Source organism: Setaria viridis, chromosome 2 (genome assembly GCF_005286985.2).
Source record: "Setaria viridis chromosome 2, Setaria_viridis_v4.0, whole genome shotgun sequence".
Taxonomy (NCBI): Eukaryota; Viridiplantae; Streptophyta; class Magnoliopsida; order Poales; family Poaceae; genus Setaria; species Setaria viridis.
The window spans coordinates 38,606,464-38,709,665 of NC_048264.2; the positions used below are offsets into that span (position 1 = coordinate 38,606,464).

Sequence of the window (103,202 nt, forward strand, 5' to 3'; positions counted from 1 at the left end):
TTTATGCGGGTATTTGTAAAGCATGATCTAAACATTTTTATAAAACCCCCCTAACCGAGCTCTTTTGCGGCCAGACCCCTCCGCTCGTTCGCCCCTTCTCCGACGACGGTGACGGCCGCCTCGTCGCGCCGAGTGGCCTCCGGTTCTCCCCTACCCGATTCCCCATAGGATATCCCCCGCCGGGCCCCATTTCTCGCGAGATTCTCAGCGGCAGTCGGGCTTGTGCTCTTATGGTGATGCTGTTGCTGCCCGGCGATGGGTGAGGGTCACCGGCACGGCGCTCGTTCCCAGTGCATTGGCTCGAGTTCGCAAACCTTTGTCCCCGTCTTGCGCGGCGCGGACGGCGGACCTCCTCATCCTCACCGGGCGTCACGTGTACTTGTAACAAGCAAACTTTTTTTTCCTATAATACGCCGGAGAGTTGCATGTCTTTGTATCAAGAAGAATGAAATAAATTTTTTACAACGCTGGCCTAACCGGACGCACGCACACGGACATATTACATGACTTGTTACATGATCGAAACGTACTCAACCAAAACCACAGCAACAAAAACAGCTAGAGCAGGTCAGCTAGCTTGTTGCAGCCCAACTGAAGACACCGATGTGCCTTGCACCTGCAGCACTCCACAGGTTGGCCTCGTCGACGATGTCACAATAGAGCTGCGTGGGTGTCTTCTTCGCTGCTCTCTGAAAAACGCGGTCATTTCGTTGCTTCCAGATACGCCAAGAGACCAACATGAAAACGGAGTCGAGTCCGCTTCTTCTGTCAGCACTGATCGACTCCCTTTTGTGCAATCACCAGTCTGATAACGTTTGGTTTTGTGAAGGCACAACATTCTGGAGGTTCAGGACTGAAGTTAGCTTGTGCCAAACTTCCTGAGCGAAGCAGCATCTGGACAGGAGATGTTCTGCTGTCTCAATCTCTTGATCACAATTCACAAAGTATGCATTCCGCCCGATCTTGCAGGCCATGCCTTTGTCTCCGAGCTGCAATCCATAGTCTTTCCCTTAGCGCCAACCACATGAAAAATTTAACCTTCAGTGGCGCCCAGGCACGCCAGACAGACCTCATTGCCGGGGCTTTCGTCGATCCAATGAAGAACGCCCTATATGCGGATTTGGCCGAGTATGTGCCCGTGCTTTCCCACCTCCAGGACACCCTGTCCTCGACTCCTGGCAGTAACTGAACCGTTGCCACAGCATGCCAGAGGGAAACATACTGCGAAAATGGCGTGCACTGTAGCGCGTCCGACAAAATCAGCTATCCAGCGTTTTGCAGGGTGCGGGTGTTTCTGATTCTCGGAGAGATGAGCTGACAGAGGTCTGGTGCAAGGATGCAGGGGGAGTTCTGACCAAGCCAGTTATCAACCCAGAATAGTGCTAGATTGCCATCGCCCAACTGAACTTGGATAGAAACTTGTAGCATTTGTTGCAGACTCCTGTCCCGGGCAAAGTCTGAAGGCAAATATCTCCAGGGCCTGTTGGCATCGATTTTCTTGAGCCACAGCCATCTCAAACGCAGGGCAAAAGAGGCGAGACTGAGATCTAGAATTCCTAACCCCCCCCCCCCCCCCCCCCCCCCCAGCTCAACTGAAAACCGTGTGAGTTCAACTGAAATAATCTTTGCTTCGAAGATGATCCATTTGGTCAGCAGCAGCCTGAAGGCTGAAGATGATCAATTTTGTCAGCTACAGGTTACAGCATGCAATGCAACATCATCTGTAGTGACGCTCCGGCCAAGCTGGTAAGCTCAATTGTTCGCTCAAACTTCATTGTGATTTTCAGTTTGGTTCAGAAATTCAGTAGTATATGACAATCGTCCATATATGTTCTGGCTATTGCTGTACATAAATCACGTAGCTAAGCTCCGCATGAAACCTAAAAGGTAGAAATGTGATTGCTATTTTACTGGCAAATTTGCCTGGGAGCTGAACTTTCCCGAACTGTCCCGAACTGAAGAATATTTGCCAGAAACACAGATATGCTTAAGACTGAAGAGTTGTAGGCTATAAGCCTATAAGCAGCTGAAAAATGACAATACATCTCCACATGCGGCATTCAAATGCTGAGGGGGAACATGTACGTAGCAAGACTTTTCTTGTGCGCACAAAAGATGTCATGGGCAAAGTTCAGATGGCCCTGAACCCAAGCAGCGTGACCATGCCGATGCCCGGCGGCCGCACCACAAGGGCAGGGATAGAGAGGGGGAATAGGAACTCTTGATCTAACTAAAAGAGATACAGTCCCATCCTTATATAGATGGGCTGACTTGAAACCAATCTCTAAAATTAAGGAACCAAATCAATCTAATCTTATCTCTAAATAACAAATCTAATCCTAGGCTGCTGTGAACATAACCACGTGGTTACTGTTCGCGTGAACAGTAACTGCGGATGAACGGTACACCAGCCCTTCAATGGGTTGGGGCTTCTCCATCTCATGGGCCCTAATAGGCTGCACATGACAAAAGACGTCAGGAATATGCAAGCGTGTGGGCAGTGTATCCAAGCAAACCTGAAACCTGTTAGAAAATGTATGTATATAGACATGAATGTCAGAGTTTAATCCCTAATTTTCAGCATGTCAAAAGCCCTCCTTTTTTCTGTCATGTCTTGCAGGTTACATCCGTTGCTTACATTTCCTTTTCCCATCTTGAACAGCACAATGATGAGAGGGAAAGAGAACACCTATTGGCAAGCATGAGGCCTGTGTACCCAAAGAACATTCAGGGATCAGGATGCCACTTTGACGGCTGGTGGCAGGATTATTGATCGTGGCACAAAGCAAGTCTGTCTTCAGGACTCAAGTGCTGTCGAACTTGCCATTGTCACTGCGCCACTTGGCTAATCCTATCTTTGATGGTCTGTCAGAGAAGACGTACTCAAACGTTTTGAGTTCCAGCCTTCCAGGCATAATTTTCAGCTCGCCAAAAATCTCTCTGCAAATTCGGTTACCTACATCGCCGTGGCATTGTTTGCTCAGCAAAATTCCGCCGCTGTGTGGCATTCTGGCATGGCCAGACGAACTGCCTGCATCCAGAAAGACCTGAAAATCTTTCATGGAGTCCGGACAAAATTTCAGACATGCTGTTTGACCAAAGAAAATTCAGATACTCTGTTGAATCCATTCAGAAGAATTAAACCTTTTATGGAGTGTGCAATGCACGAGATCCATGTACGTCAGTTTAAAAAGCATGACAGTGACAGTTCAATGGTGTCTCGCTAATATGTGATCAGGAAGGTAGTAGCAAGTTGTATTCTAAGAGCATGTTTATTTGAGCTGCAGTTTTTGAGTCTTTTTTGAAATGCTGCTGCTGACTTTTTTTTTAAAAGCCAACACTAGCTTTTAGAAGATGTGTATAGCTTTCTGGGCTTAAAAAGCTACGAAAAGTTCGGAAAACTGAGCTTTTCAGCTTCCCATATAAACTCAGCTTTTCCGAGCTTATGTTTTTTCGAAAGCTGCACGGGAAGTTTGCTGTTTGTTTGAGTTTCTAACTTTTCATACTGCAAAGTTGTCAAAAAGCTCAAACAAACGGGCCTAACAAACCTGCCTCTCCTTTTGCTGTCAGGTTGCAATCATCTTGAGAAGCTGATGTCAGTGCTTCCCGTGAACCTCGAAATCTGTCTAGTGAAAGGAGAGAGAAATCGCTGTGTTGCGCTGGATAGCATCTGAGCTTGCAGCGCGGAGGTTCATCGTGGCCGGCGGCGCAGCGCCCTGCTCCTCCAACTCTTTCGTCTCCAGCCTTCTTGTTCGAGAACGCTGACCGGTTCGGCCATGGCGAGACTAGTACGTGCAAGGACAAGAAAACGTGCCGCAGCCGGGCAATGACCTCATCATCATATTCTCCTCTGCAGTCTTCTTCCATTCACGGATGCCATTGCCATGCCATCATCGCATCGGCAACTAAAGCTAGCGAATCCGTTTACCTAGGATTATTCGTTATTAGCAGCTGCAGTCTGCAGATCGATGACTGCAGCGCCCAGCAAGTGCCACCCGGTGCTGCCCGCGGCGAGGGCGCCTGCGGTGCTGCTGCTGCGAGGACACGCTGGGCGTCCCGCTCCGCCGCGCGCCGGCCCAGCAGCAGCTCGCCGTTCCTGACAATAATCCCCCGCCGCCCCGGCCTGGCCCAGCGCGGATCGTGCTGGTGCAGCACGGCGACTCGGCGAGAGAGAGGGGAACGTGGACGAGTCCGCCTACACTCGCGTCCCAGACCCGCGCATCGGCCTCACCGCCAAGTGCTAGCGCAACACCGAGGACTGCGGCCGCCGCCTCCGGAACCTCTTCTCCTCCTCCGAGTCCGGCGAGTCGGAGCTCACATTTTACAGAAATCTGGTACTGGTAATGTAAGTACGTGACCCCAGTATTTGCATTAAACATCCTAATTTGGATTGCGATTAATAGTCACGATCCACTTAAGGGGGTGTTTGGGTAACACCTCCTAAACTTTAGTACCTGTCACATCGGATGTTTGGATACTAATTAGGAGTATTAAATATAATCTAATTATAAAACTAATTACACAGATGGAGTCTAATTCGCGAGACGAATCTATTAAGTCTAAATAGTTCATGATTTGACAATGTTGTGCTACAGTAACCAGTTGCTAATGATGGATTAATTAGGCTTAATAGATTCGTCTCGCGAATTAGTATAGAGGTTCTGCAGTTAGTTTTTAATTAGCTCATGTTTAATCCTCCTAATTAGTGTTCGAACATCCGATGTGACCCTCTAAAGTTTAGTGTCTCGTATCCAAACAGCCCCTAAGGGCGGTATAAGTCAAATATGATCCGAACAATTTCAAATAACCTCTTTGGATCGCGAGTCGCGATCAGGAGGGTAAATGTAAAATGTGATCCGAACATTTTTACAACCCGATCCTGGGCTTTTGCAAAAAACAACTTTTGCGGCCGGAATCCCTCCGCGCGTTCCTCCCCCTTCTTCTCCGGCGACGGCGACGGACGCCTCGTGGCCCCGAGCGCGAGCGGCCTCCGGTTCTCCCCTACCCAATTCCCCAGCGGATATCCCCCGACGCGCCCCTCCTAGTCAATTTTTCGTGCGATTCCCAGCGGCAATCTGGTGGTGATGGGTGAGGATCGCCGGCGCGGCGCTCCTTCCCGGTGCATTGGTTCAAGTTCGCAGACTTTCTCCTCCAGATCATCCAGGTCGCCGCATCCTTTTTCTCCGTCTTGCGCCGTTGCGAGGTGCAGACCTCGTCATCCTCGCGCGGGCGTCACCTGTATTCATAGGGAACAAGCAACTCGTGTGAATTCTACTGAAATAATCTTTGCTTCGAAGATGACCAGTTTACTCAGCAACAGCTTGAAGATGATCCATTTAGTCGTCAGCAGCTTCCAGCATGCAAGATCATCTGTACTGACGCCCCCACCTAGATGGTAAGCTCAATTGTTTGCTTCAACCTCATTGTGTTCTTCAGTTTGGTTCAGAAATTCAGTATTATGAAGACCATCATATTGTATTCCGGATAATCCTGTAACCAAATCATCAGCTGGCTAAGTTCCACAAGAGAAACATAAAAGGTAGAAATGTGACTGCTATTTTACTGGCTAATTTGCATGGGAGCTGAACTTTTGTGAAGCAGAAGAGCGGCAGGCTATAAGCAACTGAAAAATGTCAGAATACGGCTCCACTCGTGAGAGCCAAACTCTGAGGGTGAACATGTACATAGCAAGACTTTTCTTGTGCGCACAAAAGAGAAGGCGAATTTTGCAAGCATGTGTGTACAGTGTATCCAAGCAACCTGAAACCTTTTAGAAAATGTATATACTCCGCAGATATAATTATCAGAATCTCCTCCCTATAGAAACAGCAGCTCACTTGTGTTTGCACTGCTGCTATGCAAAAGAGGTCTGGCTGTTAGTGAGCAATTGGACTTCCGGCATCATCAAAGTCCCAGATAGGCAGGGGGAAGAGATAGAAGAGTGGTGGAGGAGAAGCCTGGAGCGACTCTCACAAAATCAGAAAAGATCAACGGCAGCGCTCTTGATGTATACACTATACAGCATGAACCATTTGGAAAGAAAGGAATCGAAGAGTGTTCGAGGGGACGAGCCTTCAGCCTTCTCAGGTTTTCAGCTTGATCAAAGAGGAAGTTTGAGTTTCTCAGGGCACCCCTTCTTTAGTTTAAATGTCTCTAGAGTTTGAGTTTGAGTTTCTGTTTTATTGTAATCACAACATTGTTGTAACCTGTTTCTTCTTCCTTCTTAAATGAATTGGCAGTGCTCCTGCCTTCTTTCAAAAAAAAAAAAGAATCTCCTCCCTAATTTTCAGCATGTCAAAAGCTCTCCTTTTTTTTTGTCATGCCGTGGCCCAAAGCAAGCCTGTAATACCACTGCGCCATTGGGCTATCCTATCTTTGATGGTCTGTCAGAGAGGATGTACTCAAACGTTTTGAGTCCCAGGCCTAATTTTCAGCTTGCTAGAAACCTCTCTGCAAATTCCGGTTAACGAAACTCATCAGTCCCAGATTGAAACAGCCGCTCCTCGTCTTGTCGTCGAACTGCCAACGGCGTGGGGTGTACAGGTAGTACACGGGGTAGGTGGCCTCGGCGTTCCCGGGCAAGAGACACTCACGGCGTCCGACCTCGGCGAAAGGCGCGCAGTGCACTCGGACCTCTCTGGGCGACGACGACGATGCGGCTGCAGATGGACCTCATCCTCGCCGCGTACACCTGGAACGAACACGAGCCGCTTCTGCCGCGGTCCGGCAGCTGGAACTCGATCGACCACGCACACGCCGTGTCCTCGCGGCTCGTTGCCATGACCCCGCGCACGCAACTTGCCCGGCGCGTCGCCGTCGAACCTCGGTCCATCTCGGCATCTCCACCAGCACGAGTGTTAAACCACAGGCTTGGAAGAACGGAGGTGTGTAGGCGTGTTAAACCACAGGCTTGGAGAACGGAGGGCGTGGGCGCCAGCTTGACCTGCTGCGGCAAGAATAAAGGAGCACGACGCGGGCGGCGCGGCGCCTTGCCGACGCGCGCGCCAGTTCGGTGCACGGCAGCACAATGTTGATGCATGACAAGGCGTGGCCTGCAGCCACGCTTGGTCCAGCGCGTCCGCACGGATGATTGCAGCCACGATCACGAGTACGTCCGATCATAATATCCTGATTCTTTGTGGAAGCTGATTTTCTAAGAAAAGGAGCAGTAATTCTTTATCTGAAAATGATTCTCTAGTATAAATTTTTAGAATAAGGATGGAGAATCACTTTATAGAATCAGAAGAAGGTACTTTTTTTACTCCCAACCTCTTAAAAACCTCTTAGTTTATTTAAGAGAATCACTTCACAGAACCAGCAGAAAATCACTTTCTCTCTAAAACTATTTGGCAAAACTCCTGCTAGAATCGGCAGAGAATCAACTCCGGAAGCTCTGCCAAACGCACCTAAGAGGCCAAGTTCTGATTCATTTGATCCGTACAGCACAATCATGATTCGACCATCTACTACAGGCCAAGTCATAGAATGTAGGTACCTACGAACACAGTTTCACCGCCAAAAACGAAAATACAGGCAGGTCGTTTCGAGGAAGCAGCGTAGCATTGGCATTTGGCATCTCAGCTGTGGAAAAGAAACAAAACGCCAACACCCTGCTGTCAACAGTCAATGTAGTGGCGACCACCTCTGCGTTAGCCCTCGGCCCAGATTGGCGTAGATGCGGCAGAACGGGAGGTCACGGAGAGGCTTCAGTTCCATGAGAAAGAGATGATGGGGCCTAAGGATTGCATGACTGATAATCATCGAGGAGTATGACCTCCATCGGTTCCAGAAGTCATTCACACAAGTACACAACAGACATGCAGACTGTAGAGCAACCTTTTCCTTCTGTTCCTAGCTGCAAATCACATTATTTTGTAAATTTCCTTGTTTGCCTGAAGCCCTGCCTGAACCTGAAGGAATAATATGACAACATAAATTAGCATGCCACCAAGAAACTTTGCAATGCGAAAAACCAAGGTGTTCATCACCTTGATTGTACCGAATCAGCACGGAAGCGGAACTGTTAGCTTGATTAGTACCTTCTTAATACTGAGCACTTGAAAAGTGGACTCCCATCTGAAAAACAGCCTCCTCTGTGGAAGCGTAAAGCTGTACATTTCAGGCATGGTACATTTGCATGGTTAGCCCTTCATTTTAGTCTAGAAATCAACTGACTTTGCTTGATTGTAGAGGTTTCTGAAGTAATCCTCCTGTTCCCAAGTACTCTTCAGCAAAAAGTTCGTCGTTTTTTGCAAGCATGTCTGTCAGACTACAGTCTATGTTTCTACTCTGCAGTACCCAAAACCGTGGCTTTATCCTCCCTTCAAGTGAATAACTGAAGTACCTTGGATATTCTACAACTGCTTTAAGTGGCTTTTTCATGATTCTTAACAGAAACTCAAGCTTTGGTTTCATAACAAGCTCGATACTGTAACCTAGAAGTGGGGAAAATCTAAAGATCATTGAGCGCACGTCTTTCTTAGACAAACCCGCCTCCAATAGGTAGTTCATTCTGTAAACGTTGAAATTAAAGTTACATGTATCAAGCACTTACAAAAAACATCTTGTTAACATACTTGACAAATGAAAATCACAAGGTTAAACTTTAGAAAAAACATACGGCAGTGGTTGAATCAGAAATAAGTACTAGGAGTTGTACAAGTGGATTATGCTACCGACCAAAATGAATAACTAGCATCCAAGATTGCAAAAAGTATCACTAAAAGGCACAACCATCCACGTAGGGAAACAACATTAGCAATAATGATACCAAAAGCTTGCAGCTTGCAGAAAACTCTAGACCATGGCACAATTAAGAGGTACACTAAGTTTGCAATATAAAATGTCTATCTGGGCTGCATTTTCTATCACACAAAGTTGCAGTCATACCTGGGGAGCAGTGTATCATTTATGTCCAACAATAAAATCTCAGGATACTTCCTAATGATGCGAGGAAGATGATGTTTGGAAACACCAAAGTCAATAAGAAAGTCAATTTTCTTCTTGAGGGTACTTTCCACATTTGAAGCAAATATTTCAGGAGAACGACACAAAATCTTTCCTACTGTTTCCTTATCAAAACCCATTTCCCTGAAAAAGAAAACAATCTGAAACACAAGGCAGAACAGTTAGTACTAAGATAACAATTATCAGAAGATGGGGGCATCAAAGATGTATAAGAGCAACCACTCAAGAGTCAAGACTCAAGACACAAAACCATCCCCAACTTTGGATACAAATGTGCCTACTGTGGATACAGTTACAAACATTGGATGTTGAGTTATTGTCCACCGCTTTCATGACCCATAAATCTTCATCCTATCCATTGTGGCTAATTGGAAAAATATGTGAATCTGTAAAACCTGATGTACCATCATTACAGCCATCATCCATGTCAACTTAAAGGACATGTGATGGTGGTCAAACAAAGTATTCATTTTACTGAAGCTTTGGTTCCAGTTTGCTAAGAAAATTATAAGCAAGCAAAAGAAAGTTTTTCCTTTACCAAACGGAGTATAAATATGTAAACGAAATTATATTAATGATTACACACCTGCAGAAACTCGTTAGGTTTTCTCAGCAACAATTGCGGACTTGATGTAATGACTGGAGCCACCATTTTCTTAGTGATGCCCAGATCATCAAACTGCTCCAGAATTAAATTCATTCTTTGTGTAGAGCAGCCAAGAATATGAGGCCAACTTTTCACAGCAATACCAAGGACTGTACTGGAAATCTGAAAGCAAAACAATTGACTTACTACTCCTGGCAACAAGAAACAGAAGGCAGAACAGGGTAAATAAATGAAAAAGAAATTAAAACATAAATAGTGAGAAAATTCTTTTTTTCAGTTACCTTTTTTCGCTTTAAGAACAAAAGGATCCGTTTGTAGTTCTCTATCACACTTGTTGAAAGGATCCATGGATACTTCAGCAACATCCTACCAATATGTTCTTGTTCAATGCCAGCCTAGTAAATTTAGAAATGGATAATAGTATTATTGTATTATATTCAAGTGAGCACCAATCTAGCAGATACCAATGGACACCACGAACATAAATACCTTCTCCCATTCATGAATCCTCGGCTTGATATCATTTTCAATGTCAGAAAGAATGATAGGAGGAAATGACAGCAAAACTGATGCAATCCTTGGGTTTGGAATTCCAATGTACTCAAGAAAATCAATTAATGGCTTTAGATGATTATCCTCAGAGCAGAGAAGCAGCATGGGAAACGACTCAATGAGGTAAGGAAATGACACATCTCCATGTCCCAACATGCTAACACCACCATACCTGGCCTCCATCTGCAATAATAGGGTTCAAGAAAACATTAATTTCTGCTGATACTCAGTGCAATGAAACTGAACAATAAGCAATAGTCAGGACTATGAAACTTACTTTTTCAAAAAATGATAAAGTACTTTGGAGTGCATCGTCTGCAGGTATTGATAAGTGTGTCATCATGCGCTTAGAATTCCTTCCAATAATTGTTGCATAATCACTGCTTGAAAATAACATTTCCTTCAAAAACTTAACCTATATGTGAATAAACCATAAGAAATGAGTGCAGTGATCTAGTGAACATATTATAGTGCCAAGGACAACTGCAACTATTGAAGTAACATATTGACCAATGATCACTATGATCCAATCTATTTGTTACCCTTGGGATATAATGTATAATGTCACCATGGACTAGTGTTACTGAAAACTTGGTGCCTGAATTCTAAATTTCTAATGTTAAGGATTCCATTAAAATGTCTTCCTGCCATGCTATGGAAAATGGAAGTACTATTGAGATTCGTGGTGTGAATGAGAATAGGAGCAAGACTCACATAACGTCTTTAAAAAAAAAGAAGAAGAAGACTCATATACTTGAACACATGCTTTGTGCAGGACTACAAGCTTGCAACTGAGAACAATACCAACTTTTTTGCAGGTAAAATATCAGTTTGAGTGCTCCATGTTTAAGTTTAATACTAGCTCGATTGAACTTTGTTCAAGTTCAGCCAAACACACCCGATAAGAGGTCATGGATTAGGTTGGACTCGTAGAAAAAAATATGAAGTAACCCTGCAGTTAGCAGTTTCTACAGGTTTCACCAAATTTCACTGCCAATTGCAACATGTACGAAGTATTCTTTCAACACGGACCAAACTCGCGGAAATGCAAGCAAATTGAGCCCAAATTGGAGTTAACTCTCACCCGATCAATCAGCACAGGGAGGCCAGCGGCCGCGACGTACGGCGCGATGAGCTTGGCGGAAGAGAGCCGCACCCCGAAGCTCTCTAGGAGCGGCACCACGCCGTGGTCGTGCTTGCTCCGCCCCATGAGGTACACCTTCCTCCGGAACCCGAGCCTCCCCATCTCCATCTCGACGGCCCCGCTGCGGCCCACCCTGGCCCCGGCGCCGGAGCTCCACGACGCCCAGAGGCCGAGCTCGTCCAGCTCCCGGACTCCGTCGGCGAGCATGGTGGCGTAGGCCGGCGCGCGCGCGGCGATGGCGGTGGCGTCGGCCGGGGAGGCGCCGCTCTCGCGTAGGAGCTCCGCGACGGCTGCCTCCGCCTCGCGGGCGTCGTAGGCGGGCGATGCGGAGGCGGACGTGGACGAGGATGTTGTCGCGGGGAAGGCGGCGATGGGCCCGCAGCGGCGGCGGCGCGGGAGGAGGAAGAGGAGTGGGAGAGGGTGAGGATGCGTTTTGGGGTGGAATTGGGTGGGAAGCGGGAGAGCGCGCAGTGGTGGGGTTGCAGGTTTGGAGAGGAGAAGATGGAGAAGCGGGAGAGTGGCGGTGGCGGTGGCCATGGCCACGGCGGAGGCCGGAGGGGGACGAGTGGGAGGGAAGAAGGGGTGAAGTGTGAATCCCCCGCGCGCTTGTAACGTTCCCGCGTGCATTATCCATGGATGAGAAAAACTTCGGGAAGAAATCAATTTTCTGCCACAAAATTTCACAGTTATTTCCGATTACTGGGTTTTCCTCATCAAAATTTGCCTACTTTCACCGAATTTAGTTAGTTTTGGTTTGGTTCTAATACTTTCAAAGAGTCCTATTTTGAGACTTTCTAGTTTGTTTTCTTCCCATTCCTGTGAAACAGTTATTGATTTTATTTTTTTAGTTTTGCTAATTGGGTTCTGCGGAATAAATTGGTAACCAGAACTCCAGAAGAATGCTCCTAGGTCCTGTTTGGAATGACGTACTCCTCGGGTTCTTTATGGATTATTAAACCGATATTGTGTCAAATGACAAGATTCTATAGGAGCGTATCAATAAAAAATTCATGATGGAACTGAATAAGAAGAATTAAGGAATTATTTTTGTAAAAGTGTGCTATTCGTATGCCGAAACAGATCCGAAAATGCTACGAGCCCTTTTTTTTTACCCTTGACTTTTAGTTTGTCTATCTTTGATCTCCAACTCTAACATTATACTCCAACTTCCATTATAGCTAGCGTAGTTTTGACCCTTGAGCCCATCCAAAGCAATTCAAGGTTGACGTGGCAGCGACTTTTTAATCTGGGTGGGAGAAAATATTTGAATGAGGAAGGAAAGTTACTCGATCACTTCCAAAAAACTTTGAAATAGACATTGGACAAAAATAATTGCAGCTCATGAAACAAGTTCTATAATCTATAACATTCAAATGAAAGACTCAATAAATCTTAGAAAATGTATTTGAGTATTTATTGAATCTTTTATTTGAATAGCATAGAGCTTGTTTCACAAACTCTACTTATTGTTGTGGGGTTCCTTATGTCCAAATTATCTTTAGGATTCTTTTCTGAATTTTTGAGAGGTGTTTGTTTTCCTCATCTAAACATTTTGTCTTCATCAAAGTTAAAAAAAATTGCAATCACGTCTAATCTGCTTTGTCTGGCCTTAGGGGCAAATGAGACTATTCAAAGTAGATCGTATCAAACTAGATTGTATTTTGAGTATAAAAACTAGATAAACTAAACAGTTGAGGGTCAAATATGAACTTAGTTTTATTTGATTTTTTGACAGTTCATGCGCTAAAAGGAGTATCACGGTGGAGTGTCTTTTGTCCCTACTGACTGCACACTCCACACTATTTATCCTTTTTTTTTTGTCCAAACACCAAAGATACACTACATATATGCATGCTCGCGTTATGAACACACGCACACATACACAATCTACCCCTATGTTTGTTATGGATGGGCATTCGCCGACTATTTAAATAAAAAAAAATATGAGCACATGATGAGTTGATGACTCGAATCTGTGCTGCACAAGTTCCACCACAATAAATCCAATCAACTGAGCTAAGTTTAATTCACTCAGATCATTTATGCCTCCCACAGTCCCACTATCTTTTTTTACCACCATGTGCATTTGCAAAATGACCAAAACCAGTTTTATAACAATCCATAAGCTAGATGCCATAACTTAAGAATTTCTAGTTGATCCAAACATATAGACAAACACATATAGCGCATGCGTAATGCATGCATTTTCCTATAGAAGAGCTAGTGATCTAAAGTCCAAATCACCACGATCTAATCTGAATGTGAGCGACATTGGACTATTGGAGAAAGGCGCAAAAGGACTCTGGGAGGAAGCTGCCAAGTGCCAACCATAATCAAAATAGACACAAGTACGCAACCTTGTGAAATGATGTTGATGTGAAACCTAAATCATATTGAGAGCACTCCAAGGGCTAAATCCGTTTTGAATTATCGTGGCTGTGATGGAACTTTTGAATTTCGGCCGCGTCGGGATGGGCCGGCATGTGATCAAAGATATACGTATGACCCGTGCCAGCCTTTTGTCCAGCCCGTTGGCATCTACCCCCAACTACCCGCTTCGGATGGATCAGTTCGCAAATGTGTCGCTTGCCTGTGGGCCCAGACCCGTCGTCAGCACCACGCCCCGCATGCGCTCCCGCATTTGTCCCGTAGCGGGCAAGATTCAAACACCGGAGCGAATCTCCAGGTCCCACAGTCACTGAGCCGTGGGTCCAGAGCATGATGGCCCGCATGTCAGGAGCGAACCTCTTGGGTGAAATTCGAATCGCGGCACCCAAAAGCGCGAAAGGTGCGGCAACTCGCCACCTCGATCGACTTCATTGCTCCGCTCACAAGAGCGTCCACCCTCTCAGCCCATGACATGTGGGTTCAGTATCTTTCGGACCCCACGTGTCATCTCGAGAACGGCGTGGGTGAGAGAGGCCCCGGTGATACCGCCTCGGAGACAGAGAGGTCAGCGGAGGTGGAAGACTACTGGTCCTCGGAGTTGGCGCTCTCCTCCTCCCCTTCCTCGCCTCCTCGGTGTGGGGCACAGGGGCTGTGGGCACGAGAGGAGAGAGAGAGAGGAAAAGGTGTAGAGAGAGAAAAGTGAGAAGGCCTGCCAATTTACATGATTACCGCGTGGTAAGTTTGGAATTCAAAATCCCTTCTAGTACGGGAAAGAGGCGAGGCTTCCATTCCAAGCCTGCGCGGCGGTCCTCCGGGCGGGCTCTCGCACTCGCGGTCGCGGAGAGATCTCCGAGCATCCCCCGCCGCTTCCGCTGTATGTGCTGTTCCTCCTCCTTCCGCGTGTCATTTGCAGTTGCTTAGTTGAAGTCTTATTAGTTCCGCTACGTGATTGAGTTTTTTTTTTTTTTGGGTGTGTGAGATGCGGGAGTGAGGATGGGAACCGGCAGTTTCAAATTTCTCTCCCCAATGGTTGGTGGCAATGTTATGCTTCGTTTTTTAGGCTGCTTTCGTGTTCCTGTGACTCTTTTTTTAGCCCGGAGGGGCTCCAATTGCTCTCTGATCTCTAGGTTTCGAGGGTTGCTGAGCAGTTAGTAAAATGTGCGAGTGTAAGCGTGAGGTACGGGCGTGATGCTGCTCAGCTCAAATACTCTGATCGTTTAGTTTTGGTTGGTTGGTTTTTAATCAGTTAATTCTATTTCGGTACATTTCTGAATCGAACTAGTGTTGATTTGGGCAGTTAAGCACCAACTGTTAGATGAGCACAGATTAGATGCTAATGTGGATAAACTGGTTGTTTTCGGAGCTCAAATTTGTCATTCTCTTAATGAATGCACCAATTTTATTACCTCTTAGGTGTATGTGTGTCTGATCTCTCATATGAGTTCATGTGTGTTTTGTGTTACAGACAGGTAAGGAATGGGAGGGGAAACTACAGGAAACACGGTCTCCGTTGCCCCGGTGGAGAAGGCACTGTCCCTCTCCCTGTACGTTTTCCTGTGAGATCCCTGCTAATTTGTTCACGGAGCTGTATCTTGTGAGAGCATTACACTACCATGACGAAGTCCAGTGCGGTTACTTCGAAGGGCAAGGCCGCATTTGAGCTGAAGCACAGGCTGGTCCAAGCTGTTAACAAGATTGCTGACAGAGACACATACCAGATTGGATTGGATGAGCTCGAGAAGATGGCGGATACCCTGGCCCCTGACATGATCGGTCCCTTCTTGTCATGTGTGATTGACACTGATGCTGAGCAGAAGAGTGCAGTGCGCAAGGAGTGCATCAAGGTGATTGGCACACTGGCACGCTTGCATGGGAACCTACTGGCACCACACATGGCGAAAATGGTGTCCAGCATCGTTAAGCGCCTGAAGGACACCGACTCAGTTGTTAGAGATGCATGTGTTGACACTTGTGGTACCCTTGCAATGTGCGCCAGAAGTTATGGGGATGGTGGTGCGGCATTGGTGGCATTGGTGCGCCCCCTGTTTGAATCACTGGGTGAACAGAATAGATATGTTCAGGCTGGGGCAGCATTGTGCTTGGCCAAGGTTATAGATGAGAGCAATTACTTCCCTGGACCTGTTCTCCCGCAGATGCTTGTCCGTGTTGTTAAGCTGCTCAAGAATCCCCATTTCATGGCAAAGCCCGCAGCGATTGAATTGATAAGAAGCATTGTTCAGGTTTGCACTCTTGTTTTTGTGTAAGCAATGCCATCCCACTATTGATATACTTTTTTATGTCTACAGATTACCTTGTTTATCTGACCTTGTAATTAGTACCATGAGAAAGTAGCATTCTTCTGTGCAACCATATATGTTCTTTATTCAATGGTTGCTTAGTTAGTTTGCCATAGAAATACTGCAATCTTCCTACAAAGTCAAATGTTTTTATTGCTCCTTCGAGTCTAGATCATGCATCTGATTACTAGGTTGATTTGTATTTATATGCTGTATAAATTCCGCAAGACTTCTTAATATCTTTCAAGGACTAGAGTAATAAACATCATCTTCAACTTGGTTCCACTTCTTGTAACTACCAGTAAGATCTTACATTATGTTAGTGTACTTATTTTGCTTTGCTCCCCATTTTCAGGCTGAAGGTGCTTCCACAGAGCAGGCGTTATCATCAGCTCTAACAAGTATTATGGATGCACTTAAGAGTAGCGACTGGAATACAAGGAAGGCTGCCTCTCTTGCTCTTTCAAGTATTGCTGTCAGTTCTGGGTATTTGGTTGCCTCTTTCAGAACTTCCTGCCTTCGCTCCCTTGAGCGTAGTAAATTTGATAAGGTATTTTTATCCCTACTCTCCGTTGTACCTGCAGAATTTTTTTTCCTAGAATACGCAGGAGAACTGCGCATCATTCAATTAAGAGGAAGGTAAAAACGATGTTTGTACAACGCGGGCCATTAACCGGGCACTCGCACACGGTAGTGGAAATAGACAGAGATTACATTTGTTAAAAGGGGGCGTCTACTAGCAGAATTTAAGACATAGAAATCGCAACGCTAGCTAACGATCAGGAGGCTTCCAACCAAAAGCTTCCATGTTTCGGGCACCACTTTGAGCCCAAAGCGACATATTTTTCTAATGACTTACTGACTTCATGCCTCCTATTATAGGTAAAACCAGTTCGTGATGCCATTATACACGCAATTCAGCTGTGGAAAGCTATTCCAGGGTCTCATACTCCTGAACCATCGGAAGCTGGATCATCAACAAAAGGTACAGAAGATGTTCCTTTAATTCACATTTAGCAGTCGATATGGGCAAAACAGTTATAACACTGTTTTGTTTTTGGCTTCTTTCAAATCCGCTAATCCTTATCTTATTTTAAATCAAAAGTTAGCATACATATATCTTACTTGTTCTATTCACCTCATTAAGAAATTTGTTTGATTACCAAAATAATTAAGCTAATCAGAACCCACCTGATGTTCTATATGTAAGCACCTCTCTTGTTTGTCAACTCTTCCAGGATTTTATGCATCTTAACTCTGGAATCTTCAACCAAAAGAATCAAATAACTATAAAAGTACTCTAGGTGCCAAGGTAGCAATGCTAATGATCTTCGTAGATTTCTTCTTGGATCATGGCTAACTATAAACAATTATGGATGGCAACCTTTTCTTTGTGAGTTCTATTTTTCATATTTATTGTGTGCTTAAATGATCATCCAAGAATACCACAATACCATGTTACTGCCTTCTTATGGTCTGTGCTTAACGTGTGATGCTGCTAGCTAATTAAGATCCTTCTACAAAATTATTTGTTACATGACCTCTGCATTATTTCTAGCTTTTGTCTTTCGTTAACCACAACCATATAATCAGCTTATTTTCTATTGCCTATCATTTTTTTCTCACAGAGAACTTCTTTGGTGACCATCATGATGCCAGAAGTATACATGATGGTGGATCACGAGATACTTCTTTTAGGAGAACAGATCATGGGCCTTCCGTATCTGTTACCAGTGGCAGTTCTATCACTTCAGCAAAGAGGAGATCCCCTTTGTCAATCAACAAAATAGCCCTAAACAATGCTGCAAATATGCATCGCTTGAAGTCTGGTGATTGGCGTGTTGAGGTGTCAGTTCCAAAGCAGAATATGATGCCATTGGTTGATATTGATGAGAAGGGGTCCAGTAAAGTCTGCATCCTAAAAGATGCAAAGAGAAATGCATATGAAATCGCTGATGAAGACAGTAAGTTTGACTATGACATCTTGGATGATAAACAAGAATGCTCCTCTGTGTCAGAAGTAGCCAGCAGGAGTTGTGAGACAAAGCATGTCACTACTGCTCAGGAATGTATTGAAGATTGTGAATCGACACAAGTCACTGAACGATGTCCTAGGGGTCAAGAGAGTAAGAGCATAGATTCAACAGTTACAGATGTTACTGCACATGGCACACATAGTTGTTGTCTAAATACCATGAATGAATTGGCACTCATTAGGAAGCAACTTCAAGAGATGGAAAGGAAGCAAGCAAATCTTTTTGACTTGTTGCAGGTAATTATCATGTTTTGAGTAGTGAAGATCTTGCCGATTTGTTGTGTCTATATACTACATTTACCTAATATGGTGTAAGCGTACATATTGAGTAGTGTGATAATGGTGTAAGTTATAATGCAAGGCTATGATTCCAGTCATAGGATGTATAATATCTTTTATTAACTCGCAGTTCAGCACTGTGCACTTTATATTCTTGTACTCCCTCCGTTTCAAATTGTAGATCGTTTTAGCTTTTCTAGGTTCATAGATGTTTGTATGCATCTAGACATACACTATATTTAGATGCATACAAACATCCATGAACATGGAAAAGGTAAAATGACCTACAATTTGGGACAGAGGGAGTAGTAGCCTACTATATTGTTATGCTTCTTGATTATTTTTGATTTTCAATTTGGGACAGAGGGAGTAGTAGCCTACTATATTGTTATATGCTTCTTGATTATTTATGATTTTGTTGAACACTGGCACCCCTGAGCTGTGAATCTGTCATCTTATTTTGGCATTTTGCTTTCTGCAAACTCTGTAAGGATGGCAATGCATAATGACCATAAGGATAGTTATCTTCAAATTCTGTCAATTTTTTTCCTATCATTGTGTGTCTGCATCATATAGGCCATGTGGCATATGCAAGTACATATGAAGACATCATGTATGCAATATAAAGAAGTGGATTCATATCTTTTGTCAAATGCTCACTTCCCCCAGTTAATTGTAGGAATTCATGTCCACCTCTGTGGAGAACATGACGGTGCTAAATTTGAAGGTGCACAATTTGGAGAATGCTGTAGACAAAACTGTGTATACAATCACTCAGAGTGAAAGCCGGTATCATCTTCCTGGTTCCAAGTTTTTTAAGAACCAAAGTGTTTCTTCTTCACCCAGGCTTTCTACTTCTACACCTAGATCATCTGTGGATGCTAACTACAAGCCACCACCAATTTCACACTTGAAACATGAGAAGAAGTGGATGCATGATCTACCATCTAAGGGCTCAAACGTGTGCACTAAAGAGGGAGCTGAATTTCCGAAGGATCATGTTCGCAGCAGATTTAGGAAGCCTGAGACTGTGAGCTCAGAGAGTAACTTGGGAAGATATGTTCCAAGCTCAGCGAGAAGTCAAGCATCAATGGTTAAAGGGGCTTTGCCAGTTTCATTTACCAGTTCCTGTGAGCAACCTGAAATGCAAAATGCATTATGTGCATCTAACCAGTCTGGTGAATTTCAAGGTACTGGCGAAATCGAGCCTGAAATCGAGCCTGCATACATGGAGGCCCTAAACTGTGGTGATTATGATGATCTGATTGACCTAATGGATAGAACTGGACCAGTTCTTGAGAAGTTGTCGTGTGAGACAGCAAATGAACTTCTAAGGGTTATAACTTGCCAATTTCTTAATAAAAAGTTTTTTGACTTAGCGCTGCCTTGGCTTCAACAAGTAAGTCCACTAGATTTTTTTTTACAGTAATGCCCAAGTCTGAAAAGCTTGTGCAACTTACTCAGTCCAAATTTGGATTGCTTGTATTGCTTCAGTTAGCAGATTTAAGCACGATCTATAAGCCAGGCCAACTTTTTGCATCTGTGAGAGCACAAAAGGAGTTTCTTTCTGCATTGGAGGAAGTTGCAACAAGTGGATCTACAGAACCAGCCATTAGGATTGCCATTGCACAGCTTGCATTTAAACTGACCAAAGCTTTTGAGGTTGGCCCATGCAGGTAATCTTCATTGCGCATTGACAGTGTCTCATCAGTTCTACTACATGTGAACTTCTTGTAATACTGACATATCCATTCTGGTTCTGCAGGAAAATTTCAACTAGAGTACGCAGAGGAAATGAAACTATCATGGCCACTGCAATGTGAGATATTCCTCGCAAATTGCAATGATGTAATCTAGTGTATGCTCAGGGCACGAAGCAGTGCTCTTTTTTAGATGAAGGACAAAGCAATGCTTTAGTGAGCTCAATTTCTTTTTCTTGTAGCTCTACAACCTTTATGATGCTGTATCTGTTTGATTAGTGTGTGAAAGACTCAAAGGTTTCTGCAGAACGATTGATAGTTTGCTAGTTGAAAACATGTGTGTTTTAGCTCTGTACTGTAGTTCTGGAATTTGCATTTTGCCATTTGGCATGACTTAAGAGTTATGAGTATATGCTTGATGCTGACAAGGTCCTACAGATGTTGTTGGTGTTTTATACCCAGACCCCTCGGTAGTAGATTGGTTGGTGGGGGATCGTCGGATCTGGAACTCGAAAGTAAAAGTGAGGACACAAGACATGGATTTATATAGGTTCAAGCCGTCAGAGTAGCGTAATACCCTACGTCCTGTTTGGAATGTTGTATCTGGTATTCTGTTGTGGTATTGTGGTTCTATGAGGTCTTGATCTACAGATCTAGGGACCTCTGCCCTCCTTTATATACTCCAGGGGGTGGGATTACTAGTCGGTTACAAGAAGGAATTCTAGTAGGATTACATGGTACAAGTCATAGTACGATTACATAGGAATTCTAGTAGGAGTCCGTCTTCTTCCTTCCTTGTGAGTACTGGGGGTCTATCTCCTATCGATGTTTCTTAATCATCTATCACCTAGAAATTCTATTTACCTGCATTTCACTCTGTCCACAGCATCGGATCTGTGTGCTTTACATATAAAATAATAAAAACAAGGGGTAGAAGAATTCGGTACCATTGCTATATCACTACTCACTACAAGAACAGTACCTTCTTTAAATTAACCAACTTGTTTGTTGTCACACTATATCACTACTCACTACAAGAACAGTACCTTCTCTAAATTAACAAACTTGTTTGTTGTCACACTGTTTGAGCAATCAGACTATGTAGTAAAGCCTTTTTCTTTTGTACAATGGCATCACAAGAGCTGCACATCTAGGTTCTGTTTCAAAGTTTCAGCAATAGGACGGCAACAAGATGGACGCACAAGCAGAAGCATCACCAATCAGAGTCGTCAGTTCGCTGTGAGATGCTGCGGAGGCCGCCCATCCTCCTGTTGCTGGTGGTACGCTGGACACATTGGAGCAGCGATTGCACCACCTCTGATATGGACGGCCGGAATTCTGGATCGGACTGCAACACCACCACAAAACCAATGTTCAGAGTTTCAGAGTTAAAGTTTGTTTTCAGGTGATTCATGGCCTTCAGCGTTGAAGCCGAAAGGATTCATCACCGAAGGAGGACCCTCTCTGCGTATTTCGATCAGTTCACCTGAACACAGCGACCGAGGACATCGGCGAAGCGGGAGAGTGCTTTAGGCGGATACAGGCCACGCAGAGCAGGATCTGCCAGAGCTCCCAAGGCGTCGATGTCATGAAGCTGTGGAGTGACAAAATTGACCAAGGACTGCTCCGTTCTAGGCTTTGAGCTGGAGTCACAAAGAACATCAGAGGATTAACTGCAGTCACGCTCCTGAGCATTGCTGACAAACGCAATGTTCCGTAGGCAAGCTTTGCCTGCCCCGGAATCACAAAATGTGGAGTCCAAAGTGGAAGGAGTTTTTTTTTTTCCAATTACCTATCGTAGGGCTTCCGACCGGTCAATAGCTGAAGCATGACGACACCGAAGCAGTACACATCGCTCTTCATAACGTAACCTGATGACCTTGTGCACTCTGGAGGATTGTACCCTGGTCCCAGGCTCTCACTTGTATCCTGCAGTTGATATCACATTGCCTTTACCATCATACTTTGTTCATCAAATGCAAGAAGAGACAGTCTGCAAACCTCATAGAAGTATGCAAGGCCACAGTCGGTGAGGCGAGGGTTAAGGTCAGCATCAAGCAACACATTAGATGCCTTTATGTTCTTGTGGATCACTGATGGTGAGCAGGCTTCATGTAGGTACCTGAACAACAAGGAATATTAACACCTTTCTTATGAACTCTGAACATCACACCCCTCTGTGCCTGACGATGTTTACAAAATTCTGGATCTAGGCTTAAATGTTGCTTGTCAACTTACTCCAGAGCACTAGCTGTACCAATAGCGATCCACACTCGGGTGTCCCAGGTCAGTGGCTTGCTGTAATCATCAGACAAGTGCAGGAAGTCATAGATGGATCCATTCATGTGGTAATCATAGACCAGCATGTAGTGCCCAGGCTCTGAGCAATAACCAACAAGCTCAGAGATGTTTGGATGGCGCAGCTTGGAAATGCTGTTCACGAGATCCATGAAGTCGCTGCTTCCTGAGAAGCTCAAAGGATCAAACTTCTTAACGACCAGCACCTGAAATTCTTTTATGAGAGACGATAAGGACAACGGGAATGCAAGGCATACGATCAATACAGAGTGCCAACTCAAGATCTTACTGCAGAACATATTTGATGCCTATTATAAGAGTGGTACATGATACTAGTATTATTGGGAACAGCTGATGAGTAGCTTAAAACATATTTGGACATGATATAAATTTTTAAATTTTAGATGCAGAAGAATACTGAAGTTGTATCTGCAAACAAGTTCCTTTGGCATGGGTTTAAGAAGCAACAGTAAGATCTTACCCTTCCATCAGCATATTTTGCCTTGTAAACGCCACCAATTATCCCCTGACCTAGTAGCCTGGTACTATGGAAGTTTCCAGTGGCTGCTTGCAGGTCTAACGATGAATAAGTCACAAGGTTGATTGGGTCTGTGCTCCGCCTCGAATGGTTTAGTTTGTTCTCGAACTCATTGTCACTAATCGACTTGCGAGGCATTGCGGATGGTGTCCTACTGCTTATTGACGTAGAACGCTCCAGTGGCTTCATGTTGACCGCTGAAGATTCCTTTTGAACTGTAGAAAATAAAACAATGTGAACTATTACAATAAATGTGAAAGTGTTCATCCCTGAGATGCCACAGAAATCATATGGGAAGGAGGCCTTTCTTGATTCATCATGATTTAATGATGGACGCAAGGCATAACTGTGTAATTTTCTACTTATAAACATATCATGCACATAAGTACCTCTGCCGTCATTAACTAGCGGGGCAAATGATCTGTTGTGACCAGACTCGTCCATGATGTAATGAGATGAGGCAGGAGAGGAATGATTCCTCTTCAACACAGACAAGAGAATCAGAGCTGCAAGAAGCACCCCTATAACTATAGCTCCGATAAGGAGACCATTTACTCCACTGCCACTCCCTCCACCTGAAGAGCTTCCGAGTGCAGAGCCCTTCTCCATACCAGGGGGAGCTGATCCAGATGACCACTGATTCCCTCCAATCCTTCAGAAAGATTCAAGGACTGTTAGAATTCATCAAGTGCAACAAATAGGATTATATTGGCTGGAATTACTACTTACTGTAGATTGTTAATGTCTTTTAGTTTACTGGGGATCCACCCGGTAAACTTGTTGTTCTGCAGATTCCTTGAGCACAAAGGGGAAACCATTATAGCTTAGTTCTCAGAAAGACAAGTGTATTTCAGTAAATATGCACAGTATAAGTATCCATTACATGCTTAAAAACTGGCAATAGGGTTTACATCTGTTGGCATTTCACAATTAGTACTGTACTGCCATGCACAGGCACCACCACACAAACGTTTGGGTCATCATATCAAAATTGGTTTTTAATGCAAATGTTTACTTTGAGATATACTTACAGATCCTCAAGAGGAAGTTTGGCCAGAACATCTATATGACCACTGAATTGGTTGCTCTCCACATTCCTGGAGACATTTTTTTGAACGGAATAACACTGATTGTAGATCTTAAAGAGCATGCAAATTACTAGGATGTGTAAATTTCAGTTTCCTTACAGTGTCTTGAGGTTTCTTAGGTGCTGAAAACTCTGGGGCAGGCTACCTGAGAAGCGGTTGAATGAGAGATCCCTGATAAAACAGTTGACGTTAGTCATACAGGCCATGAAAAATGGGATATAGAAAGCTTAGTGGCTTACTACAATAACATCTTAGCTAATAGAAAATAAGTTGCTGTTTTAATTTCCGAGAACTTATAATTTGCTGTTTAACTTACAATGTTGATAGCTTTGGAAGCTGTGAAAACATATCTGTCAACTGCCCATTTAGGTGATTCTTGCCTACATTTCTGTGGTTCAATAAAAAAGGAATTGGGGTGATTAATGCAAACAAAAATAATGATGGTGTGAAGGGAACAGAACTAAGAAGAGCAGGAGAATTGGAGTTCATACAGTGTTTCCAGATCTTCCATCTGAGATATTGAATAAGGAACTCCTCCAGTAAAAGAATTTCCATAAAGATTTCTGCGTCGAAAAAATAACAGGAGAGAATGCTTGGATCAGCCATGAACCCAGGAAACTGTAAATGGACGAGAAAAGTAGGAACTCACAATTGAACCATGTTTGGTGGAAGCTGGTACGGAATATCGCCGTTGAGATTGTTATTGCTCGCATCGCTGTACTACGTAAAACAAGGAAATTCAACTAAGTTGCATAACTACGATGACCAGTGCAGGAAATCGCTAGGGCAACTCACAATTTGGTTACTGATTTCAAGCTTGATAGCTGATAGCCTAGTGTGCCGCTTAATCCAAGCCCCGACAAGTTACTGCTCTAAGCAATATGGTTATAAAAGAAAACTGAAGTGAGTAGGTTGCATTGCTAGAAAAAAAAAGGTTCTTGGAACTTTACCAATCATCTTCCCTCTTTTGCCCAAACATATTATTTTAGACAAATGTTGAAGGCAACTACGTACATTTCTGTCACAGAGGAGCCGCTGCATTCTATTCCCTTCCACTCCTCGTCACCACCACAGGGATCGCCGCCGCTTGATTTCCAACCGGACAATTGAGATGGCTTGTTCATGCTATTGAACATCACATTAAGCGCCGCAACTGAAATAATGAACCAAACAATATACAGAATGTTCAGAACCATGGCTGATATGATGCATTCACAGAGGGAAGAACAAGGGCTTGCCGACCCTCACCGTCAGGCTGGTCGGTCTTGGCCACTGCGGCCGCCGCCACGGAAAGGAGGACGGCCAGCCCGACGAGCGGCGGCAGCGGCGGCAGGGGGCGCCGTCGCCGAGCCATTGCGCGCCAAGGGGAGAACGGCGCGTCTCAGCTGAGAGCAAGCAGGAGGAGACCCCCACGCGCGCGTCGCCTGACCTCCTTCTCCTCTCTCTCATGGACCGGTGGTGGGAAGGAGTGCTTTCCAAAATTAGGAGACTGAGGAGGAAGAGATGGCGAGCAGAAATTGGAGGGAGGAAAGCGGGTGCGGCCATTCAAGCTGCGAGAGTGGCGGGAAGCCGCTACTTTGAAGGCTCTACCTTAACGCGTCAAACCGTGTTCTGATCAGGAAAACTAAAGAACAGCCATATATTTTACTATCGTTCAACCTAATAACATCCGTTGTAGTCTAGCTGGTTAGGATACTCGGCTCTCACCCGAGAGACCCGGGTTCGAGTCCCGGCAACGGAATATCTTTTTGTTTTGTTTACCACCATTTTATACCTTTGTTTTGTTTTATATCACCATTTTATGGATGGACGGATCAAGTAAACACTAGCATTTTATACCTTTGTTTTGTTTTATATCACCATTTTATGGATGAACGGATCAAGCAAACACTAGCAATTTTGAAAGCATATTTAGATGAGTTTTGTAACGTTTAAAGTTCAGACTACTACCACCTTAAGAGAACAAGAACACGTCTCAAAACATTAGTGTACATCTCTATTGAAATTAATGTAGCCAGTTAACAATCTCATGCCTCCTTTACTCTTCCTTTCCCTTTGTATCCTCCATCAAAGAACTGGACAAAACAATGAATGGCCTCTGGGGCCTTGATTCTGTATGGTGTATCCCTCCCGAGTCACAAAACTCATCAGCTCTATGCAGTAATGTGGTCGCTTAACTTTCGACCACTTGTTTCCAGGGGGAAGTACGACACGGCGACACCGGAGACCAGCATCACCGTGATGAATATCACGATGGCTGCCGTCTGGTGGCATGCGTGAACCAGACCAACGGCCACAAGGGGGCATAGGATCCCACCAAAGCGAGCAATTGAGCTCGCAAACCCGACACCGGTGGCCCTGACTGCAGTCGGATAAATCTGCAGGGAACAAAACATAGGAATGCAACGATCTTCAGAGGTTTGACAAAAGAGACAAAATATAGGCTCTTAAAGAGTAACCAGACCTCAGGGGCGTAGATGTGCAGAACAGTGAAGCTTGCTGAGATGCAAACCCGTGCACCGAATAAAAAGACGGTCGTCAGAGCTTCTGTCTGAGCAAACATAAGTGGAGCTATGCACAGGCAACTGATGTAAAGCATGGAAGACATCGAGAGTTTGCGCCCAAACTTGTCCACGATGGCAGCAGACAGAAGGAGGCCAGGGACCTCTGCATCATTGTTGGCTTACATATGAATAATTTCTACGACATTGTTTCTGAAGATGTTTTGTTGACTATGGGCAATAGCACACGTACCTCCAAAGCTGGTGATGAATACATTTCTATAGAGATTTTCATCATTTATGTGGGCTGTTGTGGTCACTTCTGCTCCGCCTTCTGATCCACAAATCCTATTTCCATGATTCAGTTCTGATGTTAGCAGAACAAGACCATAGTATAAGAATGCATGGCCAAGAAAGACAGTCCAAAGTAGAAGACTCGATCTGATTAAGTTCGGAGATAGAAGCTTCAAAATGGCATTGAGACCTCCAATCTCAGATTTGCTAGCAAGATCACCAGTATTATTTTTCTTAGTTGTTACCAATTGTGCCGTTTCTGAGGAATCCCCCATCTCATGAAGCTCTGTCCGATGGCCAGAGACAAGTCGACCAGAGGGAAGAGTAACACGGTTCACTCGCGCCATTGTTTCCAAAACATGAACTGCTTCAGCTATTCTACCCTTCATGCATAGATATCTTGGTGACTCCAGTGTCACTGGATAGAAGAGTAGTAGAGCAAATGATGGCAACGATGAAAGTGCCAGCAGCCACCTCCAGCCAAAAGCTGGCATAACAGCCTGGAAATTAAGCAGATAAGTAAAGAAAAATACATGGAGATTTCGGAAATAGCAATAGTCACATCAAAATGAACATGCATGTCATTTCACCACTTTATGCCAGCATAGTGCCATTAGGTTATATACTATATATATTACCATGGATGCTAATGTTCACTTCATTAGAACTACGTATGAGTGAAAGACCACAGCACAATGACCTGATTAATTACACAAGAAGACCAATGTGGTGGCTAAACTTGCCCAAATATGAAAGACAAGCAGTTTTGCTGTTCCATAGGATTCAATGGTATATACTACTCTTGAATTACAATTGCTGCAATAAGGACAGCAGAAGATATTATGGGCAAAGGGCACCTGGGCCCAGAAGGCCCAGCAGCCGTGGCCCACAAGGCCCTGTGGTACCATTCATGCATGAACGCGGGTACTTTAGCGTGCGCCAATGGGTCAGCCTGAAGTTTTTTTCTCTCTGCCTCTCTTCTTTGTACACGTAGTGTTCATCAAGCACCTTCCCCTTTCTCTTCCTTTGATTCTCCTCCTAATTCCCCAATTCTATCCTCTAATCTATCCCCAGTCTGACCCAAAAAAAAAATCTATCCCCAATCCCCCTCCAGTAATCCAAGACTCGAACAGAAGAACATCTGCACGTGGAGCTGTAATGTGCATCCAGTGCCCGCAGATTAGCACACCTGCTAGCCTGAGCTGGTAGCTTGACAAGCCTAGTTAGTGTCGTTCATTTGTTTGTGGCGCATCAATTTATTTGAATCAAGGACCCACTCCACTCTTCCCTTCCCCTCAGCTCTCTCCTTTAATCTTGTACTTGGACCAGTTCTATTCGTAATAATGGAACAATATGCAGTTCTCTCGCGTGCTAGAGAAAAAAAGGACATCTGCACTGAGCAGTCAAGATGTCATGCTATGCAGCTAGAATGTAACACCCACTGTAGCGTTTACACACAACCCCAATATTTCAGAACTATCTGATATTACTTTCTGTTGAGCCAGCTAAAAATATCTCTCAAACATCTAGTATTATACATAAGGCAACTTGGAAACACTGATCTTACTTTTGCTAAAGATATTAACTTACCCAAGCAAGAGAAGCTTCCAGTATCGTGCCAACGGTCCAAAATGCCGAGAACATAACCATCCAAGTTCCTCGGTTAGGAGCAGGGATGAACTCTAGGAACCAAGAACCTAGAACTGGCCCACCACCCAGTCCGACCCCGACCATAAATCTCAGTACAATCAAAGATAAGTAATTTGGAGCAAACGCGCTAAGAAGACCAGCCCCACCAGTTACAATGGCTGTGAAGTTGAACCCAACCCTGTAGAGAAGTACAAAGGGTCTAGATTAGAATGAGACAAAATTCACATGTTGGAAAATAGGAAACTGTCTCTGATAAAATGCAGAGATGGGAAAAAACAGGGCATTCAAGGATTAGAACTAAATCCAAAAGCTTAAACATGGAGCGGTAAAGTGCCTAGCTTAAGCTTCCTAGCATGTCCTCCTACAAACATCGCCATGAAGACTGTCATTGCAATTTTTTAAGGTTAGAACACTCAATAAAATCTCAATAGTCAATGGAAAAAGGATGTAAGGAACCTGCCTTCTTCCATAGTTATCCGAAACTATGCCCCAAGCATATGCTCCTACAAGCATCCCCACGAAGACAACACTTGTTATAAGACTTTCTGCCTGTGCAGAAAGCTCCCACTCAGCTTGAACCGATTGCCCAACAAATGACAAAAGCATCATTTCCATTGCTTCAGAGATTTTAGCCATCCCGGAGTATGCAAGCACGAAGGCATGGAATTTTCCAAACCCCATGAACACAAGTGCCTCATCCACAGTATAAGTAGATACTCCATCCTCCATCTGAAATAAGCAAGCAAAAATGAAGAAAATATTCATTCATCGAGTTTTCACTTTCAAGCGCAAGGACAACATATCAAGTCTGATGTGGGGATAGGTGATGTGGACTAAGCTTTGCGAAAATAACTGAGGACCACAGTTTTACTGCTCACTGGTAAATAACTCTCTCTATAGTCTATACAGATCGAATGATAAACATGAAGTAAAACTTTCCCTGTTGCATAGCATCTGATATTCACAGTGACAGAGATCCTCATCTTGATCAACCTAGCACTGCTTCACAAAAACAGGGTAACAATGTGGACCAAATTAACTTCCGAATAACCTAAACGTTCAGCACATCAAAATAAAGCATATTTCCAACTGAAGAACAAACAACTGGTCAACTAAACAACGTGTGTCCCCTACCCAGGGAGAGGAAAAAAGAAAAGAGAAATCTGCACCACCGAATCGGGGAATAAATTGCACCGAGGACTCCCATTACCAAATCAAGGACCAATCCCCCAAAAACCAGCTAGTCGCAAAGAATCCACTGAATCACAGCAGTCCCGTACCGGAGAGGGAGAAACCAAATCAAGAATGGCAGCCCGCGCAGCGGAAGAGGGGCGGATGGGATCAGCGGACTCGCCAATCTAGCAAGCAGGTCACGGGGAAGGCATGAATGGAGGGGCTGGATCGCTAGGGCTATGGAGAAGGGGTGAGAGGCGGGATTGGTAGGTGAGGTGTACCTCGTCGGAGCCGGCGGCGTGACGAGCGCGGCGCCTCCGACTCTCCGGGAACGTATCGAGGGCGGGGCGGCGACGACGGCGACGACTGACCGACTGACTGGGGCGGCCCACTTCTTTTAGATGGGTCGCTTTACATCTTAGTACCTCACGAACCGCTTAATTTTTCGGTCCCCATGTTAGAAGAAGCCCTTTTTTGTTGGATTTCTTGGTGAGAGTTGGTGTAACATCCACAAATCTTGGGTCTCACACAAAGAAAAGGCTTACTCAATCTCAGAAGATATATGCATTTTATAAATATTTTTTATTTGAGTATGGCTAATGATTCATAGTCATTTATGGAACCGAATATGTGTAGAGTATAAATACATTTTCTCATTATATAGCAATAAATGCATTCTTTTTATAGGGTGTATTTGGATTTGAATGATTTGCTAAAGGGATGGTTTGGCTATTGCTTTACAATATAGTATTGTTGGCTACATAATGAATACGGAGTATTGCGTAAAAAGATCTATGGGATATGAATCTATTGATACACTTTTAAATGCTAACATACCTGTACGTACTTTGACCAATTGCTGGAGAAGATTTAGGAAGTTTGATCCTTTTCAAATCTTAATACATCCTATAAAAAATAAAATGAGGTGTTAGTTGATTTTTATTATTTGAACCGCGCGGTACAAATAATAGATATATAGCGTTCTTCAATTTTGGAAGACGAGAGAAAATGCAATGCAAGGACCTCTTGCCCGGCCCTGAAAAATAAAGGGGAAACCAAAGCTTGCGTTTTGTGGCTTTTGCGAAGAACTCCTTCCTGCGTGCCGTTTGGAGCACGGGCCGGATGTCAATAATCAACAGAGCGAAAGATCGTTAGCAGTACGCTGTACTGGTCATCGTCGTTGACTTGTCTTGCAAACCTTATTAATTTCCCCCACGAAAATTTGCAGAAAATCACAGATCGTACGCATTCCTGATTGGATGGCTAGTCAGCCACACGCGTAGTACGTCAGTTACCTGACGTTTGGACACTGGGCAAGCGCAAACCGGGTCACGCATCGTCCGGCGCCCCCTCAACGTAACCCGGCCCAGCTCGCGGCGCAGCAGAGCGAATCAAATGGCTGGAGCACCGGCCGCATCTGCCCCGGCCAGGTAACAGCTCCCTGGCGCACGCCGTTGGGCCTTCCTCTCCTGCTATGTGTTTTCAGTTCCAGCTAGCGGCGCCGGCGCGCGCGGGTGAATAGCATTAGAAGACTAGAGTATTAGATGCGCCACGCCATTTCCATGACGCCAACCGAACCGAAAACCCAGTCGCCGGCCGCCTCATCTTGCTCGCCACCGCGTTCGCACGGCAGCACGTAGATATATATAGCGCCGCGCCGTTGCTTGCTTGCATTGCCCCCGGGCGAGCCTGCCGCACGCAGCCTATGACGAATATCCAGGCGCCGGCCGGCTGATCAATTAGCTAATAGTGACTGATCGACCACCATGCGGTCGTCGTCATCGTCGTCGTCGACGACGTCGCGGCTGCTGCTCGTGGTGGGGGCGGCGGCGGCGTCGGGCGTGTGCTGCCTGGCGTTGGTGCTGGCGGTGGGCGGCGCGTGCACGGACGGCGGCGTCGCGGTGCATGGTGGGCGGCCACGCCCACCGTCGTTGTCCTTGGTGGACTACTCCCTGGCGGCGGCCGCGCGCGTGAACGACTACCCTGCCGGCGTGGGCGGAGGCGGCGGCCGTGATCTGGCCGGCGGTGCGGCGGCGGCGGCGGAGCAAGACTACGGGTTCGTGGATCCGACACCAGACACGCGCCGCCGCGGGGGAACCGCGCCGATTCCACACAACTGACCAGTGATCGACGATCGGTCCACGGTGTACCGTATATAGAGGTAAACCGTAAACGTATAGTATATAGCAGCTTCCTTCTTCCTCTGCAGTATACGCTTATACTGTACTCTATGGCAATGATCATGTGTACCGAGCAAGAATATACTTGTAGTCACTGCCGCCCGGCTCCTCTGCATGTATATGTAATCATGCCATGCAAAAATATTTACTCGCAGACGATGACGAAATGAAACGATAGACCCGGCCCGGACAGAACTTTGCATGAATGATCCCTAGTCGGCTAGTCCTAGCCCTAGGCCATCCGTGCAGACGGGAAATGGTGAGAGTGCGAGGCACATGAGCAGGAGGTCCGGGTCTCCGGAGGCCGTCGAGCCGCTGTTGACGCACCCGGAGCTGTTGGCACGCTCCGGCGCCGACCATGCTCGCCAAGTTACCAACACCATCGCACAATCCCGCCTCTGCGGTGCTCACCCGCAACAACGGCGCCTAGCCCGTCGACGAGCAAATCGGCGAGGGGCTCACGATTGTCCGCGACGTGTTCCCGGCTCCCCTGGGATACGGCGGCTGCAGCCGCGCCGGGGCGGCTGGATGCCGGCCGGGGACGCGCAGCAGAAGCGGCTCGCGTTCCAGGCGTGCGCTGCGACATAACTCTAACAGACCGAGATGTCGACACGGGACGAACCCACTGAGGTAGCCGCGGCGTGCTCTCAGTCTGAGGCGCCCCCGCACCATGGCGTGCTCCGACCTCTGAGGCGCCCAGCATGCGGGCGGCGCGCGGCGCGCTGCGGCCGCCGACCGGTGACCCGCGCGGACTTGGACGAGCGAGGAAAAGGTGGGAAGGGGCCCGTTTTGCGATTGCACTCGTCGATCTCGGCCACTCAAGTCCGATCCAACGGTTAGTACAGAACCTAGGGGTGGACGGTATTTGATTTACCCGCCTGGCCGCCATCGTCGGTGGCAAAATGACGCCGTCGCGACCTCCGCCACGTGATAATTAAAGCGCGGAGGAAGGAGGCCGTCGAGCCGTCGAGCTGCTAGGGTGGACGGTATTTGATTTACCGTCCACCTCTGGGTCTCGGCTCCCGGGCGCGCTCGCGTCGCTGGCGACCTCACCGGGCTCGTCGGCGACAGCCACGCCTTCGTGGCCTTCGCCGCTAGCTCCGCGGGCGTTCTGCTGCACATGGTCACGGATGCGCTCGCCGGCGTGCTGTCCCGTGGACGTCGGCTCGGCCGTGTCGCGCCTTGTCATCGCGGACGACGTCCAGGCGCTCCCGGACGCACTCGTCGATTTGGTGTACGATTTCAAGCAAGAAAAAAGTAGTGAAGTACCGATTCCTTTGTTAAATCAACAGAATAATCATCATACCATATCATTGATAACTTGCATGTGCATTACATTTGTTTTCCTCTTAGTCGATCACTCGATCTACGAGACCAAGAAACAGTTACGAGACTCGGAAAAGAAAATCAGATCAGAAGCACGTGACGCCTGCAGAAGAAACGGCGATGTGCCCTCAAAAACAAAAAGAAAAAGAAACGGATCTTGTGCTTGAAGCCTCCGTCTTCTATGTCCACCTTGGTGAGCTTGGCGCGGTGATCGTCGTCCACTCCGCGGCCGCCGCCCGCTTCTTGATCTTGGCCTCCTCCGCGGCTTCATCCGCGGCCGCCATGCCGATGAGATGACGCACCTGCTCCATGACGGTGGCCAGCCCCGGGACGTGCTGCTCGAGCAGTTTCAGGGTGTCGGGGCCGTCGCCCTCCAGCGCGGCCACCATCTCCCGCAGCTCCCGCGGCGATCGCGCCGCCAGGTACCGCGTGATGGAGTCGAGTGGCGGCGTCCCAGCAACGAGGGACGCGGCGTGGATGGCGTCCTCCAGGCCGACGGCCTCGTCGTCGCCCCTGTAGCGGCGGCGCCGGCCGGCGAGGCCGACGCGGAGCTCGCGGCCGCGCAGGGGGTGGGCGTTGAGGTTGTGGCAGGCGCTGCACGCCGTCTCGTCGTCGGGGTACTCCACGAAGGCGTACCCCTTGCGCTTGCCGGTGGCCGGGTCGGCGGCGAGGCGCAGGGAGCGGATGGGGCCGATCAGCTCGCAGGCGTCGCGGAGCTCCTTCTCGGAGGCGTGGAACGGGATGTTGCCGACGAACACGACGCGGCTGCAGCGGCAGTTGGCTGCGGCGGCCGCCAGGGACAGGGAAGTAGACATGCTGCCGTCCATGCGTGGATCGATCGATGGATGGTGCGGGGAGGAGAGCGAGCGAGCGCACGCGCTCGCTTATAATTTATAAAGCCAGGCAGCTGGCGAGTCGAGTCGGAGTCCGCCCGAGAGTGAATGGCCATCGCAAACCCCCCGCCTCTGCGGCGGCGGTGTTCACCCGCGTCAACGGCGCCTAGCCCGTCGACAAGCAACTCAGTGACGTGTTCCGGCTCGCCTACGATACGCCGGCTGCAGCCGCGCCGGGGCGGCTTGCTGCCGGGGACGCGCAGCAGAAGTGGCTCGCGTTCCAGCCGTGCGCTGCGACATAACAGACCGCGACGTCGACACGGCACGACACGGGAGGAACCCACCAAGATCGCCGCGGCGTGCTCCCACCGGGCCGGCATGCGGGCAGCGCGCGGCGCGGCCGCCGACCGGTGCGAGGGCGACCCGCGCGGACTTGGACAAGCGAGGAAAGGTGGGGAAGGGGCCCTTTTTGCAATTGTGCTTGTCAATCTCGGCCGGTCAAGTCCGATCCAGCGGTTAATATAGGACCAGGGGTGGACGGTATTTGATTTACCGTCCGCCCCTGGGTGGTCCGCTGCCCACCTGGCCGCTATCGTCGACGGCAAATCCCGCCTCGTGCTCCTTTGTACGGCTCCTCCGACCCGGAACGGGAAGTCAATGCTCGCCAAGGCTCTCTCCCACGATACGGCGGCGGGATTCAGGAGCCTTCATTTGCGATGTGGTCGTTGTCGCGGTGGCGCGGTTCGACGCCGACGGCGAGGTGCGGCGCGTTTCTCGCCGCGACTGGACGGCGCATTCAGGCGCAACGCGGACCTGGCGGCGTGGCAAGACAGAAAGAGCGCCGCCGAGATCGCCGCGGTTCGTTTCGAGGAGTCGGCATGAGGCGGTGCGCGCGGCGACAGGCGACCCGCGCCGAGCCAGCAGGTTGGGAACGGGGCTCTTTTCCTTTGCAACAGCCGATCCCACCCGCTCAAGCCCGATCCGACGGTCGCGAGGGACGCAGGGGTTGGACGGTATTTCATTTACCGTCCACCATGGGGTGCCTCGGCTCCCTGGCGCGCTCGCCTCGCTCTCGCTGGCGATCCCACCGGGCTCGTTGGCGACAGAACACGCCTTCGTGGCCTTCGCCGCTAGCTTCTCGACACTTTCTTCGGGCATCTTCTGCTGCACAGGATCTCGGACGCGCTCGTCGGCGTGCTGCCCCGTGGACGTCGGCTCGGCCGTGTCACGCACACCTTGTCATGCAGCTAGCAACGTTGTGCTGCTGCACACCGAGCTGGCGCGCGCGTCGGCCCGCATCGTGCTCCTTTATTATTCTTGCCGCGGTTCGACGCCGACGGCGAGGTGCGGCGCGTGCTGATGGACCTACTCGCCGCGGACACCTGGGCGGCGTTCCAAGGCAAAGTGGTCGACGTGCTCGTGATCGTGGCTGCGATCATCCGTGCGGACGCGCTGGACCCAGCGTTGCTGCAGGCCTGCAGCCGGGGGCCGTGTCACGCATTGTCATGCAGTACATCAACATTGTGCTGCCGACTGCTGTACACAGAACTGGCGCGCGCGTCGGCAAGGCGCCGCGCCGCCCGCGTCGTGCTCCTTTATTCTCGCCGCAGCAGGACAAGCTGGCGCCCAGGACCTCCGTTCTCCAAGCCTGTGGTTTGACGGCGGCGCGGCGGACAAGTTGCGCGTGCGCGGGGGCATGGCAACGAGCCGCGAGGACACGCTGGACCGCAGCGTACGCGGCGAGGATGAGCCTGGATAGAATATAGATCAATCTGGAGCCGCGTCCTCGTCGGTCCTCGTCGCCCGGACTCCCAGAGGTCGCTTGTGTTGTGTGTGCTCCTGCTTGCAAACCCACCAACTTTCCGGCCGGCCCATTGGGAATGGCAGCCCAGCCGCCGGCAGCATGTGAGCGGCCCGTGCGCCTATGTATGTTAACGCGCCTAGCACAAGGGGGCGGCCAACATTTCAGGTGATGCGGGGGAGAACAAATCAACTGTCTTTGCACTGCCACAATTAAGGTTCTGTTTGGGAAGGGGTGTTAAAGTTTAACACCCCATTTTTCATAAACATGTGGAGGGGGTGTTAAAACTTGCTAAAGATGTTAAAAGTGGTCCCCCTCTTCACTTTTTCCCAGGTTACCCCTTCTTTCTCCTCCCTCTCTCTCCGCCGGCCATAAATGAGGAGGCAATGGAGTCATTTTCCACCAAAGGTGTTAAAGTTTAACACATCATCCAAACACCCCAATGTGTTAAACTTTAGCACTCTATTTGAGAGTGTTAAAATTTTAATACTTGTTAAATTTTAACGCAGGGTATCCAAACAGGCTCTAATCCTGGTAACGGGCCGGCCGTAAGGTCTCCAAACTCATGAGCTGTGATTTACGAATCCTATATAGGCTCTTGTAGAGAAGGAGCGAATCGAATCAGACTACTTGTTAAAAGGGTTATATTATAGCTGTGGCTCGAGCCCAACATGTGGATCGTGAGAAGGACCTAATCGAATCGGACTGCTTGTTAAAAGGATTGGATTGTAGCTGTGGCTCGAGCCCAACATGTGGATCGTGAGTTATAGGGCTGGCCTGCGGATCGCCCACAATTAACAACAACAGGTACGGTGGACTGTAAAGCCCAAAACATCACTTTATTCGTCTCGTCTCAAGCGACGGCTGCTTCTTTGTACTACTACTACTGTTAGCAGAAAGACAGCTAGCACATTACGTACTTACACTTACACATGGTCAATCGGTAAGATACAAATGTTTTCCAGGATACAATGCGGCACCATGTACGTGCGCATCATTTATTTAATTTTATCTTATCTCATTTTCGTTAAGTACTTCCTCCGTTTCAAATTATACGTCGTTTGGCTTTTCTAGATGTATAATATTATTATGCATATAGACATAGAGCATATCTAAATACATAACAAAGTTTATAAATTTAAGAATGTCAAAACGACCTATAATTTGGAACAAAGTGAGTAGTAGTATGGTCTAGGTACGTGGCACACATGCTGGATCTCGATTAGGTAGAGATGAATAGGTTTTCAGGCTTTGCCATCTTTCTCCCCACGGGAAATCTTGAGAACAATCGGGAATCTAAGAATGTTAAAACGACCTATAATTTGGAACGGAGTGAGCGGTAGTATGGTCTAGGTACATGGCACACATGCTAGATCTCGATTAGGTAGAGATGAATAGGTTTTCAGGCTCTGCCGTCTTTCTCCCCGCGGGAAATCTTGAGAACAGCCGGGATGTGGGTGTCCAGCAAATACAATTCCCAATTGACGCAGTTGGGATCGAAGTTACATATGTAGCCGTCACCCTGGCTGGCGCCTGACGTCCTCCACAGCTTCCTGAGGTTCGTGTCATCAAAGCTTCACAAAGAATCAATGTAAGAGAGGGCAAAAAGTTAATCAGTACTCTCGCAAGTAATCCAAGGACTCATCCGAAACACTTTCCTTAATTTTCTTAACAATGGAGGAAGTGTATGTTGAGCTGCTGTTTAAATTTGTTTGTGGGATTGATTAACCTTCTTTTTGTTGGAAATTTTTCATTGCTGCACCGCGTGACAAGATTTTGCATATTCTATTTGTAACCTTTTGAAAGATGCAATGTACTGTATAAGCGTAGGTTCAGGCTTTATCGACCTATATTCAAATTAACGTGTAAATTAAAACGGAACCACAATACACTATTAGAACAAAAGATGTTTTAGAATAACTTTCCTAAATCTCACCATGCCTTGAAGAAGGCAAACGGGGCATACAACTTGGCCAGAATCATGAAGTAGTTGTAATTTCGGTTGATCAGCTTGTTGTGGAACTCCGTGAACAACCCACCAAGTACTAAGTTCACCAGCACGAGCAGCTCGATGAAATGTTGTTTGTTCGTGGCGTGCGTGTTCGTTGCCGCCGAGATTGAGGAGTGCCGACGCCGTCGCAGTTCGACGCCGACGGCTACGATTATTCCTGCCCAGCGTCCAACTTCGAGATTGAGCTGCTCGTGCTGCCCACGCCGTGGTGGTGCATTGGCGCTTCAGCTTCATCCCCTGCATCTCCTCGCAGCTCCACCCGCATGGCGGCGCCGGCACCCAGCTCACCCGAGGTTTGCTGCGGCAGGGTCCGCTGTGGCTGTTCTCATGATGCACGAATTTCTCCCCAATCATCCGCAGCACGTCCGACACCCCAATCTCGCAAAATCCAACGAAAATAAATCCCTGTCGGTGGCGGTACGTTATTAGAAAATAATAAAAAAAAGACTTGCTCAAGAAATAAATGTGACACTCGCTAGTGAATGGGATAGGTAACATGGCCATCGATGACTCCCGTCCTGGCACGTACGTATAGCTAGTAACATCGGTTGCGCACAGCGCACGTATTCTCTCCTTTTACTTCCAAGTGTATACAAACGGCAAGAATGGAACTCGGGCGCACACGGCAGGTAATTAAACATATATGGGGAAGGACGAAGGACACGAGGTACTAATGTTTTATGTGCTGAAACAACTCGAGTAAAGCACAAACATGCAAGTAGGATATCATCTTTTATTTTATTCTATATCTTTTTCCTTTTGTTTTACAACCATGTCCTTGGTACATACCGTTTATACTTCATATCTAAAAATAGCTCGATTTAGAAGGTAACGCTTGTAAAGTACAATATAAATTGTTTATACTACCTCCGTTCATTTATATATGACGCTGGCTTGCTCAAATTTAAACTGATCAACGTCATATATAAATGAATTAAGGAATATATAAGTAGCTAGGTTTATTCAAGCCTTTGCATGAGTTTTCCACCCAACCACCGCCATATAGTGCAATATCATGATAGCAAGGACCTCCTTCGCGCAAAGATCAACCGATACATATCATGCAGTGCCTTCTTTCTTCATGTGGGCTGCCACCTTGAGAACAGCCGGGATGTGGGTGTTGAACATATACATTCTCCAGTTGATGCAATTGGGATCAAAGTTGAACACGGATCCATCACCATGCCCTTTCCCTGTCGTCCCCCGCAGCATTCTCAGGTTCGTGTCGTCAAAGCTTCACACATAGATTCAATCAGGAGAAAAAGAAATACAACTATCATTACAGGTGGTGTACGATATACATAGAGATGGATGTGTTGAACGTCTGTCTATTCAAGTACCTTTTTTTGAGTCGGACCTTAGTCCTGCGTCTAAATAATGGACAGCTGCGTGTAATAATGGACAGGTATATGCATCAATCGATCGATGCAGAGGCTAAGAAAATATGATACAGAGAGAATCACTGCATGGGCATCGATCTCTCTTAGTACTGCTTATATTTGCTATGTTAACTGCTGTATAGATTTTTCTTTTGCTGGCATGCTTCATGTATGCCTAGGGATAATAGTTATTTGCAAACTGTTTTAATGATCCGATTGCATCTGCAACGATTAAACATGTAGCTGTTCAAATCGTGAGCGATTGCAACGCGATGGTGTGTATATAAGGTGATATCCACTCCTGAAAACTCAGATATGCTCTACGCAGTACATCTCAACTTAATCATCAGGTCATATTCAAATCTAAGCCGAATGAACTACGAAGAGGAAAAATGATAATAAGATAGTTTGTAAAGCTCACCATCCCTTGAAGAAGACGTATGGGGCATAAAGCTTGGCCATAAATATCAAGCAATTCAAGCTCCTGTTGAGTTTATTGTGATACTCTGTGAAGCGCCCACAAAGTAATAGACGATTCGCTAGATAAAGCACCTAAGATATTTCCAAGTGATCACCACATGAGCTAAATGGAGCAGGGTATTAAATTGTGTTCAAAATTAACCCTATACAAGAAAGAGAAATGAGCACCTGGAGTCGTGTCTTGTATGCTAGAACCATATATGCATGGAAATATGCATATCTACTGAACAGCATAGGCCTTTCATGTTGAATGGTCCTCTTGTCGTCCCCCACACGAGGATTGATCAAGCAGTACCCATATACTGATTCCTCTAGAAGATTGCATGACAGTGGATTTTGGAGTGCTGAGGTCACATGGTAGACTACTTGAGTTCCCGAACAGTCGTAGTGAGTGGCCATGGCTACCATTGTAGCATTAACCACCATGTCTCCCGGTATCTGTCAAATTTAAGCATGCATTTTCTTGGGATTATTAAGTTTACATACAACAATATATATATTGTTGTAATTATTGAATTTCCTGTTCTAACATGTTGCAGATATATGATGATCACCGACCGAATCAAGTACGTGACCGCCTATGAAACACGGAAGTTTTTGCTCGTAGGAAGCAGCAATCATAACATCCATTGTCCTGCAACCAAAAATAGTAGCATGTAGTGGAAATCGTTCGACATACTTTACTTACTAATTATTTTTTGCTTGGGATTTTTTTTATTTTTCTCCCCACCGGTGGGGGAAAATTGGATCCATTGTTTTCTTGAATATGCACATAACTTGAATCTGGAATTATGTGATCGAGCCCGTAAATGTGTGTATACAATATAAATCTTGCCCCCACCCACAAAAAAAACAAAAAACAAAACAAAGAGAGGCATATATTCATATTTTTAATACCTGATTCCTTCTATCCATCCAGGAAATGGATCCTGAAAAGTGCTTATTACGATGCTTGGCCGCATTATGACAACAGGGAGGTCTCCCCTCATGGTGCCAAGCAGCATCTCTCCCATAGCCTTGGTGAACGCATAGACGTTGGGCCACCCAAAGTACTTAGCCCTTCAATATTCAAGACATTGGCTGTTAGTATAGACCACTCTATGTGTGTATATATGTTCCTATGTACTTAAGTGGGTCGTTTCTAATTAAGATGTACTTAAGTGAATGAAAAAATTATAGTGTAAGCTAATCAAGTTTGTGCATACCTCTTCAAGCCGAGTTCCTTCATGGCTACCTTTTGTAGCTTCTGATGAGAGGTGTCGTTACCAGAACGAGTCTTCACAAGCTTTGCTTTGACATCATTAGCTAAATCTAGCTCTGCTTCGACGTCGATGCAGCGACCCTTCTTTAGTGTTTGGCCCATCTGGAGCGGTTTCTCTAGTATCCGGCCTTTTTGCTTACAGCTAGCTACGTAGGCTGTACAGGGAATTATAATTTGCACCCGGTTTCCACATTTCTGGCAGATATATAATTTTCTCTTCATGATACATTCATCATATTGTGCGCTAATAACTGCTTACCTGTGGAAACATGAAGGAGCAGCTTGAGGTGAGAACACTGCTTTGCGAACTTGCATACATTTACGGTTCCCAAGGTGTTGGATGCCAAGGCAACATCATACCTGCTAGGTCAGCATGAGTATGCAGCTCAACAATCAATCTCTTTTCTCAATTCTAAGGATGTGTACCTCTCGTAGAAATTAGTGGTTGCAGCTCCGTTGACGATAATATCAATCTCCTCGAGCAGCTGCTTGGCTTGGGTGCTCTCAAGGCCAAGATTCTCATGTATGATGTCCCCAGCTAAAGGGGATATCTTCTCTTTGATGAAGGACTGGAAATCAGCTCCATGTTCTTCTCGCAGAACGCTAAAGAGTTCTGTCCCTATAATCTGCCAACAAAACAAAGAGGGAGATGAAACAATGCTACTTTTCATCATATGGATTTGGAATGCACACGGACTTCAAAATACAACAACCTCATGGAGCATACGCTGCTCGGCGGCCACATCATCGGGCGCACGCACCAGCAGGTAGAGTTTCTTCACGCCTGGCTCAACTCGCAGTATCTTCTCCACCAGCACTGCACGCACAGGATTTTGCTCACGTCACATAGTATGCATATGTATTTTCCTATTTGGACCATATATATAATATATACATATTACAGCCGAGTAGATTTCTAGTTTTGCAATGTATATATCCATGTAAAGTACATTTTCCTAAGAAGCCGGTCGAGCCGGTGACGAGGATGGTCCTATCCTTGAAACACCCTGCAACCTTAGTAGCATCCATGGCTGCTGACCTAAAGTGCGCCAACCTCCAAGCTACCGAATCCTCTTATAAAAAAAAGGGCTGCCTCGTCTTGGTGTGTAGCTCTGAGAAGTACTCAATATATATAGGGAGGCGGGAGTCATTACCACCACGCATTTCTTCTTTATTTTGGGCCATTAATTAGCCCATTAAAGTAGATGGTTATAAATCGTTTTCTTCCTTCATTTTTCTTCACAGGTAGATGGGGGGGGGGGGGGGAGCCATAGTGGAAAACTTAATTCAAATTCTGCTACCCACGTAATGGGGTTAATACTAGTCTAAAAAAGAAAGAATTTAAATACAAAAAATCATCATATATAGGCACCATAGGACACAGCCGATGTTGTACCCATCTTTCATGTTTCATGCAACCACTTTTATGCAATCAGATTATATTACCAGCTTGTTATATCTCATTTAATTTGCCAAATACAGATCATTGCAAAATGCTATAGTGCTTCACTTACTGCTGCATCCAAATCAAAATCAATACACCTTTATATATTAGAAGATAAGAGTGTCAGCTTGGTAGCACACCATTATATGATCCTAAATTACATATTTCTACCATTGTTAATATAGAAATAAAATACTGAAGTGAGGTATACATGTATAACGTGCGGCACATGTAGACTATGTATAGATGTGTATTATTGCTAATATAGAAAATACTTATATGTCTATCAAAATTGTTACGGGCAAGCTAAATGATGCAATATGGGCATTGATTTTATTTTATAAATTTCTAATACTTATGTCTCTCAAAATTATTAACCTTTTTCTTGAGCTCGAGTTGATGGAGTACTAGAAAAAAAATTGAGAAGCAAGTTGGTTAGATGCTTTTATTAGTATGCCAAGTCTTTCTTCCACACATTGCCACATATTTTTTCTCAAACCATGACTAATAAGGTGTGGCTGAAAATTTATTCGTCACACCTTATACAAGGTTTTCCACATGTTCGACGTTTGTTAGTTCAATAGGCAAGGTTTGGTAAACGAATTAGGCATTGGTAGGTGAGGCACCAAGCTAGAAAAATATGGCTAGCTACTGTTATAGCAAGCAACAAATCACCCGGCTAGGGATTGCTTGTTGTGCTTGTTGTGGCAATATTTGCCTACAACCCCGGGCAACTTTATAGTGTTTTTATGCTCCCAGGGTGCTAAGCAAGCCATGTCATCGAATTCCAACACAAACTGCTCCAACATTTTAGCCTCCTGTTGAGTTGCTACGTGGGACATACTGGAGAATCAAAATATACTATCCCTGTGATGAGCAGCTTTAGCGGTTTTTTTTTTATTCCTTTGCGCCGGGAGCTCAAATAGGCTTCTGGTGCTTGCAAGTTTTTCTCCGTGAGATTTCATTCTCTCAACTCGTAGCACCACCTGGAACCCCAAGCAGCAGTTGGAATTTGGAACAAAGTATATCACGATCAGCCGGTCCTTGACCCGATCGAGACAGCAACATATAGGCTAGCTCGTGTGAAATCGACGGTGCACGGCGGCGCGACCGCCGCGTGCGCTGCGGGTGGCGGTGTGTTCACGTGTGCGCATCCATCAGGGCGGCAAGACCGGTCGCTGGGTGGCTTCTGTAGCTTCGTCCGGTGCCCATTGCGCCTAGGCTTGGCAATTCAGGCCATCAATATGGCCGGTATTCTTGCTAGGAGGAGATGCTCTGGCGACATAATTAATTTTGGTTGCTCAGCAGTAGCAGCATGTGTCGTATGTACATCTATAGGTCTACCAGAAGGTTTGGACAATCTTAAATACAAAGCTGGATACTGAAACGTATCTGACATGAAGACTATGGTGCAAGACAGCGTAGTCTATGTGGTAAAACAAGAACTAGTTGAGGATTAGGAAAATTATTAACAATAGGAGTAGAACTCGTATAGTCGAATCCGACTAGTATTTTTTAAAACAACCGACATGTAACTCTGCCCCCAGCAATATAAGGTGAGGTAGGGATCTCCTTCAAAGCAATTCAACTCAACCAACACACAGGACGTAGGGTATTACGCTATTCAGCGGTCCGAACCTGTCTAAATTGTGTGTCTGCGTTTACATTCGAGTTCCTGATCTTGACGAGTCCCACTAACCAAAACACTACCTCGAGCACCCCACTCGGTAGGTTTTCAGGTCTAAACACTGACAGCTTGGACCACAATTTGGCCAGCCAGCGGCCGCGGATCGATGAAGACGGAAACATCGACAAGTCAGCTAGTTTCATGTAGACCTAATCAAATACCTGGTGGGATTGGGTTGGTCAGGCCACAAAAGAACCTGATGCTTTTCCCCTTGGCTCGCTCATGCCCGACCCGAGCATCGAGCTGAAAATCGTGGCCCGCGCCTGACCCGACCAAAGCCCGATGGCTTGCGGGTTGACTCGATAGCCTGAAGACTCCGCCATCCCCCGTGTAGCCGACGTCGTCTTCCTCCCTCAGCTCCGCACCACCACGGTCACCCTCTTCATCCGGTGCACGCCAGAGCCACCACGTCATCTTCCTTCATATTCTCCACACCAACGCAGCTGCCCTCTTTCCTCTGCATCGCGCCGTCACCCCCTTTTGCTACTGCTACGCCTCCATGCCTCGATAGCAAGCGCAAGGCCGAGCTGTGTCCGAAGCCACCGTGAAGGCGTTCGCCCCCACTCAACGTTGACCAAGATATGCAAAACTTTTGAAATAAAAATTTATCAAAATTTATACAAATTTTTTTTGGAGCATTGAGAGATAAAAGTTTTGAAAACAAAAAACCGATGAAAAATTAGAAATTTTTTTTTGATGCAAGCATTTTGAACACAAAGTTATACAAAAAAATTTCAACAAAAAATTATACAAAAAATTCAAACAAAATTCACAAAAAATAGAAACAAAATAAATAAAAAAGAAGGAAAAAAAATGTCGCTTCGCCGCGCCGAGCGCAAGCGGAGGCTCACCGAGGCACCACCGGCTGTTGCCGTGCTTGCTCCTCTGCAGATGCACGCCACGGGCCACCGCTGCTTCAATGTGCCCGTGTCACTACTCCACCGTGGCCGCTCGCCGCACCCTCACCACAGTCCTGCCACCGCTCCTGCGCGAAGAGGCCCCACTGGGCCCTGCCCAGACCAGCTCGCCCAGGCCACCATTTTATCACGGTTCCGCGATCGCTCCCGCGTGAGGAGTGCTGGGCCTGGCTGGACTCGCCCAGCTCGCCGCCGCCAGTTGCCAGAAGGTCCTGGTCGTCCGCACAGGACCTCCGCCTGAGAAAGGAAGAGGTGAGTGTTGACGACAGTTAACATGCTAATTTATGAACCGCAAGCGTACGGATCAATTGTAGCTCTTCCCTTAGAGTAATCCCCAAGGTTTATCAATCCGTGGAACAAGTGGATTTGCACGCTTAACTAAGCACTAATCTATGTAACTGAAGGTTCTTTGTATATGATAAGATTGATCTAACAAAAGAACCAGTGACTTAGATTAAAGCAGATAGAGAGTATGAATGTAAACAAGATAGATAAAACGCTTATCCTAGGGATCTAGGATCACTTGTAGATGTAATCACCATGCATGAAAGAACTGGATCTAAGTGTTATTGTGAGTGGATATGAACTATGCCCAACACTTTCCCTCTCGTACGTTGTCACTACACGAGGGTACTCAAATATTGAACGATAAGAACACGGCTTGATGATCATTCTAGGTAAGCAAATAAGCAACCTAAAATAGCGCTGGCCAGCCATTACATGAAAGAGCATCATCAAGATATGATAAATAACAAACATATTTTAAACAAGAGGTTCATTGATTACAAATCAAGATCTCCATATAACCCTGAGGACAAACAGAGACTTTACCCATGATCTTACACGTGTTGACAGAATTCTGGGTAAAGATCGCCCTGTAGATCAACTGGACCGAAGACGACGACGAACGGGGGTAGGAAAGCCCCAGGCCAATCGGTCTGGGCACCTCCAAGCCGATCGGCTTGGGAGGTTCCTTCCTCTTTTGGTGCTCTGCTTCGCGTGGCTTCTCGTAGATCCAATCTTCTCTCCATTTTTTCTCCTTGTAGCGGTGGTGGATGGTGTTTACGTGGTGTTTTCTCCTCTCTCTCCCTAACTCTCCCTCCTTGAAGTCCATGAGGGGGTATTTATAGTCTCCCATAGGTGGCAGCTCTAGGTCAATGTCGGTGAAAAAACCCTAGACATCATCGTAGAATTCACGCTGAAGAAACGGGAGGTCGATCGGGCTCTGGAATGGGTTAGGCCGATCGACCCAGAGGGTCCCAGGCCGATCAGCCTGGGCTCTTCCTGACCTTTCTGGTCCTCTCATTCCTCATGCTGGCTTCTCTCGACGACCCATGTCCAAATATTCATTAAGCTATTTATGCAAACCCTCTTGATTATGTCGTATTTCTTGCCATAATGCAATATACTCCAAAATACAACACATATGCAATAATGTGGTTATTTCAGGTGCCAAGTGATGGGTTAGTATAAACTTAAGCATGAAAATACTAATTAAATGACACTAAAATTGTGTAAGTAACGAGCCTCAACAGCGAGCGAGGATAGATAGAGGATAGAGAACGAAAGCGAAGAAAATGGAGGAGGCAGAGCTGCAGTTGCGTTAAGACCATCGCGGGACCCGCGCACTTGGACCAGTGTGTTCGTCGGGACAAATTCGACCGGTCGCAAGCAAGCGTACGGGCGACTGGAAAGTCATCATTGTGGGCCACCTGATGTAATGGTTGGTCGGGTTGGTTGGATCGGTGTTTTTTCTTTTTTGACAGGTCGGATCGGGTTCGTTGGGTCGGACGGCCCGTGATCGGATCTAGTTTCATGGTGTGCGCATCGTCAACTCTGGGACTGCGAGGACGAAGCGGAGATGCAGGGCCTGTTCGGCTGCTCACGAGAAAAACTGATGATAAAAATAATTACTATTGCAATGGTTGTGGTCAAACTCGTCAAACTCGTCTAAGTCTCTGATGCAGTACATTCTTAGCTAATTATTCTTTTAATTAATATTTTTGACGTACGAATTATTCAGTGAGCAGCGATGTGCCGCATTGATAACAAAGTGCAATCTGTAACTGCACGTTTGTTTCTCTCCTTGTTTCTAATTGCACACAAAAGGCAAACAATGGGGGTGCAGCCGTGCAGGCGCACATGGCAATATATATGGGTAAGGACACGAGGTACCGATGTTTTATAGGCTGGAACAACTCGTGTACGTAATGCAGAACATTAACATATAAATACAAATATGATGTCAAACTTGTATGCATTATTCATATCTGTGCATGCTTTATTTTGTTCTATTTCTTAGGGCCTGTTTGGGAGCACTCCACTTTAGAAAAACCAGCTTCACTCCACCAGCTCCACACTTTCCTAGCTCCACTCCACCAACTCCAAAAAAACATAGAGCTGCTGCACGTGTTTGGCTAATGGCAGTGCTTCAGCTCCAAAAATACGAGCACTTGTTGTGAATGTTCTATTTTACCCTTTGTAAACGGATCCACATGTCATACTCTTCTATTTTCTCCTCTCCTCTTCCTCTCTCTCCTCTCCTCTTCTCTTCTTCCCACGGACGCCACGACGGTAGGCACCTGGCAAGGAACTCGCCCCCGGCCGGCCACGCCCCCGCCGCAGAGATATTGAGGCAAACAAACCTACATTCCTCAGCTCATAACATGCATTCCAGATGGAACAGAATGGATTCTACATTATGATGCTAGAAGCACAAAATTGATATCCAGATAACACTGTTACAGCAGGACAGAAGCCTGCTGCCAGAATTTGTGACTAAGGAACATTTACCTCAAAGATAATCTAGCTAAAGACTTCGTAAAACTTCTCAATGACAAGCAAACCCGAGTCAATGGATTCAAGGGGATCCTTCCGGAGCCGATGCCTCAAGCAGTTTGGAATGACAGTAGCAATGTCCTCCACTGTGACCTTGTCCCTTCCTTTCAATGAGGTCATGGTCGATCTGCACGGCACCAAGGTTAGACCGAGCGGATGAGATCTGGTCCTGGAGCTTCTCCTGCTCCTCTTTGTAGGAGTCACGGAACGCCTTCGGGTCTCTGTCAAAGCGAGCCCTCTCTTCCACGATTTTCACCCTCAGCTCTGCGTCCCTGACGGTACCAACCTGCGCATGCATCCCGAACCTGTCCAGCAGCTGCGGCCGGAGCTCCCCTTCCTCCGGGTTACCGGAGCCGATGAGGATGAACCGGGCAGGGTGGGAAATGGAGATACCCTCACTCTCCACCGTGTTCCACCCCGACGCGGCAGAGTCCGGCAGCACATCCACGAGATGGTCATCCAACAGATTGACCTCGTCTACGTAGAGTATCCCCCTGTTGGCCTTGGCGAGCAGGCCCGGCTCGAAGGCCTTGACGCCCTCGGTGAGCGCCTTCTCGATGTCGATGGTGCCGCAGACGCGGTCCTCGGTGGCGCCGAGGGGCAGGTCGACCATGGTGATCTTGGCGGTGGTGACGGGGAGTCCGGTGTCCCCCTGGAGGACCCGCTCGCGGACCTCGGGGCCCATGACCTCCGGGTCGTCCGGGTCGGAGTTGAAGGGGTCGCCGACTCGCCCCGGCTGGCCCGCGCCCCGGCCGGCCACGCCCCCGCCGCGGGGGAGCTCGCCCCGGCCGCGCCGCCGCCGCCGCGGGGGAGCTCGCCCCGGCCGCGCCGCCGCCGCGGGGAGCTCGCCCCGGCTGGCCCTCGCCCCGGCCGGCCACGCCGCCGCCGCGGGGGAGCTCGCCCCGGCCGCGCCGCCGCCGCGGGGGGAGCTCGCCCCCGGCCGGACGCCCCTGCCGGCCTGCGCCCCATGGGAGAGGAAATGAAGATGACGGAGGATATAGAAAAAAGAACCGAACCGGTAACCTGTGTAACCAGTGGCGGTGGGTAAATAATCCCAACTCTACGAGGAAGTCTGAAAATGAGGTTTTTGGAGCACCTCTTGAGGTACTCCATGAAAAACGTGGATCTACCCCCCTGCTCCACCTTTTTCCTGGAGCCGGAGTTACTGGAGCAAGACGCGTTTGGCTACGAAATTTTCGGAGTTGGTGGAGTGGAGCAATTTTTTATGGAGTGGAGTGCTCCCAAACACCCCCTTATTTTAATTCTACAACCATGTGCTTGATACATATATACCGTGTGTGTATATAGCAACTATAGCTATAAATGGCTCAATTTAGATGGTGACACTTGTACAGTGCAGTCTATATTTTTTAGATAAAGAATAGCTAGCTTTATTCCGGTCTCTACGTGAGTACCATAGCAAAGACCTCCTTCATGCAAAGATCAACCGAGGCGTATCATGCGCTGCCTTCTTTCTTCATGTGGGCAGCCACCTTGAGAACGGCCGGGATGTGGGTGCTGAACAGATACAGTCTCCAGGTTGATGCAATTGGGATCAAAGTTAAACGCGTATCCATCACCATGCCCTGTGCCTCTAGTCCCCCACAGCTTTCTCAGGTTCGTGTCATCAAAGCTTCACACATAGATTTAATCAGGAGATCCAAGGGAAAAAGTACAATTGTCGTTACAGGTGGTAGATCGATCATATAGAGAGAATCAATGCATGGGCCTCGACCTCTCTTTTTAGTACTGCTTATACTTACTATGTTAGATGCTGTCTAGATTTTTTTTGTTGGCATATCATGCTTCATGTATATCTGTGGATAATAGTTATTTGCAAAGTATTTTAATGGTTCGATTGCATCATCTACAATTAAACATGTAGTATAACTTACCGGTGGAAACATGAAGGAGCAGCTTGAGGTGAGAACACTGCTTTGCGAAATTGCATACATGAACGGTTCCGAAGGTGTTGGATGCCAAGGCAACATCATACCTGCTAGGGCAGCATGAGTACGCAGCTCAGCGTTCTCTTTTTGGACATATAGGGACATGGATATGTACCTCTCGTAGAAATCAGTGATTGCAGCTCCGTTGACGATAATATCGATCTCCTCGAACAGCTGCTTGGCTCGGGTGCTCTCTAGTCCAAGATTCTCATCTCTCATGTCCCCGGCTAAAGGTGATATCTTCTCTCTGATAAAGGACTGGAAGTCAGCTCCGTGTTTGTCCCTTAGAAGGCAGAAGAGTTCTGTCCCTAGCTACGATCTGTGTCGACGAAAAGATGGTGTGTGTGTGTGTGTGTGGGGGGGGGGGGGGGGGGGGGGGGGGGGGCGCGGGGATGAACCAGTACTTTCCATCATCAATATTTTGGAATGATTAGGGCAGCTCATCTTTTTTTATCTAAAAGAGATAATGCATAGACATGATGATGCGTGAATAATATAATGAAGAAAACATGACATATATATAAGAAATGCATGCACACTTAAAAATACAACCACACCTCATGGAGCACACGCTGCTTGGCGGCCGTGTTGTCGGACACCCTCACCAGCAGGTAGAGCTTCTTCACGTCCGGCTGAACTCGCAGGATCTTCTCCACCAGCACTGCACGCACATGGGTTACATGATTTTGCTCAACATGCATCGCATAGGGTGTATATGCATTATATTTGGAGCATATATATACATAGTAGTGCAGTGTGTGTACATACAGATATGTAAAGTACATTTTCCTAGGAAGCCAGTGGAGCCGGTGATGAGGATGATCCTATCCTTGAAAAATCCTGCAACCTTAGCAGCGTCCATGGATGCCGCCAGTCTGACGTGCCCGGCAGCCTAAGCCTCAAGCTACCAAATTCTAACGATTTGTAGTGTAATGTGTGTGAGCTCTTGCCTTGTCTTGGTGTCTAGCCATGCCAAGTATACACATATATATAGCCGGGCAGGGGTCATCAACTCATCATGTGCATACCTGCCCTCCATCAAATAATCTAAGGTCGCCACGTTTCTTCTTTGTTTTGGGCCACTAAAGTATGTTTTTTAAATTAAGAAAATTATCCGGTCCTGGACATTCGCATGTGAATGTCTACGACCACAAAGAAACAAATCCGGCTACTTAGCTAGAAGATACATGATTACTTAGACTCCACACCTCAAAATGAGGAAAAAACAAGAAAGAGATTAAGAAAGAAAGCTAGAAAGATTAAGCTTCAAATTTCTTCTATGCTCTTGCTTCACCCTTGCATTGGGCTTATGTAGCAACTAATCCCCTCACATCTGCTATTTTCTTAGAAACTTCAGAAGTTAGGATCATCCTGCTTCGACGGGCACCTGCTTCCTGGTGCTCTCTAGTTGCATAGAAACTGCACTTAGTCAATCTCTACCATAAACTCTAGCAACCCAAACAAGTGCACTGAAACAACCCGTGCACCGCCATCCCTTCAAGCCGATATGGTTCCGCCATCCCAAGGACTCCAAAACGGGCGCCTCAAGAGGAAAGCAATGCCAAGATGCCGCCACCGCCCGAACCTACGAGTTGGTTCTTCGGTTTTCACCTGGAAAATGTCCTTGGAGGTTGAGATCCTCACCGCAATGCCTTCAACAAGGAGAACGATGCATCGTGACACCGTTGTCACCGACACCAGTCATAGCTTTCGCCTGAGAACCTCGACACCCTGACAACCCAAAGGCCGGTGGCTACTGCCATGTCCGGTCCACCTCGGGTCCCATGTGCCCTTGCCGGCCGATGCCACCTCCATGGAGCCGAGCAACGGCCACCAGGAGCCCACATGAACCACGCCTGAGTGGATCCACCACAGGGCACTGGAATTGGCCGAGCAGAATCGCATCTATCACCCAAGAGACCGGCTGCCTACTGTCGCTGCCCTGGAGCGTCGGAGAAGGAGATCTGGGCGAAGCACATGCCGCCACCAACATCACTGGCCGACGCCCTCCGCACCTGGCCCCTACCGCAGACCTAGGATAGGGCGGCGGGCACCAGGAGTTGGCGACAATAGGCGCGTGCAGCTGCTAGAGTAGGCAGCCAAGCCGGCGTAGGATGCCGCCCCACCGCCGATGCCCCGACCCGCGACTTTAAGCACGCTCGCCGCCATCTTCCCGAGCCATGGCACCGTCGATTTGCCAACTGAGCGTGGCAACCACCAGTGGGTATCAATCGTTTTCTTCCTCCCATTTTTTTTCACATGGCATTGCTAGCGCCCGGACGTCCGATGGGATTTCCCATCGGACGGTCCGTTGCAACATCAAAACAAAATATTTGCAACATGAAAAATATGTGAAAAAATGACCACATCGTTTGACTCTAGGATAGAAAATTCCCGCAACATGGACGCTATATTTCATGCAACATTTACTATGAAACATGCATAAACAACTATTGCAACATATGTCGAGCCGTCCAATTTTTTAAAAATTCCGGACGTTAGTGCCGTAGCATTACGGACTTTCAAAAAGTAGATGGTGGGTGATGTACAGATAGTTTTATTTGTTCTTTCCATATTTGGAACAAAGCATTGAAGCAACGATGACTTTTACATACACTAACATTTATGCACGTGCACTCTATAACTATTGCATTATTTGAATCCATTAATTATAACATAGCATTCCATATATCGGCGACTTAAGTTGTCGTGCGGTTTAAACTTGTCTTACTGCAAGTCTTCTCCTCATATGTACTCTATATATACTCGTAAGGGTGGATGCAATTAACAACAGATTATAAGGGGTTGTACAGTATTCAATCTATTCTCAATCAAACATGAGATGTACATTTGCAAGTTCTCCAGCAACGTGTCATTTAGGAAGGAATTGATTGGTTGCATGGGAGGACCAGGGCGACACGGCTATATATGATGACCAAGGCGCTGGTGTTTTCAAGCCAGTCCGGCGTCTTTTTACATTATATATACTTTATATGATAATAAATAAATACATGTAGTTTAATGTTTGATCAAAGTCAAACTTTTTTGTTATTGCATTATTAATATTTTTCCATGACTCATTCATAGCAAATAGAAATCTAACTCAGCAGTAAGTGATTGGTTCGATAGAGCAAGTTAGTTAGATGATATTTCTTTTTTCTAATAAACCAATCATTTTGGGACGGAGGGAGTATTTATTAGTACGGCAAAGGGACAAACACATGGGGCATATGATTGGTTTGCTTCCACACACGTATTTTTGCCAAACTGTGTCAAATGTGTGACTAGCAATTTATTTCCCGCACCGTACAGGAACTAGTCAAGGACCGACGGGGCACCCCGGCAGGAGCCACAGTCATCGCAAATAACTAGAACACAGTTGCACCTGTAACCTGCAGTAGTGTAAATATCATTCCCACAAATTAAACCTGCAGCTATCACGGCAGCTGGATCGGCGTCAGGACGGTGTGGTAGCTAGTATATAAGATGACTGTGCGCGGGGGGTCCCGGCAAGCAGGCTACCATCGGGTCAAGTCTAATCACAATTCACAATTATCACATGGCCCGACACGCACCTCCAAGGCTGCGACGGATTCCATCAAAACAGGCCACCTCCCCATCAGCAACTAACCACCCGATCGAGAGTGTGGTAGCAAGGCACGTGTGGTCGATCGAGAAACGCGGCGCGCGTCGGCGGCGGCCGCGCCGCGTTCTTGTGCTCTGCCGCGGCTGGTCGTTGTGCCGGTGCGGCGGCTTCACCACGGCGCCGCATTGCGCATCTGCATGGCCTACTGCACCCGTATCTGTCTTCAACTCGAAGCACTGCTCAGTCTTCTTCAAAAGGATATATCGGATTCTTTGCGAGAGGGAGCCTTCACCGATGTGAAGCGCACACTTCGCTGCAATCAATACCGTTTAGCTAGTGTGGGAACCTCAGTGTCTCACTACTTAGTTTTGTCAAGGACCAATTGGGTGTTTGGGCCTGCGCCGGCACACAAGCTGCAATCGGGCCGGGAGCTTTTTGCCGGTCCAGTCGCGATATGGATCTAGGCATCTAGCTAGCATTAGCCTGCTTATTATCTCTGCTGAAAACTGACGAGACAAGTCCATTTTTAACACCCCCCCCCCACCCGAAGTCATCGAGTCTGAAAAACACCGCCGAAGTCGTAAACCAGAAATCATACACCTCCAACTACAAAAACCGGATAAATTACCCCCTTGACTATGTCAACCTGGTTTCTCAAGTGGTTTTGCTTACGTGGCGCGTAAGTGTTCGGTAAATCATGGCCAGGTGGCGACAAGAAATTGTTGCAGGCGTCAATTTTGTTGTTCGTCCCTGGGGTTCTCAAATGCTTGGAGAAGCCATGGGCTCTCAAGAGCGCTAGCATTAATAGCCTAGGCAGCTCATCTGAACCAGCTCGAAGGACAGCAGACGTAGAAGGCACGGTCAATTCGCTTGAAGATTTCGTGCAAGAAGCAAAGGCTTTTGTCCGCAACATTGATAATCCTCAAGGAAAAAGGGAAGGCGAGATAAATCCATGGTAACGATCAAACTCATTCTCAATGCGGCGACCAAAAGGCACACAACGTGGTGCAAGGCCTGTCCTCTAAGCTATTCGTGGACCTTGCATCTCCATATCCTGATCGGCTCATTATTCTAAAATCTTTCTGGGTAGAGAAATCCCTCCGCACGAAACAAAAGATGGCCTCCTATCTGATTCATGAAGAACAAGAAAGGTCTAGTAGTCCCACGGTGGTTGACTTCAATGATAGCTGGAAAAGATTTTGTTTTCTATGCGTACGGAATTGCTGTATGGTGCTACCATCGACTGGGCAGCCATCGGCCTCTTCCACAATAGCCACAGAGAAGATTATAGTGACGCTGATGTGAAGATTACGTATGCATTGTTCTGTTGTACTGCTGTGCTGGAGGTGTATATATTCAATTGCTGAAAACATGCAACTTGTTAATTCCACCAGAATCTCGACGCAGCTTCTAGATGGCATGGTGTCACGATAGTCTCATGGGATTCTTCGTCTGCAACAAGAGGCACGCCAAGAAGATGCGCACTGTGAGTTTATTTGGGTGCAAGGACTATCTTGACCAGCATTGGTGCATGAAGTCGTGCTCCTCGTCTCACAGAATCGTTGGGTTGGTTCTTCAATATCTGAAAAGAGGCTGGATGGATTACATGACGGACGCTGCTAGCTACAGGATGTTCAACGATCACAGGGGGCAGTGGGCTCTTGAGCGGAACAGATGCAGCCACCACCTTAACCTTAGCCGGAGCCTAGACCGGCCATTCGATGAGAGCGTTCTCCTGTGGCACATCGCCACGGATTTCTGCTTCTACTCTGGCGAGTTTCCACGGCACAGATGTGCTTTTTCTAAGGACAAATCGATATGGTCGACATTACTGGAGGCGGCTACTGCTCAAAAGAAATCCCTTCCAAGTCCTCGGACTAGCTCTCAGTGTGGAGAATTCACTTGCTGCAAAGCCGTCCAGTGCAGACAGATGTCCAACTATATGATGTACCTATTGTTCGTCAATCCGGAGATGCTTTTGCCTGGCTCCAGGCGGAATCTCTTCACAACAGCCTACAACGAACTCAAGGGCATCCTCGATGACGACGGCAATCTAAATCTACCTGTGGAGGAGACAGTACTTGCCCAAAGAATAGACCATCAGCGATCTAAAAAGAAGAAGAAGAAGAAGAAGAATAGACCATCAGCTACAACAGCCAGCAGAAGGTTCCCAAAGGGAAGGTTTCGTCCACGACGCTTGGTCTCTTGCTCAAGGGTTGTTGGCTCTGGGTGATGAGGACAAGATGTGGGAGGTGATCGAAGGCGTCTGGATGGAGATGCTTTGCTTCTCCGCCGGAAGGTGCAGAGGATACCTCCGCGCCAAAGCTTTGGGCACCTGCGGGCTGCGGCGAGCTGCTCACCTATGTTTGGCTCCTGATGTCGTACATGGGGATGGAGACCTTGGCGGAGAGGCTGCAGAGGACGGAGTTTCCAATCGGCGGAGCAAACACCGGCGCCGCTCCATCGACTTCCGGTTCCGGGCTCCCCAATGGCGCCGCTGCTTCGAGCGCTGAGGTCCGCACCGACGCCACTCCATTGACTTCTCAAGTCCGCACCGGCGCCGGATCGTCTGCTTCCGAGGTCCGCACCGCCGCCGCCGCAGCTCCGTCGTCTTCGGAGATCCGCATGGCCACCGAAGACGACATGGTTTGACAGGTGATGCTCATGGAGACTATCTCGCCCCTGTTCTTCGCTGCAACTCCAATTGATTTCACGTGGAAGATTTGTGTGTCGTTTTAAATACCATGGAAATTTCATGTTTTTGTTTTGCTTCTCTCCCAGTGATCTTGCTTCTCGTCAGAATAAAGCCCATGTAATGCTGCTTGTTCACTGTTACTATTAAATGCTTTCGATCTATGCAATGTACTATCTGAATGGTTGATCGACTGATGACCAATTTGCAGCATTGTTTCTCTTTCATTTTACAGAGTATATGTGCTGTAGCTTAACACGCCACGTCCTGGAGCCACCAGGTTGGAGATCCTTTGCATGCAGAGGATCATCAGACTCCATGGTCTACCGATACCTGCAGAATAAAGCCCATGTAATGTTGCTGGATTTTCCTGGAGAAGATACCTGTAGGGTTTGCTTGGAAGATCACCAGTCTGAAAACTGCGTCGTAATTTATAAATAACCCCGTGCCTGTGCCTTCCTTATCCGCATGCAGTTCGATAACAGGATCCCGTATGCATTACCCGTGGCAGACAGATATCTGAAACACACACAAGGTGGTTATCCACAAATGTTTATACATCTATATCGATTTACAACAAGAACATGGCTATCCACTTGTCCAGCAACATTGGCAACTAACACGGATAAGCAAACTATCAACGCCTTGGTGATACAATGGTAGCTCTTGCTCTATCTTGTGATGAAAAACATTTGTTCACATGTTCTACAAATTGACGTTAGCTGTTTGACTATTGCTGGTTCTGTTGTCTCTGCTGGGGGAAGTTGGGATTCTGCCCCTGGTTCTGGAGGCCCACCATGCCCTGTTGCATGTTCTGAGCACCTGCCTGCATATTCCCGTACACCCCTTGCTGCTGCTGCTGCTGCTGCTGCTGCTGCTGCATTCCCATCATGTTGCTATTTGTGGCTCCCATACCAAACACTGCAGCAGAAAATAGTGCAGAGAATTGCTAAGAAAAAAAGTAGAAACTTGAGACGGTTATTTCATCAACAAAGCAAACTAGACAATCCAAAGTGTGTGTGCCACAATGACAATTCAAAATCAAGGGCACTTAAAGTAAAGCTTTACAACTGATCATTTGGCAATGCTTCCAACACTATGGAGCCAAAGCAGCTAATTAGATCTGGACAAGATGCTTAAAAAAACTTAAAGAGGACAATTGTGCTCTGACTTTTCCTTGGCACTCTATTCTTGATGTTTTTGTAGTGACATCCTACCTTTGCCTTACAGTAAATTCCAATACATTTTATCCTTTTGAATTGTGATTTGTGATCAGATCAGGATCTGGATTCATCTGATTCAAAGGACTTGCCTCCACCATCGGTTGCGGACACGTGTTTTCTAACTTTAAGGCCAGTTTTCCACCAAATACACCAGCAATGCTACCAAAAACAGTTGATAGTGTATATGCTATGTCTCGAGTTCATGACTCATTAACATTTTTATCCACTTGATAATGATAACTTACAGAAGCTTAAGAGAGGAAGGAAATAGTACATACTTTGGTCGGTCAGCATCTGGGATGGATGACTCCTTTGTGGATGCCCACCAGCCATACCGTACTGATCAACAATCATCAATAAATACAAGTTACAGAGTATGTGTGAAGAATGGTAGAGGTTCCAGAAACAAGACAGCAAAAAAAGAGGCTGCGATCTTTATATAAAACTGCCTCTTCACTAATCACGAAATCATGTCCATGATGGAGAAGATACAGTTAGTATAAGAGGACAGCATAAAATGGTAAGAGAAGCCAGTTGCCCAAATGAGCACTTAAACTACTGCCCTAGTCCATCAACTATCGAGGCGTGTGCTGCACTTGCTTGGGCTTTTGGCGTTTTTGATAATATGAATCATGCAACCTATGCATAGGCCTTATAATCAGACCCTACAACAAACTCTTATGTGCAATGCCATAAGAAGGTCCTCTTTCTTGAAGATTTACAAGGGTAAAGGCCTAAAGGGAAATACTGACTGTCATTGCCCAGTAATTGCAATGATCAAATAAACCATACATGCAGAAAATTATTTTCTTCAAATGGCTGCAGAATATTATTTCTGATGAAACCTGGATATAGTGAAATAAAATAAAGACACTGACCTGCATTTGTGGCATAAGCGACTGTGATTGCATTGTTCCAGGCATATTTGCCATCTAAAATGCAAAAACAAACCAGGCATGATTAGCCAACCATAGGACCATGTACAAAAATAATCTATAGACCGAACAAAGAATATTTTTTTACTAGTTCATTCATGAGCTTGTAAATGCATAGCTATAATAAAGTCCAAATATCCATTAAGGAAAACAAATGGGATTATTTTCCACACTAAATTAATAGGAGAGTATATCTAACCATTTGTGAGTTTGATGATGCTTGTGCAGCAGTGAACATTGCGCTATTTGCAGGTCCAGCAAACTGGCCCAAGTGACTTCGTAGCTGAGTTCCTTGGTTCAATTGACTCTGAGCCATGCCTGGTTGCATACGTCCAGGCTGCATCTGCCTGTTATGAAACTGTTGTGACAAGGCTTGGTTGTACTGCATTTGCTGTTGACCAGGGACCTACAAAGGTTTTTTTTTTCAGAAATTTAAGTTTCCAGGGGGGGGGGGATTATTTCAGCAGAAAAGAAAGGCTATCAGTGATAGAATTGCCTGTAGTTTTTGTTGAGCCTGTCCCTGTAAATCTTGTAGCTGAGGAAGTGTGCTCTACAGGAAAGTGTGGATTCAGGAAGCAAATGAAATGGACCCGCATACAGAATGGATGTAATAGAGTCGAGAAGGAAAGCCCATAATAAATAAAATCTATAAAACTAAAGCACGTCCAAAGCTCCAAATGTAAATATGTATTTACCTGTGTTAGCATCCCAGCAGCTGATGGCCTCAACTGCTGTTGAGCGTGCAGTTGCTGCTGTTGAGATGCTTGTATCAGCTTCTGCCTCTGTTGCTGTGGTGTTAGATGCTGCTGGGGTGAAGGGGTATTCATCATATTGGTGCCTGACCTAGGAGAGTTCACATATGGCATTGGAGGAGTAGACACATTCTCAAAATTAGGGGTTCCTGTGCCTCCAGGTGATGGCGCAGGTCTTCCAAGTAACTGTCCTCCAGATGCCTGCAAGTAGTATCAAGGTTTTAAATCACATTTTTCGTGGGTTCACGGAGAGGGAAAAAATGCTATAGAAGCTATCATGGGAGCTATCATTTATAGTGAAAAATATATAAAACAATAAAATTCACAATATAAGTACAAATGAAATGCTAATGTTTGCTGATAAGTCACGCCCAACACTAATACAATGAATCATGTTCACAAGACCGTCACAAAATCCGATAGCGGCACAGTCTAAACTCGATTTAGAATGGATATAATCCTCTTCGAGTTCATTAGAAAGATCTTGAGATTCAGATATATCGCAACAAGAAGAAATGTCCCCCTAGAAAAGCTCACTTTGAACAAGGCCCATCTACTTGGAGCTAAGATAGCATAACTGTTTCCCGCTACACACTATGCCATTTAGCAGCACTATTCCGTGCTATAGTGGCTGTAGCTAGCGCAGCAGGCTGAAGTGCCTTAGCTTAGCTTTTAGCCAAATAAAACGTATAGCACTGCTATTGCGTGTTATTTAGAACCCTTTGTAGTATGAAGGAAACAAATTTGAAACTGAGACAGAGAGATCAAACAATTGTCTGAGTTTGGTTATTGCTGTTCCATATGAACTATAAAACTATCTTAACAATAGCATGGGGAGATGATTGATGTCACGTAAAACAGAATGAATCACACAATTCAATCTGCCTCTTTTTGAAGAGGTTTTTCAACTAAAAGGGCAACAAAATGAACCTCTTCTAATATCATAATGACAAATCAGTTATAATTATAGAACAGAAACCTGAACCGGATTTCCTTGGGTGTTGACACCACTAGGTGTGAATGTTGAGGAATTTTTGGGATAGCCACCTGCAAATACAAATAGCAATTAGATGCTGCTATTGAAGCTTTTCTGTGAAATACCAATGCAAGTGTCAATGAGTGAAGCATATGAGGAAATTTTATGGCACCTATCACCAATTAAATGGCAAAGAGTTATACATATGAGGAACTTTTACAGCACAGATCTCCAATGCAGATGGTTATGAATTTAGTAATTGAGGAAAAACACAAATCCTAGCACGATAGGAGTCCCTTAGATAGCATGTGAAAATGGGGCAACCCATATATGTTATAACTCAAAATAGGGAGAGGATCATTAAGACAATTTGGATACACAACAAAATCTACGTACCAGAATTATCACCAAAACTTTGTTGCCCATCCCCAAAAGAAAGTACTTCAACTAAATGGCTAGGAAGAGATTGTGGCTGCCTCTGGTCTCCAGGTACCCGTAATCCTGAAAATCAAATAATATCAGCAGGCTAAGTACGGTAGTTGTAACACGAATCGAAGTAAAAAGAATATTTATTTTGGAAACCTAATTGTAATTTTTTATCAACACTGATAAACACATTATGTCTTTCACCTTCACCGTAATTTACTGCTGCTCTAAGTAGGTTTTCCTGCTCCTGTATCTTTGCAGCTTGTGCTTTGTCCAATGTAGGAACAAGATTTGTACCCTGACGGGTTCCTAGCCCATAGCTCTTACGGCAGTCAGCAATCACTTTCTCAGCAGATTCACATGCACTCCCGATCATGTCTATTCTAACCTGAAAGGAATAATAATAAGTCCATTCTACTTACTAGATAGCCATAATTCAATCAGGTACTAGGACTAGTTTTCGTTCTTCATACTGAATTGGTCACCTTTATCTTTTCAATCTGGGTAGGAACCGGTAGATTTGTTATTCCAGACAATAATTGTTCTCTTTTTGTAGTTTCCTCAACTTCCATCTCAGGCAACAGTTTTGACGACAGCATTACAGGTAGTACTGCAATACTCATACAGATCAAATAAGAATTATGCTGCACCACGAGTAGGAAATAACTGTACAAACTGAGTATTGACAATATGCAAAATGGGAACACCAAATTGCAAGGCATCATGACCAGTTCAAGCAACCAGCAATTTCCATTAAATTCTTAGATTGACTTTTCATGCGAAATACAACTTGTGAGAAAAAACAAAGAAATGGCATAGCAAAATGTAACAATATTAGATCAAGTGGCCATACTTCTAGACCTCGTTCATCCTTACTTCAATAAAAAGAAAATTTTATAATTTCTTTTCCTTCAAATATATCAAAACATAGAAGAATATTAATCTCATCAGGTGTTGGGCAATGCTGAGCCATGAACAGCCAAAAGACTACTTTGTATTTGTTCAAATAAGACAGCATTTGCTTGATGGATTGATTCCTTTGAACTCAACAGTTGGTTTCGTATTAGATAATTTCTTCCCAAAATTATGTACTTCCATTTATACTGCTCCCAAAAGGTTGCTGTTCAGGTCTTAATTGAACCAACTAAAATCCTATAGACAGAGCTAATGAACACTAGACTCTTAAGGTGTCTCTTGAAACTGCCAGCCCCGAACTGAAGAAGCCCCATTTAATAACTTCATCTGTAAACCCAGAGATTCAACTAGAACATAGCCCGACGGATGGAAAACTCTCCTATATTAGAGAAAACTGCATACTAATTATGATTTCTAACAAAATTCATCCCATTATGAGCTAACTAAAGTTGACACAGAGATTAGCACAGATATGCATATCCATAAAGGGGGAAATTAACGGATATCTCAGAACAGCATACTTGGAGCATTCTCGGCATTGACATTCCGGGGATACACGACAAACACCTTGGACACATTCTTAATGTCCTCCACGATGTTGAAGAGCTCCATGCTCACCATCGAGAACTGACCGAGCACGTCCTGCCTGCAATTCACCATACCCGAGGAAGCCACACCATACCATTCAGCAATCGCGAAGTTACACCACGCCAGCGGAGATATCCTAACTAAACCCTAGAATCCCTGCGGCCATCAATCTGAAGCCGAGGCGAAGGGGGCAGAGCCGCTGAGTTACCACTTGGGGGACGCGGCGGGATTTGTGCGGGCGATGACGTCGAAGTCCTCGAGGATGCGGGAGATGGCCTTGTAGAGCCCCACCGCGCGCGCGCGCATCCCCTCCAGGTTCAGCTGCTGCTGGACCCCCGCGCTGAGCCGCTCCACCCGGGGAGCTGCCTGCTGTTCCCCTGCGGCCGCGCCCGGGGGCGGAGCGCCAGGGCCGGATGCTGCCCCTAGCGCCGCCGCCGCCGCGTCCATCGCCGGAGCACTTGCTTGGGAGGAGCGGTGGTGTGCGGCGGAGTGGAAGGGGGAGGCGCGTCCTCGAATCGGAAGGTGTCGGGATCTTCGGGGATCGATGCCTGTGAAAGGGCGGCACCGCCAGTTTCCGTGTCTGGATTAGACTGACATGCGGGACCAGCCAAGTCAGGACCCTGCACTCTGTGGGGCTGCCCCTAAAATTGGAGTAGTTTAGAATCAAAATTCTTCAAACTGCTGATTTTAAAATTTGAGGTGAACTGAAATCCTAACAATCCTCCTATTCAAAAAATAAATCATAAAAAAAATACTCCTCCTAATAGGTAAATACTACTCCCTCCATCCCAAATTATAAGTCGCTTTAACTTTTTTATACATTCACTTTGCTATGTATATAGATATAACAATATGTCTAGATGCATAGCAAAGTGGATGTACCAAAAAAGTCAAAGCGACTTATAATTTGGGATGGAGGGAGTAACAAAATGTATTGCTACGTGGCTCTCTGTTTTTCTTGCGAGTGCTTATATACCTCGCTTATTTAAGTGCGATAAAATAATTGTATATGATCTAGTCTCATTTTCAAAATGTAGTTATCCGTTTAATCTCGACTGGAGAAGTTATTGAGAAAAGCATGTGGAGGCAGGAAACGTTGGATGATTTTTCAAGCTCTTCTGATAGCACATGGATCAGATTCGCATTTGCCATTCAAGGAAAGAAATTCAACATCGAGACGTCATTGCACCATTTACACTCAGCATTGGTCAGTACGATCGAAAGGTTCAGTAGATATAAATTCAGATTGCAACGTCACAGCAGTGTGCTCACAAGTCACAATATGTAGTGCAAGCTAGCACCTAGCAGTAGCACTGCGACTTACTCTTGAGCCCGAAGTTATTGCAGCTCGTATCGGCAGTACCGCACGATCCGATGCGCATGCGCGGATGCGCCCCATCACCGCACACCACGGCCGGCGTCACCGCGTCTCAAGCTCCGCCAAGTACACTTGCCGCCGCAAAGTTCGACGGCGTCCGAGTTCAAGTTCGAATTCGAACTGCGGCCGCACGAATCGCAACTAACTCCAACGGCTCCCACTCCACCGGCCGCCGCTGAACCGCCGCACCTACAAGAAAGCAGCTAAAGGCTCGTGGCAGAGCGCCTGCAAGTGCACCAAGAATCCGTTTGCCACCGGCCCATCGACGGCGATCCACCTCCCACCATGTCCCGCAAGAAGCCAACGGCCCCGGCGCCGGCCGTGGCCTCCACCGGCTGCTCCGCCCTCATGTCCTGCCTCTCCCGCCACCGCCGCGGCCCGCCGCAGCCGGTGCCGAGGGGAAGCGACTCGCTGCCGCGCAGCAGCGACGCGGACGGCGGCGGCAGAGCCGCCGATGCCGCGGAGAGGTACTGGAAGAGGCTGCAGCTCCTGGAGGAGGAGATCAGGAGGCTGAGCGTGTGGCTGGGCCAGGAGGAGATGCTCGCGCCGGCCACCGAGTGCGTCGTCAGGGGCAGCGCCAAGGCCACGGAGGAGGGCGCCAGCGCGGTCACCGAGTGCGTCAGGAACGGCGCCAGGGCCAGGGAGGAGAGCAACAGGGCGGCCACGGCCACGGTTACCGCCACCAACAGGTGCGTTGGCGCTGGCCAAGCGACCGTCGGCGTGGAGGAGATTGTGAGGCTGGAGGACGGCAGCTACTTGCGCGAGGTCAGGCGGGTCTGCCGGCCGTGGGAGCGGCTGGCCGTGCAGGTCTCGCGGCCCGTCGTTCCCGTGGACGCGGCGAGCGCGTCAGAGGTGAGTGAGCTCGATGCACCTGTGTGAATTGCGTGTGATCCATTGTTTCCCAGTTTTGGTCTGACGACTGCGTCGTCGTCGCCAGGTTCTTGACAAGATGGCTGCGATGAGGGCTGAGGACCTGTGCAAGTTCCTGAGCCAGATGATGCCGCTGAAGGACATCACAGGCCAGCACAACCCCGGCGAGCCCGTGCGCCGGACGGCGAGGCTGAGCTCGGGGGACGACCTTTTGGAAGCTCTCGTCGTCAGGGCAATGGACAAGCTGGAATCTCTGGTCCTGGAAGGCCTGAAGATCCAGATGGCCTCACCGGCTACTGAACCCACCGCTGACCGGAGGCGGGACGAGGCGGCGGTCGGCAAGGATTGCATGGTCCATGTGGTCCTGATGCAAGCGAGGGATCCAAATGAGAGGTACGGCGCCATCGGCGACACCATGATTGGTCTGATCGAGGCGTCTCTGCAGAGGAAGGATGGCGCGGTGAAGCTGGAGATGCAGGCGTTGCACGTTGCCGGGATCAGCTGCTTCCTAAGCAAGAAGCCCAGCGATGGCAGATACATGATGTGGAGTGCTTCTCTGAGACAGCGCAAGGGGTCACACGACGGCGACGGCGGAGCTCATGACAATGGCTGCCGGTGCACTTGTGTTCGGAATCCCAATCGGGTGTTCGAACCATAGAGATTAGGGTGTTGCTTACCGAGCAATTTGCCTTGCTCAATAAAAGTGCATGTCAGTAACTCTAGTATTATTCTTTTTTCATATGGTTGTATTTTTATTTACAGAATTTTACGAGGAAGTATTAATGTTATCCTAAACGTTAACGGTCGGTCACCCTTTGTTTAGCGTTGCCATTTAAACGGTGTTTAAATGGGATTAAACAACCTAAACGGTTTTGTACAATAACACTAAAATATACATATTTATGTATATAAAAGTCAAATATGCTAGAAAGTCTACGTATTTACAAATGTAAAATATAAGTATTCTACTAAATAATCTTTTTCGAAGAAATCTATATCCCACAACACTTCATATACTTACGATGCTAATTAGTTTAGTGTTGATTGTGGTAGTTGTAATCCTCCTATTGACTAAATTATGAATTAAATGGTCATTTAGCTCATCTAACCACATTTAACTCGATTCTGTTTAGACGGTTTTTAACGGTTTAAACGGGTCTGAAACGATCTAACCGTTTAATTCACTGTTTAGGTAGAGCAACTCCAATAATTTCCCAAAAAATTCTCCCGCAAAATGATGTATTGGGGGCTACGCTAAATTTTTTTTCCCCAAAAAACATATCAATCTACAGCAGAACGCTAAAAACTATTCCCCAATAATTCAAAACATCCTCGTCTATCTTGCAGGACCCGCGTGTCAGCCTCCCTTTCCGATCTTCTTCTTCCTCTATTCTTTCATGTTTTCCCCGTCCGTGGATCCAATGCTGCCAAAGGACCTCCCGTTGGCCACCTGATACTCGTCACCTGATACTCGTCAGCCAAATTCCTCAGGCATATTGAGTTTCGTTTCAATCGCTCATACTGGAAGCTTCCTTGATCCGTTGTGAATCGATTTTACTACCCATCCTTATGTTTCCACCTGCCTGGCAAGGCTTGGAGCCGCGAACATGTCCTCCGGTATATCCCCAATGAGCCCGTTCATGGAGAAGTCCAGTGAGTGGAGCCTCTTGAGGCCTCCAAACCCCACTAGAATACTCCTAGAGAGCTGGTTCACGAAGAGTTCGATCTGGTCCAGAGAACTCAAATTCCCAATACTTCTTGGAATCTCACTGTGGATGTTGTTCCTTGAGAGGTCCAAATTGACAAGATTCTTTAACTTTTTGATGGAAGCAGGGATGGTACCATTGAGGGAGCAGTTGGCGACGAACAGCATGTGGAGGTCAGCGAGGTCGTCAATCTTCTTCGGCAATGGCGATGGCGAGAGCAGGTTGTAGGCGAGGCTGAACTCCTGGAGGTCGGTGAGGTTAGCCAAGAACGCTGGGAACTCGCCGGAGAGAAGGTTCTGGACCGGGTTCAACACGAGGAGTGACCGAAATCCGACACCCCACTCCGGCGGAACCTCACTGGAGAAGTTGTTCCAGGCGAGGTTGAGGTGGGCGAGCACCGGGAGCGCGGTGAGGCAGGCTGGTAGCGGGCCCACGAACTCGTTCGCGGAGAGGTCGAGGTGCTCCAGGGAGCGCAAGGAGCAGAGCGTGCTCGGGAAGCCGACGCCGAGGGAGAGTTTGGAGAGGTCGAGCCCGGCGACGGCCGCGGCAGAGTTGTTGGCACAGGAAATGCGCGGCCAGCGGCACGACAAGCCGCGGAAGCCACGGTGGAGCGCTAGCCGCGGAAGACAGAGGGAGAGGCGCGCACGAGCAGATTGGGGGAAGACTTGCGTCGCGAAAATATGCGGGAGGAAGCGTGTTTTTTTCGGGTCGTCAATCTTTTGGGAAGTTTTAGGTGGACTGTTAGAGTTTTTTTTCCTAAAAAGGATATTGGGGTAAGATTAGCAATCTCTTAGAGTTGCTCACGGGAGGCCTCTGTTTAGTGTTTAAATATTGTTTAAACGGACTAAACGGCCGTTTAGGCGAACAGACAAGTAATTTCCTTGGTAGCGATGACGTGTCGTGCGCGTAAGCAGGCTTGCGACGAGAAAGGAGTTCAAGACTAGTTCCACCCAGATCCGAATTCCCTTCGGTAGCTAAGCCGGAACCGCCTTGTAACCATGTAGGAGTACGCGAACAGGAGATCGATCCGCTAAACGAGTCCGATCGGTGGAGAGAAATCCTAAATCCCCGCGCCTATAATACTCGGCGTAACTCTCGTCAAGATTTGTTTCCATCGATCCTCCCAGCCGGACGAACTCCCGGCACGCAGCGCCGCCATGGCACGGAAGAGCAAGGAGGACGACTACTGTTGCGACGCCGATGACGACGACTACGAGGACTACAACAGCACAGACGAGGACAACGTCTGCCAAACCGACAGCGAGTACGGCGGCGTCGAAGATGACGGCGACGAAAAGCCCGAGGAGTGCGAAAAGGACTACGATTTCGTGACCGAGGACGACGTGCGCAGGTGCCAGGACGAGGTCACGGCGGAGATCTCCGACCGGCTGTCGGTCCCGCGGGGCTTCGCCGCCGCCTTCCTGCGGCACTGCCGGTGGGATGCCGAGCGGCTGGAGAACGAGTGGTTCGCCGACGAGCGGCGCGTCCGAGGCGCCGTCGGCCTGGCGGCGGCGGGGGGGCTCGACGGCGACGTCCCTACGGCGCTCAACTCCCTCCCGCTCACCTGCGCCATATGCTTCGACATCTACGCCCCCGGCGAGATGAGGTCGGCGGGGTGCTCGCACTACTACTGCCACGAGTGCTGGCGCGGCTACATCCGTGCGGCGGTGGGCAATGGCGCGCGGTGCCTGCTCCTGCGGTGCCCGGGCCCGGGCTGCACGGTGCCCGTCGTGCGGGAGCTCGTCGACGCGGCGGCCGCCGGCGAGGACCGGGCGCGGTACGCCATGTTCGTGGTCCGGTCGTTCGTGGAGGAGGGCACGAGCAAGTACGTCCGGTGGTGCCCCGGGCCCGGGTGCACCCTCGCCGTCCGGTCCGAGTCCGGCTCCCGGCTGTACGAGGTGACGTGCAAGTGCAAGCACGTCTTCTGCTTCCGGTGCGGCGAGGACGCGCACCGGCCGGCGTCGTGCGAGACGACGCGCGCGTGGGTGGACAAGTGCAGGTCCGACGGGGAGACCTCCAGCTGGGTGCTGGCCAACACGAAGCACTGCCCCGAGTGCCGGCGCGCGATCGAGAAGAACCAGGGGTGCAACCACATGACGTGCGGCGCCCCCTGCTACCACCAGTTCTGCTGGCTCTGCCTCGGCTCGTGGGCGGACCACTCCGGCAACTTCTTCCACTGCAACCGCTACGCAGCGGCCAAGTCGGAGTTCACCGAGGAGAAGACGCGGGAGCGGCAGGCCAGGGCGTCGCTGGAGAGGTTCCTGCACTACTACGAGCGCTTTACGGCGCACGGCGCGTCGATGAAGAAGGCGCAGGAGGACCTGGACAGCCTGCGGGCCGACGGCGGCGGCCTGTACCAGCTCGGCGACGCCATCGGCGTGCCGCCGACGGAACTGGACTTCCTCCTGGAGGCGTACGCGCGGATCGTCGAGGCGCGGCGGGTGCTGCGGTGGACGTACGCGCACGTGTACCACCTGGACCCGGCGCGCGACAACGTCGAGTTCTACGAGTACCTCCAGGGCGAGGCCGAGAAGTCGCTGGAGCGGCTGCACCACTGCGCCGAGGAGGAGAGGGGCCTTCTGAAGAAGGATCTATACTATTACGGTGCCGCCATCCCCGCTGGGTACGCCGCCGGGAAGTACATGGAGTTCAGGGAGAAGCTCTGCCACCTCAATCTTGTGACGCGAAACCACTTTAGCACACTCGTGGAGGGGTTTGAGTCTGGCATGGCCGAGGTCGTGTCGTGACTGCGTGGCGACATAATCGTGGGAGTTAAGTGTCGCGTTGTTACTTTGTTAATTTGTGCACGTTTTTCTTGTCCGTACAAAGCAAATCTCTCTTGCCCCGAAGTCAAATCGGCCTGTTGAAGCCGGGACCGTCAGTGGGCGAGCGTTCGCTGCAACTCGCTACCAACGAATGATAGTTGGAACCAGCTAGCGACGCGCGTGCATACATATCAGCTAGCAGCGAACGTGTTTTGGCTTCCGTATTCTCCTATATATCTAGCTTCTTTGGATTTTTGTGCATGCGTACGAATCGTATTCCCCTCTCTAGCTTCTTGGTATTCCCCTATCTAGCTTCTTTGTTTAAATTTTTGTGTGTGCGTACTAATCAGCTAGGTAGCAACGATACTTTGAAGTTGGCCCAGAAGTAATTTTGGTTCACATTTTTTCTCCTTTCGGGATAGCGGGTGAGGAGGGTAGTACACGGGCGGGGGGATTGCTTTGACATCTATATGAAGGCAAAAGGAATATAGAGAAAAACAATATGTTCATCCGTATAGTTAAATCAAAAATTATTATGAAAAAGAAATATAAAACGTATATATGGCAACGTTAATTAGTTTAATAAAAACATAGAGTGCATGATTACTAACATTCTTTTACAACATACAACAAAAACATAATGGAAAAAAATCACTACCATGGTGCATGTACAATACTAAATAGAAAAAATATTCTAATAAAACAAAAGTTGATTCTAATTTGTGAACGCAAACAAGAGAAGCACGTCTTGTGCATTCAAAAGAAGAACAATTGGAATCCAGTGACAACGTACAATATAGTAGGAGCAGAAGTAGCTTTTCACTGTAAATCACATGCAAAAATAACACAAAACCTCCATTACTGTCAATATATATAAATAAGAATGTATCCTACATAGAACTAAAACCCTGTATTTTCATAACATTTGAGTTACGTATACAAAACTGATGATTGGATTAGAAAAACTATTACCTAACATATCTAAAACTTCCTACATCCTAACTTCAATTCACATATTCAAAACTTCGTAATCGAATATAAAAACTTGCAATTTGCGTATACTAAACTTTCTACACATGTATCTTTCAATTTCCATATTTAGAACTTTGTACTCGGATTTCAAAAACTTTCAGATCACATGCATGATGCTTTCTACATCCCCTATATCAATTCACGAATCAAAAACTTCATATTCAACTTTCAGGGACTCTCAAACCATTTGTACAAAACTTTCAAGATCCCTAACTTTCAATTAACATATTAAAAATATATATATAAGAATTCCAAAATCTTTGTACAGTCTTCTTGCCAAATTCAATCTGTAAGGCTTTCAAAAAAATTACAAACCTATGCACTCTAGATTTCAAGTGACACATCAAAACCTATGCATTTTGCATCCAAAAACTTTGAAATACATATTAAAAAACTTCATACATCCCTAACTTTTAAGTCACATATAAAAACCTTTTATTCCTGAATTCAAAAACTTCCAGATCTACATAAAAGACTCTGTATATTTCTAGCTTTCAAGTCATATATTAAAATCTTTGAACTTGGAATAAAAAACTAGCAAACCACATATTTAAAAACTTACTCAACTTTATCTTTCAAGCTACATATGAAAATCTTTGTATCAGAAATTCAATAACTTTCTATTAGAAATTTCAAAATTTTTAAACTATACATAGAAAACTTTCTATATCCAAACTTTTATATTGCAGATAAAAAAATCTACTTGAATGTTGCAAACTCTTAAAGTACGAGTATAATAATTTGACTCTAACATTTACATTGATATAAAATTTTTCTTGCAAAAGTGACAGGAACTTTTATCCCAGCACTTTCAACTCTAAACCAGAAATCTAAAAACTTTGAGGTCAAGTCAATGCGAACAAAATACACTCAAAATCTTAATACTTCCAAATCAGAAACTTTCTACTAAGACATTTCAAATATTGTACTCTTAGATACAAAACTTTATAATTTAAAACTTTATACTCCAAATTTAGGAACTTTCTATTAGCACATTATAAACTTTGTACTCCCAGCTCTAAAACTTTGTAATTCCAATCTTTGTACTATAAATTCAGAAACTTTGTATTAGCATATCTTAAACTTTATAGTCCAAAATAAAAAAAAAATATAAACACATATTAAAGACTTTCGATTATAAAAACTTTAATATATATGGTTTTTACTCTCAACTAAAAAAGTTATGTCATATAACTTGGTAAAAACTATGTATCAAACAATAAGATAAATATTCACTCAATAGCAAAAAGAAATTGGGTGGAATGTTGAGAGTTAGATTCATTAGTTTTAAATAGCTAAGGTGGCATAGAAAAGTCAAAATATAATAAATATACTTGAAAAGATATTCCAAAAAAGCAGTAGAGCAAGCAACCAGGGGTTTGACTTCATGTTTGTACATTCTTTTTTTGACGTGAGGCTATGCTCCATTTCCGTTCCAAAACAAAATGGAAATACAAGATGTTTTGTTATAGAGAAGTTGTAAATGCATGAAACGGGGACAGAAAAGCGGATCAGCTATCTAACCTGATTCAAGCTAGATATCTACCTAGATATGCCTGGGGTTCCCAGAAAAAAGTTTGCACATATATTAAGCCATCTAATATGGTCCAGAGTTAACCCTCCTATAGTCCTTTATAATTAACGAATTTGATTATAGATAACGGATGATGCGTACTAGTTCTAAAAATCTACAACAAAAGTAATGACCATAAAAAAAATATAGTGTTGTGGTGATATGATTCAACTATCCGAAATAATTTTTTTAGTTCAAGACGCACGAGCTAACCAATGTATGATGGTTTACTGATGTATTATACACTAACTTCTCTACGCGGCAAAGAAAATATCACTGCATATACTCTTGCTTCTTGTTCACATAGTCTTACAACCCACAAAAGATACAGAAATCCTTGACACTAAGTCATTGTTGTCGCATCCACCACCCACATAAAGCCAGCGATAACAAGTATATTAACAAATTAAATCTACTGATATGGTTAATCTTTTGTATATCTCATGGTGAATTGCAGGCTTGTATGTTACTCTTGGGAGTCATAGGAATATGTTTGCAACAAGCAACAACTGGTCTTTTATTCAGATTCCTAATTATTGCTGAAATGTGTACTCCTACGCTCCAACATCAGAGTCTACAAGCACCGTTCAGCTTTACAGGACCTTTGAATTCAGATTCCTCACGATTGGAAAATTGACAACACATTTCATATAAAAAACCATTAATTCCTTGGTCGATTCCCAACATCTAAAACTGAAGTCAAAATTGTAGCATACACGCAATAGGGAGGGGAATAGACTTGCCTGGATTTGGCTGCTCACAGAAACATATCACACGGACTTGAACAACTGCTTGAAAAACCAAATGGAAACACTCTGTCAAGATGTGGCTTGAATCAACAAAAAAATTGAAGAATCCAACAGCGATTAAGGACCTGTTTGGTTATGGATGCTTATTTATAAGTTGCTTATTTGCTTAATTGTAGTTGCTTATTTATAAGTCTAGGTGTTTGGTTTGGGTTGCTTATCTGATTGCATATGACATATTTGCCCCTGCCATCCCATTTCCCACTACCCCTAACCATTACCAGCTCCTAGTACAGAGGCGGCGGCGGTGGGGTGCGAGCGGCGGCGGGCGGGAGCGGCGGCGGCGCGGCGAGCGGGAGCGGCGGCGGGCGCGAGCGCGAGTGGGAGCGGCGGCGAGCGGGAGCGGCAGCGGCGGGCGGCAGGCGGGAGCGGCGACGGGCGGCGCGGAGGCGGCCGGCGCAGCGGCGGCGGCGGGCGGAAGCGGCGCCAGAGTAGTTCCGGGAGAGAGGAGAGAGAAAGGGGAGAGAGGAGAGAGAATGAGGGTAGGAGGAGTAAAGTGCCCCATAAGCAATCATAAGCAACTCAAAACTTGCTTATTTGCTTATGCATAAGCAACTTATAAGCAACTCTATAAGTAAGAGTGTTTGGGATATAAGTAACTTATTTACTTATTTTTAAGTTGCTTATGGATAAGCAAAGGAAATCAAATAGGTCTTGATCACGGCATCTAAACTTTGCCCACGTGGAAGAAACCACGTGAAGAAAGAAAAAAAAATCCTAAGAACAAACCAATGGTAAGATCTCAAAATCGAATACCAAAATAAAAAAATATCCAAACCCACAAGCAAGATCATCTCCTCACCATGATTTGATTTCTGGCTTTGGTCGAAGGATTTGGGCAGGCCCTAGCAACTGCCGGATGGCGATTTCGGTGAGAGCTGTTAGGGTTGAATCAGATGCCGAGGACCTTGAGTTGGGCAAGATCTCACTCCGATCTGACCCCATTATCTCCATTGATGTGCAGGAGCCCCTCTGTGTGAAGCCAGAAAGCGGAACGGGAGGAGATAAAGAGCCACGCGAAGAAAAAAAACAGAACAAGCGATAATAATAGATGGGCCCGGTCCTCTGTTCTGACCAACGCCCGCCCTCCATGTGCGGACTCCCCGTCACGCGCCACGCGTCCGTTCGTTGCTAAATAGATGTAGCCCTCGCGCGCTCTATAAGATTTTCGTGTTGAAGCATCCACCTCTCATCTCACCGGATTGTTAAGCAATTGGCTTACAATCCGACCTGTTTGAGTAACACCGATAAGTTTGTCAACACAAGAGAGCTGCTATATGTGTATGTATATATATACGCATGTGGTTATTGCAAGAAAGGCCACTTCTTTCGTTTCAAATTGTAAGTGGTTTTTATTTTTCTAGATAAATAATTTTTGTTATGTATATAGATATACGTTATGTTCAGACATATAATGAAAATTATATATCTAGAAAATTCAAAACGACCTACAATTTGTAACAAAATGAGTACATCTTTGTAATGAATTCGAAACTTTATGCTGGCAAGCTCAATCTTTTCGCGCACCAGCTTTGCAGCATAATGTTCCATTTTCTCGTGCATAAATGAAGATGACCTCTTGATGCTATTTCTTAAGTGTCTCTGCTGCGGCACTTTATTAGTTATTTTTATATAGTTTCCTTTTTTCGGTTGATTTCCCAATCCAGCTGACCAATTGGAGTTGAGTTGGGTGGTATGGCTACATTGATGCCCCGAATCCCAATTCATCAGGTCGGTTGCGTTGTTAAGTTGAGTGGTGCGATTGTACTGATGTCCCAATCCAACTGTCCAGAAGTTGGTGTTGAGTTGAGTGGTGCCATCACGTAACGTCGTAATCCAACTGGGCAGATATTGCGTATGAGTTGAGTGATGTGGTTGTGTTGAAGTCAGCTATCTTAGTTTTCTTTTCTTTTCCTTATTGTGGCTTCCTAGGGTTTTACTCTTGTATTTTCCTACTATATCAATAGAAACTTCCATTGTCTTGTGTGATTCGTTTAAAAAAAATCTCTAGCAATAGACCCAAATGCCAAATGGGGTTGTTCTTTTTTATGCTCTCCCGACTCCCCTAGGCAGGCCTGAACGCTCCCACTCCGCCACCAAAGAACCGGAGCGGGGAGGGGGTGCCTGACCATAGTTGCAAGGCTGTGACTCGGAGGTGATGCAATTGCAAGAATGTCTGACCCAGCAACCAGGGTTGGAGCACATAACTATATAAGTTTCGTGTAGTTAGGAATGGCATGGCAACCCTTTTCATACCAGATGGGCGGGGTTACTAGGGTTGCCCGAGCCTGATAGGTTTTGGCCCGCCCATACCATCTACCGAGCCGGGCATGATCAACGAAAGCAAGCTCAAGAAATGGGCCAGCTCGAGCCCGTCCAAACAATTAATTTCATTTATTTTCCAACTTAAAAAGAACGGGCGGCCTGAGTTCGACCCAGTCCCAGCCAAACAGCGTTCATGGGCTGTTCGTGGGTACAAATTTTTAGCCTGAAATGAACCGGGCTTTTTGTCGACCCAGTCCGTAAAATGCTCAGGTCTAGTTACCCCTAGTTGCGAGGGAGATTTAGGTGCCTACCTAGACGGAGGTTCCAATAGACGTTCTATTGGACCTTTCCCTTTTTGTCTCGGCCTTAGAAACAGCTTTGGGGCTCTAGCAGGGGACTAAGGCCTGCTGGATATGCTTAGCCTACTTTATATAGGTAGATTAGATTGAGATATTCTTTTATTTATTTTTGTGAAATGAAATTGTTGGGATGATCTCTGTGTCAACCATCAACTATTCTGGATGTTTTGGTGTTCCTAGCCAGTTCCATGTATTTTAATTTTCTTTTCTATTTAGTTTGTGAAGTTTGCAGTATTTCTCTATCAATAGAATGATCTATCGGGTGTTGGAAGTGATTGGAAACGAGTTAAGCTCATGCATATGTTGGATTGGATTTTCATGGCGTGCTTGCTTAAATGAAGGTCGTGGTTTAGTGCGTGCACTCACTTGTGTTTTATTTCCTCCAAGGTGCTAAACCATTCTTGGTCAAGCCGGTCATTGCCATGACAGGTGCTACAAATACTGCAAAGATTTTAGGGTGTTACTAGCGCCCGGACGTCCGATCCGGAGCACTAGCGTCGGACGGTTGGGAAGCAGAAATAATTGCACTGTAACATGCGTCACATGTTGCATGCAACATGAAAAAAAATAAAAATTCTGGGAACAAAGTTCTGACACATAAAAGAAACCCATTGCAATATTTGTGAATGTTTCGATCAACGTTTCGTTGGAAAAATTCCTTTAATCTAAAACACCTCGCAACATCTTGTGCAACATCATACATCATCTAATGCAACATCTCGATTTTACGGTTGCAACATCCCAAACCCAAAAATTAAATCATCATCAACTTTTGTAAAAAAAATCATCGTCAACCATGCAACATAAAACCATGCAACATAAAAATATTACTGTTGCAACATCTCAGGTTAGATACTGTAACATCAAAAAATCGAACATAGAACATCTAAAAATCAGTGTTGTAACATCAATAAAAACATGTTGAAACAACTGAAAAAAGCAGCTGCAACATCCGTAAAGTCCTACTGTAACCTTGAAAATGGTATCACAATCTCCATCCATCCAGAACAGAATCGGACTCAATTATGAAATATTCACACAAATCTATTGCAACAATTCGATTAGCTCTTGAAACATCCGGTAAAGCTACTGCAACATCAAGAAAATATTACTGCAACAAATCGATTTGCTCGTTGCAACACATACGTATGCAAGAGGGGATGAATGCAACACTCAACAAACATCCATAACACTAACAACATCCAAAAACCTCTATTGCAACATCATGGGCGTACCTAATGTAGCATGCTCGACGAGAATCGAGCTTCTTTTGTGCTCCTTCCATGGCCATCGATGAGCACGAACCAAGGCGATGGAAGAGCTCGATGCTGCGCTGGGGGTCCTGCCTGAGCTAGTGCCAGATCTCCAACAGCTCCCCGCCGTCTGAGCCGCTGACCCCGCAGTCAGCGGTGGCGTCCAGGGCGGGAGGAGCGGCGGTAGCGGGGAGATGGCTTTGCTGCTGTAGGTGCCGGGAGAGGGTCCACAGGCGTTGGAGCGCACCCAAGACGCAGCCGCAGTAGGACATGCTGCTTCTACTCCGTGGCACGGCCTCGCGAGAGCGGATTGTGGCTGACATGGAGTGTGTGGAAGAGGAGGAGCTCGTCCATGGTCGACAAACAAGGTAGCAAAGAGCATCAGGTGTGCACGGCAGCGAGCGCGGAATGGGATTAAAGGAGCAAGACTCTTGCACGATGGCTGGCGCTGCTTGCGTGAGAAGCAAGAACAGCAGTGTGCGCGGCTGCCGGTGTTGAAGCAAGAGCTGCACGTAGGTCAACATACGGTGACCATGTTGGTTTGGTGGTGGATTATTGTTGCATGTTTGGAGAAGAGATAAGGCATAAGAGAAGGGAGAGCATAAGTACATAGGTATGCTTGGGGCAGTAGTAGATAGATGTGCGGTGGGAGCAATGAGTAGACAGAAATATGCGGTGGAAATTTGTGGAGGATGTAATGCCACGTGTGCGTCTGATTTGTTTCCAGCTCCAGACAACCGTTTCATAGCATTACCGTTTTTGCTGTTACTATGTGATTCAACCTGTGTTTAGATAGGTGGATCGGGTGTGCTGATTTGTTTCCAGCTCCGGACAGCCGTTTCATAGCATTACCGTTTTTGCTGTTACTATGCGATTCAACCTGTGTTTAGATAGGTAGATCTGGGTGTGCGGAAGTTCGCCGTTTTGGATTCCGTCGGCCGCCGTGATGGTGCACAGTGAATGAGGGAGGAGCTGCATTTATCACCCTCAACTAAGGGCATGTACAACGGGCCGTTGCGAGCTGTCTGGGAGCCGATATCTAACGACCCAGATTTAAAGCAACCGAGTTAATCTTAAGACAAGCCCCTAATATGGTTGACCCAGTCTTCTTGAGCTACATCGGCTAAAGTCCGGTTTTCAGCCCAACTTAAAGCCTTAGGGAGGGCCTATCTTCGGAAAGTTGAGCAGGACGCCAAGAAATTCCTTTATGGAAGTTGGAGAACGAAGTCCCTGCTACAACTTTGTTAGTTGGATCTTAATCCGCTTTGTCTCCGAAGGTTCCCGAATCTGCAGTTCCAATCAGCCCCGACCCCTGAAGCCTAGCAAACCTCCGTTTTTCTCTATGTCCTGAAATCGGTGTTCTTTCCAACTTGGAGCTTTGGATCCCCCAAATCCACTGCGTTTTTGGACTCGGTCCAATTTCAAGCGTTGGGCCTTGGCCTAAGTTCCACAACTTTTGTTAAGACAGTAGGAGTGGTGCAGTTCGGACTTTGGGAGAGTCAGAGACTGGAAGATGGACCCAGAAGAAGGATCCCACGGATCTATCGGGCCAAGCGCACCAGAGAGAGCGTGCGCCCTGTCTCAGAACCTCGCCGCCACGTGGCTTAACCTCCCCGACGAGTGCCGCCTCGCCCAGTCGCCGGCCGTGACAAGATGGATCATCGCGCCTCCTTCCCAATCGCGCGCGGAAGCGCCCTGCAGCCCTTTTCCGCCTCGTCTCGTCTCGCTCGAGATCTCGCCAGCCGCGCCAGGAGCACTGCCGCCGCTGCGACCGAAGATTGGCCGCTGCCGTGCCAGTCCGCCTCGCCTCCCACGCGCATCTCCTCACCAGGATCCCCGGCCGCGCGCCCCAACGCCTTCCGGCCTTCCCGTCGCCCCTCAGTCGCGCTGCCCACGCGCGCGCCCCGCAACGATACCGCCTTCGCCAACCACTGCGCCAGCAGTGACAACTCCTTCCCCCGCTTCGCCAGTAGCGTGCCACGGCAAAACCGCTGGTTTTGCGCTTGCTAGCGTCGCCGCTCGCCCTGTCACCTCGCCTGCAGCGCCCTCGCCTGCAGTGCCCCTTCCTTCCTTCCTGCCACACGCTAGCCGAGTCGCCGCACCCAATCCACCGCTTGATGTGACCAGACCCGCGCTCGCCCTCACCAATCCTTCCCTCCAGCAAAACCGTGCCTGCATAAGCTCTATCTTCAGTGCCCAATGACCGAAGACCCTATCCCCGGAGCTTCGCTTCGCCGGCCAATGAAGGCATCGACCAATCGCCGCCACGGCAGAGCACTCCATCCTCTTTGACCTTATCCTCGCGCTGCTCGAACTCCTTCTCTTCCGCGCAGCTATAAAAAGGGTACCAGAGCCTGTACCGATGTTCCCTTCGCCATCGCTGCCCTTGCCGCACCTTCCTCTGTTTTGTGCTCAAGCGCTGCCACATAAGCTCTTTGAGGAACTCCCCCTCTCCGCTCAACACCCGCCTTTCCACACCCACCAGCCGCTTGCTTCCTCCGCACAGTGCTAGAGCTTACTTGTTGTCCACAAGAAGCACCGCCGCCGCCGGAGCACCACCGGAGCACCGCCGGACCTCGCCACCACCCAAGCCTTAGCGCCTTGGTTGTTCCGCCTAAGCTTGCTTCTTCCCGACCCCAAGACTTCACCGGTAGGCCCAGAGGTAAGCTGCCGACCCCTTTCCATTTCGACCGACCCTTTTCCATCTCGCCCGACCCTGTCTGTTTCGCCCGACCCTTGTCCGCCTCGCCCGAGGGCTCGGCTGTATCTTTTTCTTTTGACCAAGGGTAGCTGTGTAAATTTTTGAGGACTTCTCTGTGTTAAGTCTGAGGACCCCGGTACAGTTATTCCTTAGGTCTGAGGGTCAGATCATAAGCTTTTCCTGATCCGACTCTTTTATCTTGTTCTCTATCAACAGAAGCTTGAGAAATTCATCTTAAATTGAGGAAAAATCCGAAAAGTGTGAAATCACTTGGGTTGGAATCCTCTTCCTGAGTAGAATCCAATACAATGGGATTCCACACCTTTCCTGTAATTTTGCTATAGTTTTGGGGCTACCTCTTGCAAGTGTTGTTGAAATAACCGTCTAAGTGTTTTAACCCCTGCAATGCATTCCGTGTAGAGCTAAACCTCGCCGACGGCACATATAAGCTGCACCCGGTGCCCGAAGATGGAGCGGTAGCTGAGCTGCCGACTGCAGAAGCTGAAGCCGAGTGCGTCGAAGATCAGTTTGCCTCCGCCCCGCTCGAAGGCAAGCCTTGGAGCATAACCCAATCTTTCTAAACTTGCGCATGCCTTCATTTGTATGTATGTGCATTTACGTTATAGGAGTTTCTTGAAACCATAGATGCATGACTCAGTTCCCTTGATCTGAACACTAGTCTGATAAGTCCGAGTAGTTGTAGTGCTTAAGAGGACTCGGTAAAAGTCGAGTGATTCCCTGTCACTCACGAGTTATAGGAGTTGCTTGTTCTCCTTCTGGTTACAACTATAAGGACGGTGGACGAGGCAGGACCTTGTGAACTATTTTGGTAGTAGGTGGATTGCCCCGTCTATCTACTTGGAATTGGACTAAGGTCGATATGTGATAGTGTTCGTGATCAAGTGCTTGAAAGTACTAATCTCATACCTAGTATGGGATGGGGAAGCCTAGTACCTGATTGAACCAGGACATGAGTGGTTCGATCCACTATCTCTGGAACAGAGTTTCCCCTACAGCCGCATGTGGTGACAAGTGTGGTCATAGAACAGCAGAGGCCGGGTCGGTGGAACCTTGTACCAAGAGAAGTGGGCCCGACACGGGTCAGGGGATTGATGGGGACGGCCGACACAGGAAGCGACCCTCTGTGGTGCGCGGATGTCGTGAGATTAGGTTTGCCATGCATGGTTAAGAAATTCGAATTGATTCGTCTGCCTCTCATAGTTTGAGACTGCTTGATCGCTATGCTACACTGAGTAAAGATGGAACATGATGATGATATGAACCTTGATGCTTGTTCTATACATTGTTTGGAAATTATGTTTGTTTAGCATAAGTTGCCAATATAGACGGGTTAAAGAACTTAGAATCTGAGCTAAAATGTTGAAAGTAAGGACCTACGGTAGTCGCTTTTTGGCAAAACAAACCTCTCAGCCAGAGAGCCCTGCATGTCTAGAAGTTGGTGGAGTAGTTTTTCCCACCGGTCGGTTAAGTCTTGTTGAGCTTAGCAGCTCAGCCTTTCTTGTGGCATATTTTTCAGGTGGCGTTTAAGCTTCTGAGTGTGCTGCTGTTGGCACTTGGCCTCCCTAGCTCCCGCCTGGGTGGACGGTCGAGTGGGATCCCTCCTCGAACGGCGAGGAACGGGATCATTGATGTCCTGATCGGCCTCATCAGGGACATCCAACCCGGCGCTAGCTTTTGCAATTTATCTTTCCGCTGCTTGAGAACTTTGTAAAACTCTAATTTTTGAACCAGTGTTGTAATAAATTGTTGAACTTGTTTAACTTTGGATGATCTGTTACATTCTCTGGAACCACTCACCTTCGTGTGAGCTATGCTAACTCGGTCCTGTATAGTGGTTTATCGGATGAAATCCAATGGATTGCTGAGTTAACTTGGTTAAAGCATATAATCGTGTGTTAGGTGACTTAAGTGTGCTTTAGCTAAGTTAATCCAAGCAGTTCCGCCACACGATAGATTTGCAAAAAGCCCCCCGCGACGGCCTGCAGACGGGTTCGTCGTCGTCTCGCGAGGTGCCGATGGCAGCTCGTGCTCCCAGGCCAAAACGACGACTCCAGCACCGTTGTGCTACCCGCCGTCGATCCGCTGCGGTGCTTCCCCTCCACGCAGGAAGATGGCGCTTCCCCTTCCGTTCGCGCCAAATCCTCCCATAAAGCCGCTTCCTACCCTCCGGCGGAGATCCGCCCCTGCCCCCTGCCCTCCGGCAGCACCCCTCCTCCGGTGGTAGAGTTGTAGCCCACCTGAACTCCGTCGCGTTGAATTGTCATGGAAGATAGCTTTGTTGACATAGGTTGGTACATGATGAGTTTAGGAGCTGCCAAGTTTTATGTGCCAACTATGATGAAAGGCAGGACCGAGAGGCTAATCTGCACCTTGCTGCTTCATAGTCTTCAGATCAGATAACAACTAGTAGGACCAATCATCTCGCCCATAATCTTACCTTAGAAGAACTTGATTCCGTCTCTGCCGATGCTGGTAGATTGGGAGCGGAGCTGCATATCATGGCCGATTGAAGATATTGCTGACATATTGGATTACCTTTTTTCCCGAGCATACACGATTAGTTTCTTGAAATCTAAATGGCTGGTTTGAAATGCTTGCGACGTACTAACTAGTTTGTTTGCCTGCGCGCCAGTGCTGATGGCACTTCTTGTGGAATCATGAGTGATCACACTACTCATGCACAAGGAAGTGGAGCTCCCAGAAACCAGGGATTGAAGCTCGGCAGAAGCGGCTCGTGTTCTCGGCTCGCCCAGCAGATGGTCTGACCGCGGTCACCGGCGAGAATCACGGGGTTCTGTTCGGTTGCAGCCCGAGCTATATACGTACACAGCTGCTACGTGCGCGCCGTCGGAGAAGGTACGACGGCAGGGCGCTACCCCCATGCGCGCGCTCGTCGCATGCGATGCGCCCGACACTGGACTGCGCGTCGCGCGTCGCAGAGATCCAGCATGTGGTCCGTGCGCCGGACGGGTCGCCGTCGAGGCGGCAGCCACTGACTCTGACCAACCCGGTCCGGCAAAATGCATCGGCGACGAGCCGCCCGCATCGTCCTTCCAACGGTACAGGTTACAACACCCAGTCCATACGAGGCTCAGCGATTTCCCCCTCCGATTAGGGAGTGCCGCACCTTGAGTTTAGCGGTGACGACGCTTCTTCAACTGGTGTGCGCAATTTCCACAGGGAGTACGGAGTCATCGCTGACACACTAACACACTCACCTGAGGCCGTGGCCCTCGAGAACGTAACGCGGCCGTGCTGCCTGCCGCCGTTGCACCTAGCGACAAGCAATTCATCAGCTTAAGTTGCATATGTACTACAAGATGATGAAGGCCAGGCTAGCCTATGTTGGGTAACTTGGCTACATATCTCTGATCAACCAAAGGCAACGGATTTAGTAAAATGGGCGCAAATTTTCACCATCTGCTCCACATTTGAAATAAACACCATTCAACTTAGTTCTACATACAGAGAGTGTACTATTGTGTGAACTTGCCAAAATTGCAAAAGGTGCGACTACCGGAGACGAAGCGATAATATGATTAATCGTTGGTGTTGCGTAGGCTCGTAGGATTGCTGTTATGGTGGGTTTGCTTTGTGGGTCGCTTCCATTATGTGGTGCGTTTCTTTTTGCTGTGTGTTATTTGTTGTTGTTTGTTACTCCTTCTCTATTAGTATATGCCTGGTAGACCTCTTGCCGATTGCCTTTCAGAAAAAAAAAACTTGATGACATAAGGCAATGAACTCATGGATAAAACATTCAGAAAGAAAAAACAACCTAAACACGGACTAAAACTCACTCCTGCTCTCAAATTTACATAAATATCATGTCTCCTCCGCAATCTCTTCTTCCGCAACAACCAACTTGTAAATATAACTTTTTTCCAAAAAAAATATTTCAATAACTTTTTCGAAAATTTATTCAAATATTTTTGAAAAATAATTTAAATATGTTTTTATAATAAATATACTAAAATATTCTTTTGGAAAATAAGTTACATATAAATGATTTTCCCAAAAATATGAATATCTTTTATTTTCTAAAAAATTAAAAAATGACATGTACCGGGGTCATGGAAGAAGTTATAATTATGAATGTTTTTGAAATAGGGAAAAAGAATGGCGAATTGTTTACCAAAAATGGAGACCATGGGGTTGTCTGATTATGCACTACTTCTCTCAGTGGTGGATTAAGAACAAATATAAACATGGCTGATTTCCTCTTCTTCTATCTTTAGATCCCTCTTTTTTCCTTCCATATCCACAAAGATAAAGGAAATTTATATTAAAAATAAATATTGCAAAAATTTAACTTAATTTTTTATAGCAAATTTAGACTATGTACTATACAGGAAACAACCTGCTATGCATATGACTAGATCATATGACTAATTTAGGGAAGGAATAATACAATTCATGCAACACCTACACGATTCCATAAGTCATACGACCAACTCGTACAATCCTCTGATATAGCAATTTCCCATGGAAAATATCTCTGCTTTTACTTGTTTCATCAATTAGCAATTAATCAACATACATACATATAGATCTGGACAAAATGCTCCTTAAGCTCCCTCGAAATTGCACTTGTTACACATATTTTTCCTTTAAAATCAAAGTTAGCTAGTTCTGAATGAAGGTCAAATTTAGCTTGGTGCATTAAGTTCGGCTTGTTAGAATTGTTTGAAGTTGGTTCTCAAATATTAGAGTAGATTAATTTAAATATGGATGGACTGATTTCAAAAAGAGCTCGAAAAAGATTGAAACCTAGTTTTAGAGAAACCATATCAGTAGGGCTAGTGTTTAAACATTTTATTAAAGATTATACTCCACTTCATTCCAAGCTATTGTCCAATTGATGTTGCTACTAGTGGAAACTGTATAAATATTTCTGTAATCACTAATCAGTTGTAACTCTTGATGACCTCCAATATTTGAGCAAACAACTGATGGTATTTGATTTGAAATACTCTAACATTATGTGTAAAATCTTTAGACCACCTATATCAAGTTTTAATAATTGTTGTGTATGCCTCTTCATAATATATTTGATAGGACCAACATAGAATTCATACGAGTGATTTCCAGCACAACTTTTGCCAAAAAAGGTAAAAAAATTATTGTCATTTGTCGTGCATTCTATAATCTTTCCAATTATCATATAAGGTGATAAAAACACTTTGAAGGGATTATTGCAATTTTATGCAAACTCTTACTATCAGAATTGTGATTTGTGATAGACTGCACAACCTTGTTTGTAAATGCGAGCAGATAAAAATGGGTGGAGACACGCAATCAAACAATTCTATCATAAAAATGATGTGTAACAAATGTGATTTTCTCCATACCACCAACCCAAATTATCTCTATGACAACAATGCCCTAAGAAGCAGATTGGATGGTTGCCAACCACTCAACAAATTGATTCAACTCAAAACCTCGACCAAGCACTGGATCTACCAACAACATCTGGCCTATCTCACAAAACGAAACTTGCATGTGATGATGAGAGTTGGAATAACAAATTTATATTACCCACAATTGGGAGAAGGGCTACTACTCCACCAGCTACCACACATATCCTTTGCAATTTAAGCATCCGACAACTAGAGAAGATCGATTTTTGGAAAGCAAAGCCCCAAAGTGCAGGGTTGGAAAATGAAATGATTCACTCATCTTTTGCCTCTAAGCTTTATCTGAACTATGAAATTCTACCTCATCAATGTCATCTTCTCCTCCTCTATGGCTCTTATAAATTGCTCTTCAAGTGCAACACTCTCAGTCTCTAGACCATGTTCCCCTAACGGTGTCAAAATTGGAGAGTTACCAACTTGATGCTTCAACTTTTCCTTATCTGGTGTGGCATTTGATTCTTAAAATAATTCAAGAGCTTTGTTGTCTAATATCTGGTGACTGAGGCAAGTGATCTTCCATGAAATGCCATTCTTCAGCTATTGATGGTACCAATTTAGGTGGACATGTGATGACAACTGAGTATCAACCTATAAATGAAATCCGTCACTACATTAGCACATATGGAATCCAGCAAATATCCATATCATTAAATCAAAATTAGAACCCATGAACATGACCTTGAAAGAAATTGTATTAATTGTTACATTGGCATATTGTAATAGTTGTTACTATTAAATCCCTACTATACACACAGCAACATGAGGGATTTTCTTTAGAGATAATGCTAAACAAGTCCTAACCGCCCCTAATCTAAATCCTGAACCTGCACAGGTCCTAGATTTTATACATTGGATCACAACACAGATCACGAAATTGGTATATCATAATTCATGAAGCAGAGTATTAACACAGAAATTGTAAGGTTAATACTAGAGCATACTAGCATCTTGATCCAACAGATTAAAGGGGAAACACCAAGATTCGTTAGGGCTATAGTTGCCACATTTGGCAAACAAAAAAAGAGTGACGCGGAAGCATGAGCAGATTCAGGGTCTTCACAAGTTGCAAGTAAGTTTATATGGGTGTGATGATGTCTAAAAGAGTTCCTTGGATTATAGCCTAAGGTTAGGTTGTATTCCGAGCTAGATACAAGCTCATTGACAGCACAGAAGGAAAAATCCTTCTAAATATTCTATCATAACATTAGTCAACTCAAGCATTCTACTATGTAGAATTACATTTGTGTCTTTCATTACCTATTCATTCATGAAGCATCGTGGATTAGTTGTTATTATTTATAACGCTGGCTCATTGGCACACCATGGCATGCGCGCCCGTGTCAGTGCTGCACTAGTTCATTTTTTCGCCCATGGGTTGGCGAGTCAAGGGCACAAGAATCGGCCTCCCGCATGTGGGCGCACCTACATTTGGCAGGGTGACGTTAGGCGAAAAGCAAACACACCCCTGGACTTTAATTTTTACACTACATCACAACACAACACATATCGCGAAAATGGATATCATAATGATAGAGTATTAACACAAAACTTGTAAATGTTAATGCGATAGCATACAAGTGTCTTATCTAGGGGATTCACATGAAGCACTAAGACTCGTTAGGGCTATAGTTGCCACATTCAACTGAAAAAAATGGATCGGCTGTTGTGCCATACCTCGTACCTTGTACGTTCTGGGATATCTAGGACATCCGTGAGCTCCCCTTTGCACTACGGAATGCAGTAAGCTAGCCATTGCCACGGGCTCACGTCGCTCCTCTAGAACGTTTGGAAGATGAGGAATGCTCTTAATTTTGAGTAAAATGCACGGGTAGTCCTCAAACTTATCACAATGTGCTATCTAGGTCGTCCATGAACTTGCAGATTGCATAATCGTGTCCTTGAACTTGTCTCGGGGTGCCATCTATCTCCATAAACATGCAGATTGCTTATTTGGGTTCTTTACCTTGTCTCGGGATGCCATCTAGGTACATCAACTTGCAAAAACATCTGTAGGAGTCCGATCTCAGAAATCGATGACTTAGATTGGAGAACTGATAGCTCAGATTCAATATGAGCTGTTGGTTTTTTAGATCAGACGATCGGAGCCATCGGTTCTTAAGATTGACTCCCATAGGTGTTTTTGCAATTCATGGACTCATATGGTACCCCGAGACAAGTTGAAGGACACGCACATGCAGTTTTCAAGTTCATGGACTTAAATTGCACCCCCAAAATAAAGTTCAGGGATGTGCAATCTACAAGTTCATAGATCTAGATGGCACCTCATGACAAATTTGAGGACCGTCGGTGTATTTTACTCCTCAATTTTAATGCTTCGGTCAGGACAGCTCAACAAGCAATTCGCATGGCTGAATCCAATGTCGTACTATGGATTCATCGGGCAAAAGGAGACAGCGTTGCGTCTCTACAATGGTGGTGTAGTTGACTACTTAATGTAGTTACCAATATGTAGCGTGCAGCCTCTCTCTCTCTTCTTTTCCTGGATTATAGCCTAAGGTCGTGTTGTACTCCGGACCAGATACAAGCTCCTTGGCACCACAGATAAATAAATTGAAGCCTGTAGTTGCATGCCTTCAACCATGGAGAGAGAGAGAGAGAGAGAGAGAGAGAGAGAGAGAGAGAGAGAGAGAGAGAGAGAGAGAGAGTTAAATTGGAAGGCTAAGCATACCGCAACACAGAGAACAGAGTGTTTGAAGCAAAACTTTAGAGTGAGTAAAAGTAAGAGAAGAAATCAACCTTGTCGATGTTGAATCTGGCCAATGCTATACCTCCACATTCCTGAGGACTAGCTAGTTTATGCTGCCCCTAGAACCGGGGGCATCATATCGATGGAAAACACAGCAGCAGTTGCTGGTGCATGCGACTATCAGCGAAGGGAGCCATGAGTAAACTGGCGAGGAACTTAACATATCAGAAGAGAGCAAGTGATCGTCATGTAGCACCTGCATAGAGCTTGAGCTTGAGCAGCGAGTCAGGTGATCCAAGAAGCTCTTGCTGCTCAAGCGGTGCGGGGCGGCACGCGGCAGTGGTTGAGCTTTGAAAGATGCAATTGGCTGTGGATCGCGAGGAGTACCATCCATTACTACCAGAGCAAAAGCTCAGGCTACGGTTAACAGTGATGCCTCTTCTCCTAGCCTCGTGCGTAAATCAAGCAGGGACGGATCCGGATCGGCAGCTCGCAGCTCGGCCTTGGCCACCTGCAGGCGCGCAGGAAGGACACGAGGCCGTAGAATGACCGGGCCACAATTCGCATCAGGCTGCTGTGCTGATCATCGATCCCAACACGACCTTCTGCGGATCCCCAGGCCGTGCGTGACCCACCTGAGAGGCTGAGACCAGCTTGCAGCTGCTGTTGAGGCCTAGATATTTTTTTTCCTTCTTGTCCCCCTAGCCCAGCGGGGTGTTCGGGAGACGGGGACTAAACTTTAGTCTTGTCACATCGGATGTTCGGATGTTAATTAGGACGACTAAATATGAGCTAATTATAAAACTAATAGCAGAACCTCTAGGCTAAATCGCAAGACGAATCTACCTAATTAATCCATCATTAGCGAATAGTTATTGTAGCACCACATTGTCAAATCATGGACTAATTAGGCAATAGATTCGTCTTGCGATTTAGCATAGGGGCTGTGCAATTAGTTTTGTAATTAACCAATGTTTAATACTCCTAATTAGTGTCCAAACATCCGATGTGACAGGGGCTAAATTTTGGTTGCTTAGCAGTAGCCGCCTATGCCGTACATATGGTTCCATCAGAAGGTTTGGACGAAGACTATAATGCAAGACGGCGTATTCTATGTGGTAAAACAAGAACTAGTCAAGAATTAGAAAAAATACTCTTAACAATAGGAGTAGAACTCGTCTAGTCGAATCCGACTAGTATTTTTTATAACAACCGACCTGTAACCCTACCCCAGCAATATAAGATGAGGCAGGGACCACCTCCAAAGCAATTCAACTCAACCAACACACAGGACGTAGGGTATTGCGTTATTCAGCGGCCTGAACCTGTCTAAATTGTGTGTCTGCGTTTACATTCGAGTTCCTGATCTCGACGAGTCCCACCAACCAAAACACTACCTTGGGCACCCCCCTCGGTAGGTTTTCCGGTCTAAACACCGACAGCCTGGACCACAATTCGGCCAGCCAGGGGGCCGCGGATCGACGAAGACGGAAATGTCAATAAGTCAACTAGTTTCATGTAGACCTAATCAAATACCTGGTGGGTGGGTTTGGGTCAGGCCAGAAAAGAACCTGATGCTTTTCCCTTTGGCCCGCCCATGCTCGACCCGAGCATCGGGCTGAAAATTGTGGCCCGCGCCTGACCCGACCAAAGCTCGACGGCTTGCGGGTTGACTCAATAGCCTGAAGACTCCACCATCCCCCGTGTAGCCGACGTCGTCTTCCTCCCTTAGCTCCGCACCACCGCGGTCACCTTATTCATCCGGTGCATGCCAGAGCCACCACGTCGTCTTCCTTCATATTCTCCGCACCAACGCAGCTGCCCGCTTTCCTCTGCATCGCGCCGTCACCCCCCTTGCTACTACTGTTGCGCCTCCGTGCCTCGATAGCAAGCGCAAGGCCTAGCTATGTCCGAAGCCACCGTGAAGGCGTTCGCCCCCGCTCAACGTTGACCAAGATATGCAAGCCTTGGGTCGGGTCCTCGACGTCGACGTCGTTCATCGTGGAAGCTTGCTACTGGCGTTTGGGAAGAGGATAAGATCGAGCTGATGATGATTGAGATGGAGAAGGAGAGAATAAGGAGGACTTTGAGGTCTCCCGTATAATTTATGGAAATTGGTTAAGGGATGTAACTTTAAAGCCTGTTCCCGTATACAAAATTGGAGCTATTTCCATATAACATTTTCTAAAAATAAGATAAACATTTATAAATATTAGATTCAAAAGTTTTTAGAAATGTATCAACATTTTGAAAAATACTACCTTCAACATTTTATGAGCTATTTCAACATTTGAGAGAATTGTTTCAACGTCCGCTAAAAACTAGCTCAATATTTTGGAAAAGAAAAATTGTCCAGCCTCCTTTTCTCGCAGTGGCAGCATGCGTGGCGAGCCAACGACAGGGGATGGGCTGGAGCGCGGTGGCGGGTGCAGTTGGGGTGGCGCGTGGTGGACGTCTCGATAAGGGTGGTGAGTGCGGGCACCTCGACCACCGGCGGCAGCGGCGCACGCAACAGGACAGCCGTGGGGGCCGGCGGCAGGCTCCTCGTCCAAGGTGGAGGCAGTGGGATGACAAGTGCAGGTGGGAGCAGCAAAGCGGCGGTGGTCCGAGTGGAGAGAATGGGTGCTAGGATTGAGAAAGAAGTGGCCTGAGTGGAGAAAGATGCTAGGATTGGGAAAGATGAGGGCGCATCCGACGGATGAGCCCACATGCACGGATCTCAAACAGTGGAAGTCCAATAAAAAAAACTTCCGAAAATTATATGTCTCTAGTGGCCTTCTCACGTGCACACGAAGCAATTGACTGGATGATTCATTGTTAGTCTGGAATCGTTAGGCCATTAAAGACACAGCTGACATGTCTTGTCTTTTTCTGTTTGTTTATTTTTTCATTGCGTGGGTGTGAGGCCCATGGTTTAGATTGACCATGTGTTATGTCTGGTGGTACCACCGACAAGTGATTGTATGCCGCGTCCTCCTCATTTCCGATGGGTAGTACACAAGAACAAGAAATTATATTGGTTCGGGAAGTCCCCTACGTCCAGTTTCACTAGGAACCGTGTTTCTTGGATCAAGTGCGCCGGGCTTACAACGGGGTGCTTGCAAGTAAGCGTTTGTGCAATGCGTGGGTGTGTGTGCGTGTGAATGAATGCGAGAGAGAGGAAAGGAAGGTCCAGTTCCCTATATATAGGCCAGAGACCGGGCGATAGTGTTGAAAAATGGAGGGGGTCCCTGACCTCGAAGGTCGGGGGTTGTGACGTGGTCGGGGTAGCCTTGCGCCAAGGGGCTTCCTTGTTTTGTCCCCTTGGAGAGTCGTGGGCTTCGCACGTCTTGTACGGTGGTTCCTGTGTAGCGCGGGTCGCTTACGCATGGCCTGACCTGCTCTGCGGCATGCCTCGTCCCATCCGCCAGCCCCGTGGCAGTGAATGGGACGGAAGCCGCTGCTGGCGTCCGCACCAGAGATGAGTGGGCGAGCCTTGGTCAGCGGCCTGGATGGGGCGTGCCGCTTCTCCCAGCTTTCTCCAACCTCTTTAGTGCGCTCACGGCCACTACATGTCGTAACGCCTGTCGCTGGGTCCTACCTCGCCTACAGGCCCGTACTAGGCCTGGTGTGGTGGTGTGGCCTTGACCTTGATGAATCACCCTGGCAGCGAAGGCGATGATGATGTCGGGGCGCGTGGGCACGTACGACCATGCGTGGCCTCATCCAGTAGGCTGTCCTGGACAGTCCGAAGGGTGTAGCCTCACCCTCTGACCTCTCAGTTGAAGGTCGGTTCCCTCCGCCAGGTCATGTCCCCACGTGGGGCGGTAGAGGGGCCACGCCCCGTATTTAATGCTCCCGGTACAGCACTGGTCTTCCCTAGTCAACAAGTAGGTGGGGTGCCATGGGCCCATTTAGGTCCCGCCCCGACCTAGCTGGAGCGGTGAATTATGGCCCTTAGCTCCCAACCAAGGGAGGTCGGGAGATAGGCCGCGGCGTTGTCTGGGCCGCCTCCAATACACTTCTTGCTATTGGGCCCTTGGCCTTTTGGCGCCTGGTTGCCTCAAATGCCTTTTCCAGGGGTACCTCTGGTACAGGAACCCGTCAGTAGTCCCCGAGGCTTCCTACGACCTTGTGGTCGGGGGAAGGTTCCTTCGTTCTTCTTGTACATCATTCGATGGTTGAGACATCCTGTGGGTTCACGCGAGCAGACCCACTGGGTCTAACCCCTGAGCTTCTGAGGGAATTGAAGATTCGCTCAGGAGGTTATTAATGCGGACGCTGCTCGTCTCTCACCGCCGTTAGGAGACCCTCTCTGAGCCTTTGGTTTTTTCACGGTCACATGCCGGTGCGTAGTCAGGACCGGTCCGCCTGGTGCCTCGCGTGACACAGAATCCCAAGGCCCTGCTTAGGGCTTCGCCCTGTCCTGCTGCCGTTCACGTGGGTCTGCTGGTGCGTTGAGGTCCATGATACCTTCGCCCGGCTAGCTCCCTTGCTTCAGGTCTTGCGATCTTGCGTGGTCTACCCCTTCATTTGGGCTATAAAGCCTACGCCGTGCACTCCCTGGGGTTCCAGTCCTCACCTCCAAAATGCTCCCGTGTGCAGAGAGACGGATGAGGCTGGTGCGAGGGCGTCTCCGATTCCTCCGGGTTGGCTGCCGTGCAGCCTGCCCCTGGTGCTAGAAGAATCTCAGCGAGTGGCGGGGCGTACCACAGGGGGTCTGAGGCACCTTCGTTCCCGCTACCGATCCTGCTCCAAGATCCTCGTGGATTCGGTGGGCTCGACCGGCAACAAGCCAAAACTGCACGGTTTCCTTCTGAAATCGTTTGGGAGTTCTGATGCCTCCAAGCAGTTCCTCGGCAGATCACCGGGCGCGATGAAGGTCACTGTGACACTGCTCCTGAGCTTGTTGGGTACAACCACGCCCCCCTCTTGCTTCCGATGAGAGGCTTTGAGAGTCATCGTGGTTTGCTCTCTTGCCAGGGGAGATGGTGGCATCGCTTGCTGAAGCTGAAAGTGCTCTCGTGCTCGGCACCACCTCCGCACAGGCGGCCCGCGAGGTGTTGATGCTACAAGAAACTCAACGACATGAGCATCCATCGCTTCATGCCGTTCTTGTAGCAGCATGCCTCGAGGTCCCCAGGTGTTGCCTTGCTCGGCAACACAAACATTTTTTGTATCTGTACATGGCACCTCGAGCGCCCTCCTTGTAATGTTTGTTTCATGGAATGAGAAATTTTTATCCCTGTTTCTGTTGCAGATGGCTCGCTTTGCCTTGGGAGCTAGTCACTCCAAGCCCCCAGGTGCGCTGCTCCCGGGTGAGTATGCTCGTGTGGTCAGGGACGTGCCCCACGCGGTCCCTTTGCAGGGAGTGGTTCCTTGCCTACTAGGTTGGCCGGGCAAGTGCGCTCGTTCGAGCTTCGCTGGGAAATCCAATCGGGACCTGATCGCCTCCTGATTGCAGGGAGTTCGACTATATCTCACTGGGAGACGTCTCGTTAATCCTAGTTGCTCACCCGTTTGGTCCCTGACCTCCTGTGTGGGAGGTCGGAAGCTGGTTGCCCTCCCTCGTCGGGAATACCCAGGGAGAACTTGTCATTAGGACTCAGACATGGTAGGGAGAGGTCGGGGGCCACGCGGCGTCCTGACTTGCAGTCACTGGGACTCTCTCAGCCCATCCGTCCCTAACTCTAGATCTACTTGGGCCTCAGGACGGTTGCGAGGTCGTTCGTTGGGTCGGCCTTCGCATCCTTGCCTGCTGCCTGGGCTTGGCCCAGCCGTCGGGGGTGGAGCAACTGAGGGATCACCGCACGGGAGCCGAGGTACCACCTGGCGGCTGCCCCATCATGTCCTATCGTGCCTTGATGGTGCGGGCCATGCGCGCACATCGCGCTTTTGGCGCGCGCCGCCACAGGGGTTGGGCCCACCACCCCGTGCAGTTGCTCGAATGGGACGGTTGTCCTCCTTAGGGATGCGCCCTTAAATCCGCCACATCTCCCCTCCTCCCCATTCTTTCAGCTTGCCTGCCCTTTCCCCGGCCGTCGCCCAGTAGCCGTGTTCAAGCAGCAGGGAGAGCGAGCGAGCTAGAGAGAGAGAGAGAGAGAGAGACCTGGTAACTTCCATGACTTGTTCGTGCGCCTCGTCCCATGTCTCCGCCGGCACCGACGTCTCCGCCTCTTCTCCGACGATGGGTTCGTGGGTCCCCTTGGTGGTGATGGAGGTGAAGCTGCAGGAGTTGGTCGCCATGGGCTGCCTCCCGCTGAAGGAGGTGGCTTGGTGGCGCATCACCGTGGGAGAGAAGTTCCCGCAGCCCAGACCCAGGGAGACCGTTTCCTTCCTCGAGTTCCATACCCGGGGGGTTTAGGCTACCGGCGCACCCCTTCCTCCAAAGCTTCCTGCATGAGTTAGAAATTGAGCTGCAGCACTTCAACCCCAGCAGGTGCAGCAGCTCGCCGACTTCGTGGCGGTGTGCGAGAGCTTCCTCGGCATCAACCCCCATGCAGCGCTCTTCAGCCGGATCTTTGAGGCCCGCCAACGGAAGGTACGCTACTGGCCTCACGAGGCTGGGATTCCCGCAAAGCCTTCTCACCCGCCTCGCGGGACTAGCCGACCACTTGCAAGTTGCAAAAGTCAGCTGACAAGATCACGTGGACCAGCCGACCACTCGCAGTTGCCGACGGAGTAGTGCGGCCAGGGGAGGGGAGGGGAGGTCGTCCGACGTGGACATGAGACAAACAGCCAGGAATAATTTGTAAGCAGCCATGCAGCATGGTGCGGCCGTGTCACCCACCCCCATCGAGTCCACGCCGTTGCTGTCCGTCTGCTCTTCTTGAGTTCCCGTGCCGCGACCCCGCCGCGCCACGGGAGGAATGAAACCGCCGTCAACGGCGAGCGCACGAGCCTCCTTGGGGCTTGGGCCGTTGTTTCCCAGGGGCCAGGCGCGCCGTCCCTCCCTCTCTTTACGCCTCCTTTCCCACCCGGCTCCCGGCTCCCGCTCCGCACGGCTCACGCGACAACAAAGGCAGCCGCACCTGCTCCGCAACTACTCCGCACCGCTTGATGGCCGCGCCACGTTCCCCTGCACGTACGGACGCCGAGAGACCCCAGCCCGGCAGTGCGTCCATCCCGCTTGCGCTGCACAAGGAAGATAAGGGCGACAAAACCGGGAGGTACCGCGCCGCGTCAACAACTAACCCGACGCCTTCTCTCCACGCCGCCCCCGATGCTCGTCGACGCCCTCGACCCACGCCGCCGCTCAGCCGAACCGCGAGCACCAGGCCTCGGTTACTACCCTGGTAAAAATGCTGTGGTCAGAGAGAGATATCAACCAAAGAAAAACCTAAAAGTTGTTAAGATTTCCCTTTTGACCAATATAATGTGTTTGAGTTCTTCCAATAAAACTATGACCTAGGAACAGTGGAGCAGCAGATTCGTTATGTTGTCGTATTAGCATTGAAAATTACATTAGTGTGATAAGGAAGGCTGCCAATATAAGGCCTTGTTTAGTTGCCTAACTTTGGAGTGCCCAAAATACTGCAGCAACACTGTAGCGTTTCGTTTGTATTTGTGAATTATTGTCCAAATATTGACTAATTAGGCTCAAAAGATTCGTCTCGCAAAGTACAACAAAACTGTGCAATTAGTTTTTGATTTCATCTACATTCAGTACTCCACGCATGTACCGCAAGTTTGATGTGATGGGGAATCTTCTTTTTGCATAGTGTCAAAGGGGATTTGGGGTGAACTAAACAAGGCCTAAGTAGGTTCTGCGCCGTTCTTGATTTGGCTGCCTATCAGCAGTTACCGAGGCTTATTAAAATGATATTGAAACACACACAATGCATGAGTATCTGTTTTTCTAAATGATACTGAATTATACACACAATGCATGCATGGGTATTTATATATTTTGAGATCTTCTCCTTTATATACAAAGAATAAGCATAGCTCCCACTTAGAAATCCTAGTAACTCATAGATCTTTGAGTTGGGTTCACCTTGATGCACGTATGGTCCAAGTTATCTCTATGATACGTCTGGTCACTGTATTTCTTGGTTCAGTCGGCTAGGGGGATTGCAATGACAAAGCGAACCCAATTGATGACCTGGCAAGCTGGCACGTGAGCGATAGTAGGAGTATAAAATAAAAACGCGTATGATTAGGCAGAGGATCTAGCGATAAGCACCTACTCCCTCCGTTCCAAATTACTATTCGTTTTACTTTTTTTAGATACATCACTTTTACTATGTATCTAGACACAAGTATATATCTAGGTGCATATTAAAATATGTGTATGTAGAAAAGTCAAAACGAATAGTAATTTAGGACGGAGGGAGTAATAAACAAAGAGAACATTACTGCTAGCGGTGGTCACTGCTGATTGCTGGTGATCAAGCAAGTGGGATTATAAAATCAGAATAAATTGATCGCAAGGCTAATATAACATACTATATATACTTGTATTTTGTCAGAGCGTCTACGTGGTGGTAGTAGTGGTCGTGGTACTAGCTCCGGGGGACGACGCATGTGCTTTGTGGTGGTAGTAGTGGTCATGGTACTAGCTCCGGGGGACGACGCATGTGCTTGGTGATCCATCCCAGGGTTCCAGTCTGCAGCAGCGCACAAACAGAAGTGGCAAAAGAAGGCGACGTAGCAAATCCGACGCTGCCAGGGTATGAAAATCACAGCCCAACACCCCTGAACAGGCAAGGTGCGACGGCGCTGCCCATATAAATTAATACTGCCTCCGGTATCCACGAGCTGGCGAAAGAGCAGAAATGCTATCGTGGCAATGGCCGACACGGCGACCAGCCCACCACCGCCCCCGCCCTCCCCTCCTGACGAGTGACGAGCCACAAGCCGCCCAAGGCGCCGCGCGACCATCGAGAATTACATGGGCACCACCGGCGTCCTGCCGCTGGCCTTCGCCTGGGCCTTGGACGCGCATGCACAGCAGGTGTTCTTCGGCGGCCTCTCGTGCCCGGCCGTCGTCCCTCTCTCTTTCCCCTCCGAGCTCCGCCTACGCCGCCTCGCTCCTTTCCCTCTCCCGCGCGGCGCTAGCCCACGCCGCCGCTCCCCCCTGAACGCGCGGGCCCGCCAAAGGATCCCTTTTGCTTCCACGAGCACGCCCGCGCACGATCCTGCTCACGCGCGCAATGCCAAGCCGGCCGCACCTGCTCCGATCCACACCCCTCTTGGAAGAACCCAGAATTCCACCCCGTCGAAAACCCCATCCCGAGCCAAAAATAAAGCCCCATCAGCCCTAGCCTGCCTCTCCATAGATTTTCCCCAACCCCAAGGAAGAGAAGCCGCCGCCGCCGCCCAAGGAAGAGAAGGGAAATAAGGGCGACGAACCTGGAGGTAAGCCGTCTGTCCGTTCCCACGCCTCGTCAACCAACCGCGAGGAAGGAGGGAGGGAGGGAGCTTGCAACGGCTACCCGTGCTCGTCGTCGTCCTCGAGCCACGCCGCCGGACCGGAAAGCTGCGCCGCTGACCGAACCGCGCGCGGGCAACGGCCACGACCCCGTTCCAAGGTCGCCGCCGCACCAGCCCGTCACCGGGTAAAAAAATGTTGTGATCAGAGAGAGATCGAAAAAACAAAACTTATAGTTGTTAAGATTTCCCTTTTGATCAATGTGTTTCAATTTTTCCAATAAAATTGTGACCTCCCCGTCTTTACCAGCATTTTATTTTTGACAGGGCACAAGAGTTAAACTTACTTTTGACAGGATGGCGGGCGGCTTCTTCAACTGGCGGGGCCGTCAGCCTGGTTCAACTCAGACCACCTCTCGTGATCAATATCAATGGCCGGCGTGGCCCAGCCACCACGGCCGAAGCCTCTGCTTGATCAGGGCGAGTGATGGAGATAATTGCTTCCTCCATGACGCCATCGTCGAGGTAACCTGAGCTCGCGCCCTCCTTGTATGTTCTTGGAATATATCCATGGCGCAGGTTCTGGACCTTGTTGTATATAAACCCATGTTTTATCAAGCACCCATTTCACCAAATTCTCAGGACACTTAGGGAGATCCAAGATTTTCATTTAGACCATTTCCCTCTAGCTAGAATCTATCCTCCACCTTGTTGTCCCGTCCCAACAGTTATATACAGAGTAATTTTCTCTAAATGGGTTTAGAGGGAATATTTGAACTCCTATCCAAACTGATGCCTACTTTCATTATCCCCCTCAAGAACTGAGACCCGTCCAGTACCTATGCAATATAAGACAAAGCTCTGTTGTTCAAATTAAATATTTCTTTCTGAACAAGGTGCAACAAGATCCTGATTATCGGCATCGTACATTCTTCTCCGCATCCACTTTATAAGTCATGCCTTATTCATCATTCTAATGTTGACAATGCCCAAGCATCCAAATTCTTTAGGCCTAGCTAGGTTGAAATTTCCCATTTTACCATGTGATACTAGATTTTTTTTTTGTTACCCCTCTAGAAGAATTTTTGCTATCATGGAATCCATCTGCTAGTGAACTCCCTGCAATAATACGAACATTCCCATTCAGTATGTTGGAAGACTACTCAGAGATATATTAGTTAGAATTAGCCTCTTCCCTGATGACATATTCAGACATATTCTTCTCTTTACATCCTATTCCTCATTTTTCACAAGATCCCAAAAAAGCCCCCAACTCCAACATATATTTGTCAATATTAAGCGGGCCTAGATACTTCATAACTAGATAGCCTCATGTACAATTCAGGATATTATCAGTCTTGTCTTGATATTCTTTGTCCACCTCGAAAACAAAGACCTCCATTCTTGGGGTAATTTATTTTAAGCCTTGACATCCATTCAAATTCAAAATAGTATAGAATAAATTTCATGTTCCTAGTTGACTCTTTATCATCCCCTGTCATCATCACTATTTCATCTGCATATTGCAGGTGCGTTAATATCCTTCAATCAGATAATAAATTTGTGCTTTTTATGAAATCTCCTTTCCTGTACTGTGCTTCATCCACATTAACCATCTCAATGAACTCAGTGTGCTTCTTTTGTTATTCTAAACATCCGTGTTGCATTCCAACAGAGAGTGGGGGACTGGTTGTCTGGGATAGATTGTTTGGGGCAGCCCATCAGTCCAATGCCGCAGCAGAAGGCGTGGGAAGCTTGTATGGCCTGGCCTATGGAGCAGTCAGGTATCACCCTCTTTCGCCTCACATGGATCAATGAAAGGAAAAGTTTAGTATACCCTCACGCCATTTCAAATTTTAAGTCATTTTTATTTTGTTCTAAATCAATCTTCTCTAACTTTGATCATGTTTGTTCAAAAATCAACATATATTTATAACATAAAAGTAACTTAACATATAGATAGTGCATTTATTTGATATGATAGATGTTAATACATTTTTCTATAAACTCGATCAAATCTACAGAAGTTTAACTTTGTGAGAGTACATCTAGACCCATATGTTTTTGGTGAGTTGTATGCCAAAACGATTAGAGGACTAACTTGTCTGATAAAAGTTTTGAGTAGGAATTTCTTCTTATGATTATTGTGGTATTATTGCTTATAAGATATGTGATTATTTGATGACTCATATTGATAGCCAGAAGCAACTGTATGATCCCAATAAAGAAAAAAATTGAGATATATGATGAGCATGTGGGCGAATGATCTTATAGATATGGTTACATGTATGATTATTAGTCTCTAATTAATGGGAAAGCTTTTGGCACATGATGGGATATCAAAATTAAAAACGATGATGACTCATATGAGAAGAAATGGCAAGCTAGTGTGCATGATTAAGAGACATAGTTTTATGTACTATCATTGGCCTCATTAATTGAAAGCTTGTGAACAAGTCATGGCATATTCAATTGAGAAACAAAAATCAAGTAACTGAAAGACAAGGATTTAAACAGGTATTTATGGTTGTTGTCAAAGCAAAAAAATCAAGTAGTTTATTAGATGGGTATTCATGGTTGATATCCTTGTATATATATAGAAGTTTGGTTTGTTCCATAACTCGTAGAGTGATTGTTACATATTTATCGGGGTTCCCTATGTAAAACTGGCTAGACCAGTTTTGGACTGACAGTGTGTTTGAGTTTTGTTAATTATTGCAGGATTTGCCTATTCGCTCCACCTAGGTGACATCTCGGTACTTTCACTTAGGACAAAGAAACTTCTTTAGTTTTGACCCAAGTTTATAAAATAGTATAAAAATATCTACAACATCAAACTAGGTTTAGTGGGTAGACGATATATCTTGATAGTGTATTTATTTAATATTATATATGCTAACATATTTTATATTAATTTGATCAAAGTTATACAATTTTGATTTAGAACAAAGCTAGTACAATTTAGAATGGAGGGTGTATTTACTAAAGTTGTCTCATCAAGTCATATTGTCCTTCCAAGTACCTATAGTAGCAATGAACAAACGAAAGTGTAGTGAGGACCAACATTGCCATACAGATATGTCCCATAAGTAATAATTATAACCCTGAAACGAGGGGGGTAGATTAAAAGGAACCCTTTTTACAAACTAAATCTAGAAACAGAGCAGGATACTGAATGAGAGTATTTGGTTTAGGGAGCGGATCCTTTTAATTCGTTGTCCTTGCGTACCTCTTCCGTAATCACTAATCAATTTTTTTTCTTGTGTGCTGGCTGCTGGGATCGCGCGATGGCGTGCAGGTACCCGTGCTCTGCTTGAGGCTGGGAAGCTAAGCAGGGAGGGCTATTACGGCGGCATGGTGCATGCAGTGTTCCTCGTTCAAAAGAGATTCATGTGGGCCAATACATTCCGATTGGATTGTTCGGTGCTGGGGCAGCCCTCCGGCCCAGTGACGAAGAGGAAGAGCTGGAAGGGTTGTGTGCGGCCCATGAAGCAGACGGTTCCGGGTGAGTGGACAATCTCTCCCTCTGCACTGAATATTTAAGTACTTTCTCCGTCTCAAATTATAAATTATTTTAACTTTTTTAGATACATCATATTTACTATGTATCTGAAAATAGCATATATTTAGATATATAGCAAAAGCTATAAAACTAGAAAAAGACAAAACGAGCATGTAATCTAGTAGTGTCTATTCTATCGGATTGGCACTGTAATCACTCACTACTAATAATTACCACTGTTTCTTGTGCCTCTATGCATGGTGTCGACGGCGTGCAGATACCTGTGCGATTATGGCCTGCATCGTGGCCGTGGAGGGGATGCACCGCAAGGTGTACGAGGCGTCCCACGGCGAGGGCAAATTCGCTTGGAAGGCCGCGGAGGTTTGGCCGGAGATCCTGCGGGCCATGTGCAAGGGACAAAACATCTGGAAGGAAGGCGAGGGAGCCAATACGGGCGAAGTGTTAGACGAGATAAAACGCCTTCGGGGCGTGGGGATCGCCAGCGACGAGGTGCCGATCACGATGCCGCTGCGCGCCTGGGAGCAGCACGTCGGCGACGAGCTGCTTACCCCGGAGCGCGTGGCCGCGCTGCTAGACCAAGGCCCCTGCGTCGGCCGTCTCTGGGTCTGTCCATGGTACTATTGGTTCGACACCGCGAAGAACAATGATGACTGGATCTACCGTGGCTGTGGCCGGGACAAAAGGCTCAGGGACGAAAGCAGAAAGCTCTACGGTAAGAAGGCGACGGGCTCGCATGCTGTTGTCTGTTTCGGGTATCGGTTCTGCAAAACGGGAAATGGTGAGGAGACAATGTGTGTGCTGGTGATGGACAACCACCACAACGAAGGCCCGCAGCGGTGGATCGACGTTGAAGAGCTTGATGCGATCTACACCCTGAGCGTGGACTGCCTAGCCTAGCTATTTGTAATAAACTAAGTACTACGAGGCTGTTCAGTTGAACCCATAGCAGACAGAGGTAGGGTTTTGTAAGCAAGTTATTGTGGATCGATGATGTTGGTTGTACATGGGTTCAACATCAACAGCCTTGGCTATGCAACATGTAAGCGCCATGCAAGGAGCTCTTCCTTACATATATAATAAAGGTGCAGCGGCCTCCTACGGAGGTACGTTCATCCCCTTTCCCATCTACTATACAGTAGGTTGTGTCCGATATATACAGTCACAATTAGAACTATATATAGTTGTAATAGGTGTTAGGGTTTTATTTTGAGTCGGAATTTGTAACTTCGGGTCTAAAAAAATTGGGATCCTGAAACACCATCACTGGTTGATATGGTTTCTTAGGGAGGAATGTCAGTAGCCATACCTCAAGAATGAAGAATTTAGTTAAATCGCATTAAAATTTATTGTGCCAAAGCTCGTTGTTTTCTTGTGCCATCTTACCAAAAAGCTCCCGCGGCATAACAGAGCGTTCAATTTTAGGTGCAGTCATAAAACACCACCCCCTCCGTCCCCGTTGCCTACAAAAGGGCTAATCTAGGGATAAAAAAGGGCTAGGACCTCGCCGGGCTAGAAAACTAGAAGCACTGAAACAGTGTCTTTTCATGGGCTTTGGCTCAGTTGGAGCTCTGCATGCAATGCCACGCGATGGATGACGAAGACAACAACTAACTACTAGTTGATGGTTTGATGGGCCGAACATTTTTGTTGCCGGTGGAACCATTTTTCACCAAAACATGATTCATAAATTCATCACTGGAACAACTGCTACCTCTGTTTCAAATTATATATTATTTTAATTTTTTTTAATTTATAAATATTATTATACATCTAAATATAGTGTACGTCTAGGTGAATAATAATATCTATAAATCTAGAAAAGTCAAAATGATCTAAAATTTGGAACAGAGGGAGTACTTATTCTCGCAAGCAGAAGAAAAGATGTTCGGTCGATCAAGAGGAATTAAATGCTCTAGAAAAATCAGCAAACAGACTGGCGGCTGGCCCGTCCGTGGGGATAAACGTAGCAACTAACATAGACTAGCAGTGCAGCCGCGCACGCGCGCGAGTGCGCGGGCTCGTGCAAGAAATTTAGGAACTAGGCAGTGGCTGGGCTAGACAGCCAGAACCGCTAGCGTGGAACTGGAACGGTGGAAGAGAAGGGCAGCGTTGACTCACCGGTGGTGGCAGTGCCGTGCGCGGCGGCGGCCGGAAGTAGCTTGAAGGCTCGCCGGTGAGCTAGGGAATGGCGGGCTTGGCGCCGACGGCTCCGGCGGACTGGCGAGAGAACTCGATCGGCCTGCGTTCCTGTCGCTGCAACACCCATGCCCTTCCCCAGCTAGTAGCTGCAGCTGGCTGCCACGACGACCCAGGGTGCTGGGATCGGTCAAGCAACAAGGCAAGGCATGGGAAGAGAGCGAGAGCGCTGCGATGTTCAAACGCCGAGGCGCTCACAGCACGTGCTTTCTCATCGGGGGGAGCTGGGCACAGGGTGGAGCCACTGTAAACTAGACACTAGGATTACTGCAGCCCTTTGTCGTTACTGTCTGTCTGATCGTCCATCATCCCCGTTATTACTAGTGACTAGCTTAATTAGCACGCCTGGACCATGCATGCATGCCCCAAGTGAGTCAGTCGATAGGATACAGATCCAAGATATACAATTTACTGTACATATATATATATATATACACAAGTGGTGTTGTCAGATCATGTCAGACTTATCGTCTAACCACATGCACTGGGAAAACCGAAAGATATATATTGGAGACATTGAGGAACTTGTTCGATGCTGCAAGAAAAATGGATGCATGCATGATTACCTAGAAATCCTACGGTGATTGTGATGATCTGCAAAATGATTTCATAATTGCTGGATCAACTTTTTGCTTGCATCCTGATCCATGCATCAAGTCACTGCTCAGACTCTGGATCAGAGTTAACAGATAGCATATATACTATATACTTTTCTTCTTCTTCGTTTTTTTTTTGAAAGTTTTAGGACTGAGCATACTGGACTAGTGGACTTGGCTCGTTTCAACCAAGCTCTGGGCATACTAGCAATACGAGGAAAACGCTGTAAACTCAGATGCACAAGCCTAGCAATACGAGGAAAAACAAATGAGTCATTGCAAGAGCACATTGATGGACGATACATACAGTAGTTTGGAAAGGAGAATGCTTGATTATCAAAACACAGAGTCATGATGTTCGAGGATGGTCGATTTACTGTATAGTAGCTGTGGTGGGTGGTTACAGAATAAGCTATGCGACGTATAGCCGTCTGTCGCTGAAGACGTCTGTGCATGGGCTACTCGTGATTTCGGCCCAGACCAATTTCGGCCCACTCAGCCCGATCTTTTTCCCCGCGGGCCGACTGATTCGGCTCGGCCGGCTCAATACGCGGCCAAATCAAGCGCAAAAGTACTAGCAAAAACGTGGTTCGAACCAGAAACTCGCTGGTTGGGAAGGGATTGATAAACCTCTACACCATTCAACGACTCGTGACTATTTTTGAATCATGGACTTATTTAATTAACTAAGTTTTCTTTTTTCCTTTTTTTTTCTCTCATTTCTTTTCGGTTTTGGTTTTTTCTTTTATATTATTATTTGTTTCCATATCTTTGTTCGGTGGAACTATTCATTTATTTCTTTTCCTTTCCTTTTCTTCTTCTTTCATATTCTCATACTTTATTATTTTATTTTCCCCTCATTTTCCATTTCCATTTTATTTTTTTCTTTCGTTTATTGTTTTATTTTCTCTTCATCATTCCTCGAGTGACTATCTTATCTAAGTCCGTGATAATTCTTTGTTTTCTTCCTTTATTT

General features: G+C 46.9%; 10 protein-coding genes, 1 non-coding gene and 1 pseudogene across 16 annotated transcripts; 5 read left to right on the forward strand and 7 right to left on the reverse strand.

Annotated features, from left to right (window-relative positions):
- Positions 1–7,272: 7,272 nt before the first annotated feature.
- Positions 7,273–11,889, reverse strand: LOC117845973 (uncharacterized). Of its 2 annotated transcripts, none has more exons than XM_034727070.2 (8): positions 11,211–11,889; positions 10,404–10,541; positions 10,064–10,309; positions 9,856–9,969; positions 9,554–9,736; positions 8,890–9,107; positions 8,040–8,512; positions 7,273–7,910 (listed from the first exon to the last, which is right to left on the reverse strand). In XM_034727070.2, the coding sequence occupies exons 1-7, from the start codon at positions 11,805–11,807 to the stop codon at positions 8,167–8,169; spliced, it is 1,842 nt and encodes a 613-aa protein (XP_034582961.1). In that variant the 5' UTR covers positions 11,808–11,889; the 3' UTR covers positions 7,273–7,910; positions 8,040–8,166. The 2 variants fall into 2 exon arrangements, with proteins under 2 accessions (XP_034582961.1, XP_072147634.1); XM_072291533.1 differs by having other exon boundaries at positions 7,989–8,512.
- Positions 11,890–14,326: 2,437 nt separating this feature from the next.
- Positions 14,327–20,379, forward strand: LOC117843750 (TORTIFOLIA1-like protein 2). The gene is made up of 8 exons (XM_034724441.2): positions 14,327–14,532; positions 15,124–15,898; positions 16,311–16,505; positions 16,838–16,940; positions 17,584–18,227; positions 18,949–19,668; positions 19,764–19,945; positions 20,035–20,379. Exons 2-8 carry the CDS (start codon positions 15,272–15,274, stop codon positions 20,090–20,092), a joined length of 2,529 nt encoding a protein of 842 aa, XP_034580332.1. The 5' UTR covers positions 14,327–14,532; positions 15,124–15,271; the 3' UTR covers positions 20,093–20,379.
- A 414-nt stretch (positions 20,380–20,793) lies between these two features.
- On the reverse strand, positions 20,794–25,733 carry LOC117843751 (protein STRUBBELIG-RECEPTOR FAMILY 5). Its single transcript, XM_034724442.2, has 16 exons — positions 25,142–25,733; positions 24,908–25,046; positions 24,689–24,760; positions 24,543–24,608; positions 24,385–24,456; positions 24,210–24,281; positions 23,993–24,064; positions 23,837–23,902; positions 23,535–23,600; positions 23,195–23,457; positions 22,749–23,020; positions 22,208–22,473; positions 21,971–22,091; positions 21,762–21,898; positions 21,456–21,612; positions 20,794–21,317 (listed from the first exon to the last, which is right to left on the reverse strand). The coding sequence occupies exons 1-16, from the start codon at positions 25,245–25,247 to the stop codon at positions 21,183–21,185; spliced, it is 2,082 nt and encodes a 693-aa protein (XP_034580333.1). The 5' UTR covers positions 25,248–25,733; the 3' UTR covers positions 20,794–21,182.
- On the forward strand, positions 25,562–25,634 carry TRNAE-CUC (transfer RNA glutamic acid (anticodon CUC)). Its single transcript has one exon. It is a non-coding gene; the product is annotated as a tRNA-Glu (tRNA).
- A 133-nt stretch (positions 25,734–25,866) lies between the features above and the next one.
- On the reverse strand, positions 25,867–29,927 carry LOC117843752 (organic cation/carnitine transporter 7). 2 transcript variants are annotated; one of them, XM_034724445.2, is made up of 6 exons: positions 29,793–29,927; positions 28,799–29,067; positions 28,279–28,516; positions 26,648–27,188; positions 26,358–26,560; positions 25,867–26,271 (listed from the first exon to the last, which is right to left on the reverse strand). In XM_034724445.2, the coding sequence occupies exons 2-6, from the start codon at positions 29,065–29,067 to the stop codon at positions 26,047–26,049; spliced, it is 1,476 nt and encodes a 491-aa protein (XP_034580336.1). In that variant the 5' UTR covers positions 29,793–29,927; the 3' UTR covers positions 25,867–26,046. The 2 variants fall into 2 exon arrangements, with proteins under 2 accessions (XP_034580336.1, XP_034580337.1); XM_034724446.2 differs by lacking the exon at positions 29,793–29,927 and adding an exon at positions 29,619–29,774.
- Positions 29,928–32,956: 3,029 nt separating this feature from the next.
- LOC117841928 (uncharacterized) lies at positions 32,957–33,964 on the reverse strand. Its single transcript, XM_034722252.2, has one exon. The coding sequence runs from the start codon at positions 33,842–33,844 to the stop codon at positions 33,197–33,199; it is 648 nt and encodes a 215-aa protein (XP_034578143.1). The 5' UTR covers positions 33,845–33,964; the 3' UTR covers positions 32,957–33,196.
- Positions 33,965–38,362: 4,398 nt separating this feature from the next.
- Positions 38,363–41,893, reverse strand: LOC117846629 (alcohol-forming fatty acyl-CoA reductase). Of its 2 annotated transcripts, none has more exons than XM_034727862.2 (10): positions 41,733–41,893; positions 41,496–41,599; positions 41,209–41,408; positions 41,042–41,142; positions 40,727–40,937; positions 40,419–40,580; positions 40,080–40,155; positions 39,690–39,959; positions 39,463–39,593; positions 38,363–38,896 (listed from the first exon to the last, which is right to left on the reverse strand). In XM_034727862.2, the coding sequence occupies exons 1-10, from the start codon at positions 41,809–41,811 to the stop codon at positions 38,722–38,724; spliced, it is 1,509 nt and encodes a 502-aa protein (XP_034583753.1). In that variant the 5' UTR covers positions 41,812–41,893; the 3' UTR covers positions 38,363–38,721. The 2 variants fall into 2 exon arrangements, with proteins under 2 accessions (XP_034583753.1, XP_072147635.1); XM_072291534.1 differs by lacking the exon at positions 38,363–38,896 and adding an exon at positions 38,904–39,047.
- Positions 41,894–47,510: 5,617 nt separating this feature from the next.
- Positions 47,511–48,632, reverse strand: LOC117844375 (magnesium-chelatase subunit ChlI, chloroplastic-like; annotated as a pseudogene).
- A 7,783-nt stretch (positions 48,633–56,415) lies between these two features.
- On the reverse strand, positions 56,416–62,241 carry LOC117845366 (mediator of RNA polymerase II transcription subunit 8). The gene is made up of 12 exons (XM_034726392.2): positions 61,919–62,241; positions 61,644–61,768; positions 60,693–60,817; positions 60,412–60,595; positions 60,178–60,282; positions 59,785–59,852; positions 58,749–59,006; positions 58,550–58,603; positions 58,253–58,459; positions 57,997–58,050; positions 57,397–57,457; positions 56,416–56,816 (listed from the first exon to the last, which is right to left on the reverse strand). Exons 1-12 carry the CDS (start codon positions 62,155–62,157, stop codon positions 56,626–56,628), a joined length of 1,671 nt encoding a protein of 556 aa, XP_034582283.1. The 5' UTR covers positions 62,158–62,241; the 3' UTR covers positions 56,416–56,625.
- Positions 62,242–63,191: 950 nt separating this feature from the next.
- Positions 63,192–64,753, forward strand: LOC117845505 (uncharacterized). Its single transcript, XM_034726564.2, has 2 exons — positions 63,192–63,940; positions 64,026–64,753. Exons 1-2 carry the CDS (start codon positions 63,374–63,376, stop codon positions 64,614–64,616), a joined length of 1,158 nt encoding a protein of 385 aa, XP_034582455.1. The 5' UTR covers positions 63,192–63,373; the 3' UTR covers positions 64,617–64,753.
- Positions 64,754–66,821: 2,068 nt separating this feature from the next.
- On the forward strand, positions 66,822–68,753 carry LOC117844376 (probable E3 ubiquitin-protein ligase ARI8). Its single transcript, XM_034725094.2, has one exon. It carries the CDS (start codon positions 66,822–66,824, stop codon positions 68,409–68,411), a length of 1,590 nt encoding a protein of 529 aa, XP_034580985.1. The 3' UTR covers positions 68,412–68,753.
- Positions 68,754–95,084: 26,331 nt separating this feature from the next.
- Positions 95,085–100,546, forward strand: LOC117842736 (uncharacterized). Of its 3 annotated transcripts, XM_072291535.1 has the most exons (4): positions 95,085–96,436; positions 97,587–98,667; positions 99,210–99,416; positions 99,691–100,546. In XM_072291535.1, the coding sequence occupies exons 3-4, from the start codon at positions 99,266–99,268 to the stop codon at positions 100,329–100,331; spliced, it is 792 nt and encodes a 263-aa protein (XP_072147636.1). In that variant the 5' UTR covers positions 95,085–96,436; positions 97,587–98,667; positions 99,210–99,265; the 3' UTR covers positions 100,332–100,546. The 3 variants fall into 3 exon arrangements, with proteins under 3 accessions (XP_072147636.1, XP_072147637.1, XP_072147638.1); XM_072291536.1 differs by having other exon boundaries at positions 97,587–99,416; XM_072291537.1 differs by lacking the exon at positions 95,085–96,436 and having other exon boundaries at positions 97,544–98,667.
- Positions 100,547–103,202: the final 2,656 nt, after the last annotated feature.

What these genes read in the sequence shown, in the direction of transcription:
- LOC117843751 (XM_034724442.2), bottom strand. Translation starts at nt 25,247, where the DNA reads ATGGCTCGGCGACGGCGCCCCCTGCCGCCGCTGCCGCCGCTCGTCGGG. An exon ending in TTGAAATCAGTAACCAAATT is followed by an intron (nt 24,609 to 24,688) that starts GTGAGTTGCCCT and finishes TACGTAGTACAG; the next exon opens with CGATGCGAGCAATAACAATC. An exon ending in GCCTTGCATACTTCTATGAG is followed by an intron (nt 21,899 to 21,970) that starts GTTTGCAGACTG and finishes TATCAACTGCAG; the next exon opens with GATACAAGTGAGAGCCTGGG.
- LOC117843750 (XM_034724441.2), top strand. Translation starts at nt 15,272, where the DNA reads ATGACGAAGTCCAGTGCGGTTACTTCGAAGGGCAAGGCCGCATTTGAG. An exon ending in AGCTGGATCATCAACAAAAG is followed by an intron (nt 16,941 to 17,583) that starts GTACAGAAGATG and finishes TTTTTCTCACAG; the next exon opens with AGAACTTCTTTGGTGACCAT. An exon ending in TTTGAGGTTGGCCCATGCAG is followed by an intron (nt 19,946 to 20,034) that starts GTAATCTTCATT and finishes CTGGTTCTGCAG; the next exon opens with GAAAATTTCAACTAGAGTAC.
- LOC117843752 (XM_034724445.2), bottom strand. Translation starts at nt 29,067, where the DNA reads ATGGAGGATGGAGTATCTACTTATACTGTGGATGAGGCACTTGTGTTC. An exon ending in TCGGATAACTATGGAAGAAG is followed by an intron (nt 28,517 to 28,798) that starts GCAGGTTCCTTA and finishes ACTTCTCTACAG; the next exon opens with GGTTGGGTTCAACTTCACAG. An exon ending in TGCACATCTACGCCCCTGAG is followed by an intron (nt 26,272 to 26,357) that starts GTCTGGTTACTC and finishes TGTTCCCTGCAG; the next exon opens with ATTTATCCGACTGCAGTCAG.
- LOC117845505 (XM_034726564.2), top strand. Translation starts at nt 63,374, where the DNA reads ATGTCCCGCAAGAAGCCAACGGCCCCGGCGCCGGCCGTGGCCTCCACC. An exon ending in ACGCGGCGAGCGCGTCAGAG is followed by an intron (nt 63,941 to 64,025) that starts GTGAGTGAGCTC and finishes CGTCGTCGCCAG; the next exon opens with GTTCTTGACAAGATGGCTGC.
- LOC117844376 (XM_034725094.2), top strand. Translation starts at nt 66,822, where the DNA reads ATGGCACGGAAGAGCAAGGAGGACGACTACTGTTGCGACGCCGATGAC.
- LOC117846629 (XM_034727862.2), bottom strand. Translation starts at nt 41,811, where the DNA reads ATGGATGCTACTAAGGTTGCAGGGTGTTTCAAGGATAGGACCATCCTC. An exon ending in GACCGGCTTCTTAGGAAAAT is followed by an intron (nt 41,600 to 41,732) that starts GTACTTTACATG and finishes CTGTGCGTGCAG; the next exon opens with TGCTGGTGGAGAAGATACTG. An exon ending in AGCAGCGTATGCTCCATGAG is followed by an intron (nt 41,409 to 41,495) that starts GTTGTTGTATTT and finishes TTTTGTTGGCAG; the next exon opens with ATTATAGGGACAGAACTCTT.
- LOC117845973 (XM_034727070.2), bottom strand. Translation starts at nt 11,807, where the DNA reads ATGGCCACCGCCACCGCCACTCTCCCGCTTCTCCATCTTCTCCTCTCC. An exon ending in CTTTATCATTTTTTGAAAAA is followed by an intron (nt 10,310 to 10,403) that starts GTAAGTTTCATA and finishes CTATTATTGCAG; the next exon opens with ATGGAGGCCAGGTATGGTGG. An exon ending in AACCTAACGAGTTTCTGCAG is followed by an intron (nt 9,108 to 9,553) that starts GTGTGTAATCAT and finishes CTTGTGTTTCAG; the next exon opens with ATTGTTTTCTTTTTCAGGGA.
- LOC117845366 (XM_034726392.2), bottom strand. Translation starts at nt 62,157, where the DNA reads ATGGACGCGGCGGCGGCGGCGCTAGGGGCAGCATCCGGCCCTGGCGCT. An exon ending in CCCAGATTGAAAAGATAAAG is followed by an intron (nt 60,596 to 60,692) that starts GTGACCAATTCA and finishes TATTCCTTTCAG; the next exon opens with GTTAGAATAGACATGATCGG. An exon ending in CGCTTATGCCACAAATGCAG is followed by an intron (nt 57,458 to 57,996) that starts GTCAGTGTCTTT and finishes ATTGTTGATCAG; the next exon opens with TACGGTATGGCTGGTGGGCA.
- LOC117841928 (XM_034722252.2), bottom strand. Translation starts at nt 33,844, where the DNA reads ATGGACGGCAGCATGTCTACTTCCCTGTCCCTGGCGGCCGCCGCAGCC.
- LOC117842736 (XM_072291536.1), top strand. Translation starts at nt 99,266, where the DNA reads ATGGTGCATGCAGTGTTCCTCGTTCAAAAGAGATTCATGTGGGCCAAT. An exon ending in CATGAAGCAGACGGTTCCGG is followed by an intron (nt 99,417 to 99,690) that starts GTGAGTGGACAA and finishes GACGGCGTGCAG; the next exon opens with ATACCTGTGCGATTATGGCC.